At 46.6% G+C, this 144179-nt stretch overlaps 1 protein-coding gene and 2 pseudogenes across 1 annotated transcript; all 3 read right to left on the bottom strand.

Moving 5' to 3' along the window:
• Positions 1–59474: 59474 nt before the first annotated feature.
• Positions 59475–129408, bottom strand: LOC148145924 (uncharacterized). The gene is made up of 8 exons (XM_087999749.1): positions 128778–129408; positions 113134–113683; positions 108446–108538; positions 107160–107309; positions 88055–88258; positions 82698–82929; positions 61517–61639; positions 59475–59490 (listed from the first exon to the last, which is right to left on the bottom strand). The coding sequence occupies exons 2-7, from the start codon at positions 113641–113643 to the stop codon at positions 61629–61631; spliced, it is 1200 nt and encodes a 399-aa protein (XP_087855875.1). The 5' UTR covers positions 113644–113683; positions 128778–129408; the 3' UTR covers positions 59475–59490; positions 61517–61628.
• Positions 129409–140973: 11565 nt separating this feature from the next.
• Positions 140974–141148, bottom strand: LOC148145923 (U2 spliceosomal RNA; annotated as a pseudogene).
• Positions 141149–143022: 1874 nt separating this feature from the next.
• LOC148145922 (U2 spliceosomal RNA) lies at positions 143023–143118 on the bottom strand (annotated as a pseudogene).
• Positions 143119–144179: the final 1061 nt, after the last annotated feature.

Here is a 144179-nt window from a genome sequence, read left to right as displayed (position 1 = left end):
CCATCTCTCTTCCGACCTATGTCGTTGGTGCCAATGTGGACCACGACTTGGGGCTGCTCTCCCTCCCCCCGAAGGGAGAGCAGAGACATCACGGACCCTGGCACCTGGGAGGCAGCACATCAACCGTGAGTCTCTCCCGTCCCCACAGAACCTCCTATCTATCCCCCTAACTATCGAGTCCCCAATGACTATTGCTCTGCTCCTCTTCCTCCTTCCCTTCTGAGCAGCAGGTGCCCCACTGCTTTCCCCTGGTAAGTCATCACCCCCAATAATATCCAAAATAGTATACTTATTGTTGAGAGGAATGGCTACATGGGATCCCTGCACTGCCTGCCGGTTCCCTTTTTGTCCCCTAACTGTCACCCATCTGTCTTTTTCTTTTATCTGGGGAGTGACTACTTCTCTAAGTCCTGTCAATAACCCCCTCTGCCTCCCGAATGATCTGAAATTCATCCAACTCCAGCTCCTTTATTGGTCAGAGTATTGAGTTCAGGAGTTGGGAGGTCATGTTGTGGCTGTACAGGACATTGGTTAGGCCACTGTTGGAATATTGCGTGCAATTCTGGTCTCCTTCCTATCGGAAAGATGTCGTGAAACTTGAAAGGGTTCAGAAAAGATTTACAAGGATGTTGCCAGGGTTGGAGGATCTGAGCTACAGGGAGAGGCTGGGGCTGTTGTCTCTGGAGTGTCGGAAGCTGAGGGGTGACCTTATAGAGGCTTACAAAATTATGAGGGGCATGGATAGGATAAATAGACAAAGTCTTTTCCCTGGGATTGGGGAGTCCAGAACTAGAGGGCCTAGGTTTAGGGTGAGAGGGGAAAGATATAAAAGAGACCTAAGGGGCAACTTTTTCACGCAGAGGGTGGTACGTGTATGGAATGAGCTGCCAGAGGATGTGGTGGAGGCTAGTACAATTGCAACATTTAAGAGGCATTTGGATGGGTATATGAATAGGAAGGGAGCTGGCAGGTGGGACTAGATTGGGTTGGGATATCTAGTCGGCGTGGACAGGTTGGATCGAAGGGTCTGTTTCCATGTGTATATCTCTATGACTCTAAGTCGCCTACACGAGAAGTACGTGGGATGAGGGCACGTAGGGAACTCTGAAGGACTGGCTCCAAAATTCTGATCAGTGTGTTTAATTCATGGGTGTGTTCTTTGGTCGGATCGGCCGGTAGTTGCCTGTAGTGTTCCTGGTTGTTCAGTTGTCGGTACACTTCCTTGCAGTAATCTGTTCTGTTCTGAATGACAATGGCTCTTCCTCTATCTGCTGGTTTGATGACAATGTTGTGATTGGTTTTGAGAGCCTGGAAGGCATTGAGTTGTGAGCCGGTGATATTTTGCTGTACCTTGTGGGTACGGCTGATGAATCTGGCATTTATATATTTCCTGACAGTTTGAGCATACATGTCAAGCCCAGGGCAGCGGCCCTCCAGTGGGGTCCAAGTTGACACCTTTGGTCGCTCCTCTACAGATCCCTGTGATGACTGTACCAGTTCAGTGGGCTCATTGGGATCACTGCTGCACCTTGTAAGAATTCCTGGAGTGTCATTCGTCTGATGAACTCCTCCGTGGCTGCTGCAAGAAACAAAGGGTCCATTTTGGTGGTGGGACAGAAGTTGAGACCCCTGCTCAGGACTTCTATCTCTTCCAATCGAAGGGTGTGTTCCGATAAGTTGATAATAGACTTCCCCACAGTGGTAATGTTACTTACTGTGGTGCCAGGGCGGGCTTTGCTATTACTGGTGAGAATGCCAAGTTTCTCCAGATTTTTGTTCTTGGTGTGCGTGTAAGTTGTGTAGTTTTGTTGCCTTTTCTGTTTGGCAATGTCGGGTAATTGTAATGCTGTATCCTGAGCACAGGATGAGAGCGTGGACTCCATCTTAATTTCAAGGTTGTGGCGCCTCCGGCATCTCCAAATCGTTTCTCTCTTGGGTGTCTGGATGAAATCCTCCCTGTTCTCCTGTTGGTGTGCTGTCAGCCCCCCTATTGGAGAAATGTGGAATTGCCACCTGAGTGTTTGTGTTAGTTGTTTTGTCCTTGGTTCCCATAGTTGTGCTTTGCCATGCCCTCTATTGGATACATCTAGAATTACCATCCGAATAGTCTGGTCAGTCTGTAATTCTCTGTTTCCCTGTTGGGTAACTATCATTCCCCCTATTGGAAGCACCAGGAACTGCTGTCTAGCAATCTGAGGACTGTATATTCAGTCCGTACTAACCTTTTTGCACTGTCTCATGTCCATGGTGCAGGGATGTTGTTAAGGGTCTGAGTTACAGCAAGTCAGGAATGTTCGGTTTGCCTGTCCATCAGGGAATCTGTGAAATATCCATATTGTCACTTAAAATCATCAGAACGTAAAGCATACAACGTAACAGCGCAGTACAGGCCTTTTGCCCCCCCTCGATGTTGCATTGATCTGTGAAATAATCTGCTGCCCATCTAACCTATACTATTCCATCATTATCCATCTGTATGTCCAATGCCCATTTGAACGTCCTTAATGTCGTTGAGTCTACTACTGTTGCAGGCAGGCTGTTCCACACCCCTTCCTACTACTGTTGCAGGCAGGCTGTTCCACACCCCTACTACTCTGAGTAAAGAAACTACCCCTGATCTCTCTCTTAAATCTACCACCCCTCAATTTAAAGCTATGTCCCCTCATGTTAGCCTTCACCATCCAAGGAAAAAGACTCGCATTGCCCACCCTATCTAACCCTCTGATTATCTTATACGTTTCTATTAAGTCACCTCTCAACCTTCTTCTCTCCAACAAAAACAGCCTCAGTTCCCTCAGCCTTTCCTCATAAGACCTTCCTTCCATACCAGTTAACATCCAAGTAAATCTCCTCTGAACCCTTTCCAAAGCTTCCACATCCTTCCTATAATATGGTGACCAGAACTTCACACAATACTCCAGGTGTGGCCTTACCAGTGTCTTGTACAGCTGAAGCATGACCTCATGGCACCGAAACTCAATTCTCTAACAATAAACAATGACCCGGGTTCAATTCCCGCCTCAGGCGACTGACTGTGTGGAGTTTGCACGTTCTCCCCGTGTCTGCGTGGGTTTCCTCCGGGTGCTCCGGTTTCCTCCCACAGTCCAAAGATGTGCAGGTCAGGTGAATTGGCCATGCTAAATTGCCCATAGTGTTAGGTAAGGAGTAAATGTAGGGATATGGGTGGGTTGTGCTTCGGCGGGTCGGTGCGGACTTGCTGGGCCGAAGGGCCTGTTTCCACACTGTAATGTAATCTAATCTAATCTAAACGCTAACACACCATATGCCTTCTTAACAATCTTATCAACCTGGGTGGCAACTTTCAGAGATTTATGCACCTGGACATCAAGATCTCTGTTCATCTACACTGCCAAGTATTTTACCATTAGCCCAGTACTCTGCATTCCTGTTACTCCTTCCAAAGTGAACTACCTCACACTTTTCTACATTAAACTCCATTTGCCACCTCTCAGCCCAGCTCTGCATCTTATCTATGTCCTTCTGTTACCCTCAACATCCTTCGGCACTGTCCACAACTCTGCCTACCTTAGTGTCATCTGCAAATTTACTAAGCCATCCTTCTATGCCCACCTCCAGATAGTTTATAAAAATGACAAACAGCAGTGGCCCCAAAACAGATTCTTTCAGCACTGGTAACTGAGCTCCAGGTTGAACATTTCACATCAACCACCACTCTGTCTTTTTTCAGCTAGCCAATTTCTGATCCAAACCGCTAAATCGCCTTCAATCCCAAAACTCAGTATTTTGTGCAGTAGCCTACCATGTGGAACCTAATCAAACGCCTTACTGAAATCCATATACACCACATCAACTGCTTTACCCTCATCCACCTGATTTGTCACCTTCTCAAAGAACTGAATAAGGTTAGTGAGGCATGACCTACCCTTCACAAAACTGTTGACTATCCCTAATCAAATAATTCTTTCCAAATTATTATAAATCCTTTCTCTTATCTTTTCCAACACATTACGCACAACCAAAGTAAGGCTTACTGGCCTATAATTACCAGGGTTGTCCCGACTCCCCTTCTTAAACAAGGGAACAACATTTGCTATCCTCCAGTCTTCTGGGACTACTGCCGACAATGATGACATAAAGATCAAAGCCAAAGGCTTTGATTTACCATCTCCTCCCTGGCTTCCCAGAGAATCTGATGGTAAATCAAATCCGGCCCAGGGGTCTTCTCTGTTTACAGATTTTCCAAAATTGCTAAAACCTCCTCTTTGTTGACCTCAATCCCAACTAATCGAGTAGCCTGTATCTCCGTACTCTCACTAACATTGCCCTTTTCCATGGTGAATATTGAAAAAAAGTATTCATTAAGCACTTCCCCTATGTCCTCAGATTCCACACACAACTTCCCACTACTATCTTTGGGCCCTAATCTTACTCTAGTCTTTTTTTTTTTATTCCTGATATAGCTATAGAAGGCCTTTGGGCTTTCTTTGATCCGATCCACGAACAACTTTTCATGACCCCTCCTGGTTCCTCTTAGCCCTCTCCTTCGATCTTTTCTGGCTAAATTATAACTCCCAATCCCCCTGAGCCTTCACACCTTATCCTCACATAAGCCGCCGCCTTCCTCTTGACAAGAGCTTCAGCTTCTTTAGTAAACCATGGCCCTCTCTGTCTCGACAACTACCTCCCTGCCTGATAGGTATATACTCATCAAAGACCCGCAGTAGCTATTCCTTGAATAAGCACCACTTTTCAAGTGTCTATCCCCTGCAGTTTCCTTCTCCATCCGATGCATCCTAAATCTTGCCTAATCGCATCATAATTGCCTTTCAGAGGGACATAGCTAAGCTGCAGAGCTGGGCTGAGAATTGGCAAATGGAATTTAATGCAGAAAAATATGAAATAATTCACTTTGGAAAGAGTAACAGGAATGCAGAGTAGTGGGTTAATGGTAAGATTCTTGGCAGTGCAGATGAGTAGAGAGAGTTCTGTGTCCATGTACATAGATCCATGAAAGTTTTCACTCAGGTTGATAAGGTTGTTAAGAAGGCGTGTTAAAAAGTGTGTTAGCTTTTATTAGTAGAGGGATTGTGTGTTGGAACCATGAGGTCATGCTGCAGCTGTACAAAACTCTGGTGTGGCTGCACTTGGAGTATTGCGTACAGTTCTGGTTGCCGCATTATAGGAAGGATGTGGAAGCATCAGAAAAGGTGCAGAGGAGATTTACGAGGATGTTGACTGGTCTGGAGGGAAGGTCTTAAGCGGAAAGGTTGAGGGATTTGAGGCTGTTTTCATTAGAAAGAAGGAGGTTGAGAGGTGACTTAATTGAAACATATGATGATCAAAAGGTTAGATAGAGTAGACAGTGAGAGCCGTTTTCCTTGGATGGCGATGGCTAGCATGAACATTCACCATCCATTCCAGTGAGTTGTCTGTTTCGAGGTTTGTTATCGTCGCTCATCGACGCAGAAGAAAATCCCTATATAGCTTCAACACAGCCAGATGTTAGGGGGATGGTTCCTATCTTTGTTTCGATTACATCAAGTGAGCATTGAGCAAGGGTTGTAAAGCCAACAGATTAGTTGCCTCTTACTCTCATCATTTGTTGTATTTAACGAAAAATTTATTTATCACCCAATTACCCTCCACCTTAATTGTGATATAAAATTCTAAACTTTATTACTAAAATTAAATTTAAAATATTAAAATTATTAAAACAAACATTAAAATATATATAATTAAAATGTATGACTAAAATTAGAGGGCCCAGAGGAAGTCCGTTAAGAGTCCATAAAAATACGAAGGAACTCAGTCAGAGAAATTGTAAGATTAGTTGTTTCTCTGGCAAATACCTTGTAATGTTTAATTCCTAAAGTCTTCATCAATTCATTGTTCTTATCGTACTATTTGCCCTTTGCTCCTATCACAAAACCATAAAAGGATACAATGGTTCCTTAGTTAGGGCCAGTATTTCCTTCTTTAGGTGTTGATACTTCTGTATCTTCTCCCATGCTAGCTCCAAAGAGGTGTTTTCATTCTCAAACTATATGGTGACATCCACTAGTACTGCTTGATCATCTTTGAGTATAAGAGCTGGCAAGTCATTGTTAACATTGTACAAGACGTTGGTTCAGCTGCATTTGGAATACTGTGTTCAGTTCTGGTCGCCACATTACCAAAAGGATGTGGACACTTTGGAGAGGGTGCAGAGAATGTGGGGTGCCTTGTTAGTTTGCCTAAGTTTGGGGATGGAACCCGTCCTCCTTTCTGGTGGTTGCAGGGAGGTTTCCTGTATTTAGGCATTTTTATTACCTTGGTTTTCGATCAGTCATATAGAGCTAACTTTGTGCAGTTGCTAGAAAAGATAAGACAGGACCTTCGGCACTAGGAGGATCTTTTGATATCCTGGTTGGGTAGGATAGCTCTGGTCAAAATCAACGTTCTTCCATGTTTATTATATCCTATGGGAATGCAAGTACTATGGAGGCTTTACAGCTGGCTTGGATCTTTCATCTGGCATCATCGGCAGCCTCTTATTAAACGGGATAATTTGCAGCTTCCGCAGGAGAGGGGAGGACTGGATTTTCCGGACTTTAACAAATACCAATTGAACTCCTTACTATCTTATGTGGCTGACTGACTGCATGTCCTGGCAGGTCCAATCTGGTTGGACATTCAGGCCTCCCAAACAAAATGCCCCCTCATTAGTTTGTTGTTGATAGACAAGATGAGAACTATTATGGATCAATGCAGAAATCCGATTGTTCTAAACACAGTCAAAGCATGGAGAATGATGCAGCAGGGCAAGGGCAATTTGCAACAAAAGCCCCTTTCACTCCCATAGTGGGAATGTTGAATCCCATGGACTTTGGCTTTAATTTATGGGAGTCTAGAGGAATTTCCTGTCTGGGAGATCTATTTGATGGGGAGGTCTTGAAGTCCTTCAAGTGGCTAAGTCAGAAATTTGAACTGCCTAAGAGAGATCTCTTTTGTTACTTCCAGGTTAGAGACTTCATACAAAAAATTGTTGGTTAGTCCCCACAAGTTGGACATGGAGAGGAGTGTGCTCCGGTCTAGAGGTGCCCTCTCGGTTAGCACTCTCAGGAAGTCGAAGTTTCGAAGGACATTGAGTGGCTATGCAGAACCTGGACTCAAGAATTGGGGGTGGAAATCTCGTCAGAAATGTGGGAGGATATCTGGGATGATGTTAGGAAGATCTTAATTTGTAATAGGACTCAGGCTTTCCAACTGAAGTTACTCCACGGGGCTCACTTGGCATCGGAACTGCTTGTGAAATTCAAGACAGGAGTGTCCCCAATGTGCCCCAAGTGTAAAATAGAGGTGGCACTCTTACCCATTGCCTGTGGTCATGCCACAGGCTTTGGAGGTTTTGGAATGCCATAGTGAGTGTTTTGGGAACTGAGGTTGAGCTGGGTCCAGTGTCCCTCCTTTCCAGTCTTCGAAATATCCCTTCTTTGGATGTACATGGAAAAAAATTGTTTCATATTCTTTTGTTCTGTGCAAGAAAGAACATGCTAATCAGCTGGGTGTCTGAGAAAGTCCCCTGGGACTTTCGGGCTGGTGTAAGTTACTTATGGAACACATTCCCCTTGACTTCCTTGCGAGTATGGTGCACCAGAAAACTGAACTGTTTTACAGAATGTGGCGACCCTTTCTGAATTATATTGATGCAGACTTGTCAGCTATACTGATCAGGGCCTTTGTGTAGCCATTAGGGTTGTGCCTGGGAGCCCGAGGGCCCCTTGGTGGGGGGTGGGGGAAGAATCCTGAGCAAACAGAGTTTGCTTGCTATTGCTCCCGGTGATGGGGAGCTTCGCTGGGATTTAATTGAATAGAATTTAAGTTGCTGTGGTATAACTCTGTTGAATTTAATTTTGTTAATTTTATTTTTTTTCATGATTATTTATTGATTTGTAGTTTTTGCTTTCTTCAATTTTATATTGGCATTGTAATCTTGTAAAGAAAAACTTAATATTTTTTCAATAAAAAATATTTGCAAAAAAAGAGTTTGAGTCCATTCAGTTCTCTCCTCTTGCACTCTCCATTGAACCAGGGTTGATCCTCTGGCTTGATGGTAATGGTTGAGTGGGGGATATGCTGGGCCATGAGGTTACAGATTGTCTTCAGCTTCCAACCTAACTCTCTGTAGTCACTTTTCAGATCCTCAGTCCCTTTCCTGGCTATATCATTGGTGCCAATATGTGCCACGATTTCTGGCTGCTCACCCTCCCCCTTCAGAATCGGCGACATCCCGGACCCTGGCACCGGGGAAGCAACATACCTTCCGGGAGTCCCGTTCCTGACCACAAAATCTCCTGTCAATCTGTCTAACTATTGAGTCCCCTACCACTAGCGCTTTTCTATTCTCCCCCTTCCCTTCTGAGAACTGAAATTATGTTGGCCCACAGCACCTCATGGATGCCCAAACCTGAGCTGCTAACTTGGTTCAAAGTCTGTCCCATTTAGCATGGTGATTGTGCCACACAACATAATGGAGATTATTCACAATGTGAAGGTGGGACTTTGTCTCCATGAGGACTGTGCAGCGATACTGATTCATCAGCCATGGGAAAACGGTATGGTTGCCCACGTTTAACCTGAAGCCATGAGACTTCATGGAGTCTGGAGTCGATGTCAAGGATACCCAGGGCAACTCCCTCCTGACTGTATCCCACGGTGCCACCACCTCTGCTGGGTCTGTCATGCCAATGGGACAGGACATTTCCAGGGATGGTAATGGTTGTGTCTGGGGTGTTATGTGTAAGGTAGGATTCCGTAAGAATGAGCATGTCAGGTTGTTGCTTGACTAGTCTGTGAAACAGCTCTCCCAATTTCAGCACTAGCCCCCAGATGTTGGTAAGGAAGACATTGTATGGTCAACAGGGCAGTTTGTATTTTTGGTGTTATCTCTGGTTCCAACATCGATGCCAAGTGGTTTCATTTCTACGTTGTGACTTTCTAGCGATTGATACAACTGAATGGCTTGCAGGGCCATTTCAGAGGGCAGCTGAGAGTCAACCACATCGCTGTGGGTCTGGAGTCACATGTAGGCCAATCCAGGTAAGGATGGCAGATTTCCTTCCCTAAAGGGCATTAGTGAACCAGGTGTATCTTTCTGACAATTGACAATGGTTTCATGGTCATCAGTCGACCCTTAATTCAAGATTTTTAAAACTGAATTCAAATTCCACCATCTGCTGTGGTGGGATTCGAATCCATGTCCCCATAACATAATTCTAAATTTCTGGATTAATAGTCGAGCAATAATACCATTAGGCCATCACCTCCCTCATAATTTCTAAAGTTTTGTAACCTACTTTCTGTTTCTAAGTGACAAACAAATTGAAAACTGGAGGGCGTAAGATCAGTTTGTTTATCTACTTCTGCTAATGTCTCAGGGGCAACACTGATTAAACAAAACTGCTCTGTGTCTCCAAAGACATTGTTTGAAGAAGGAAACAAATGTACAACCTGAGAAATTCATAGGCTTTGGTGCTTTCTCCAAAAAGGAATCTGCCAATTGTGCAGCCTGGGGCATGGGGAGGCCACCAGAGGGGGGCATTGTATCATTTAAAACACAAGAGGGAGTAGGGGACAGAGATTCTGACTCTCATTTTATAATCCATTCATTCAACCTTCCCTCCAGTGAGTCTCATTGCAGCCAGAGATAAACCCACAGACACAAACACATAGGGGACACACAATAGACAATAGGTGCAGGAGTAGGCCATTCGGCCCTTCGAGCCAGCACCACCATTCATTATGATCATGGCTGATCATCCACAATCAGTAGGTGGAAGGAAGTTAAGGTGAGGAAGATAGGCCGGAGTGGGGGTGGGGGTGGGGGCGGAGAGGTCAGGAAGATGATTGCAGGTTAGGAAGGTGGTGCTGAGTTCGAGGGTTGGGACTGAGACAAGGTGGGGGGAGGGGAAATGAGGAAACTGGAGAAATCTGAATTCATCCCTTGTTGTTGGAGGGTTCCTAGGCGGAAGATGAGGCGCTCTTCCTCCAGCTGTCGTGTTGCTGTGGCCTGGCGATGGAGGAGTCCAAGGACCTGCATGTCCTTGGTGGAGTGGGAGGGGGAGTTGAAGTGTTGAGCCACAGGGTGGTTGGGTTGGTTGGTGCTGGTATCCCAGAGGTATTCTCTGAAACGTTCCGCAAGTAGGCGGCCTGTCTCCCCAATATAGAGGAGGCCACATCGGGTGCGGCGGATGCAGTAAATGATGTGTGTGAAGGTGCAGGTGAATTTGTGACGGATATGGAAGGATCCCTTGGGGCCTTGGAGGGAAGTAAGGGGGGTGGTGTGTGCGCAAGTTTTGCATTTCTTGCAGTTGCAGGGGAAGGTGCCGGGAGTGGAGGTTGGGTTAGTGGGTGGTGTAGACCTGACGAGGGAGTCACGGAGGGAGTGGTCTTTTCGGAATGCTGATAGGGGAGGGGAGGGAAATATATCCCTGGTGGTGGGGTCCGTTTGGAGGTGGCGGAAATGCCGACGGATGATACGCTGTATATGGAGGTTGGTGGGTGGTAGGTGAGGACCAGTGGGGTTCTGTCCTGGTGGTGATTGGAGGGGTGGGGTTCAAGGGCGGAGGAGCGGGAAGTGGAGGAGATGCGGTGGAGAGCATCGTCGATCACGCCTGGTGGGAAATTGCGGTCTTTGAAGAAGGAGGCCATCTGGGTTGTACGGTATTGGAACTGGTCCTCCTGGAGCAGATGGGGCGTAGACGAAGGAATTGGGAGTATGGGATTGCGTTTTTACAGGGGGCGGGGTGGGAGGAGATGTAATCTAGGTAGCAGTGGGAGTCGGTCGGTTTATAGTAAATGTCTGTGTTGATTTGGTCGCCTGAGATAGAAATGGAGAGGTCTAGGAAGGGGAGGGACGAGTCTGAGACGGTCCAGGTAAATTTGAGGTTGGGGTGGAAGGTGTTGATAAAGTGGATGAACTGTTCAACCTCCTCGTGGGAGCATGAGGCTGTGCCGATACAGTCATCGATGTAGCGGAGGAAAAGGTGCGGGGTGGTGCCAGTGTAGCTGCGGAAGATGGACTGTTCCACATAGCCTACGAAGAGGCAGGCATAGCTGGGGCCCATGCGGGTGCCCATGGCTACTCCTTTGGTTTGGAGGAAGTGGGAGGATTGGAAGGAGAAGTTGTTAAGAGTGAGGACCAGTTCAGTCAGTCGAAGGAGGGTGTCAGTGGAAGGGTACTGGTTGGTACGGCAGGAAAGGAAGAAGCGGAGGGCTTTTAGTCCTTCATGATGGGGGGATGGAGGTGTACAGGGACTGGATGTGCATGGTGAAGATAAGGCTTTGGGGACCGGGGGAGCGAAAATCATGGAGGAGGTGGAGGGCATGGGTGGTGTCCCAAACATAGGTGGGGAGTTCTTGGACTAAGGGGGACAGGACCGTGTCGAGGTATGCAGAGATGAGTTCAGTGGGGCAGGAGCAGGCTGAGACAATGGGTCGGCCGGGGCAGTCAGGTTTGTGGATTTTGGGCAGGAGGTAGAAATGGGCGGTGCGGGGTTGTGGGACTGAGGTTGGAGGCAGTGGATGGGAGATCCCCTGAGGTGATGAGGTTATGGATGGTCTGGGAGATGATGGTTTGGTGGTGGGAGGTGGGGTCATGGTCAAGGGGGCAGTAGGAGGAGGTGTCCGCGAGTTGGTGTTTAGCCTCAGCGATGTAAAGGTCTGTGCACCAAACTACTACCGCGCCTCCCTTGTCTCCCGGTTTGATAGTGAGGTTGGGGCTGGAACGGAGGGAGTGGAGGGCTATATGTTCCGATGCTGAGAGGTTGGAGTGGGTGAGAGGGGTGGACAGGTTGAGGCGGTTAATGTCGTGGCGGCAGGTGGCTATGAAGAGATCGAGGGTGGGTAAGAGGCCAGCACGGGGTGTCCAGGTGGATGCGGTGTGTTGGAGTCGGGAGAAGGGGTCGTCAGAGGGTGGGCGGGAGTCCTGGTTGGAGAAGTAGGCGCGGAGGCGAAGACGGCGGAAGAATTGTTCGATGTCACGCCGCGTGTTGAACTCGTTAATCCCAGAGCGTAGGGGAATGAAGGTGGGGCCCCTGCTGAGGATTGATCTTTCATCCTCAGCGAGGGGTAGTTCTGGAGGGATGGTGAAAACACGGCAGGGCTGGGAGCTAGGACCTGGTGTGGGGCTGGAGCTGGGAGTGGGGGTGGGGTTAGGCGTGGGAATCGGGGTGGGGACGGAGGTCGGTGTGGGGGCGGGGTTAGGCGTGCGAACGGAGATTGGTGTGGGGGTGGGGTTAGGCGTGGTGACCGCAATTCCCCCCCGGACGTGATCGACGATGCTCTCCACCGCATCTCCTCCACTTCCTGCTCCTCTGCCCTTGAGCCCCGCCCCTCCAACCACCACCAGGACAGAACCCCACTGGTCCTCACCTACCACTCCACCAACCTCCATATACATCGTACAATCCATCATCATTTCCGCCATCTCCAAACAGACCCCACCACCAGGGATATATTTCCCTCCCCTCCCCTATCAGTGTTCCATAAAGACCACTCCCTCCGTGACTCCCTCGTCAGGTCCACACCCCCCACCAACCCAACCTCCACTCCCGGCACCTTCCCCTGCAACTGCAAGAAATGCAAAACTTGCGCCCACATCTCCCCCCTCACTTCCCTCCAAGGCCCCAAGGGATACTTCCATATCTGTCACAAATTCACTTGCACCTCCACACACATCATTTACTGCATCCTCTGCACCCGATGTGGCCTCCTCTACATTGGGGAGACAGACTGCCTACTTGCAGAACTTTTCAGAGAACACCTCTGGGACACCCGGACCAACCAACCCAACCACCCCGTGGCTCAACACTTCAACTCCCCTCCCACTCCACCAAGGACATGCAGTTCCTTGGACTCCTCCATCGCCAGACCATAGCAACATGACGGCTGGAGGAAGAACGCCTCATCTTCCGCCTAGTAACCCTCCAACAACAAGGGATGAACTCAGATTTCTCCAGCTTCCTCATTTCCCCTCCCCCCACCTTGTCTCAGTCCCAACCCTCGAACTCAGCACCGCCTTCCTAACCTGCAATCTTCTTCCTGACCTCTCCGCCCCCATCTCCACTCCGGCCTCTCACTCTCACCTTAACCTCCTTCCACCTATCGCATTTCCAACGCCCCTCCCCCAAGTCCCTCCTCCCTACCTTTTATCTTAGCCTGCTGGGCACACTTTCCTCATTCCTGAAGAAGGGCTCATGCCCGAAACGTTGATTCTCCTGCTCCTTGGATGCTGCCTGACCTGCTGCGCTTTTCCAGCAACACATTTTCAGCTCTGATCGCCAGCATCTGCAGTCCTTTCTCCTCCATCCACAATCAGTATCCTGTTCCTGCCTTATCCCCATAACCCTTGATTCCGCTATACTTAAGAGCTCTACCTATCTCTTTCTTCAAAGAGACTTGGCGTCCACTGCCTTCTGGGGCAGAGCATTCCATACACCCATCACTCTCTGGGTGAAGAAGTTTCTCCTCAACTCTGTTCTAAATGGGCTACCCCTTATTTTTAAACTGTGTCCTGTGGTGCTGGACTCACCCATCAGCAGAAACATGCTTCCTGCCTCTAGAGTGTCCAATCCTTCAATAATCTTATACATCTTAAGCAGATGCCCTCTCATCCTTCTAAACTCAAGTGTATATAAGCCCAGTCGCTCCAATCTTTCAACATATGATAGTCCCGCCATTCCGGGAATTGACCTTGTGAACCGACGCTGCACTCCCTCAATAGCCAGAATGTCCTTCCTCAAATTTGGAGACCAAAACTGCACACAATACTCCAATTGTGGTCTCACCAGGGCCCTGTACAGCTGCAGAAGGACCTCTTTGTTCCTATACTCAATTCCTCTTGTTATGAAGGCCAGCATGCTATTAGCATTCTTCACTGCCTGCTACATCCTCAAAATATTCCAGAAGATTAGTCAAGCATGATTTCCCCTTCACAATTCCATGCTGACTCTGACCTATCCTGTTACTACTATCCAGATGTGTCGTAATTTCATCTTTTATAATTGACTCCAGCATCTTTCCCACCACTGAAGTCAGGCTAACCGGTCTATAATTTCCTATTTTTTCTCTCTTTCTTGAAACGTGGGACAACAGTAGCCACCCTCCAATCCACAGGAACTAATTCTGAATCTATAGAATATTGGAAAATGATTACCAATACGTCCACAATTTCTAGCGTCACCTTAAGTACCCTGGGATGCAGACCATCAGGTCCTGGGGACTTATCAGCCTTCAGATCTAACCGTCTATCCAACACCATTTCCTGCCTAATATAAATTCCCTTCAGTTCATCCATTACCCTTGGTCCTTCAGCCACTATTATATCTGGGAGATTGCTTGTGTCTTCCCCAGTGAAGACAGATCCAAAGTACCTATTCAACTCTTCTGTCATTTCCTTGTTCCCCATAATAAATTCCCCTGTTTCTGTCTTCAAGGGCCCAATTTTAGTCTTAACCATTTTTTTTCTTTTCACATCTAAAAAAAGCTTTTACTATCCTCCTTTATATTTTTGGTCAGTTTGCCTTCGTCCCTCTTTTTTTTCTGTGTATTGCCTTTTTTAGTTATCCTCTGTTGCTCTTTAAAAGTTTCCCAGTCCTCCGATTTCCCACTCATCTTTGCAATGTTATTCTTCTTCTCTTTTATCTTTATACAGTCGTTACCTTCCCTCGTCAGCCACGGCTAACCCTGCTTCCCCTTAGGATCTTTCTTCTTTGGAATGAACTGATCCTGCACCTTCTGCATTATATCCAGAAATACCTGCCATTGTTCCTCCACTGCCATCCCTGCTATGGTATTGCACCATTGAACTTTGGCCAGCTCCTCCCTCATAGCTCCATAGTTCCAGTTGTTCAACTGCAATACTACACTCCCAATTCTCCCTTCTCCCTCTCAAATTACAGATTAAAACTTGTCATATTATGGTCGCTACCTCCTAATGGCTCCTTTACTTCGAGGTCCCTGATCAAATCCAGCTCGTTGCACACACCAGATCCAGGTTTGCCTTCTCACTGGTCGGCTCCAGCACAAGCTGTTCTAAGAATCCATCTTGGAGGCACTCCACAAACTCCCTTTCTTGGGGTCCAGTACCATCCTGATTCTCCCAGTCTACCTGCATGTTGAAATCCCCCATAACAACTGTAGTAATATCTTTGGGACAGACCAATTTCAATTCCTTATTCAACTTACACCCTACATCCAGACTACTGTTTGGGGGCCCTGCAGATAACTTCCATTAGGGTCTTTCTACCCTTAGAATTTCTCAGCTCTATCCATATTGACTCTACATCTCCTGATTCTATGTCCCCCTCCACAAGGGACTGAATATCATTCCTCACCAACAGGGACACCCTACCCCCTCTGCCCGTCAATCTGTCCTTTCGATAGCATGTATAGCCTTGAATATTCATTTCCCAGGCCCACTTGAAGCCACGTCCCAGTTATCCCCACAACATTGTACCTGCCAATTTCCAACTGAGCCTCAAACTCATGCACCATATTTCTTACGCTTCATGCATTTATATATATTTTTAATTTGTAACTCCCCTCACCTTCCTATCAATCCTATTTCACTTGACTATACTGTATGATAAAGTGAGGACTGCAGATGCTGGAGATCAGAGCTGGAAAAGCGCAGCAGGTCAGGCAGCATCCAAGGAACAGGAGAATCGACGTTTCGGGCATAAGCCCTTCTTCAGGATGATATACTGTATGATCCTTTCTTGAGTTTCTGCTCCATTGATTCTGTTGTCTTTCTTAACTTCTCTTATTCTCACTTCCCCTTTAAACTTCCTTCTGAAATTTCCAGACTGTTCCCTCTGCCCCACTTCTTAGTTTAAACACACCTGTGTTGCAGTGGCAAACACACATGAACATGACCATCAGTGTTGTATCACCTTAAACTCAAGAGACAAAAAGGGGAAAGGGGTGAAACCATTTCAATGGATTCACCCCGAAGAGAACAGAGAAACCATTGCACAGAGACACAGGCGTGCGCTTACACACACACATACAAACATATAGACACACACAAATGCTTACACTCATGTATATCAGCACACAGACTCAGCTACAAGCACACAGTTCGACAGATAAAAACACTTACGGAAACAGAAACACCAACACAGACAAATGCAGAAACTAACAGACACAGGCACACACTGAGACACTGACACACACAGATATGTACACACACAGACACATTGAAACATGCACACATACTGACACAAACACACAGACGTACAAGTGTACGGACACACAGGTAGAAAAGCTGTAACATACAGAGAAAGGGAGAGAGAGAAAGTTCTGTATCTCTCACCAGATTGCTCCCTCTGTGTTTAATGTGATACAATGCCACCCTCAGCTGTCCTCCACACACCCCATGGGACAGTGGAGGGTGAAAATCATCTGGGGTTCAGTCTGAAAGAGTAACTCTCAGCAGTGTCAGCAGTAACACACACACATTATGCTGGTGTGGAGAGGATTGCAATTATACTGATGCTCCTCAGAGTGAAACATGCTCAGGTTCACAAATGATTTGGAGATGCTGGTGTTGGACTGGGGTATACAAAGTTAAAAATCACACAACACCAGGTTATAGGTTTAATTGGAAGCACTAGCTTTCAGAGCGCTGCTCCTTCATCAGGTGGTTGTGGAGTACAAGATTGTTAGACACAGAATTTATAACAGAAGTTCATAATGTGATGCAACTGAACTTAGATATTGGAAAATATCTGGACTGTTTAAGTCTCATCTTTTAGAATGAATATGTTGGTTTCGGTTCTTTCATGTGTAAATCGTAGAACATTTAAAAGTTACATTCTCAAGTGAACTTTAACAATTGGTGTCATGTCGGTCCAGATAATGTATTGAAGGTGTGAGCTTCCCTGTGTGAGACTGTGTCTGTCTGTGCCACAATGGTCAGACTGATTCTAATCTAAAAAATGGATTTACAGAATCTTACTTGGATTCATGAAGTTTTTGAGCAAAGTGAAATGTAATTCTGCAAGTTCAAGTTCACCCCACAAACTTGTATGTGTATGTGCGTGCGCATGTGTGTGGTGGAGGGGGAGGACATATGAGTGTGAGTGTGTGAGTGTAAAGGGGTATAAGTCTGTGAAAAGGTGAGTGTGGGAGTGTATGTGTCTGCAGGAGTGTGTATCTGTGTGTGTGTGTGTGTGTGTATAGTGCAATGGGGTCACCTGTAACGTGACATGAACCCAAGGTCGCGGTTGAGGCCCTCCCTATGGGTACCGAACTTGGCTATCAGCCTCTGCTTGGCCACTTTTCGCTGCTGCCTGTCCCGAAGTCTGCCTTGGAGAATGGTCACCCGAAGGTCTGAGGTCGAACTTCCCGGACCGCTGAAGTGTTCCTCAACTGGGAGGGAACCCTCCTGTCTGTTGATTGTTGTGCAGTGTCCATTCATCCATTGCCGTAGCCTCTGCTCAGTCTCACCAATGAACCATGCCTCAGGGCATCCTTGCCTGCAGCATATGATAGAGACAATATTGGCTGCGTTGCATGAGTACCTGCCAAGTACATGGTGGGAGGTGTCCCCGTGTGTAATGGTGGTGTCCAAGTCAACACTCTTGACTCTTGCAGGGTCCACCATGACAGGGTTTTATGGTGTTGTCCAGAAAGCCGGGCAGTTTAATCTGTTTGAGGTCTGGTTGTTTAAAGGCAAGAAGTGGAGGTGTGGGGAAGGTCTGGCGAGGTGCTCATCCTCATTGATAATGTGTTATAGGCTGTGGAGAACATGGTGTAGTTTTTTTTTAGATTAATTACAATGTGGAAACACGCCCTTTGGCCCAACAAGTCCACACCGACCCTCTGAAGAGCAATCCACCCAGACCCCTTCCCCTACGTTTACCCCTTCACCTAACACTGCGGGCAATTTAGCATGGCCAATTCACCTGACCTGCACATTTTTGGACTGTGGGAGGAAACTGGAGCACCCCGGAGGAAACCCACGCAGACATGGGGATAGTGTGCAAACTCCACACAGACAGTTGCCTGAGGTGGGAATTGAATCCGGGTCTCTGGTGCTGTGAGGCAGCAGTGCTAACCATTGTGCCACCATGCCACCCACAGTTTCTTGGCTCCCAGGAAGTACTGGACAATGAAGGGTACCCTGTCGGTTGCAGCTTGTGTTTGTCTCCTCAGGAGTTCCGAGCATTTTCTCGGACACCACCATTGCTCGTGGGGACACCTCCCACCATGTACTTGGCAGGTACTCATGTGACTCAGCCAACATTGTCTATCTCATACGCTGCAGGTAAGGATGCCCTGAGGCATGGTTCATTGGTGAAACTGAGCAAAGGCTACGACAACGGATGAATGGACACCGCGCAATAATCAACTGACAGGAGTGTTCCCTCCCAGTCGGAGAACACATTCAACTTTGGAACTTCAGGTGACCATCCTCCAAGGCAACAATGCAAAAGTGGCCGAGCAGAGGCTGATAGCCAAGTTTGGTACCCAAGGGGATGGCCTCAACCAGGACCTTGGGTTCATGTCACACTACAGGTGACCCCACTGCACTATACACTCACTCCTGCACACACACACACAAACGGGACATACACATGGACATACACAGACACACACACTCACACAGCCCCTCTCTCATATGCTCACACATACTCTCCCACACTCACATATGCACCCTCTCACAGACTTATACCCTTTACACTCACACATACACACATATATACACACTCTCTCTCTCACAGATACTCAAACACACACACATTCTCTCTCACACAGACACTCATAAACCCCGCCCGCGCACACATGTACACATACACGTATAAGTTTGTGAGGTGAATTTGTACTTGCAGAATTACATTTCACTTTGCTCAAAAATTGCATGAATCCATGTAAGATTCTGTAAATCCATTTTTTAGATTAGAATCAGTCTGACCATTGTGGCACAGACAGTCTCACACAGGGCAGTTCACACCTTCAATACATTATCTGGGCCGACATGACACAAATTGGTAAAGTTCGCTTTAAAATTTAACTTTTAAATGTTCTACGATTTACATATGAAAGAACCGAAACCAACGTATTCATTCTGAAAACTGAGATACTTAGCAAACAATCCAGGTCTTTTTCCATAAGACCATAAGACATAGGAGCGGAAGTAAGGCCATTCGGCCCATCGAGTCCACTCCGCCATTCAATCATGGCTGATGGGCATTTCAACTACACTTACCCTCATTCTCCCCATAGCCCTTAATTCGTTGTGACATCAAGAATTTATCAATTTCTGCCTTGAAGACATTTAGCGTCCCAGCCTCCACTGCACTCTGTGGCAATGAATTCCACAGGCCCACCACTCTCTGGCTGAAGAAATGTCTCCGCTTTTCTGTTCTGAATTTACCCCCTCTAATTCTAAGGCTGTGCCCACGGGTCCTAGTCTCCTCGCCTAACGGAAACAATTTCCTAGCGTCCACCCTTTCCAAGCCATGTATTATCTTGTAAGTTTCTATTAGATCTCCCCTTAATCTTCTAAACTCCAATGAGTACAATCCCAGGATCCTCAGCCGTTCCTCATATGTTAGACCTACCATTCCAGGGATCATCCGTGTGAATCTCCGCTGGACACGCTCCAGTGCCAGTATGTCCTTCCTGAGGTCTGGGGACCAAAACTGGACACAGTATTCCAAATGGGGCCTAACCAGAGCTTTATAAAGTCTCAGTAGCACAACGGTGCTTTTATATTCCAACCCTCTTGAGATAATTGACAACATTGCATTCGTTTTCTTAATCACGGACTCAACCTGCATGTTTACCTTTAGAGAATCCTCAACTAGCACTCCCAGATCCCTCTGTACTTTGGCTTTACGAACTTTCTCACCGTTTAGAAAGTAGTCCATGCTTGTATTCTTTTTTCCAAAGTGCAAGACCTCGCATTTGCTCACACTGAATTCCATCAGCCATTTCCTGGACCACTCTCCCAAACTGTCTAGATCCTTCTGCAGCCTCCCCACTTCCTCAGTGCTACCTGCCTGTCCACCTAACTTTGTATCATCGTCAAACTTCGCTAGAATGCCCCCAGTCCCTTCATCCAGATCATTAATATATAATGTGAACAGCTGCGGCCCCAACACTGAACCCTGCAGGATACCGCTTGTCACCGGCTGCCATTCCGAAAAAGAACCTTTTATCCCAACTCTCTGCCTTCTGTCAGACAGCCAATCCTCAATCCATACCAGTAGCTCACCTCGAACACCATGGGCCCTCACCTTGCTCAGCAGCCTCCCGTGTGGCACCTTATCAAAGGCCTTTTGAAAGTCTAGGTAGACCACATCCACTGGGTTTCCCCAGTCTAACCTACTTGTCACTTCTTCAAAGAACTCCAACAGGTTTGTCAGGCACGACCTCCCCTTACTAAATCCATGTTGACTTGTTCTAATCCGACCCTGCTCTTCCAAGAATTTAGAAACCTCGTCCTTAATGATGGATTCTAGAATTTTACCGACAATCGAGGTTAGGCTAATTGGCCTATAATTTTCCATCTTTTGCCTTGATCCTTTCTTGAACAAGGGGGTTACAACAGCGATCTTCCAATCATCCGGGACTTTCCCCGACTCCAGTGACTTTTGAAAGATCTCAACCAACGCCTCCGCTATTTCCTCAGCCACCTCCCTCAGAACTCTAGGATGTAGCCCATCAGGGCCAGTAGATTTATCAATTTTAAGACCTTTTAGGTTTTCTAGCACTTTCTCTTTTGTAATGGCAACCATACTCAACTCAGCCCCCTGACTCCCTTTAATTATTGGGATATTACTCATGTCTTCCACTGTGAAGACTGATGCAAAGTACTTATTAAGTTCTCCTGCTATTTCCTTATCTCCCATCACTAGGCTTCCAGCATCAGTTTGAAGTGGCCCAATGTCTACTCTTGCCTGTCGTTTGTTTCTTATGTATTGAAAGAAACTTTTACTATCATTTCTAATATTACTGGCTAGTCTACCTTCATATTTGATCCTCTCCTTCCTTATTTCTCTCTTTGTTATCCTCTGTTTGTTTTTGTAGCCTTCCCAATCTTCTGATTTCCCAGTGCTCTTGGCCACTTTATAGGATCTCTCTTTTTCTTTGATAGATTTCCTGACTTCCTTTGTCAGCCACAATATTCAGCATTAGGTCCTTTGCTCTTTCTAGTATAAATAACAATTTGGACTTAAATGCAAGAGCTATGATCAAGAAGTTTGATGTGTGACAGTGAAGAGGGGAGTGGATATGGCAGGAAGATTTCAATGAACTGGTCAGTGGCTGGGGCAGTGGCAAACAGAATTTAATCTGGAGAAGAGTGAAATGAGACATTTGGGAAATTAATTGTTGGGGATTTCTTTGCCTTAGTTAATGAGAGAGTACTGAGAGGTGTATAGGAAGTAAGGGTGAATGTCCACAGATCCCTGAAGGTAGCATGACAGGTTGGTAGGGTGATTAAAAATCCTTTACGGTACAAGACGGGGGATCCAAGATGGCGGCGACCCAGTAAGACTGAGTCTATAGTGCTCCTCCCAAGACTTGGGCACAGTGGGTCACCTACCCCCTACCAAGCTCACCAAATCATTTATAAATCATTTTTAACAGTTTAGTAACTCAATTAGTTGTGCAATATTATATTTAAGCAACTTTATCCTAAGTTAAAATGACTAAAGGGAAGGGAGCCCGCAGCTCTCAGCAAGCAGGAACCCCTCCCCCACACTCTCCAGCTGCAGCAGAGGCGTCCACAGCCGCCCCGGGGGACTTACCTACAGTAACAAGTCTTGCAGAAATGCTTTCCAAGCTTGACTCGAAGATCGATGCCTTTATCGTCGAATCCAGGAACCGTTGGGAGTCGCTCTCGGCCGCGCTGAAGAAGCACGACTGAGAAATTGAAGAAATTCAACGCCGAGTCGGAGGGGCGGAGCTAAAGGCCGTGACCTCGGAGACAACCGCTCAATCGGCCGTGGATCAGGTCCGGACTCTCGAGCAGCGAGTCCGGACCTTGGAAAATCATATTGACGACCTCGATAATCGAGGTCGTCGAAAAAATATTCGTTTGCTGGGCCTTCCCGAGCAGGAAGAGGAAGGCCAGCTTACAGCATTCCTGGAGCAGTGGCTGCCACAACTTTTAAATCTGCAAGCTGGATCAGGCCAGGTAAGAGTGGAATGGGCCTACCGGGTAGCAATACGCGGGCCCGGCTCGAACCAGCGCCCACGCCCGGTCCTGTTCCGGCTGCAGAGCTACAGGGAGAGGCAGATAATCCTAGAAGCCTCTAGAAATCTCGGAAAAGACCCCCAAGCTATGATCTACAAAGGATCCAAGATCATGCTATTTCAGGACTTTTCCCCGGCTCTGGTTCGAAAGAGGAAGGCATTCGACGAGGCGAAGAAGCGTTTAAGGGACTTAAATGTTCAGTACTCCTTACGCTACCCAGCGATGTTACGCTTTAACCATGAAGGATCTGTATATAACTTTGGATCACCAGAAAAGGCTAAGGAATTCTTGGACTCTCTTAGATAAACTGTAGGACATAATGGATGTTGGTCTGCCTTCCCCCCCCCCCCCGTTTTGGTTTATATCCCCTCCCTTTTTTTTTCTTACCTTATTGCTTAATATTATTATGGGGGGTGGGGAGAGGGATTTGATTTTCTCCCCCCCCCCCCGCCTTGGAGTTGTTTTCTGTTATTATTTTATGTATATATGAGAGGTGTATGTATATGTGTGTGTGTGTGTATATATATGTATATATAAGCTGGGGGATTTGGTTAATGTTGGTGGGGGGAGGTGGTTACCTTATTCGATTTTACCTCTGTCTTTAGGAGCGGGATTGTTTTTCCCTTCGTTATTTTGTATTATCATATTTAATTATTATTTGTTGAACTGGTAATTTTATAGTTATATGTTTATATATGGTATTAACATTACCAAATATACCCAGGTGTTGGTAGGGGTGGGGGTGGGGTGCTCACTGTTAACTCTAGCTTTGTATTATATTTGAATTTTCCTCATTTGATTGAGGAGTGCCTGGGTCAAGGGTGGGGCATCGGTTGGGAGAGGATATGAGGGATTTTTGGAGAGGAAGTGATGCCCCCTGGGAACAAGGGGGAAAGTCTCCACTTAGATACGTTTTATATTTTTTTTATTTAGAAATAGTTTTTTACTGTATTGTTGTGGGTGTATTAAAGAGGGTTTATTTTTGTAAATTTTACATGTTCCATGCTCGGGATGTTCTGGATAGGGTTCCCCCTCCCGAGGGGTCTCGGATTGGCCCAGAGGATTATGGTTGATCAATCGGTTAAGTGGTGCACCTGGAATGTCAAGGGGAGTAATTCGCCACTTAAAAGGAAGAAAATATTATCAAATCTTAAGAAGGAAAGAGTTGATATAGCTCTCCTACAGGAGACACACCTGTCAGATAAAGAACACTTGAAATTACGACAGGGCGGATTTGATCAGGCCTTTTTTTCTTCTTTTAGCTCAAAAAGCAGGGGAGTTGTTATTCTTGTTCGGAAGAATTTCCCTTTCAAAATCCTAAAGCAGATAAAAGACGAATCTGGACGATATATCTTGATTAAAGCTCTCATAAATGGAGAGGAATATGGGATTTTAAATTTGTGCTGCCCCCCGGCACACCCCTTTAAATTTATAACGGAAGCCTTTTCAAAATTGATGGCTTTTGATGCCCGTCATATAATTATAGGGGGAGACTTTAACTGTATTATGGATCCGGAAATAGACAGGATTCCCAAGAGTACTGCAGGAGTATCTCCCAGATCTAGACAATTGATGGATCTGAACAAAGAATTAGGATTAGTAGATGTATGGAGATGTCTTCATCCACAGGGTAGAGATTTTTCTTTCTACTCTAATCCACATAAATGTCACACCAGAATTGATATGTTTTTTGCCCCCTCAATTTTTTTAAATTCCACATCATCCTGTAAAATAGGTAATATAGCAATTTCTGACCACGCTGCTGTATATATGGAAACTAAGGCGAGGAACAGTGGGACATCCCCTCGGCATTGGCGTATGGACCCCTTCTTAATGAAAGATAGTAAATTTGTAAAGTACTTCTCGCAAGAATTTAAAACTTTTTTAGAAATTAATTCAGGTACAGCTAGCAACCCGTCAATGATGTGGGAGACCATCAAAGCTTACACGCGAGGTTTGATCATCTCCTACTCTGCGACCCAGAAGAAATTAAAGGGAGAACAACAGCGTCTGCTTGAAGCCCGCTTAAAAGCGGCTGAAATAGCATACACTGATAGACCCTCTATTATTAAATTGCAAAGGATTACAGCTCTTAGGACAGCTCTAAATACTACACTTACTCAAACGGCTAAGAGGGAAATATTATTTGCAAAGCAAAGGTTATATGAATATGGCGACAAACCGGGTAGATACTTAGCATTTCTTGCAAAGAAAAAAAAGGCCCCTCAGACTATTATGTCTATCAAGGAAAGTACGGGTATTTTGACTCATGATCATAAAAAGATTAATGCGACCTTTAGAAAATTCTATTCTGAGTTATATAAATCACAGGATTGTGAAGATAGGACGAAGAGGATGCAGTCATTTTTTAAAAATTTGACTTTTCCAGACCTAACTCCGGAACAAGTATCGGTCCTAAATGCTCCTCTTACACCCCAAGAAATAGTTGATGCAATTAGGCACCTTCAAAATGGTAAGACGCCGGGCCCAGATGGCTTTCAAGCTGAATTCTATAAAGAATTTACAGAAATACTGGTTGGTCCACTTATGGATATGTATAACTATGCATATAGTCAGGGCTGTCTCCCGCCTTCGTTGAAAGAGGCAAATATCTCTCTTATCCTTAAAAAAGGAAAAAACCCAGAAGATTGTACATCATACAGACCAATATCCTTGCTAAATGTAGATTTTAAAATCCTCTCTAAAACGTTAGCACTGAGATTAGAAAGGATACTGCCACATATTATAAAGGAGGATCAGACGGGGTTTATTAAGGGCCGTAGATCATCCAATAATGTTAGAAGGGCTCTGAATATGATTCAAGCTTGTCATCAGGGAAAGATACCAGGAGTAGTGGTTTCATTAGACGCGGAAAAGGCATTTGATAGGGTCGAATGGCCATATTTGTTTTACACATTGGAGAGGTTTGGTGTTGGACAGGTGTTTACCAAATGGATCTCAACATTGTATAGTGATCCCAAAGCAGTTGTGGTTACCAATGGATTAGGCTCGGATAGCTTCAGTGTGGGTAGGGGCTGCCGTCAGGGATGTCCCCTCTCGCCATTGTTATTCACGCTAATAATTGAACCACTAGCAGAAGCTATACAAGCTGATCCTAATATAGTGGCCCCAAGGATTGGTACAGGTAAACATAAAATTACCCTTTATGCAGATGATGTTCTTCTATTCCTCAGTAACCCTTTGATGTCCATACCTCGCTTAATCCAAGTTATTAATACATTTAGTGCATTCTCAGGTTATAAAATTAACTTTTCAAAATCGGAGGCTATGCCAATGGGTGGCCTTGCTGTGATACCCCGCTTAGCGGACGGTTCCCTTTTTCCCTTTCGCTGGTCCCTGGAGGGTTTCTTATATTTAGGCATTTTTATTACCCCAGTATTTGGTCAGTTGTATAAGGCTAATTTTGTGTATTTATTGGAAAGGATAAGGCAGGACCTCCAGCGATGGGGAGACCTGCCAATTTCCTGGTTGGGTAGAATAGCATTAATCAAAATGAATATCCTGCCCCGTCTCCTATATCCTATGAGAATGCTTCCGGTGATGCTGCCGAGGACAGCTTTATGTAAATTATACGGCTGGCTGAGTTCCTTTATCTGGAACCATAGGCGGCCCCTTATTAAGCTGAAGAAGCTACAGCTTCCACAGGCAAGGGGTGGATTGGACTTCCCAGATTTTAGGAAATATCAGTTAAGTTCCCTATTAAGTTATATAGCTGATTGGGTCTTGTCTGATCCACAATCAATCTGGTTGGACATCGAGGCTTCTCAAGTAAAATACCCACTTATTAACCTTTTATTCTCAGACAAGAGGAAAATCATTACAGATCACTGTAAAAACCCTATAATACTGAATACAATCAAGGCTTGGAATATAATGCGGCAAAATGAGGGTAATTCACATAAAACATCCCCCTATGCACCGATAGTGGGAGCATGGGGATTCCAACCGGGGTTAACAGATGCCACTTTTAAACTCTGGAGATCCAGGGGTATCTCATGTCTCGGGGATTTATTTAAGGATGGGGTCCTGATGTCTTTCGGACAGCTGCGTCAGAAATTCAGATTACCCAATGGAGACCTCTTTCGATACTTCCAAATTCGAGATTTTATACAGAAGAAGACTACGTTATTAGATAGTCTTTATAAATCCGATAGAGAATGTAGTGTCCTACGACCAGTGGGGGTATCTTCCGTCAGTAATATTTATCATTTGCTACATGATGAAGTATCGGGAGATATGGATAATCTGCTTAAAACATGGGATCAGGATCTGGGACTAGAAATCTCCACAGAAACGTGGAATGATATCTGGGAAAATGCTAGAAGAATTACTATTTGCAACAGAACCCAGGCTATCCAGCTGAAGATACTTCATAGGGCCCATATAGCACCGGTTCGATTGGCAAAATTTAAGGCAGGAGCATCCCCAATGTGTCCTAAATGCAAAATAGAGGTGGGCACTCTTGTACATTGCTTATGGACCTGTCATAAGATCCGTAGATATTGGACTAAAGTAGCAAGCACCCTGACAGAAATTTTAGGAACGGAAATAAAAGTGGACCCCGTATCTCTCCTCTTGGGCTTTTCGAACTTTCCCTCCCTGGACACGTACGGGAAGAGACTATTTTCTATTCTTTCTTTCTGTGCAAGGAAAAATATTTTGATGAACTGGGTGGCGGAGGGCCCCCCTGGACTTTCAAATTGGCACAGACTAATTATGGAATGTATTCCCCTTGACTTCCTTACAAATATGGTACACCGAAAGACCGAATTATTTTATAAAATATGGCAGCCCTTTTTGAATTACATAAATACAGATATTTCGGCTATCCTAACAAGGGCTTTTATTTAATTGAGACTACAGACCTGGCTGGTCCGCGGCCCCTCGGGGGAGGAATCCCGCACGAATACGGGTTTTATCATATCTGATGTTAACACATCCCGAGCATGTAAGAGACTTAAATATACACCCTGGTTAGTTGTAGGTTAGATTAGTAGATAGTTGAGTTTTGTTTGTTTGTGTTTTTTTTTCTTTTCGTTTTTTTTTTGTTTTGTTTTTTTTTTTTCTTTTTTTGTCAAATTATGGTTATTGTATATTTGAGCTAATTGTATATCAATGTTTATATCTGAGAGTTTTGTTTATTTTTGTAAACTTGTAAAAATGTTAAATTTCTAATAAAAATATCTATAAAAAAAAAAATCCTTTACAAAAACTGAAAGAACTGTGGATGCTAGAAATCAGAAACAAAAACAGAAAAGGCTGGAAAAGCTCAGCAGGTCGGCAGCATCTGTGAAGAGAAATCAGAGTCAATGTTTAGGGTCCAGTGACCCTTCCTCAGAATAAAATCCCTTTGCATTGTCTTTGGGCAATTGTGCTGACTTGATATACTTAAATAGAGTATTCTCTTGCAGCTATGTTCAGGCACCTCGGACTGAACCATTCTGAAAGGAGACATGGTGAATTTTATTGCACTTACATCAGTATCCCCCTGAACCTTTCACAGAATCATAGAATCCCTGTAGTGTGAAAACAGGCCACACCAACCTTCCAAAGATTATTCAAACCAGACCCACCAGCTCTGTCCGAACCCGATGTGAAAGTACGAAAGACTTGGCATACTGCTGCATGATGGGATACTTGATCAAGGTCAAAGGTACCTTGGCTCTCAGCCTCTTGCTTTACTGGGAAAATGCTGCTGGCGATAAAGATTGAGGTTGTGTAATTATAATTTGATGAAATATAGGGAGTATATCAGAGGCTTAATGGGGGTGCTTCCTGAGCTCGTTAACTTCTCTGTCCTTGAACAACTTGAAAGGGTTCAGAAAAGATTTATAAGGATATTGCCAGAGTTGGAGGATTTCAGTTATAGGGAGAGGCTGAATAGGCTGGGGCTGTTTTCTCTGGAGTGTCAGAGGCTGAGGGGTGACCTTATAGAGGTTCATAAAATTATAAGGGGCATGAATAAAGTAAACAGACATGGTCTTTTCCCTGGGGTGGGGGAGTACAAACTAGAGGGTATAGGTTTAGGGTGAGGGGGGAAAGATATAAAAGAGACCTGGTCGGCATGGACAAGTTGGACTGAAGGGTCTGTTTCCGTACTGTTCATCTCTATGACTCTACGTCTCAGACTAAGTAATTTCCTCAACAGAATCTGGCGTCATTTGTAGGATCCCAATTAATTGAAAAAACAAAAGTAAAGGAGGAAATGGTGCGTGGGTGAGTCTTGGCTGAAAGGGGGACTGGGCCTTGTGCTCCCCCTCGGGGTGGGGGGAGTGTAGAGACTGACTGACTGGGGACTCCAGCTGAGCCAAGACTATTGAAAGGTTGTGGCAGCATCGTGGAGAAGGCTGAATGTGCCTGAGCAGTGACAGAGACTAATAAGAGACAGCTACCCAGTCGGAATAAGCTCGAGACTTTAAGACTTTGTGGAGAGAAGAGAAATAAGGCTGAGTGCTGAGAGTAGATTCGTGCATACGGGTGCAAGTATTCTCTGTCCTTTTCCTTCCTTGGTGGGAGATGTCTCAGTCTAGATTACGGAAATGTGAAATCAAGCCAGCAGTCAGTGTCTGTCCGCAATCATGGATGTGAAGCACCCAGAATATGGCACAAAGGTGGAAAAATGAACAAAACAAAGACATTGTGAGGCAATAAGATCACGGCAACAGGTAGGAGATCCCATTGTTCCATTGGGATCACTGACTGATACGGTGCTCCATGGAACATGAGATTCCAGGAACGTCATTCCTCTTTATAACCATCTTTATGTTGTGGTTCTGTTCGCCGAGCTGGAAGTTTTTGTTGCAAACGTTTCGTCCCCTGGCTAGGCGACATCATCAGTGCTTGGGAGCCTCCTGCGAAGCGCTTCTTTGATGTTTCCTCCGGTGTTTATAGTGGTCTGTCCCTGCCGCTTCCGGTTGTCAGTTTCAGCTGTCCGCTGTAGTGGTTGGTATATTGGGTCCAGGTCGATGTGTTTGTTGATGGAGTTTGTGGATGAATGCCATGCCTCTAGGAATTCCCTGGCTGTTCTCTGTCTGGCTTGCCCTATGCATGGTATTTTGTACACTACATTCGTCTTGCTCATGTTGGGTATCGGGTCCTTCGTTCTGGTGAGTTGTTGTCTGAGCGTGGCTGTTGGTTTGTGTGCCATTATGAGTCCTAGGGGTCGCAGTAGTCTGGCAGTCAGTTCCGAGATGCTCCTGATGTATGGTAGTGTGGCTAGCCACGCTCAGACAACAACTCACCAGAACGAAGGACCCGATACCCAACATGAGCAAGACGAATGTAGTGTACAAAATACCATGCAAGGACTGCACAAAACACTATATAGGACAAACAGGAAGACAGCTAACAATCCGCATACATGAACATCAACTAGCCACGAAACGACACGACCAGCTATCCTTAGTAGCCACACACGCAGACAACAAGCAACATGAATTCGACTGGGACAACACTACTATCATAGGGCAAGCCAGACAGAGAACAGCCAGGGAATTCCTAGAGGCATGGCATTCATCCACAAACTCCATCAACAAACACATCGACCTGGACCCAATATACCAACCACTACAGCGGACAGCTGAAACTGACAACCGGAAGCGGCAGGGACAGACCACTATAAACACCGGAGGAAACATCAAAGAAGCGCTTCGCAGGAGGCTCCCAAGCACTAATGATGTCGCCTAGCCAGGGGACGAAACGTTTGCAACAAAAACTTCCAGCTCGGCGAACAGAACCACAACGAGCACCCGAGCTACAAATCTTCGCACAAACTTTGAACCATCTTTATGGCTGGTCTCAGGGCCATTGGCTTTTGACTTCAGTAAAATTAAGGAATGGCAAGAAATTACTCAGGAAGGAGTTGGAGATCCCAATTGGGACAAATGCTATATGATGCATTGTTTTGTTAAATGGTTAGAGGTTGCTAGGCATCAAAACGTATGTTGCTAGAAAAGGACAGCAGGTCAGGCAGCATCCGAGGAGCAGAAAAGTCAATGTTTCGGGCACTAGCCCTTCTTCAGGAATGTCCTCCTGCTCCTTGGATGCTGCCTGACCTGCTGTCGTTTTCAGGCACCACACCTTTTTGACTCTGATCTCCAGCATTTGCAGTCCTCACTTTCTCCCAGTTGCTAAGCATCATCAACCTCCCAAAGTGAAACCTAAGAAAGATGCTGCTGCACAGAAGGAGGCACCTTCCAGTGCTGCGATGGGGCTAAAGCCCTGGCTTGAAACTCAGGAGGATACAGTTACAGAGAACATTCTCCTGGCAGCGACTGTGCGAGAACAGCAGCCCCGGCCTCGTCAACCTCCACACGACCAGGATGTAGTCCATATTACTGGCCTGCCTATAGCCCCACCTGATTCTACCCAACCCACTCTGATGTGGACTCTCAGTCAGACTGAAATGTGTCATCTGGATATGGCATCTGAGACACCCTCCGCCCTCTGATGCAAATAAATCTTCTAGTTCCAGCCCACCCATCACCGAACCTCCCCGACTGATGGTCAGCGATATAGCAGTCCTGAAGCCTTGATCTCCCTCTGAGGTTAGAAGCATGATCAATGAGGCCCCTAACCCAATTAAAGAAGCCAATCCCCTTCCATAACTGGCTGGTCCAAACCTGCCAAACCTATAACCCCTTGCCCAGGGATGTTCTTCTCCAACTTAAAGCTGCAGATGGCACCTTCTGGGGGATTCCTTTTCAGTCCTGGCCAGGGAAAATGGGGATTGGATCAAGGAACCCACAGAGGAGCAGCAGGGTCAGGGAAATATTCCCCGGGATGAGTGGCTCCAGAACCAAGCTCTGCAGGTTATTTCACATGGGGACAGGCAGCACAGTGACTCTGGGGAGGTCACTCCATGCCTTCAGAAGAAAGGGGAACCCACTGTTGATTTCTTAGCCCGTTTTAAGGACACATGGTAATCATCTGTGGGTGTGCCTCTAGAAGGAATGATCCTCTGGGGGTACAGACTCTGTTAACTTGTGTTGAGTCCCAGATAGCTCAGACTTTCAAGTTTACCAACCTCACCTGGCAACAGCAGAATTGGGGGGGGGGGGGTGTGGGGGTGTTGTAATTACCTCCCTCACTGATATGGATCAACAAGGTCTATTCAATGTGAAGTCTGACAGTTCCCAAGGATCAGTTTGTCCAATATCACCAATCTTATAACAAAAAGACCCAGAGAAATTGCCCACCTCAGTTAGATGGGGAGCACGGGCTGGTTTGGTCCAAGGATAGTGGCATTTGACATTGGCATGTTTGGAAGGTCACTGGGTTAGAGATTGTCGGGTGCAGTTGGCTGTTCCCCCTGTAACTGCAGGAATTCAGCTCTCTGTGCCTGTTCCAACATTTACACTCACTGACTCCTTCCAGGTGACACAATCAGGGTGTCCCGAGGGGTTATTGGTACAGGCTGCCTTGATCCAGCTACCTTCTTCACCTCTCAAAGACCCAATGATGGACGTTAATGTTCAGGAAAAGTGTACTAAAGTTTTAGTTGACTCCAGCATGACTATTTTGTCTGTACCCTCTTCCGTGGAACTTCTGATAGGTACCGAAATTGTCTTCAACGCTGGTATAGCTGGAATTCCCGTGGTGGAATCACTCTCCAAACCTGTTCCCATTCTGATAGGTCAGCTCCAGGTACAATATTGGCAGATACGATATTGTGGGGATAACTGAGACGTGGCTTCAAGTGGACAGGGCCCGGGAAATGATTATTCAAGGCTACACATGCTATCGTAAGGACAGACTGACGGGCAGAGGGGGTGGGGTGGCCTTGTTGGTAAGGGATGATATTCAGTCCCTTGCGCAGGGGGACCTAGAATCAGGGGAAGTAGAGTCAGTGTGGATAGAGCTGAGAAATACTAAGGGTACAAAGACCCTCTTGGAAGTCATCTACAGGCCTCCAAACAGTAGTGTGGATGTCGGATGTAAGTTGAATCAGGAGCTGAAATTGGCCTGTCGCAAAGATGTTACTACAGTTGTTATGGGGGATTTCAACATGCAGGTAGACTGGGAGAATCAGGATGGTATTGGACCTCAAGAAAGAGACTTTGTGGAGTGCCTCAGAGATGGATTCTTAGAACAGCTGGTGCTGGAGCCGACCAGGGAGAAGGAAATTCTGGATCTGATATTGTGTAACGAACCAGAATTGGTCAGGGACCTCGAAGTGAAGGAGCCATTGGGAAGTAGTGACCATAATACAATAAGCTTCAATCTGCAATTTGAGAGGGAGAGGGTACAGTCGGAAGTGATAATATTTCTGTTGAATAAAGGGAACTATGGAGCTATGAGGGAGGAGCTGGCTAAAGTTCAATGGTGCAATACCTTAGCAGGGATGATAGTGGAGGAACAATGGCAGATATTTCTGTGTATAATGCAGAAATTGCAGGATCAGTTCATTCCAAAAAGGAAGAAAGATCCTAGGAGGTGGCATGGGTGGCTGTGGCTGACGAGGGAAGTTAAGAAACATATAAAGTTAGAAGAGAAAAAGTATAACATAGCAAAGATAAGTGGGAAAACAGAGGACTGGGAAGCTTTTAAAGAACAACAGAGGATTACTAAGAAGGAAATACGCAGAGGAAAAATGAGGTACGAAGGTAAACTAGCCAATAATACAAAGGAGGATAGTAAAAGCTTTTTTAGGTATGTGCAAGGCAAAAAAATGGTTAAGACTAAAACTGGGCCCTTGAAGACAGAAACAGGGGGAATATATTACGGGGAACAAAGAAATGGCAGAAGAATTGAATTGGTACTTCAGATCTGTGTTCACTGGGGAAGACACAATCAATCTCCCTGAGGCAACAGTGGCTGAAGAACCTGAACTTAAGGGAATTTATATTTGCCAGGAATTGGTGTTGGAGAGACTGTTAGGTCTGAAGGTTGATAAGTCCCCAGGGCCTGATGGTCTACATCCCAGGGTACTGAAGGAGGTGGCTCGAGAAATCATGGATGCGTTGGTGATTATTTTCCAGAGTTCGATAGATTCAGGATCAGTTCCTGCGGATTGGAGGGTGGCTAATGTTGTACCACTTTTTAAGAAAGGTGGGAGAGAGAAAGCAGGAAATTATAGACCAGTTAGTCTGACCTCAGTGATGGGAAAGATGCTGAAGTCTATTATAAAGGATGAAATTACGACACATCTGGATAGGAGTAACAGGATAGGTCAGAGTCAGCATGGATTTATGAAGGGGAAATCATGCTTGACTAATCTTCTGGAATTTTTTGAGGATGTAACTCTGAAGATGGACGAGGGAGATCCAGTAGATGTAGCGTACCTGGACTTTCAGAAAGCTTTTGATAAAGTCCCATATAGGAGGTTAGTGAGCAAAATTAGGGAGCATGGTATTGGGGGCAAAGTATTGCCTGCCAACTTGGATTGAAAGTTGGTTAGCTGATAGGAAATAAAGAGTAGTGATAAATGGCTCAATTTCAGAATGGTAGGCAGTGACCAGTGGGGTACCGCAGGGATCAGTACTGGGACTGCAGCTTTTTACAATGTATATTAATGATATAGAAGAAGGTATTAGCAATAACATTAGCAAATTTGCTGATGATACTAAGCTGGGTGGCAGGGTGAATTGTGATGAGGATGTTAGGAGATTACAAGGTGACCTGGACAAGTTAGGTGAGTGGGCAGATGCATGGCAGATGCAGTTTAATGTGGATAAATGTATGGTTATCCACTTTGGTGGCAAGAACAGGAAGGCAGATTACTACCTAAATGGAGTCAAGTTAGGTCAAGGGGCAGTACAGAGAGATCTGGGTGTTCTTGTACACCAGTCAATGAAGGTAAGGCATGCAAGTACAGCAGGTAGTGAAGAAGGCTAATAGCATGCTGGCCTTCATAACAAGAGGGATTGAGTATAGAAGCAAAGAGGTTCTTCTGCAGCTGTACAGGGCCCTGGTGAGACCACACCTGGAATATTGTGTGCAGTTCTGGTCTCCAAATTTGAGGAAAGACATTCTGGCTATTGACGGAGTGCAGCGTAGGTTCACGAGGTCAATTCCTGGAATGGCGGGATTACCTTACACTGAAAGACTGGAGCGACTGGGCTTGTATACCCTTGAGTTTAGAAGGCTGAGAGGGGATCTGATTGAGATGTATAAGATTATTAAAGGATCGGACACTCTGGCGGCAGGAAACATGTTTCCGCTGATGGGTGAGTGTCGAACCAGAGGACACAGCTTAAAAATAAGGGGTAGACCATTTAGGACAGAGATGAGGAGAAACTTCTTCACCCAGAGAGTGGTGGCTGTGTGGAATGCTCTGCCCCAGAGGGCAGTGGAGGCCCAGTCTCTGGATTCATTTAAGAAACAGTTGGACAGAGCTCTCAAGGATAGTGGAATCAAGGGTTATGGAGATAAGGCAGGAACAGGATACTGATTAAGGATGATCAGCCATGATCATATTGAATGGTGGTGCAGGCTCAAAGGGCAGAATGGCCTACTCCTGCACCTATTGTCTATTGTAGAGGAGTTATTTGTCATTAACAAGAATTCACCTGTTTGCCTGTTGGGTGGCCAAGCCCTGGTGAACACCCGGTGCTTTGATCCACTGTTCTTGGATCTCTCTGTGGTGCAGGCCCTGAGTTTGCTGATGCAGTGCTCTGACCCTGTGACACAGTCTGTATTGTACTCCTGGCAACAACAAAACAATCCTGTTGAATCTCTCGTGGCCCCTGATAGCAGATCTAGAAGGAAGCACTGATCCCTGCTCAAGCTTTTCCCATCACCTCCTCCTTACATCCTGCTCTCCTGAAACAACCCACAGCACAGCCCTTTTTACCCACTGTCCAGTCCCTGATTGATGTGCAAGCCTCACAGCTCCTTGTTTAGGTCAGTCAGCATCTCTGCAATTCAATCGGCGAGTTTCTTTCAGTCCCTTGGGCCTAAGTGCTTCCATCCAGCTTGGTTCTGTACTATAGGATTGAAAAAGAAAATTTTAAAGATTTTTTTTTACAAAATTACAAAAGTAATACAAACAAGTATAAACATCAATATAAAATTAAATAAATAATAACCAAAAAAAAGAGAAAGAAAAACCCAACTAACCACTAATCTATCCTACAAACAACCAAAATATAAAATAGAATAGAATATCATACATTACTAGCAATAAACAACGAAATAATTAAATAACTAGATACATGCTCAAAATAGATTTACATCAAGTCATAATAGAACCCGTATTTATACGGGATTCCTCCTCCCGGGGGTCACCGAACCAGCCAGAACCATTACCACAGCCAGACAAAAGCCCTGGACAGTTTGGCCGAAGTATCTGTGTTGATGTAGTTCAAAAAGGGCTGCCATGTTTTATAGAATAATTCCATTTTTTGGTGCACCATATTTGTGAGGAAGTCAAGAGGGGTATATTCCATGACTAACCTGTGCCAGTTCAAAAGTCCTGGAGGGCCTTCAGCTACCCAATTCACTAAAATATGTTTCCTTGTACAGAAAGAAAGAATGGTAAATAATGTCCTCTCGTGCATGTCCAGGTAGGGGAGGTCTGAAGAGCCCAAAAGCAGGGACACTGGATCCCATCCAATCTCCATACCCAAGATCTCTATCAAGGCATTCGCTATTCTATCCCAATACCTGTGGATCTTATGGCATGTCCATAGACAATGCGTGAGAGTGCCAACTTCTATTTTACATTTAGGACACATTGGGGATGCTCCTGCCTTGAATTTTCTGAGTCATTCAGGTGCCAAATGAGCCCTATGGAGTATCTTTAATTGAATAGCCTGAGTTCTATTACAAATAGAGATCTTTCTGGCATTTCCCAGATGTCCGCCCACATTTCTAATGAGACTTCCAATCCTAATTCTTGATTCCAGGTTTTAAATAATCGTTCCATGTCCTTGGATACTTTATTATATAAGAATGATAAAGTGTACTAACTGAGGGCGGCCTTATTGGCCATAGCACTCTCCTTTCCCTATCTGATTTGTAGGGATTGACTATCAGTGTGGTCTTCTTTTGTATATAATCTCTTATTTGGAAACACCGAAAAAGGTCCCTGTTAGGCAGTCCAAACTTCTGGTGCAACTGCTCAAAGGACATCATAACCTCCCCGTTGAACAGATCCCCAAGCAAGAGATACTTCTGGACTCCCAAGTTTTAAATGTAGCATCTGTCATCCTTGGCTGAAATTCCAGTGCTCTCATGATAGGAGTATAAGGGGAGGTTTATTGCAGGTTACCCTCATGTTGTCCCATTATCCTCTACACTTTAATTGCATTTAATACAACAGGGTTTTTACAATAGTCCATAACAGCTCTCATCTTGTCCATAAACAAAAGATTGATGAGGGGACACTTAGCTTGGGAGGTCTCAATATCCAACCAGATTGATTGGGTCTTTTGTGACCCACAATCAGCTACATAAGATAATAAAGGGCTCAACTGATACCTCCTAAAATCTGGCAAGTCCAATCCCCCCCTTGCTTGTGGGAGCTGCAGCTTTTCTAATTTGATAAGGGGCCGTCTATCATTCCAAATAAATGAACCAAGCCAGCCGTAGAGCTTGCGTAACGCCTGTCTCGGCAACATCAGAGGAAGCAGTCTCATAGGATATAGAAGACGAGGTAGAATATTCATCTTCGCTAGGGCTACTCTGCCTAACCAGGATATTGGGAGATCGCCCCAGTGTTGAAGGTCCTGCCTTATTTTCTCTAATAGGTGCACAAAATTAGCTTTATTCAGCTCACCAAATACTGGGGTGATAAAAATACCTAAGTACAGAAACCTTTTAGTGACCACTGAAAGGGAAAGCAAGATCCGTCCAGTAAATTGGATACACTGGCAAGACCTCCCAACGGCATGGCCTCAGGTTTCACAAAATTGATTTTATAGCCTGAGAACATCCCAAATAAATTGATCACTTGGATTAGACGGGGCACGGATATCAAAGGATCACTTAAGAAGAGGAGGACATCATCCATATAGAGAGTGATTTAATGTTTGCCCGATCCAACCCTCGGAGCCATTATGTTAGGGTCAGCTCGTACAGCTTCCGCCAGTGGTTCAATCACTAGCGTGAATAGTAACGGTGAAGGAGGACATCCCTGACAACAGCCCCTGCCAACACTAAAGCTATCCGAACTTAAACCATTGGTGCTCACCGCTGCTTTGGGATCATTAGATAATACTGAAACCCATTTAGTAAATACCTCCCCCATACCTTTCCAGTGCATAAAAAACATATGGCCATTCTACCCAATCAAATGCCTTCTCTGCGTCCAAGGAGACAGCTAGACCCTGTTGACAGGCTTGTATCATATTTAAGATCTTTCTAATATTATTAGTTGATCTGCAGCCCTTTATAAACACCATCTGGTCCTCTTTTATGATGCATTGTAAGACCCTCTCCAATCGTAATGCTAACATTTTAGAAAGAAGTTTGATATCCACATTTAGTAAAGATATGGGTCTATATGATGAGCAATCTTCTGGGTCCTTTCCCTTTTTAAGAATGAGAGAAATATTTGCTTCTCTCAGAAAAGGCAGGAAGCAACCCTGAATGTGTGAGTAATTATACATATTTATGAGTGGCCCGGCCAGTTCCCCTATAAATTCTTTATAGAACTCAACCTGGACTCCGTCTGGTCCAGGCGCTTTGCCACTCTGAAGCTGCCTAACCTCGTCGAGTATCTCCTGGGTTATCAGGGGGCATTCAAGCCCGGAAGGGCCAAATTTTTAAAGAAGGATTCCATCTTCTCAGTTCTATCCTCACAGTCCTGCGATTTATACAGTTCAAAATAGAACTTTCTAAAGGCTGCACTGATCTTTTTACGATCACAAGTCAGAGTAGCAGCACTTTCTCTAATGGACGTAATGGCTTGAGGAGCCTTTTTCTTTCTAGTAAGGTATCCGCCATATTCAAATAACTTCTGCTTTGCGAATAGTATTTCCCTCTTTGCTGTTTGGGTAACTGCAGTTTTCAAGGCTGCCCTAGGGCTGTGATCCTCTGTAGCTTAGTAATGGGAGGCCTGTTAAGATACGCCGTCTCAGCTGCCTTCAAGCGAGCCTCAAGCAGGTGCTGTTGCTCTCCCTTTTGTCTTTTCCAAGATGCAGAATATGAGATGATCAAGCCTCGCGCATATGCCTTAGTGGTCTCCCACATCATCGCCGGGTTACTGGCCTGAATTAATTTCACAGAAGATTTTGAATTCCTGCAAAAAATACTTTATAAATTTGCTACCCTTCAATAAGAAGGGATCCATACACCAATGTCGAGGGCCTATCCCATCATCCCTAGTCTTGACTTCCATATATACTGCGGCATGATCAGAAATAGCTATATTACCTATTTTACAAGACAGTATGGAATTCAAAAGGGTTGAGGGAAGCAAAGAACGTATTAATTCTGGTATGGCACTTGTGTGGGTTAGAATAGAAAGTCTCTACCCTCCATATATCTACTAGCCCGAGCTCCTTATTCAGATCCGCCAGTTGTCTAGATCTCAGAGATACACCTGCAGTGCTCTTAGGTATCCTATCTGTCTCTGGGTCCATAATACAGTTAAAATCTCCCCTATAATTGCATGGCAGACCCCAAAAGCCATTAACCTGGAGAACGCTTCCATTACGAATTTAAAGGGATGCGCCGGGGGGGGGGGGTGCGATAAAGATTCAAAATCCCATATTCCTCTCCATGTATTAGGTTTTTGATCAATATATACCATCCAGACTCATTTTTTTATCTGGTTTAACATCTTGAAAGGAAGATTCTTCTGAATAAGAATGGCTACTCCCCTACTTTTTGAACTGAAAGATGAGAAAAAACCCTGATCAAATCCAACCTGTTGTAGCTTTAAATGTTCTTTGTCAAGTAGATGTGTCTCCTGTAAGAGAGCTACATCAACCCTTTTCTTTTTGATACTTGATAATATCTTTTTCCTTTTGATTGGTGAATTACTCCTCTTTCTGGATTAGTGGTGCTGGAAGAGCACAGCAGTTCAGGCAGCATCCAAGGAGCTTCGAAATTGACGTTTCGGGCAAAAGCCCTTCATCAGGAATAAATCAGATGAAGGGCTTATGCCCGAAACGTTGATTTCGAAGCTCCTTGGATGCTGCCTGAATTGCTGTGCTCTTCCAGCACCACTGATCCAGAATCTGGTTTCCAGCATCTGCAGTCATTGTTTTTACCTCTCTGAATTACTCCCCTTGACATTCCAGGTGCACCACCTTAAGCAAATGGCCAGCCATGATCATCCAGGCAAGCCCGAGACCCCCCAGGAAGAAGAACCCCACTCAGAAAACCTTGAATAAAAACATAGGAAATTCACAAATACAAAAATTCTTTAAAACGTTTAAACCAACACCATGAAAAACTATTCCTAATTTAAAAAAATGCAAAACATATTTGAAAGGAGACTTTGCCCTTTGCTCCCAGGGGACATAACTACCTATTGACAACCCCACCGTAACCTCTCCTCGCTCGGGCCCTGCCCTCGACCCAGGCATTGTTTCTCTGCAGCATGACTGAGATTGACTCCCACCTGGACCTGGACTCCTCAATAAGAATGTTGATCTTCTCCTGCAGCTTGTTGATCCCAGAGATCAGGCTCGCCGCTGCAGGTAAGTCCCCCGAAGTGGCTGCGGACGTCTCTGCTGCTGTGGGAGGAGGTGGGGGAGGGGTCTCTGCCTGTTGCAAGCTGTGGGAATTTTGGCCCTTAGTCATTTTAGAAACAACACCAAACTATCCAAGTTTGATGTAAAATGACTAACTATGCTGGGCAAAAGTTATCTTAAATGATTTAAAGGGTGAGGTGAAGGCAGATGCCCCACTTTGCCCAAGTCTTAGGCAGAGCACTACAGACTCAGACTTGCTGGGTCACCGCCATCTTGAATCTCCCGCAGGCAGTGTATTAACCTGCACGTGTCATGGTTGTCAAATGTGAAGCTCATACTAGCTCTAAGGATGAGGTGTTGCATTGCAATGCTGCTACAGATACTGCCTCCGCCGAGGCAGCTTGGACGTTTGTGGTCATGGTCCCCTCCACCGTCCACATTACAATAACTCTCCAGGTGCAGGACGGAGCGTGGGTTCTGGGCTTGTACTGTATGATCCCCGATGTCTCTGGTCTTTGGAGGCATCCTGATAGTAGGGTGGTCTGTCTGTGTACTCTCTTCCATGCCCTTGTCTGGCTGGCGCATGGGTGGGGGCATGTAGGAAAAGGAGGGCTGCTAAGAGCAACGTTTTCACGCAGAGGGTGGTACGTGTATGGAATGAGCTGCTAGAGGACGTGGTGGAGGCTGGTACAATTGCAACATTTAAGAGGCATTTGGATGAGTATATGAATAGGAGGGGTTTGGAGGGATATGGGCCGGGTGCTGGCAGGTGGGACGAGATTGGGTTGGGATATCTGGTCGGCATGGACAGGTTGGACCGAAGGGTCTGTTTCCACATTGTACATCTCTATGACTCTACATCAAATTGCCCAACAATGGTTTGCTCTCAGCATATCTACTATTTTAAAATAGTTGAAACTTGCGTTATTTGTCAACATTTCAACAGAGGAAGAACACCTGCCTGTTTTGATCACCTACCAATCATTCAAGGGCCATTTGGGAACCTGCAGATTGATTTTGTCCATATGTCTCCCTCAGGAGGGTTTAAATACATGCTGGCCATAGTTGATATGTTCTCTAATGAATAGAGGCATTTCCCAGCAGAAGGGATGATGCCCGAACAGTAGTGAAATGTCTTATGAAAGATATAATCTTCCGATTTGGAATATCAAGACAAATGAATAGTGACAGGGATATCTACCTTTGTGGGAAAATAGTAACAGCACTGTGTGGAATATTGGGATTTGTACAGAAGGTTCATCTTCCCGATCAACCCCAGTCCTCGGGAATAGTAGAATGAACAATGGGATGCTAAAAAATACCCTCACAAAGACTTGCCAGGAAACTGGACTAAAGTGGCCTAAAGGCTTGCCTATTACCCTGCACACTCTCTGAAACCAGGTTAATAGAAACTCTAATGGGAAGACTGGTACCTGACCCCCTCTGTCTACATCGGATATAACCCTGATGGGGGGTAGATGAGAAAACCCAACAATACACCCAAACTCTGAGCGAAGCAGCCTAGACAAACCATTCAAAGGTAATAGAGACCATGCCAAACCCCATGGGTCAAACATACACCCTTTTTGACCTGGCCATTTAGTGTACATTGTCTTTTAACAAAGGCTCTCTCTCTCTCATAGATGGAAGGGACGGAAGAAGCGTTACTGACCACCTGAAGGAGGTAAAGGAGTGGGCGCATGTAAATAACTGTAAAATACATAACGCCACCAACTCAGCAACTACTACAGTGAATGATGAAAACCCTGTGGGTGCAATTCCTGGGCCGCCTCAGCCTGCCAATGACAGCAACTAGAGATGTATGGCCTTATGATGGGCATACCAAATATACCTGTCAATTCTATCATGATGACATAATACAATTTGTGTCACGTTCAAACGCTGTTTTTAGTTGGAATATGCAAGGTATTGGTCCGGGTTTGAGGAGGATAAACCATCTTGCCTCCACTGCAGTGAAAGGACAAAAAGGGTACCAGATACTCTGCAATGCTGGTTCTTGTGAGTTAAGCCTCCGCTGTCTGTCAGCTTTTCCAGGGTTGCCCTGTAGTGCTTTTCAGGGAGATCATGACCCGCAAGGAATCCGTTGCACTGGAAGATATGGAAACTAAAAGGGTTTTCTAGCAAGTGGGTGAAAGGAGGGGGCAGCTTGCAGGCATGTGTCAGACAGAGAGGCGATTTGAATTGCTCCCGATCCCATCCCGAAATCACTGGTAATTCTTGTGTGACACACCGGGTTTGTCAATACAGGGGTTGGGGAGGCAGAGTGCATTTTTCTGTGTGGTATCCTCTGTCAGAATCCCTTGCACTGGTGCCTGGAGTCTCGGGTTCGGCTTTTAGAGAAACCTCTGGTGCCAGAGAGTGTGGCTTAGAAAAACAGTTTAGAACATAGAACAATCTAGCGCAGAACAGGCCCTTCGGCCCTCTGTTGCGCTGACCTGTGAGCTCATCTCAGCCCATCACTACACTATCCCCTACACTATCCCATCATCATCCATGTGCTTATTCAAGAATTGTTTAACTCTCCCTAATGTCGCTAAGTTAACCACACTGGCCATAAAAAGCCTTCCTGACACATTGTATCGAGGTAGGTAGAGATGAGTTCAATGGAGCAGGAGCAGGCTGAGACAATGGGTTGGCCGGGGTGGTCAGACTTGTGGATGTTGGGAAGGAGGTAGAATCAGGTGGTTCCTGAACTATGAGATTGGAAGTTGTGGGTGGGAGGTCTCCTGAGGTGCTGAGGTTATGTATGGTCTGAGAGATGATAGTTTGGTGATGTGGGGTGGGGTCATGGTCGAGGGGGAGGTAGGAGGAGGTGTCTTCAAGTTGGCGTCTGGGTTCAGCGGTGTAGTGGTCAGTGCGCCACACTCCCAGTGCACCCCCTTTATCTGCTGGCTCGATGGGGAGGTTGGGCCTGGAGCAGAGGGAGTGGAGGGCTGCGTGTTGAGGGTGAGAGGTTGGAGTGGGAGGCGGGTAGACAGGTTGAGGCGGTTAATATCTCAGCGGCAGTTGGAAATGAAGAGATTGAGGGCAGGTAATAGGCCAGCGCGGGGTGTCCAGGTGGATGGAATGTGTTGGAGGCGAGTGAAGAGGCCCTCAGAAGGTGGGAGGGAGTCCTGATCGAAAAAGTAAGCTCAGAAGCGGAGGCGGTGGAAGAAGTGTTCAACATCACAGCGTGTATTAAATTAATTGATGCGTGGACGGAGGGGGATAAAGGTGAGGCCTTTGCTGAGAACTGATTGTTTGTCCTCGGTGAGGGAATGGTGAAAACTTGGCAGGGTGGGGAGCTGGGAATGGGGGGTGGGGGGTGGAGCCTGTAACTGGAGTGGGCATGGTGGTAGGGGGGTTGGGAGTGGAGTCATGAGCAGAGGTGATGTTCCCCTCAGGGTTCTGGAGGGCGGGGATGGTGACAGTGGGATCCATGAGGGGCGTGTCGGCAGTATGCAGGTGAGTGGCATTAGTGGGGGTGGAAGTGGTGGTGAACACAGGAGTGGGGGGGTGGAAGTCGCTGAGCGTGTGACATCAGCAATGTATCACTACCAGATAGTGATAATCCAGATAGAACGCTCTCGATGGCACACCGAGACAAGTTGGTAAGGGTATTCACCGTCATGCCCCAAATTTCCTCAGCTGCCTGAGGAAGAAGAGATGTTGTTGGGCCTTTGTAACCAGTGCGTCCACATGAAGAGTCCAAGAAAGCTTGTTGTGGATGACCACTCCCAGGAGCTTGACACTCTCCACTCCTTCCACCTCTGTGCTGTTAATGTGTAGGGGGGGCATGAGTAACATCCCGCCGAACGTCAATAATGAGTTCCTTGGTTTTGCCGGCATTGAGAGCTAGGTTGTTCTCAGTGCACCATTTTTCCAGGTCTTCCACCTCCCATCTATAGTCTGTTTTGTCGCCATCTGAGATTCGACTGACTATGGTGGTGTCATCAGCGAAGATGTAAATGGCATTAGTTTGGTATTTGGCGATGCAGTCATGGGTATACAGTGAGTACAGTAGGGGGCTGAGTATGCACATCTGGGGGGGGGGCTCCTGTGTTGAGTGTTAGTGAGGATGAAATATTGTCCCCAATCTTCACTGATTGTGGTCAGTGGGTCAGGAAAATGAGGATCCATTTGCAGAGAGTGGGGCTTAGCCCTTGATCACTAAGTTTAGTAATCAGTCTCGAGGGGATAATAGTGTTGAAGGCTGAACTGTAGTCAGTGAGAAGGATTCTTAGGTAGATGTTCTTAGTGTCAAGATGTTCTCGAGAGGAGGGAAGGGCAAGTGATACAGCATTTGACGTGGATCTGTTAGTCTGATAGGCAAATTGGAGTGGGTCAAGAGTAGTGGGGGAGGCTGGAGTTGCTTAATGCCATGACCAACCTTTCAAAGCACTTCATGACCACCGCAGTTAGGGCCACTGGGCGGTAGTCATTGAGACATGCTGCATGAGCCACCTTAGGCACAGGGATGATGTTGGCCCTCTTGAAAACAGGCAGGGAGAGTGGCCTGCTGCAGGGAGAGGTTGAAGATGTCCCAGAAGACGGTTAATCTGCGCATGCTCTGACTGCATGGACTGGGACTCCATCTGGTCCCATCGCTTTCCTTGACTGTTGGGATAGGTTCGTCAGGACTTGTCAGAATAGGTGTTACTTCTCCGCCGAAATTCTGCTCAAAACGAGCATAGAAGGCATTGAGACGATCTGGGAGGGATATGTCATCGTCTGCTATCTTGCACTGTCTCTTTTTAGAACCTGTGAAGTCATTCCGTCCTTGCCATAGTCTCCGGATGTCTGTCTGGGTCTCGTGTTTGGATCGGTATTGGTCCTTGGCTGTCTTAATGGCTCTGCGAAGATCATACTGGGATTCCTTGTATTTGAGTGGCTCTCCTGATCTGAAGGCCTCGTGCCTGTTTTTTTTAGCAGGTTCTATATGTCCTGGTTCATCCAGGGTTTCCTGTTGGGGAACACCGAGGATTGACTTCCTCGGTACGCAGTGCTCCAAACACTTGCTGATAAAGGCTGTGAAGGTGGTGGCGTATTCGTCCAAGGTACTTGCAGCCTGTTTGAACACTGCCCAATCAGCCGATTCCAGACAGCACCGGAATTGATCCCCTGCCTCCTCCGACCAGCACTAGACCTGTATCCTTGAGGGGGTCTCCTGCTTGAGCTTTTGCCTGTAAGCCGGGAGAGAAACACGACATTGTGGTCAGAGTTCCCGAAATGAGGACCAGGGATGGAGCAGTAGGCATCTTTCACAGTGGTATAGCAGTGGTCTAAAATGTTCGGGCCCCTTGTGGGTCAGGTAATGTTCTGGTGGTACTTGGGCAACACCTTCCTTAGATTGGCTTGATTGAAGTCGCCAGTTACAATAAACAGGGCCTTGGGGTGTTCCATCTCCAGGGTGTTAGTGGTGGAGTATAGCACCTCCAGAGCTTCCTCAACCTTTGCTTGTGGCGGTATATACACAGCAGTTAGTATAGCAGCGGGAAATTCCTGTGGTAGATAGAAGGGGCGGCATTTGATGGTGAGGAGTTCAAGGTTTGGGGAGCAATGGCTGCCCAGGGTTGCAATGTCCATGCACCACAAGTTGTTGATTAAAAAGCAACTCCATCCTTTGTCTTACCCGAGGATGCTGTATGGTTCGTACGATGGATAGAAAGACCATCAGCTTGAAGTGCGCAGTGGGTAATGGATGGGTTTAGCCAGGTTTCTGTGAAGCAGAGTGCACAGCAGTCCCACAGTTCACGCTGGAAGCTGAGCTGTGATCTGAGTTCATCCACCTTGTTCTCCAGAGATTGTACATTTGCTCGGAGTAAGCTAGGAAGGGGGAGGGTCTTGAAATCGTGTAGTCTCAGTCTTACTGAGGTTCATACATAAGGTCCAGGCAGCTAAGAACAGAACGGGTCTTGGAGGAATATTGGGAGAGTAGAATCAATCTTAAACAAGGAATTAAGTGGACTAACAGGGGTCATGACAACTTTAGTGAGTAAAATTAAGGAGATTCCCAAGGTCTTTTATTCATACATAAGAAGCAAGAGGGTAACTAGAGAAAGGGTTGGTCCACTAAAGGATAAGGAAGGAAGGTTGAGTGCCGAACCTGAGAGAATGGTGAGATTCTGAATGATTACTTTGCATCAGTGTTCACTGAAGAGAGGAACATGATGAATGTTGAGATTAGAGGTAGAAGTTTGATTAGTCTGGATCACATTGACGCAAGTAGAGAAGATGTGTTGGATAGGCTAAAGGATATTAAGGTGGACAAGTCCCCAGGACCAGATGGGATCTATCCCAGGATGCTGAGGCAGGCGAGAGAGGAAATAGCTGGGGCCCTGACAGATATCTTTGTAGCATCCTTAAACACAGGTGAGGTGCCGGAGGACTGGAGGGTTGCTCATGTTGTCCCCCTGTACAAGAAGGGTGGTAGGGATATTCCAGGTAACTACAGACCAGTGAGCCTGGAGAAGGTACTGAGGGATACAATCTATTTATATTTGGAAAATAATGGGCTCATCAGTGATAGGCAACATGGTTTTATGTGGGGGAGATCGTGCCTTACCAACTTATTAGAGTTCTTTGAGGAAGTGGCCATGTTGATAGATGAAAGAAGGGCTGTTGACGTTATATACATGGACTCCGTAAGGTGTTTGATAAGGTTCCCCATTGTAAACCAATAGAGAAAGTGAAGTCACATGGTGTGCAGGGTATTCTAGCTAGGTGGATAAAGATCTGGATGAGCAACAGGAGACAGAGAGTAGTAGTTGAAGGGAGTTTCTTGAAATGGAGAAAGGTGACCAGTGGTGTTCCACAGAGATCAGTGCTGGGGCCACTGTTGTTTGTAATATACATAAATGATCTGGAAGAGGGCACTGTTGGTATGATCAGTAAGTTTGCAGATGACATGAAGAGTGGTGGAGTAGCAGAAAGCGTAGGGGACTGTCAAAGAATATAGGAAGATATAGATAGACTGGAGAGTTGGGCGGATAAGTGGCAGACGGAGTTCAATCCAGGCAAATGTGAGGTGATGCACTTTGTGAAGTCTAATTCTAGAGCGAATTATACAGTAAACTGAAGAGCCTCGGGAAAAATTGATAAACAGCGAGATGTAGGAGTTCAAGTTCATTGTGTCCTGAATGTGGCTGCACAGGTGGATAGAGCGGTCAAGAAGGCATATGGTGTGCTTGCCTTCATCGGATAGGGTATTGAGTGTAAGAGCTGGCATGTCATGTTAAAATTGTACAAGACATTGGTTCGGCCACATTTAGAATACTGTGTATAGTTCTGGTCGCCACATTATCAAAAGGATGTGGACGCTTTGGAGAGGGTACAGAGAAGGTTTACGAGGATGTTGCCTGGTATGGAAGGTGCTAGCTATGAAGAGAGGTTGAGTAGGTTAGGTTTGTTTTCATTAGATGAAAGGAGATTGAGAGGGGAACCTGATTGAGGTTTACAAAATCATGAAGGGTATAGACAGGGTGGATAGAGACAAGCTTTTTCCCAGGAAGAAGGATTCAATAACGATAGGTCACGCATTCAAGGTGAGAGATGAAATGTTTAAGGGGGATACACGCAGAAAGTACACAGAGGGTGGGGGGGTGTCTGGAATGTGTTGGCAGCAGAGGTAGTAGAGGCAGGCATGGTAGACTCATTTAAGGTGGGTCTGGACAGATGCATGAGTAGGTGGGGAGCAGAGGGATGCAGATCCTTAGGAATTAACCGACAGGCTTAGACAGTACATTTAGATCGGCACAGACTTCGAGGGCCGAAGGGCCTGTTCTTGGGCTGTAAATTTTTTGTTCTTTGTCCTATCCTACACTGTTCCATTATTATCCAATGACCATTTAAATGCCCTAAATGTTGGTGAGTCTACTACTGTTGCAGGCAGGACGTCCCAGGACACAGAGTAAAGAAACTGTCCATATCTATCACGCTCAATTTAAAGCTATGTTCCCTTGTGCTAGCCATCACCACTGAGGAAAAAGGATCTCACTCACCACCTTATCTCGTCCTCTGATTATCTGATATGTCTTAATTAAGTTACCTCTTAACCTTCTTCTCTGTAATGAAACAGCCTCAAGTCCCTCAGCCTTTCCTCATAAGACCTTCCCTCCATATCAGGCAACATCCTAGTAAATATCATCTGCACTCTTTCCAGCGCTTTCACATCTTTCCTGCAATGCGGTTACCAGAACTGTATGCAATACTCCACATGTGGCCACACCAGAGTTTTGTACAGCTGCAGCATGATCTCATGGCTCCGAAACTCAATCCCTCTACCAATAAAAGCTAACACACTGTATACGTTCCTAACAACCCTATCAACCTGGGTGGCAACTTTCAAAGGTCTATGTACCTGGAAACCGAGATCCCTCTGCTCATCAACACTACCAAGAATCTCACCATTAGCCCAGTACTCTCCATTCCTGTTACTCCTTCCAAAGTGAATCATCTCACACTTTTCCACATTAAACTCCATTTGCCACCTCTCAGCCCAGCTCTGCAGCTTATCTATGTCCCTCTGTAACCCACAACATACTTCATCACTATCCACAACTCTACCGACCTTAGTGTCATCTGCAAATTTACTAACCCATCCCTCTATGCCTTCACCCACATTATTTATATAAATGACAAACAACAGTGGACCCAAAACAGATCCTTGTGGTGACCCACTAATAACTGAACTCCAGGATGAATATTTCCCCTCAACCACCACCCTCTGTCTTCTTTCAGCTAACATATTTCTGATCCAAACTGATAAATCACTCTCAATCCCATGCCTCCATATTTTGTGCAATAGCCTACTGTGGTGAACCTTTCAAACGCCTTACTGAAATCCATATAAACCACATCAACCGCTTTACCCTCATCCATCTGTTTGGTCACCATCTCAAAGAACTCAATAAGGTTTGTGAGGCATGACCTACCCTTCACAAAACCATGTTGACTATCCTTAATCAACTTATTAGAACATAGAACAATACAGCGCAGAACAGGCCCTTCGGCCCTCAATGTTGTGCCAACCTGTGAACTATTCTCAGCTAGTCCCTCTACACTATCCCATCATCATCCATGTGCTTACCTAAGGATTGTTTAAATCTCCCTAATGTGGCTGAGTTGACTACATTAGCAGGTAGGGCATTCCACGCCCTTACCTCTCTCTCCATAAAGAACCTGCCTCTGACATTTTTCTTAAATCTATCACCTCTCAATTTGTGGTTATGTCCCTTTGTACAAGCTGACATCATCCCTACCCTTATCTACGTGCTTGGTCACCTTCTCAAAAAACTCAGTGAGGTTTGTGAGACATGACCTGCCCTTGGCAAAACCATGTTTCTAAATGATTATACATCTTATTCCTTATAATCTTTTCCAACACTTTACCCACAACCGAAGTAAGGCTCACAGGTCTATAATTTTCAGGGTTGTCTCTTGAACAGGGAAGCAACATTTGCTATCCTCCAATCTTCTGGCACTATTCCTGTAGACAATGACAACATAAAGATCAAAGCCAAAGGCTTGGCAATCTCCTCCCTGGCTTCCCAGATATTCTAGGATAAATGCAATCCAGCCCAGGGGACTTATCTATTTTTACACTTTCCAGAATTGCTAACACCTCCTCCTTGTGAACCTCAATCCCATCTAGTCTAGTAGCCTGTTTCTCAGTATTCTCCTCGACCAAATTGTTTTTTTCTTGTGTGAATACTGACGAAAAGTATTCATTTAGTGCTTCCCCTATCTACCCTAACTCCACACACAACTTCCCATTGCAGGAGCTGGTCCTGAATAAGCTCTACATTTCAATTGTGCCCATCCCCTGCAGTTTCCTTCCCCATCCTATGCATGCTAAATCTTGCCTAATCGCATGATGATTGCCTTTTCCCCAGCTAGAACACTTGCCCTGCTGTATCTTCCTATCCCTTTCCATCACTAATGTAAACATAACTGAATTGTGGTTACTATCACCAAAGTGTTCACCTACCTACAAATCTATCACCTGGCTGGGTTCATTACCCACTAACAAATCCAATGTGGCCTTGCCCCTTGTTGGCCTGTTTACATACTGTGTCAGGAAATCCTCTTGCACACACTGGACAAAAACTGACCCATCTAAAGTACTTGAACTATAGTCTTCCCAGTCAATATTTGGAAAGTTAAAGTCCCCCATAACAACTACCCTGTTACTCTCGCTTCTATCGAGGGTCACCTTTGCTATCTTTTCCTTTACATCCTGGGAATGATTCAGAGGCCGATAGAAAACTCCCAACAGGATGACCTTGCCTTTCCTGTTTCTAATCTCAGCCCATACTTCCTTAGTAGATGAGTCCTCAAACGTCCTTTCTGTCACTGTAATGCTGTCCTTGACTAACACCTCCTTCTCTTTTACCATCTTCTACCATTTTAAACATCTACATCCCAGAACCTGCAACAACCATTCCTGTCCCTGCTGTATCCATGTCTTCGAAATGGCCACAACATCGAAATCCCAGGTACAAACCCATGCTGCAAGTTCACCCACCTTATTCTGGATGATCCTGGTGTTGAAGTAGACACACTTAAAACCACCTTCCTGCTTGCTAGTGCCTTCTTCTGCTCTTGAAATCTTAATTCTGACTTCACTACTCGCATCCCCCTGTCTACTTGAACTATAATTTTGGTTCCCATCCCCCTGCTGCATTAGTTTAAACCCACCTGAAGAGCATTAGCAAATGTCCCCCCCAAAGGATATTGGTCCCCTGGTTCAGGGGTTGCCAGGATTGGACTGTATTGACTATAAGGACAGATTAGACAAACTTGGATTGTTTCTGCTACAGTATCAGAGACTGAGGGGTGACCTGAAAGAAATATATAAAATGATGGTAGAGTGAGAGGGGAAAGTTTAAAAGAGATGTGCAAGGCAAATATTTTATGCAAAGGATGGTAGGTGCCTAGAACCTGCTGCCAGGGGTGGAGGTAGAAGCAGATAGGACAGCAACATTTAAGAGGCATTTGGGCAGACATGTGAATAGGCAAAGAATAGTGGGATATGAACTGTGTGCAGACAGATGGAATTGATATGAAATGGCAACATGGCTGATATGGACATGGTGGGCCGAAGGGCCTGTTCCTGTGCTGTACTGTTTAGATTAGATTACTTAGTGTGGAAACAGGCCCTTCGGCCCAACAAGTCCACACCGACCCTCTGAAGAGCAACCCACCCATACTCCCACATTTACCCCTACTCCCACATTTACCCCTTCACCTAACACTATGGGCAATTTAGCATGGCCAATTCACCTGACCTGCACATCTTTGGACTGTGGGAGGAAACCGGAGCACCCAGAAGAAACCCATGCAGACACGGGGAGAACGTGCAAACTCCACATAGACAGTTGCCCGAGGCGGGAATTGAACCTGGGTCTCTGGCGCTGTGAGGCAGGAGTGCTAACCACTGTGCCGCCCAAAAAAGTCCACACCAACCCTCCAAAGAGGAACCTACCCAGACCCATTCCCCGATATTCACCCCTGACTAATGCACCTAACACTACGGGCAATTTAGCATGGCCATTACTGTTCTAATAGGAAGGAAATGATTGTACAAGAGAGGATGCAGGAGAGATTTACTAGGATGCTGTCAGGGCTGGAGGGTCTAAGCAGTGAGGAAAGTTTGCATAGGCTCGAGTAGTTTTCCTTTGAACAGCAAAGGTTGAGAAAGAAACTGATAGAAGTGTTTAAGATTAGTAAGGGAATAGACAGAGTGGACAGGAAGGCACATTTTTTTATTTGTAGAGAGATCTCTAACCAGGAGCAATAGATTGAAGGCAGGAGGGTAGAGGCTAACAGGAGAGTTGAGGAGAAGTTTTAAACTGACTGTGATGAGAGTTGAAACTCAGTGCTTAAAAGAAAGGGTAGTTGAGTTAGAGTTCTTATCATATTGAACCAGTAATTAGATATTCACTTGCACTGTTATAGCCTTCAGGGCTGTGTACCATGAGCTGGAAAACACATCAGATTTTTGTGGAATGATTGGAGACGCAACAGGCTGAATGCCCTTTCTCTGCACTGAAAATGGGTAAAAATAATTTGATCTTTGAATATTGGCTCTTTGCCATGCTCCGAAAGTGGCATTTTTCACTCAATCAAGGCATATATCATCCTCAAGGCCAGGACAAGTTGTAATTGAACCACTCACACAGAATCGAGTGTGTGATGCTGGAAAAGTACAGCTGGTCAGGCAGCATCCGAGGAGCAGGAGAATCAACATTTCGGGCATAAGCCCTTCATCAGGAATGAGAACCACAAAAAGAACAGTATTTAGTTTAAGCTCAGAGGCTGGATCTTTCAGCATCAGATTTTATTAACATAAAATAAGAACATCAGAAAATATTAATCTTTAACAACAGGACACGTGACACAGTTGCAAAGAGAAAAGGACAGTATATTAATCTCCTCTGTTCCCCTCACCTATTGATCCTGCCCATGTCAACTCATTCATCTAACCCTCTAAAACCCACTCCTTCACCAGATATAATCCATACACCTCAGTATCCTGTACTCACTCATTCATTATCCATCTCCCTCAACTGATGACCCCAACAATCCCTGTGCTCTGCCAACCATAGAAAGAAGTAACAGAGATGTGAAACTAGCCAAGCTGCTGCCAATCTCATTGGTCCATACTGTGCTCACAGTTTGCGTTTCTTCCACTCAGGCTCATCATCCTCCAACTCTTCCTCGGTCTCTGGGGCTGCAAACACAGCATGTGGCTGGGTCCTGAAATCCAAAATGAGAAAATGAGGGTGAGGACAACACAGAGGCCAGAGGATGAGTGAAGGTGCAGACGGAGAGGTTAACAAGAGTGAAGGGAGCACAAGGCACATGTGAAATCTGGAACACCATCTGAAAACGTGCTCTAAGTGGAATGCAGGACCATGAGGAGCCATCGAGCCTGTTTTGCTCTCCAATATAATCAAGGCTGTTTTTTTTTTAAACATGAACTCCACATTCCTATAACTCTCTATTCCCTAACTGACCATTTAAAGTCCTCAATGGAGAATCCAAAGCCTACTAGGGCAGAGAATTCCAAATGCCCCAAACATCGCTCATCATCCAGTGGTAGATGATATTCCAAAAATCCTTGGATTCTAAAGCAGTACCGGAGGACTGGAAAACTAAATATGTTAATACCCTTATCCAAAAAGGGAAAGAGGCAAAAAGGAGGGAACTACAGGTCGATTGTTCAATGGGGAGGAAACAGCGAATGGGGATGAGGAGCTCTTTTGCAGGTCGATAATCAGTGACAGTGGGGTTCTAAACCTTTGGAATTCTCTACCACAGAAAGCAGTCAGAGCCAGTTCATTACATATGTTCAGGAGGGAGCAAGATGTGGCCCTTGTAGCTAAAGAGATCTAGGGGAGAAACTAGGAATGTGATACTTTTTTTCTCCATTTGTGGGACTTGGGTGTTACTGGCTGGCCAGCTGTCTTCTTGAATCGCTGCAGTCTGAGGTTGCATGATCAGACATGATCTTATTGAATGGTGGGGCAGGCTCAAAGGGCTGAATGGCCTAATCCTGTGGCAGAAGAGGGTACTGCAGATGCTGGAAATCAGAGTCGAGATGAGTGTGGTGCGGGAAAAGCACAGCAGGTCAGGTAGCATCCGAGAAGCAGGAAAATCGACGTTTTGGGCAAAAGCCCTTCATCATTCCTAAGTATGGTAGTCTTCACTGTGCACAGTGATACTGAGATCACATCTGGAGTACCTGAGCAGTTTGGGTTCCCTTATTTAAGGAAAGATATAATTTCATTGGGGACAATTCAGAGAAGGTTCACTAGGATGATTCTCAGCATGGAGGGACTTTCTTATGAGCAAAGATTATACAGGTTGGGACGTCACTCATTGAAATTTAGAAGAATGAGGGGTGACATACTGAAACATGCAGGATGCTTAAGGGACCTGACAGGGCAAACACTGAAAGGATGTTCCCTGCATGGGCAAGGGTTGGACCAGAGGGGGCCTAGTCTCAGAATTAAGGGGCACCAATCTAAGACTGAGCATGATGAGGAATTTCTTCTCTCAGAATCTTGAGCGTCACTGGAATTCCCTGCCACAGAGAGCTGTGGGGCAGAGTCCTTGTGTATATTTAAGGCTAAGATAGATAGATTCCTCATCAATAGGGGAATCAAGAGTTACAGTTGAAGGGTAGCACATGAGAACAGCTGGATCAGCAATGATCAAACTGAATAGCACAGCAGGCTCCAGGGGCCAAATGGCTTACTCCTGTTCCCATTTCCCTACTCCTGTCCCTACTTCTTATGGTCAAGGGTAGAGGAAAATATGCCAAAGAATGTGGGCAGCAAGGTGCAGTCCAGCTTTCCCCAACTTCTCATCTGGGCAGTGACTGATGCTGCTCAATTATAACTGAGGAAACTATGCAGGTTCTCATGCAAAGACGAAACAAAGTCCAGGTAGACTGCTGATTTTATGCAGTAGTTTCAGAGTCACTTTCTGCTGACAAGATCAAAAGCCTTCATGAGAACTAAGGTACCAAGAAAGGATGATGTGTGCAGTTTACTGCTCATTTTGTAACTGGAAGGCTAGTTCCAGTGGAGTTAGACCATGAGACCAAACACATAGGAGCGGAAGTAAGGCCATTCGGCCCATCGAGTCCACTCCGCCATTCAATCATGGCTGATGGGCATTTCAACTCCACTTACCCGCATTCTCCCCATAGCCCTTAATTCCTTGTGACATCAAGAATTTATCAATTTATCATCAGCCATTTCCTGGACCACTCTTCCAAACTGTCTAGATCCTTCTACAGCCTCCCCATTTCCTCAGTACTACCTGCCTGTCCACCTAACTTTGCATCATTGGCAAACTTCGCTAGAATGCCCCCAGTCCCTTCATCCAGATCATTAATATATAATGTGAACAGCTGCGGCCCCAACACTGAACCCTGCAGGATACCGCTTGTCACCGGCTGCCATTCCGAAAAAGAACCTTTTATCCCAACTCTCTGCCTTCTGTCAGACAGCCAATCCTCAATCCATACCAGTAGCTCACCTCGAACACCATGGGCCCTCACCTTGCTCAGCAGCCTCCCGTGTGGCACCTTATCAAAGGCCTTTTGAAAGTCTAGGTAGACCACATCCACTGGGTTTCCCCAGTCTAACCTACTTGTCACCTCTTCAAAGAACTCCAACAGGTTTGTCAGGCACGACCTCCCCTTACTAAATCCATGTTGACTTGTTCTAATCCGACCCTGATCTTCCAAGAATTTAGAAACCTCGTTCTTAATGATGGATTCTAGAATTTTACCGACAATCGAGGTTAGGGTAATTGGCCTATAATTTTCCATCTTTTGCCTTGATCCTTTCTTGAACAAGGGGGTTACAACAGCGATCTTCCAATCATCCGGGACTTTCCCCGACTCCAGTGACTTTTGAAAGATCTCAACCAACGCCTCCGCTATTTCCTCAGCTACCTCCTCGGAACTCTAGGATGTAGCCCATCAGGGCTAGGAGATTTATCAATTTTAAGACCTTTTAGGTTTTCTAGCACTTTCTCTTTTGTAATGGCAACCATACTCAACTCAGCCCCCTGACTCCCTTTAATTGTTGGGATATTACTCATGTCTTCCACTGTGAAGACTGACACAAAGTACTTATTAAGTTCTCCAGCTATTTCCTTATCTCCCATCACTAGGCTTCCAGCATCAGTTTGAAGTGGCCCAATGCCTACTCTTGCCTGTCATTTGTTTCTTATGTATTGAAAGAAACTTTTACTATCATTTCTAATATTACTGGCTAGTCTACCTTCATATTTGATCCTCTCCTTCCTTATTTCTCTCTTTGTTATCCTCTGTTTGTTTTTGTAGCCTTCCCAATCTTCTGATTTCCCAGTGCTCTTGGCCACTTTATAGGATCTCTCTTTTTCTTTGATAGATTTCCTGACTTCCTTTGTCAGCCACAATATTCAGCATTAGGTCCTTTGCTCTTTCTAGTATAAATAACAATTTGGACTTAAATGCAAGAGCTATGATCAAGAAGTTTGATGTGTGACAGTGAAGAGGGGAGTGGATATGGCAGGAAGATTTCAATGAACTGGTCAGTGGCTGGGGCAGTGGCAAACAGAATTTAATCTGGAGAAGAGTGAAATGAGACATTTGGGAGATTAATTGTTGGGGATTTCTTTGCCTTAGTTAATGAGAGAGTACTGAGAGGTGTATAGGAAGTAAGGGTGAATGTCCACAGATCCCTGAAGGTAGCCTGACAGGTTGGTAGGGTGATTAAAAATCCTTTACAAAAACTGAAAGAACTGTGGATGCTAGAAATCAGAAACAAAAACAGAAAAGGCTGGAAAAGCTCAGCAGGTCTGGCAGCATCTGTGAAGAGAAATCAGAGTCAATGTTTAGGGTCCAGTGACCCTTCCTCAGAGTAAAATCCTTTATTAGCTAAGGTGTAGAATGTAAGAGCTGAGAAATTATGTTGGAACATTTTCCCCTCATCGGAGAGTCCAGGGCAAGACTGCTTAGTCTCAGCAGAAAAGGACAGTAATTTAAGGCTGAGAAGTCTTGACCAGGTGGATGAGGATGGGATGCTTCCTCCTGTGGGAGAATCTAAAAGTAAGCGTCACTGTTTAAATCTCAGGGTTCACCTGGTTAAAACAGATGAGGTAAAAACATTTTTTTCAGAAGGTCATGAGTCTTTGGAACTCTGCAAAAAAAGTTGTGGAAGCAGAGTCCTTGAATATTTCGAAGGCCGAGGTGGAGAGATTCTTGTTAAACAAGGGGGTGAAAGATTATCAGGAGTAGGCGGCAATGTGGATTTGAGTAACCAATCAGAGAAGCCTTGATTTTATTGAAAGATGGAGTAGACATGAGAGAAAGGATAGCAAAGATGATTCTCGATAGGAGTGAGAGAGACAGAGTAGTTGTCATGGGGGCTTCAACTTTCCAAATATTGACTGGGATCACTACAGTACGAGTACTATAGATGGGCCAGTTTTTGTCCAGTGTGTGCAGGAGGGATTCCTGACACAGTATGTAGACAGGGCTGAAAATGTGTTGCTGGAAAAGCGCAGCAGGTCAGGCAGCATCCAAGGAACAGGAGAATCGACGTTTCGGGCATAAGCCCTTCTTCAGGAATGTATGTAGACAGGCCAACAAGGGGCAAAGCCACTTTAAATTTGGTACTGGGTAATGAGCCCGGCCAGGTGTTAGACTTGGAAGTAGGTGAGCACTTTGGTGATAGCGATCACAATTCTGTTATGTTTACTTTAGTGATGGAAAGGGATAGGTGTATACCACTGGGCAAGAGTTACAGCTGGGGGAAAGGCAATTACGATGAGGCAAGATTTAGGAAGCATAGGATGGGGAAGGAAACTACACGGGATGGGCACATTAGAAATGTGGAGCTTATTCAAGGAAAAGCTACTGTGTATCCTAGATAAGTATGTACCTGTCAGGCAGGGAGGAAGCTGTAGAGCGCGGGAGCCATGGTTTACGAAGGAAGTGGAATTTCTGGTCAAGAAGAGGAAGAAGAAGGCTTATGTTAGGATGTGATGTGAAGGCTCAGTTAGGGTGCTTGACAGTTACAAGGTAGCCAGGAAAGACCTAAAGAGAGAGCTCAGAAGAGCCTGGAGGAGACATGAGAAGTTGTTGGCGGATAGGATCAGGGTAAACCCTAAGGCTTTCCATAGGGATTTAAGGAATAAAAGAATGATGAGAGTAAGATTAGGGCCAATCAAGGAAAGTAGTGGGAAGTTGTGTGTGGAGTCACTGGAGATAGGGGAAGCACTAAATGAATATTTTTCGACTCTAGAAAATGACAATGTTGTCGAGGAGAATACGGAGGTACAGGCTACTAGACTAGGGGTGGGATTGAGGTTCACAAGGAAGAGGTATTAGAAATTTGCAGAGTGTGAAAATAGATAAGTCCCCTGGGCCGGTTGGGGTTTATCCTAGGATCCTCTGGGAAGCCAGGGAGGAGATTGCCAAGCCTTTGGCATTGATCTTTAAATCGTCATTGTCTACAGGAATACTGCCAGAAGACTGGAGGATAGCAAATGTGGTTCCCCTGTTCAAGAAGGGGAGTAAGACAACCTTGGTAATTATAGATCAGTGAGCCTTACTTCAGCTGTTGGTAAAGTGTTGGAAAAGGTTATAAGAGATCGGACTTATAATCATCTAGAAAAGAATAATTTGATTCGGGATCATCAGCACGGTTTTATGAAGGGTAGGTCGTGCCTCACAAACCTTATTGAGTTCTTTGAGAAGGTGACCAAACAGGTAGAGAGTAAACCGGTTGATGTGGTGTAAATGGATTTCAGCAAGGCGTTCGATAAGGTTCCCCACAGTAGGCTATTGTACAAAATGCGGAGGAATGGGATTGTGGGAGATAGAGCAGTTTGGATCAGTAATTGGCTTGCTGAAAGAAGGCAGAGGGTGGTGGTTGATGGGAAATGTTCATCCTAGAGTCCATTACAAGTGGTGTACCGCAAGGGTCGGTGTTGGGTCCACTGCTGTTCGTCATTTTTATAAACGACTTGGATGAGGGCGTAGAAGGTTGGGTTAATAAATTTGCAGACGACACTAAAGTTGATGGAGTTATGGATAGTGATGAAGGATGTAGTAGGTTGCAGAGAGACATAGATAAGCTGCAGAGCTGGGCTGAGAGGTGGCAAATGGAGTTTAATGTGGACAAGTGTGAGGTGATTCACTTTGGTCGGAGTAACTGAAATGCAAAGTACTGGGCGAATGGTAAGGTGAACAGAGAGATTTCGGTGTCCAATACACAGATCCTTGAAAGTTGCCACCCAGGTTGATAGGTTTGTTAAGAAGGCATACAGTGTTTTAGCTTTTATTAATAGAGGGATCAAGTTCCGGAACCATGAGGTTATGCTGCAGCTGTACAAAACTCTGGTGCGGCCGCACTTGGAGTATTGTGTACAGTTCTGGTCACCGCATTATAAGAAGGATGTGGAAGCTTTGGAAAGGGTGCAGAGGAGATTGACTAGGCTGTTGCCTGGTATGGAAGGAATGTCTTACGAGGAAAGGCTGAGGGACTTGAGGCTGTTTGCATTAGAGAGAAGATAATCAGAGGGTTAGATAGGGTGGACAGGGAGAGCCTTTTTCCAAGTATGGTGACGGCGAGCACGAGGGGGCATAGCTTTAAATTGAGGGGTGATAGATATAGGACGGATGTCAGAGGTAGTTTCTTTACTCAGAGAGTAGTAAGGGTATGGAATGCTTTGCCTGCAACGGTAGTAGATTCGCCAACTTTAAGTACATTTAAGTCGTCATTGGACAAGCATACGGACGTATATGGAATAGTGTAGGTTAGATGGGCTTCAGATTGGTATGGCAGGTCGGCGCAGCATCGAGAGCCGAAGGGCCTGTATTGCTCTGTAATGTTCTATGTTAATACATGTGTATCACATTGTACCCAGCATTACTGAGTACCTTACAATCTGACAACTATTACTGTGTACTCAGCATTCCAACGTGGTCAGTATGGTACTGTTCCCAACTCCTGTAAAGACAGTAACCCACTGCTTTCCTACCTTCATGGCCTCCTCCTGCTGCAATGCCTCACGCAGAGTCTCGTTGACCTGATCATGGGATTCTCTCCAGATCTTTTTTACGTTCCTGTACAGGGTGTCTAACTGAGGAGAGACAGAGAGAGAGGAAATGTAGGCATTAGTAAAGAGCTCAGTGGTCTCACACACACACACACAGAGACAGACACACAGACAGACAGAGACAGGCAGACGCACGCACACACACACAGAGACAGACACACACACACACAGAGACAGACACACAGAGACACACACACACACACACACAGACTGAGTGGTTGAGACTCCTCTCAGAATCTAGAGGATCTCCAGTGATCAAAGAAACCAGCGCAGCAGTTCGAATGCCATTTCCACTTTCCCTTTTTGACAAGGATTTGACTGAACAAGCAAGGATGCCTGCCTTGAAGAAGTTCTCCTCCTCTCTCTACAAGAATCTCAGGGAGTCCCTCTCCCACTGCAACTCCCAGCTCATTTCCTCTGCCCTGAAGCTCTTACTCTATGCTACTTTCTCCCCACCCCCACCTTCCTCTAGCTTATCTCTCCACGCTCCAGGCTCACTGCCTTTATTCCTGATTAAGGGCTTTTGCCCGAAACGTCGATTTCGAAGCTCCTTGGATGCTGCCTGAACTGCTGTGCTCTTCCAGCACCACTAATCCAGAATCTGGTTTCCAGCATCTGCAGTCATTGTTTTTATCACACAGCAACAGATAAACCGTGACCCACTGAACCACTGCAGCCCAGGCAGCAGCCCTTGTGACACATCCACTACTGAATAATCAAATAAAGATCAAAAACACTGCAGATGCTGGAAATCAGAAACAAAACTGAAGCTGCTGGAAAAGCTCAGCAGATCTGGCAGCATCCGTGAAGGGAAGTCAGAGCCAGGGTTTTGGGTCCGGTGACCCTTCCTCAGAGCTGTTAACTCTGATTTCTCTTCAACCCCATATCATTTCCCAGAGCAATCTGCTCGGTCTTGAGTTCTGCAGTCAATATGAAGATGGTTGTCAATGTGCCCCAGTAATGTTGTATTGAGTATTGTCACGTTGAAATGGTGGGATGTCCTTGAGGTACAGGTCACTGCATCAAGGTGTTCTACAAATTTCAAATCACGAGACTGCTACAGAGGACCAATTCCACAGGGAAGTCTCAGAAAGCCACAAGGGGCTCAGACAGGGACAAGGGAAGTCTCAGAAAGCCACAAGGGGCTCAGACAGGGACAAGGGAAGTCTCAGACAGACACAAGGGGCTCAGAGGGTTGAGAGTCTTTAAAACTCCTTGCCACAAAGAACATTGGGGGCAAAGATCCTGTGTATATTTAAGGCTGAGTCGGACAGATCATTCAGACAATCAAGGGTTACAGGGAAAAGGGGTGGAAGGAATGTCCGATCAGCCATGATTCCATTAAATGGCAGAGCAGGCTCGAGGGGCTGAATGACCTACTCCTGTTCCTAGTTCTTGTGATCTTGAATATCAATTGGGATAGCATTAGATAAAAAGGGGCAGTAATTTCTGATGGTAATTTCAGGAGAACATCCTTGATCAGTCCAACTGGAATGGAGGCTTTGCTGGAGCTGGTGTTGGGGAATGAGGTGGGTCAAGGAGACACGGGTTTGAGGGGGAGAAATGGGGTAAGACTGATCACTGTACAAAGTTGTGATTAGTAACAGAGATTAACAGGAAACAAACTGAGCTATTAAATTAGAAGAGGGTTAAGTGGAATGTGAAAGGGGGGCATCTTGCCAGAATAAAATGGAACCAGAGATGGCAAGTCGAATTTTAATGAACAATGGGTGATCTTTGAGGAAGAGATGATTCAGATACTGTTTTAAACGGGTGAACCCTGAGATTTAAACAATGACCCTTAGTTTTAGATTCTCCCACAGGAGGAAGCATCCCCTCCTCATCTACTCGAGTAAGACCCCCCCCCCCCCCCCCCCCCCCAGGGTTGTCTAATTAAGTTGCCTCTTAATCTTCTAACCTTCAGCAGATACAAGCCCAGTCTGTTCAAACTTTCCTCATAAGATAACCGCTCATTCCAGGGATTAGTCTGATAAACCTCCCCTGAACTGCTTCCAATGTTTCCTCCTCATTAGTCAATTCACTTGCTCACCTCATCTTGATGCTTCACTACCTCACACGTGTCTTCACTTCTGATGGAGTCTATCAGTCCCTCTCCAAGGCTCCTCAATGACTTCACATCATTCTGCAGAGTTTCAATCTCCTCACAGACCTCCTGGAATACAGAAACCAAAACCATAGAAACCCAACAACAACAGCAGCTAAGGGCACAGAGCTACAATTGATTAAAGGCAGTAATTCAATGAAGTGAGACAATGTGCTTAAGGTTTCTAATTGGTCAGAGCTAAGAAACAAGGTACCAAGGCTGGACCAGCTGTATTCAATAGGCCATGATCCGGTGGAAAATGTATAGAAGGACAGATTTGCTTGGAATTGGTCGGGATTTATGAGATTTATGACAGTAGAAGATTGGAATGACCCAAGTCATGAATGGCCTATAATTATGTTAAGGTCAGAAAAGGGAGGAACTTCTGAAGCAGGCCATTGAGGAAAGAAGCATTTTCACCCAGTGGGGAAGGTGACATTATTGAAGCTAGTCATGAGGATCGAAATTGGTTAAGTGCAGAATGCCAACTGGGATGGAGTATTGGGAACAGTGATCATAGTATCATCAGGTCCGTATTATATTTGGAGAACGAAAAGGAGCAATGTAGGATAAAAATGTTAACTGGAGATGAGTTAATTCCTGCAAATTGTGGAGGGATCTATCCAGGATAAAAAAAAAAGAAAGAACTTTTGGATACTGGAAATCAGAAACACAAACAGAAATAGCTGGAAAAACTCAGCAGGTCTGACAGCATCTGTGGAGTGAAAGCAGAGTTTAAGGGTTACTGCAGATTATATCTGTCATAAATACTGTTGGATGCGAATCCTATCAGATTGAATGGATTGGTTGGAGAGACAGTTGGTGGCAATAAGAAATTTGCAACAGCAACAGTATGTGATGGATGGCAGTTATAGGAAGGGGGAAAAGTCTCCGATACAGTCACATAGATGGGTTAACTCCAGGAAGGGTAAGAGAGGTAGGCAGCTAGTGCAGGAGTCTTCTGTGGCTATCCCCATTTCAAACAGGTATGCTGTTTTGGAAAATGTAGGGGGTGATGGATTCTCAGGGGAACGTAGCACGAACAGCCAAGTTTCTGGTATTGAGACTGACTCTAATGCAACGAGGGGTACGTCGGCTTCCAAGAGATCAATTGTGTTAGCGGACTCTCTGGTCAGAGGTACAGACAGACGTTTCTGTGGCCAGCAGAGAAAAAGCAGAATGGTGTGTTGTTTCCCTGGTGCCAGGATCAAGGATGTCTCAGAGAAGGGGGGGGGGGGCACCCAGGGAGATAGTGAGGAAAGAGATCGATCTGAGACGGGTACAGCTGAGAACAGGAATGAGTAAAATAGTCAGGGCAGGCAGGGACAAGGTAGGACTAATAAATTAAACTGCATTTATTTCAATGCAAGGGGCCAACAGGGAAGGCAGATGAACTCAGGACATGGTTAGGAACATGGGACTGGGATATCATAGCAATTACAGAAACATGGCTCAGGGATGGGCAGGACTGGCAGCTTAATGCTCCAGGATACAAATGCTACAGGAAGGATAGAAAGGGAGGCAAGAGAGGAGGGGGAGTGGCATTTCTGATAAGGGATAGCATTACAGCTGTGCTGAGGGAGGATATTCCCGGAAATACATCCAGGGAAGTTATTTGGGTGGAACTGAGAAATAAGAAAGGGATGATCACCTTATTGGGATTGTATTATAGACCCCCAAGAGTCAGAGGGAAATTGAGAAACAAAACCAACGTGTCCCTCGTTGCATTAGAGCCAGTCTCAATACCAGAGACTTGGCTGTTCGAGATACGTTCTCCTGAGAATCCATCACCCCCTACATTTTCCAAAACAGCATACCTGTTTGAAATGGGGATATCCACAACAGACTCCTGCACTAGCTGCCCTTCCGAAAACTGCCATCCATCACATACTGTTGCTGCTGCAAACGTCTGAGCAGCTCTAGCAAATCTCCCTGCAGTATATTAGTCCCCTTCCAGTTTAGCTAGAATAAACAGAGTTGTTATCTCTGGATTGTTACCTGTGCCACGTGATAGCGAGGCAAGGAATAGGGAGAGATATCAGCTACAGGGATGGTGCAGGAGGGAGGGTTTTAGTTTCTTGGATAATTGGGGCTCATTCTGGGGAAGGTGGGACTTGTACAAACAGGACGGTCTTCACTTGAACCAGAGGGGTACTAATATCCTGGGTGGGAAATTTGCTGGTGCTATTCGGGTGGGTTTAAACTAGCTCAGCAGGGGAGTGGGAACCGGAGGTGTAACTACAGTGCACAGGAGGATGAGAGTAGGGAAGACTGGGACAGGATTTTAGGGTCACAGGAATGTGCTGGCAGGCAACAAGCTGGTTTGACGTGCATCTACTTCAACGCCAGAAGTCTCCGAAATAAGGTAGGTGAGCTTGCAGCATGGATAGGTACCTGGGACTTCAATATTGTGGCCATTTCGGAGACATGGATAGAGCAGGGTGAGCAATAGATGTTTCATTAAAAACAGGCAAGGCGGGAAAAGAGGGGAAGGCGTGGCCTTGTTAGTCAAAGATAGTATAATGGTGGCTGAGAGAACTTTTGATGAGGACTCATCTACTGAGGTAGTGTGGGCTGAGGTTAGAAACAGGAGCGGAGAGGTCAGACTGCTTGGAGTTTTTTATAGGCCTCCACGGAGTTCCAGGATGTGGAAGAGAGGATTAGCAACATTATCCTAGGTAGGAGTGAAAGGAACAGGGTGGTCATTATGGGGGACTTTATCTTCCCCAACATTGATTGGAAATGTTATAGCTCTAGTGTGTCGGATGGATCAGTTTCTGTCCAATGTCTACGGGGGGGTTTCCTGACACAGTATGTCGAAGGGCCGACAAGAGGGGAGGCCACACTGGATCTCGTGCTTGGTAATGAACCAGGCCAGGTGTTTGATTTAGTTGTAGGTGAGCACTTTGGAGAGAGTGACCATAATTCAGTTACGTTCAGTTTAGTGATGGAAAGGGATATTGGAAATCTGTCTTTGGAGAGGAGATGGTTAGGGGCAGAGTCGAAGTGCATCTCTCTGACAATCAAAGGGAGGGGTAACAAAGAACAAACTCCCTGGAAGATGAAAGAAATGGATGGTCAGATAAATCAGAAGAAAGATCATAAAACAGATGCCAGTTTCATAATAGAATCAGGTTGAATATAAACACTATAGAGAACTGAGGAACAGAAATGAGAGGTAGACAGACAACTGGAGAATAGATTGGTACTAAACACGAAAGCAACTCCAGAGACGTTCTCCAGGCAGATTACCCTGCCAGTGTCATCATCGTCCAGAACATTCTCAGGAAATCAATGGGGAAGGTCGTTGGTTACGGTAAAAATATTGCTAAAACCCCATCAAGGGTTTTCAGAGTTCCTTGATGAGTTGTTTAAGGACATCGACTGGGCAAAGACCAGGTGGAAAGTCCAGAGTGACAGGTGGGAAAGGAGCTGTCCCTCTAGAAGGACTATTTCAGGTGGAACTTGACTTAGCTCCTGCTTAGGTCACCCAGTAACAGTAGCCACCTTTGCTTTCCAGCCAAGACTGATTCTGAAGGCAAGCAGCTCAGACAAAGGGAGACCTTGGAGCATCTACAGGAAACTGTTCCAGGCCGACAGTGGAAGCACATCAGTGATATCTCACTGGCCTGTTGTTAGGTAACTGGGAGGCTGGAAGGGCCATAAATACAGAAGCAGAATGCAGTAATAATCTTCGCTGTCACTCACTGAGCTGGAAAATCAGCAAGAAAACTATCCAACTACCAAATCCATCGCAGCTAATGGATCTGGATTCAAATGCTAACTTCTTCACTTCTGCAAAAAACTAATTGAAACACAGGCCCCTGGTTTAGCTCAGAAACATCTTGGGACTTTCTTATGGCTAATCCTGGATTAGTGGTGCTGGAAGAGCACAGCAGTTCAGGCAGCATCCAAGGAGCTTCGAAATCGACGTTTCGGGCAAAAGCCCTGTTATAACCTTCGTGTCTGTAGTTTCTTGTGAACAATGTTATCTCTTTATTCCCAATGAAAATCCAGAAAGGACTTTGAATCAATTATCCTTTTAACTGTGAAGCTTGATGCTGGTCTGTGTTAACTTGAAACAGATCTGATACCAATTCCATTCATAAACCATGTCAGAACATGGAACAGACCAGCACAGTCCAGCACAGTCCAGCACAGTACAGACCCCTCAACCCTCAATGTTGTGCCGACCTTTTGTCCTACTCTAAAATCAGACGAACCTACATCCCCTTATCATCCATGTGCCTATCCAAATGTCCCTAATGTCTCCGACTCTACTCCCACTGCTGGCAGTGCATTCCACACACCCACCACTCTCTGTGTAAAGAACCGACCTCTGACATTGCCCCTAAATCTCCCTCCAATCACCTTAGAATTATCCCTCCCCGTGATAGCCATTTCTGCCCTGGGAAGAAGTCTCTGGCTATCCACTCTATCTACTCCTCTCATCATCCTATACACCTCTATCAAGTCATCTCTCATTCCTTCTTTGCTCCAATGAGAAAAGCCCTACCTCGCTCAACCTTTCTCCATAAGACACATCCTCCAGTCCAGGCAGCTTCCTGGGAAATCTCCTCTGCACACTCTCTAAAGCTTCCACATCCTTCCAATAATGAGGCGACCTGAACTGAACACAATATTCCAAGTGTGGGCTAACCTCGCAGAGCTGCAGCATAACCTCGCAGAGCTGCAGCATAACCTCGCAGAGCTGCGGCATAACCTCGCAGAGCTGCGGCATAACCTCGCAGAGCTGCGGCATAACCTCGCAGAGCTGCAGCATAACCTCGCAGAGCTGCAGCATAACCTCGCAGAGCTGCAGCATAACCTCGCAGCTCTTAAACCCAATCCCTCTGTTAATGAAAGCCAACACAACCCTATCAACCTGGATGGCAACTTTGAGGGATCTATGGACATGGACCCCAAGATCCCTCTGTTCCTCCACACTGCCAAGAATCCTGCCTCTAACCCTGTATTCTGCATTCAAATTTCACCTTCCAAAGTGAATCACTTCATACTTTTCCAGGTTGAACTCCATCTGTCACTTCTTAGTCCAAGTCTGCATCCTGTCAATGTCCTGTTGCAACCTACAACATCCCTCCACACTATCCATCACTCCACTAAACTCCGTGTCATCGGCAAACTTACTAACCCACCCTTCCACTTCCTCATCCAAGTCATTTATAAACATCACAAAGAGCAGAGGTCCCAGAAGAGATCCCTGCAGAACACCACTGGTCACCGAGCTCCAGGCTGAATACTTTCCATCTACTACCACCCTCTGTCTTCTATAGGCCAGCCAATTCTGTATCCAGACAGGCAAATTTCCCTGTATCCCATGCATCCTCCCTTTCTAAATGAGCCTACCATAGACAACCTTATCAAACACCTTTCTAAAATCCATGTACACCACATCCATTGCTCTACCTTCATCATTGTGTTTTGTCACATCCTCAAAGAATTCAATAAGGTTTGTGAGGCATGACCTGCCCCTCACTAAGCCATGCTGACTCTCTAATCAAAGCTGAAAAATGTGTTGCTGGAATGCTTGGATGCTGCCTGACCTGCTGCGCTTTTCCAGCAACACATTTTTCAGCTCTGATCTCCAGCATCTGCAGTCCTCACTTTCTCCTATCTCTAATAAAACTATGGTTTTCCAAATAATCATAAATCTTGTCTCTCAGAATCCTCTCCAATACTTTGCCCACCACAGATGTAAGACTGGTCTGTAATTCCCAGGATTATCCCTATTCCTTTTCTTGAACAAGGGAATAACATTTGCCACCCTCCAATTATCTGGCACTACTCCAGTGGACAGTGAGGACACAAAGATCATTGCCAAAGGCGCAGCAATCTCTTCCCTTGCTTCCTGTAGTAACCTTGGGTATATCCTGTATGACTTATCTATCCTTATGTCTTTCAAAATTTTCATCACATCCTCCTCCTTAACATCAAGCTGTTTGTGGATGTCAGTCTGTTTCGCACTGTCTTCAGAAACAACAAGGTCCCTCTCAGTAGTGAATACTGAAGCAAAGTATTTATTAAGGACCTCCCCTACCTCCTCCGACTCCAGGCACAAGTTCCCTCCACTATCCCTGATCGGCCCAACCCTCACTCTGGCCATCCTCTTGTTCCTCACATAAGTGTAGAATGCCTTGGGGTTTTCCTTAATCCTATCCACTAAAAAGTTTTTTCATGCCCTCTTCTAGCTCTCCTAAGTCCATTCTTCAGTTCCTCCCTGCCTAGCTTGTAACCCTCTAGATCCCTGCCTGATCCTTGCTTCCTCCACCTTATGTACGCTTCCTTCTTCCTCTTGACTAGATGTTCCACATCCCTCGTCACCCAAGGTTCCTTCAACTTACCATCCCTTCCTTGCCTCAGTGAGACAAATCTATCCAGCACTATCAGCAAGTGCTCCCTAAACAACCTCCACATTTCGGATCAGTGGTGCTGGAAGAGCACAGCAATTCAGGCAGCATCCGAGGACAGGCAAAATCGAACCTCCACATTTCTGTCATGTACTTCCCTGAGAATATCTGTTCCCAATTTAGGCACACCAGTTCCTGCCTAATAGCATTGTAATTGCCTCTACCCCAATTAAATATTTTCACATACAGTCTGCTCCTATCCCTCTCCATGACTATAATAAAGGTCAGAATGTTGGGATCACTATCACAGAAATGTTCTCCCACTGGGAGATCTGACACTTGGCATGGTTCGTTGCTGAGCACCAAATCCAATATGGCCTCCCCTCTAGTCGGCATATCTACATATTGAGTCAGGAATCCTTTCTGGACACATCTAACAAAAACTGCTCCATCCAAATTATTTGAACAAAGGAGATTCCAATCAATATTAGGGAAGTTAAAGTCACCCATAACAACAACCGTTATTTTTGCACCATTCCAAAATCTGCCTCCTAATCTGCTCCTCCATGTCTCTGTTAATATTGAGGGGACTGTAGAAAACTCCCAATAAAGTGACTAATGTTACCACCTGGTAGCAGCTGAGAATTGCTAGATTGTCTAAAAGCTGACATTAGACAACTACATAGCAAGGATAGAGCAGTATTAATGGGGGGATTCTAATCTGAACCCAGAGTGGGAGAGGAAGACAAGCAAATACCAGGGAAGTTGTGAATTTCTAGGATGGATTCCTCCAACAATATGTCTAGATGCAATAAGGAGACAAGCAATATTGGATCTAGTCATGAGCAATAAGTCTAGTTTAACTAATGACCTAGTTTGTGAGTATTTGCAAATTTTGATCACAATATAATCGAGTTTCATGTAGCGTTTGTGAGAGATCGGCAAAAATTGGATAATAGAATTTAGGGTTTAGGTAAGGCAGACTTTAAAGGGATGAGGCAGAGAGTGTCCACAGTAAACTGGGAATATTTGCTAAAGGGTAAAGTTACTGAGGAACAGAGGAGAGTGTTTGGAGAAACATTTAATGCTGTTCAGGGGCAGGTTGTCCCCAGGAGATGGAGAATCTCCACCTCACTCTCACAAAAATACAGCCACGGACATCGGAGCAGGGAAGGTACGGCATACAATTAAAAGGAAGAGCTTATAAAAACATAAAGAACAGTGTGGATCCCACAGGACGGGTCAAATACAAAGACCAACAAAGATCCACCAAGCATCTTTTTAAAAGCGGCTACAAAGGATTATGAACTGAAACTTGCAAAAGCCATAATAGACAATAAGAGGAGATGTTACAGTTCTATAAAGGGAAAGCCGCTGGTCCCAGTGAAGGCTAACAGTAGGGATATTGTCAGTGACTACGGGGAAGCAGGAAAGGCGGAGAGCTTGCGGGAAATCCCAAAGAAATTATCAGAGGATCAGGGACTGAGTCAAAATAAAATTAAACTAAATCATCAAAAGAAGGGAAATTAATGGAACTGAGAAATGACAAATCCCCAGGACCTGATGGCTTCCATCCCTGGGTGTTAAAGGAAGTTGGTGGAGTGAATAAACGAGGTTCAGTGCAGCGAAGTGTGAGGTGATGCACTTTGGTTGGAAGAACATTGAAAGGCAACATAAAATAACGGGGATAATTGTAAAGGGGGAGTAGGAGCACAGGGGGCTGGGTGGTATACGTCACAGATCATTGAAGGTGGCAGCACCGGGGGAGAGAGCAGTTAATAAAGCAGACAGTACCTTCGCCTTTATTACCGGGCAGAGAGTACAATAGCAGGGGGGGTGATGTTGAACTTGTCCAGGACCCTTGTGGGTCCTCAGCTGGAATATTGTGTACAGGGTGTGGGCCCCACATTATAGGAAAGATGGGAATGCATTGGAGAGAGTGCAGGAAGTGATTTACAGGAATGGTTTCCGGAATGAGAAACTTCAGGGATGGGGGGGGAGGTTGAAGACGTTGGGACAGTTCTCCCCAGAGAGAGGGCAGCTGAGAGGGAGATGTGATAGAGGTTTTCAAAACCAGAGCTGGACAGAGCAGACAGGGAGAAACAGTCCCTGCTTGTACCAGGATTGTAAACACAATGGACATAGATTTAAAGTGATATGCAAATGAAGCAAGAGTGATGTCAGTGTTGTAGAGATAGAACATAGAACATAGAACATAGAAGAATACAGCGCAGTACAGGCCCTTTGGCCCTCGATGTTGCGCCGATCCAAGCCCACCTAACCTACACTAACCCACTATCCTCCATATACCTATCCAATGCCCGCTTAAATGCCCATAAAGAGGGAGAGTCCACCACTGCTGCTGGCAGGGCATTCCATGAACTTACGACTCGCTGAGTGAAGAACCTACCCCTAACTTCAGTCCTATATCTACCCCCCCTTAATTTAAAGCTATGCCCCCTTGTAATACCCGACTCCATACGCGGGAAAAGGTTCACACTGTCAACCCTATCTAACCCCCTAATCATCTTGTACACCTCAATCAAGTCACCCCTAAACCTTCTTTTCTCTAATGAAAACAGCCCCAAGTGTCTCAGTCTATCCTCATACGATCTTCCTTCCATACCAGGCAACATCCTGGTAAACCTCCTCTGCACCCGTTCCAGTGCCTCCACATCCTTCCTATAGTATGGCGACCAAAACTGCACACAATATTCCAGATGCGGCCGCACCAGAGTTTTATACAACTGCATCATGACCTCAGGACTCCGGAACTCAATTCCTCTACCAATAAAAGCCAGTACGCCATATGCCTTCCTCACCGCACTATTTACCTGGGTGGCAACTTTCAGAGATCTGTGTACATGGACACCAAGATCCCTCTGCTCATCCACACTACCAAGTATCCGACCATTAGCCCAGTACCCCATCTTTTTGTTATTCTTCCCAAAGTGAATCACCTCACATTTAGCTACATTGAATTCCATTACAGATGTACAGCACAGAGAAAGGCCCTTCAGCTCGGTCTGACTACACCAATCATAAACAACCACCTAATGATTCTAGCCCCATTTCTCAGCACTTGGCCCATCACCTTATTACATCTCAATCCCTCTTCAATGTGATGAGGGTTCCTGTCCCTCCCACCCTCTCAGGCTGTGAGGTCCAGGTTCCCCACCTCCCTCTGGGTGAAATGATTTATCCTCACATCCCCCTCTAAACTTCCTGCCCCTTACCTTAAACCCCAGCTCCCTGGTCATTGATCCCTGCGTTAAGGGGAAAAGTTCCTTCCTGTCTGTCCTGTCCAATTTTCTGCATCTCAAACATGTCCCCTCTCAGTCTCCTTTGCTCCCATTGAACATTGAAAAGTACAGCACGGTATTGTGCCAAGGATTAATCCTAATGTAAAGTAAAATAACTTCACCTATGCACCCCTCAACTCACTGCTTTCCATCTGCACGTCCAGCAGTCGCTTAACTGTCCCCATTGACTCTACTTCCACCACCACCGCTAACAATGTATTCCATGCATTCACAACTCTCTGCGTAATGAACCTTCCTCTGACGTCTCCTCTGTACCATTCTCCTAATATCTTAAAACTATGGCCCCTTGTGCCAGTCAATCCTGCCCTGGGGAAAAACATTCCCAGTCTGTCCAATCTCTCTTCCTAACTGAAACTCTCCAGCCCAGGCAACATCCTGATAAATCTCCTCTGCACACTCTCCACTGGATGTGATCACCTCCATCCTAGAATGTGGATTCAGAACTGCACACATTGGCTGTTGCCTAACCAATGTTTTATTCAGTTCCTCCCTGCTCTGAAACTCCATCCTTCAGTTAATAAAGACAAGTGTCCCATATACCTCCTTCACCACTCTAACCTGCTGTGCTCGAGTTCAAAAGAAATAAACAAACATACGGCATTTGTGGAAATTCTCTGGATAAAGCATTCATACAAGAGAAAGAGGCAATTGTTTCTTACAGGAGATTAAAAATTCTTTCTCATTCAATATAAAGATGCAGTTTGAGGTAAAGTTGAGGTTTAGAAATGAAAGTTGGTCATATGAATCTGCAACAGAGAGATCATCTGGAGCTGTCTGGAAAGGGGCTAGGGTATCTGCTTTAGATTAGATTAGATTACTTGCAGTGTGGAAACAGGCCCTTCAGCCCAATAAGCCCAACCCACCCAGACCCATTCCCCTACATTTACCCTATTCACCTAACACTATGGGCAATTTAGCATGGCCAATTCACCTGACCTGCACATTTTTGGACTGTGGGAGGAAACCGGAGCACCCGGAGGAAACCCACGCAGACACGGGGAGAACGTGCAAACTCCACACAGTCAGTCACCTGAGGCGGGAATTGAACCTGGGTCTCTAGCGCTGTGAGGCAAATCCCTAGAGTGAAATGATCAGCTCCACATCTGCTGAGTGGAAGGTGATTAACCTGTCACTCTATCCAGTGCACGTCCTCAGGAATATTAAGTATTGTAGGGGTCTATCCACCACTCCATAATGGTCTGGTATGGAGCGGTACCATCCCAAACCTCTTTTCCAAGGACCACACTGGCTGAGGTGCTTCAAGTCCTGCCATTCAACCATAAAATGTAGGACAGAAGTAGGCCATTCAGCCCATCAAGTCTGCTTTAAGATTCAATGAGACCATGGCTGTTCTCATCTCTACTTTCCTACCTTTTCCCCGTAACCCCCAATTACTTTCCTGAGTAACACTCTCTCTGTCTCAGCCTTGAATATAACTAATTAGATTAGATTAGATGCCCTACAGTGTGGAAACAGGCCCTTTGGCCCAACAACTCCACACCAACCCTCCGAAGAGTAACCCACCCAGACCCATTTCCCTCTGACTAATGCACCTAACACAACGGGCAACTTAACATGGCCGATCCACCCTAACCTGCACATCTTTGTGACTGTGGGAGGAAACTGGATGACCCGGAGGAAACCCACGCAGACACGGAGAGAATGTGCAAACTCCACACAGACAGTTGCCTGAGGCTGGAATCGAATCTGGGACCCTGGTGCTGTGAGGCAGTAGTGCTAACCACTGAGCCACCATGCTGCCCTGCCTCAACAGCCCTCTGTGATAAAAATCTTCAGATTCATTCCATTTTGAGAGAAAAAATTCCTCCCCATCTCTGCCTTAAATGGGTGACTTCTTATTCTGAGATGATACTCCCGGTCCTACACTCTCCCACACAAAGAAAAACAACCTCTCCATATCAACTCTGTCAAATCACTTAAGAATCTTGGATGTTCCAATAAGGTTGGAACATTCTTCTAGAGTCCAGTGAGTACAGTTCCAGCCTATCCAACCTCTCCTCATAAGACAGTTCCTCCATTCCTGTGAACCTTCTCTGGACTGCCTCCAATGTCGGAATATCTTCCCTTAGACAAGGGCCTAACCCTGTTCAGAGTATCCCAGCTGTGGTCTGACTACTGCCTGTATAGTTTTAGCAAAACTTCCTCACTTTTATACTCCATTTCCTTTGAAATTAAAATCAATAATTGTGATTCACACACGAGACTCCCAAATCCCTCTGTGCTGCAGCTTTCTGCAGTCTTTCTCCATTTAAATAAGATTCAGCTCCTCTGTTCTTCCCACCAAAGTCCATAACCTTACCTTTTCCTACACTATATTCCATTTGTCAAATTTGTGCCCATTCGCCTAAGCTTTCTAAATCCCTCGGATAACTCCTTATGTCACCTTCACCCATTGCCTCCCCACCCATTTCTATCTCATCTGTAAACCTGGTGATTACTTTCCTCACACATTGTTAATATACCCAAAAGGTCCCCGATCTATGAACATCTACCTTACAAATGCTCGTAATAGAACATAGAACATTACAGTGCAGTACAGACCCTTCAGGGCTCGATGTTGCGTTGACCTGTGGAACCAACCTGAAACCCATCTCCATTATTCTATTCTTGTCCATATACCTGTGAAAGCAATCCCATACAAGGATGCAATTTAATGATCCAACATTTCCTGTCTTCCATTATCCTGCAAACAGGATGGACTGCCTTGTACAGGATATAACTGTGGGCTGAGCACTGACCCCTGGGGCACTCCACTAGTTACAGGTTGCCATTTTGAAAATGCTCCCCTTATCCCAATTCTCTGACTTCTATTAGTGTGATGTTTCCATGTATCTGCTGCCCTTTTCCTTCGAGATGGACATGGTCATGGTTTGAGAAGAAGCCTTGAAGATCTACAGTACAGCCCACTCCCCAGCTATGTAACTGCCCCTTTTCTTGTTCCTCAGCTCATTGTCTGCACGGCCTCATTTGATAGGAGAAAGTGAGGTCTGCAGATGCTGGAGATCAGAGGCTAGATTAGAGTGGTGCTGGAAAAGCACGGCAGATCAGGCAGCATCCGAGGAGCAGGACAGTTGACATTTCGAGCATAAGCCCTTCATCAGGAATGTGGGGCCACGGGGGGGGAGGGGGGGGGGCGGAGGGAGCTGAGCAATAAATGGGAGGGGTTGGGGCTGGGGAAGGTAGCTAGGCATATGAAAGGTAGATGAAGGTTGGGGTGATGGTGATAGGTCAAGAGGAGGGTGGAGCAGATAGGTAGGAAGGAAGATGGATAGATGGGACAGTTCAAGAGGGTGGTGCCAAGTTGGAGGGTTGGGAATAGGACAAGGTGGGAGGAGAGGAGATGTGGAAACTGGCAAAATCCACATTGATCCTATGTGGTTGGAGGGTCCCAAGGCAGAAGGTAATGTGTTCTTTCTCCAGGCTAGGATTTGGCAACAGAGGAGGCCCAGGACCTGCATGTCCTTGGCGGAGTGGGAGGGGGAGCTGAAGTGTTCGGCCATGGGGCGGTGGGGTTGGTTGGTGTGGGTGTCTCAGAGATGCTCTCTGAAACTTTCCGCAAGTTGGCGTCCTGTCTCCCCAATGTAGAGGAGATCACATTGAGAATAACGGATATAGTAAATGACATTTGTAGAAGTACAGGTAAATTTCTGATGGATTTGGAAGGGTCCTTTGGGGCCTTGGATGGAAGTAAGGGGGAAGTATGGGCACAGGTTTTGCAATTCCTGCGGTGGCAGGGGAGGGGGTGTGAGGGCTGGTGGGTGACACGGGCCTAACAAGGGAGTCGCAGTGGGAATGGTCTCTGCGGAACACAGATAAGGGTGGGGAGTGAAATATATCTCTGGTGGTGGGGTCCGTTTGTAGGTGGCTGAAATGGCAGAGGATGATGCGATGTATGTGGAGGTTGGTAGAGTGGAAGGTGAGGACTGGGGGAGTTCTGTCCTTGTTGTGGGGTTCAAGGGCAGAGGTGCAGGAAGTGGAGGAGATGTGCTGGAGGGGACATCAACCACGTGGGAGGGGAAATTATGGCCCTTGGAATAGGAGGCCATCTGGGATGGTCTGGAGTGGAATTGGTCCTCCTGAGAGCAGATGTGGCAGAGGCAGAGGAATTGGGAGTAAGGGATAATGATTTGACAGGAGGCAGGGTGGGAGGAGGTGTAGTCCAGGTACCTCGAAACGTCAACTCTCCTGCTCCTCGGATGCTGCCTGACCGGATATGCTTTTCCAGCACCACACCTTTTGACTGTGGCCTCATTTGTTGACCATTTCAGCACATCATCCCTCCTCACAGCTGCCTTAGTCTCCTCCAAACTCCCTCCTCTGTTATTCCACCCCACCCATTCCATCTGAAAACCCTGAAAGCAAGAACACTGAGCTCCCTCTCTCAGCCACATTCCTAGCATCAGGGCAATATTGATGAGAAGTGCCCTCAGTTTGGTTGCTTTATTTGATGAACTCTGGACTGTGAAGTCAGAAACCCATGCCCCAGCAAACACGTAGTCTGTTGCCTAATTTATTTCCTCTCCTTTTCCAGACTCATTCACTAACTTGCTGCCTTCATTTCTGTTTCAGATTTCACCTGAACTGAACTGAACCCTGGGTTGCCAAACCCCTGCCTCTCACTATCTGTGAACTGCCTCCAGAGCCAGTCCAGTTAAACCCCGACAGCAGGTCAGGAGCAGGAAGGTAATAAAGGTCACCCTCAGTGATATCCTCACTCACCTGGAGGCAGCCAAGACGATGTTGGAGAGTCACTGGATTGGATGATGGTGTACTCAGATCTTGCAGCCTCTGCTCAGTGGTCTTCAAGACAACAGTGAGATCAGTCAGAGCTATCTCAAACTGCTGGGCCTGGCAAAGTTTGGCCTGAAGCCTGGACTCCTGCTCCTGAGAGTGAAACTGTAACTCAGTCCAGAGCCGCACCAAATGGTCAAGCTTCTCCTGAATGTCTGCTCAAGAAAAGAATTTTACACAACAGTCAGCATTTGAAAAATTTTCAATCACAAATCGCCAAATAGTTTCCAGGCATGGATTGGCCACTTATGGGGTAGAGTGAGACAGTTGGGAATTACAGAATCGATAAGACCATAAGAAACAGGAGTAGGCCATTCGGCCCCTCGAGGCTGGTCTGACATTCCTCGTGTCCACTTTCCTGTCCTTTGTGGCTGAATTGGCCTCCAGAAGTAATGAACTTATGATGGACAATAATACACTTATCGTGGAATAACAAAAGATGGACAATGATTAAAGCATGCTGGGAAATAAACCCCAGCCTTGACTAAAGTGTCAATCCACCTGCCGCAGTATGCAGACAGGCTGCAGCTGCTCACAGACAGTTTGCAAATAAATCCAAAAGCTGCAGACCCTGCAACACCCATCTGGAGTTGGACTTGAACAGGACAATGGAATATCACCCTCAGGACAATCAGGAGCAGCAAGTCATTTGCTAGACACAGAGCGGCCTGGCACCCTTATTTGGAGGTGGCTACATGCACCCAGCACCTACCATAATGGACACCCAAAGGCCACCCTGCTATCAATGTACCAACACCTGGTTGGGTCTGATTGATCAGGGTAATCGAACCTGATCAATCCAATGGCAGATCCTCAAGACCCTCTCAAAATCACACGAAGACTCAGAAGGATAAGATTCACCACAAAACCCCACTCAGGGCAGTGACTCGAGAAGAGAAGACACCCCATGACACATCCTCACAGTGACCCCACTGATGGAAATGATACACTTCTGTCAGTGTCACCAACCGCAGCTTCCACATCCAAGGGAATCCGGACTACTTTAAGTGGCCCATGAGGAGACTTGTCTGACAGATTGTAAATCACTCGCTACTCAGTGACAACATGAACATTTCATAGATTCCCAAGAACTCCCTGACAGACAGGCAAACTGAACATTCCCGACTCGCTATAACGCAGACCCCTAATGACATCCCCACACCATGGATATGAGACAATGCAAAAAGATTAGTATTGACTGAGCATACTCACTCAGACTGCCAGACAGCAGTTCCTGATATACCCAATAGAGGGGGCAAAATTAAACAGGTTATAGTCCAACAGGTTTATTTGGAAGCACTGAATTAGTGGTGCTGGAAGAGCACAGCAGTTCAGGCAGTATCCGAGGAGCAGATGCTGCCTGAATTGCTGTGCTCTTCCAGCACCACTAATCCAGAATCTAGTTTCCAGCATCTGCAGTCATTGTTTTTACCTTATTTGGAAGCACTAGCTTTCAAAGCACCGTGTCTTTATCAGGTAGCTGTGGAGTAGGATCAAAGGACACAGAATAGTAACCCAACAGGGAAACTGAGAGAATTATGATGACAGTGTAGCTCAGACTCCCAGATGGTAATTCCCAATATCTCCAACAGGGGGCATGGCACAGCACAAACATGGGAACCGAGAGAATGATGGACGAAACAACTAACTCAAACACCGAGGCGGCAATTCCACATTTCTCCAATAGGGGGGACTGACAACACACCAACAGGAGTACAGGGAGGATTTAATACAGACACCCCAGAGAGAAAGGATTCAGACCCTCTGTTTGGTGCCTGTTTGACAAATTAGATTAGATTACATTACAGTGTGGAAACAGGCCTTTCGGCCCAACAAATCCACACCGACCCGCCGAAGCGCAACCCACCCATATCCCTAACCTAACACTACGGGCAATTTAGCATGGCCAATTCACCTGACCTGCACATCTTTGGACTGTGGGAGGAAACCGGAGCACCCGGAGGAAACCCACGCAGACACGGGGAGAATGTGCAAACTCCACACAGTCAGTCGCCTGAGGCGCTGATTCAGTGATCCAAGTGATGAAACAGCTCCTGACAGCCAGACAAGACAAGGTGTAACTGTTTCTGATATATCAAAACTCACATGCATCTTACACCTCTTCCAAATCTATTTCTGGATAGGATTTAACCAAGCTATTTTCTCCACAATGGATATAGTCTCCAAATCAGATTCCTACCTCCCCTTTGCTTTCACCCTCATTTCTATTACCTACGTTTAAAGTGGTCTCTGTCTGACAGGTCAGCTCCATTTTCACTTTTATTTAAAATGATTGATCTCTTGCAGTCCTCTGCATAATCACTCGTCTCTGAAACACTGGTCTTCATGACCACTGTATCTCAGGTTCTTCTTCCTAACCACATCATGGTCAGGGCGTTTAAACACTCCTAACCCCTACCATGAGAAACAGAGGTTGGAGCATAACAGGCCTCTGAACCCAACCTCACTTGCCACTTGGGATTCATATAATCATGTTTCATTATTGTTTAAAAAAAGTGGGGGAGGGTTCAGGGTATATACATCTCATTGTGTCAAAACTGTCCAGTTATCAAACAAAGATAACAACAGAAACAACCTCAATCTCTCTCCAGGATAACCATGTCACTGCAGGTCTGCAGGAAAGAGATATTTCATCAGGATCACCATCATTGGGAACAACATCCACAAAACATCAAGCAAATCAGGATGCAAAGAACCAAGATCAAAGAAAATTACAGGAACAGGCCCTTCGGCCCTCCAAGCCTGTGCCGATCCAGATCCTCTATCTAAACCTGTCACCTATTTTCTAAGGATCTGTATCCTTCTGCTCCCTGCCCATTTATGTATCTGTCTAGATACATCTTAAATGACACTATTATTCCCACCCCTACCACCTCCACTGACAATGCATTCCAGGCCCCCACCATCCTCTGCATAAAGAACTTTCCACATATATCTCCCCTAAACTTTTCTCCTCTCACCTTGGACTCATGACACGTAGTAATTATATCCCCTATTCTGGGAAAAAGCTTCTTACTATCCACCCTGTCTGTACCTCTCATGATTTTGTAGGCCTCAATCAGGTCCCCCCTCAACCTCCGTCTTTCTAATGAAAATAATCCTAATCTACTCAACCTCTCCTCATAGCTGGTGCCCTCCATACCAGGCAACATCCTGGTGAACCTCCTCTGCACCCTCTCCAAAGCACCGACATCCTTTTATTAATGGGACTACCAGAACTGTACGCAGTATTCCAAATGTGGCCAAACCAAAGTCTTATGCAATTGTAACATGACCTGCCAGCTCTTGTTCTCAATACCCCGTCTGATGAAGGAAAGCATGCCGTATGCCTTCTTGATCACTCTACTGACCTGCATTGCCACCTTCAGGGAACAATGGACCCGAACACCCAGATCTCTCTGTACATCAATTTTCCTCAGGACATTTCCATTTACTGTATAGTTTGCTCTTGAATTGGATCTTCCAAAACACATCACCTCGCATTTGGCCAGATTGAACCCCAGCTGCTGTTTCTCTGTCCAGCTCTGCAATCTATCTGTATTCTGCTGTAGTCTCTGACAGTCCCCTTCCCAATCTGCTACTCCACCAACCTTAGTGTCATTTGCAAACTTGCTAATCAGACCACTTATCGCCTCATCCAAATCATTTATGTCTATCACAAACAATAGGGGTCCCAGCACGGATCCCTGTGGGACATCGCTGGTCACAGGTCCCCATTTGGAGAAGGTCCCTTCCACTCCTACTCTCTGTCTCCTGCTGTCCAGCCAGTTCTCTATCCATCTCGCTAGAATACCCTGGACCCCACATGACTTCACCTTCTACATCAACCTACCATGGGGAACCTTATTAAACACCTTACTGAAGTCCATGTATATGACATCTATAGCCCCTCCCTCATCAATCAACTCTGTCACTTCCTTGAAGAATTCTATTAAGTTGGTAAGACATCACCTTCCCTGCACATAACCATGTTGTCTATCACTGAGAAGCCCATTTTCTCCCAAATGGGAATAGATTCTATCCCTCAGTATTTTCTCCAGCAGCTTCCCTACCACTGATGTCAGGCTCACTGGTCTGTAATTACCTGGATTATCCCTGCTACCCTGCTTAAACAAGGGACAACATTAGCAATTCTCCAGTCCCCTGGGACCTCCCCCATGTTCAAGGATGCTGCAAAGATTTCTGTAAAGGCCCCATGTATTTCCTGTCTCGCTTCCCTCAGTAACCTGGGATAGATCCCATCCGGAGCTGGGGACTTGTCCACCTTAATGCCTTTTAGAATACCCAACACTTCCTCCTCCCTTATGCCGATTTGCCCTAGAGTAATCAAACATCTATCTCTGACCTCAGCATCAGTCATGTCCCTCTCCTCAGTGAATACCGATATAAAGGACTCATTAAGAATCTCACCCATTTTCTCTGATTCCACATATAACTTTCTTCCTTTGTCCTTGAGTGGGCCAATCCTTTCCCTAGTTACTCTCTTGCTCCTTATATACAAACAAAAGGCTTTGGGATTCTCCTTAACCCTGCCAGACAATGACCATCGCCAATCAGAGACATTCTAAACACCGCCCTTGACATTCAACGGTATTACCATCACTGTCAACATCCTGGGGGTTACCAGTGACCAGACACTCAGTTGGACTCACCACATAAACACAATTGCTACAAGAGCAGGTCAGAGGCTGGGAATACTGCAGTGAGTAACTCACCTCCTGACTCCCCAAAGCCTGTCCACCATCTACAAGGGACAAGTCAGGAGTGTGATGGAATACTCCCCACTTGCCTGGATGGGTGCAGCCCCAACAACACAAGAAGCTTGACACCATCCAGGACAAAGCAACCCACTTGACTGGCATCATATCGACAAACACCCACTCCCCCCACCACTGATGCTCAGTAGCAGCAGTGTGTACCATCTACAAGATGCACTGCAGAAAATCACTAAAGATCCTTAGACAACACCTTCCAAACCCACGACCAAATTTGGCTACAGTACATTCACTTCCTCCTCCAAGTCTTTAACATATACTGTAAACAGTTGCAGTCCCAACACTGATCCCATGGAACCGCACTGGTCACAGCTCACCAACCTGAAAAGGAACCCGACATCCCACTTGCTGTTTCCTGGCAATTTGCCAATTCCTTATCCATGCCACTATACTGCCTCCACACCATGGGCTCTTATCATATGACTTATCCATGGTAACACATCTACTGGTTCACTCTATCCACTCTGGTTGAAACTTCCTCAAATATTCTAATAAATTAGTCAGATACAATTTCCCTTTCATGAAGTCCTGCTGACTCTGCATGATTAGATTATGATTTTCCGAATGTCCTGCTATTACTTATGTCATAATTGATTCCAATTCTTTTCCAACAATAGATATTTGGCCAGTTGGCCAATAGTTACCCGTCTTAAATTACCCCATAGTGTTAGGGATGTGCAGGTTAGGGTGAGTTGGCCGTGTTAAATTATCCCATAGTGTTCAGGGATGGGCAGGTTAGGTTGGTTCACCATGGGTATGCAGGGGTAGAGCTGGTGGGTCTGGATGGGATACTCTTTGGAGGGTCAGTGTGGACATGATGGGCTGAAAGGCCTGTTTCCAAACTGTAGGGATTCTATCTGTCCAGGTGCATCGTGAATGCTGCTATTGTGTGTCTGCTTCCACCACCTCCTCAGGCAGTAGGTTCCAGGCACTCACTGCCCTCTGTGTGTGAAAAACCTGCCTCACACATCTCTTTGAAACAGCATCCTCCCCCCCGCCCCACCCCACACACACACCTTGAACCTGTGTCCCCTAGTAATTGAACCCTCCACCCTGGGGAAAACGCCTCATACTTTCCACTCTATCCATGCCTTTCACAATCTTATAAACTTCTGTCAGGTCGCCCCACAACCTCCTGCGTTCCAGTGAAAACAAACTCAGTGTATCCAACCTTTCTCCTGAGCTAAAATCCCCCAGACCAGGCAACATCCTGGTAAACCTTTTCTGTACCCTCACCAAAGTATCCACATCCTTCTGGTAGTGTGGTGACCAGAACTGTACACCGTATTCCAAGTGCGGCCTAACTGAAGCTGTGTAAAGCAACAGTGTAGCTTGTCTATCCTTTTACTCAGTGCCCCTTCCAATGAAGGCAAGCGTGCCATAGGCCTTTCTTACTCCCTTATCTACCTGTGCTACCACCTTCAGTGATCTGTGGGCCTGCACACCATGATCCCTCTGCATGTCGATACTCCTAAGAGTTCTGCCATTCACTGTATAATTTCTTCCAGTACTTGACTTACCAAAATATACCACCTAATCCTGCACCTATTTTCTATGTTTCTGTGTGTCTGTCCATTCGGCCTCTCTCTCTCTTTCGGTCTCCCACCTCTCTCTGTCCTGATGATGCTCTCCTGCAAATTGCTGAACTCAGACCCTTTTGCTCCTCTGGACTTTAGGTCCTATTGTGTTCTCTGTCCTTACCCTCTGTCATGTTTTCAGCCACTTCCCCTATGTTGTCCTCCTCAGACCCTCCTTCAGCACCCTATCCCCTTCCATCCTCGTCCTCCCTTTGCTCCTCAGTGACAGAGTGTTTGTGTTGTTAACTTGCCTCTGTTCCTGGCATCAGTTGATGGGCACTGGTTGTTTGCCAGCAGCTCCTTCCTCTGGGCAGTGACATTATCCAGAGCTCTCCGCAAACTGCCCAGCTTCTCAAAGATCAGTCGGTTTTCCTCGATCTGTTCTTGGATTCTCTCAGAGACACTGGGTATTCCTGGTGGATTCCACATTCGGTCCTGGACCTTCTGCAGCGAATCAGAAAGTACAGCCACCTGCTCCAAGAACTGGAAAAACAATCAATCAATCAGGGTTACTGTAGGCAACAGAGAAATGTCAGGAACAGAGAGTTCACAACTGATCCCTCCCAAGGTAAGATTCCTCAAGGAGGTCCATCCCTTATGAGGATTGATTCCTCAAAGAGGTTGATCCCTTGAGATTTTATTCTATCAAGGAAGTGGATCCCTCAGGAGGATTATCCTGAGGGAGGTGGATCCTTCCAGGAGGTAGATCCATTGAGGAGGTAGATTTCTCAGGAGGTGGATCCCTCAGGAGGATGCTCCCTCACTCTCCTCCCAGCCCCAGAACCAGCTCATCCCAGGCCCTGAGGATGGACCGAGGAGTCACTCTTCTTTTTGGGAGATGGTTTGATATAGGATTCTGGGTAATCCAAGATGGAGGACAGGAAAAATCTCTGGCTGTAAGAGCTGCTCCTTTTTTTGAGGTATTTTAGGTGATTTCCTTGAATCCCAGGAGCAGCAATTCCTATTTTATTTGCTGTTGCATTGTTTTGGAACTTTGGGAAAAAAAGTCAAAACAACAGCAGTTTAAAAGGGAGAAGAGCAGACAAAGGAAGCACATGGTGAGGACAGTGCAGGGGGGAGAGAGAGAGAGAACCTGCACAGTTACTGCCTTTGCTGTTTGAATTCGTGTATCGCTGGACATCGGAGTGCATCTGGGAAAATTAACAACCAGTGAATATCACAACTAATCTTGGAGGAACTGTTGGGCGAAGTTCACAGCACAGAATCAGATAAGTTAATTGTTGTTTTAAGTCTGTCCAAGAGAAAGGCTGCAGTAGTGAGTATAGTGGATTCTTTCTTGATTATATGTTTTTGGAGATAAGTCTCTTGATTAAACTTAAAATATAAGCCATAGCTATTAATTTAACCTGGGGCTGTGTTTGTAGAGGAATAAGATGGTGTTATTTTCTGGGTCTGTAGATTGTGAAGGAGCAAAAATGGCCTTTGCAGTGATATGCACTTCTTGCCAGATGTGGGAGTTTAAAGAGAGTTTAAGGGTTACTGCGGATTATATCTGTCATAAATGCTGTTGGTTGCGAATCTTATCAGATCGAGTGGATCGGTTGGAGAGACAGATAGAAGCGATGAGGAATTTGCAACAGCAACAGTATGTGATGGATGGCAGTTATAGGAAGGGGAGAAAGTCTCAGGTACAGTCACATAGATGGGTTAACTCCAGGAAGGGTAAGAGGGGTAGGCGATGGAAATGTGTTGCTGGAAAAGCGCAGCAGGTCAGGCAGCATCTAGGGAACAGGAGAATCGAGGTTTCGGGCATTAGCCCTTCTTTTACGTCGATTCTCCTGTTCCCTAGATGCTGCCTGACCTGCTGCGCTTTTCCAGCAACACATTTCCATCTCTGATCTCCAGCATCTGCAGACCTCACTTTCTCCTAAGAGGGGTAGGCAGCTAGTGCAGGAGTCTTTTGTGGATATACCCATTTCAAACAGGTATGCTGTTTTGGAAAATGTAGGGGGTGATGGATTCTCAGGGGAACGTAGCACGAACAGCCAAGTTTCTGGTATTGAGACTGGCTCTAATGCAATGAGGGGTACGTCGGCTTCCAAGAGACCAATTGTGTTAGGGGATTCTGTAGTCAGAGGTACAGACAGACGTTTCTGTGGCCAGCAGAGAAAAAGCAGAATGGTGTGTTGTTTCCCTGGTGCCAGGATCAAGGATGTCTCAGAAAGGGTGCAGAATGTTCTCACGGGGGAGAGGGGCCAGCAGGAGGTCATTGTCCACATTGGAACCAACGATATTGGAAGGGAAAAGGTTGAGACTTTGAAGGGAGATTACAGAGAGTTAGGCAGGAATTTAAAAAGGAGGTCCTCAAGGGTAGTAATATCTGGATTACTCCCAGTGCTATGAGCTAGTGAGGGCAGGAATAGGAGGATAGAGCAGATGAATGCATGGCTCAGGAGCTGGTGTATGGGAGAAGGATTCTCATTTTTGGATCATTGGAATCTCTTTTGGGGGAGAAGTGACCTGTACAAGAAGGACAGATTGCACCTAAATTGAAAGGGGACTAATATCCTGGCAGGGAGATTTGCTAGAACTGCTTGGGAGGATTTAAACTAGTAAGGTGGGGGGGGGGGGGGGGGGGGTGGTGGGACCCAGGGAGATAGTGAGGAAGTAGATCAATCTGAGACTGGTACAGTTGAGAACAGAAGTGAGTCAAACAGTCAGGGCAGGCAGGGACAAGGTAGGACTAATAAATTGAACTGCATTTATTTCAATGCAAGGGGCCCAACAGGGAAGGCAGATGAACTCAGGACATGGTTAGGAACATGGGACTGGGATATCATAGCAATTATAGAAACATGGCTGAGGGATGGGCAGGACTGGCAGCTTAATGTTCCAGGATACAAATGCTACAGGAAGGATAGAAAGGGAGGCAAGAGAGGAGGGGGAGTGGCATTTTTGATAAGGGATAGCATTACAGCTGTGCTGAGGGAGGATATTCCCAGAAATACATCCAGGGAAGTTACTTGGGTGGAGCTAAGAAATAAGAAAGGGATGATCACCTTATTGGGATTGTGTTATAGACCCCCCCCCCAATAGTTAGAGGGAAATTGAGAAATAAGCTTGTAAGGAGATCTCAGCTATCTGTAAGAATAATAGGGTAGTTATGGTTGGGGATTTTAACTTTCCAAACATCGACTGGGACTGCCATAGTGTTAAAGATTTAGATGGAGAGGAATTTCTTAAGTGCATACAAGACAATTTTCTGATTCAGTATGTGGATGTACCTACTAGAGAAGGTGCAAAACTTGACCTACGTTTGGGAAATAAGGCAGGGCAGGTGACTGAGGTGTCAGTGGGGGAGCACTTTGGGGCCAGCGACCATAATTCTATTCGTTTTAAATTAGTGATGGAAAAGGATAGACCAGATCTAAAAGTTGAAGTTCTAAATTGGAGAAAGGCCAATTTCGATGGTATTAGGCAAGAACTTTCGAAAGCTGATTGGGGGGCAGATGTTCGCAGGTAAACGGACGGCTGGAAAATGGGAAGACTTCAGAAAAGAGATAACAAGAATCCAGAGAAAGTATATTCCTGTCAGGGTGAAAGGGAAAGCTGGTAGGTACAGGGAATGCTGGATGACTAAAGAAATTGAGGGTTTGGTTAAGAAAAAGAAGGAAGCATATGTCAGGATAGGTCGAGTGAATCCTTAAAAGAGTATAAAGGAAGTAGGAGTATACTTAAGAGGGAAATCAGGAGGGCAAAAAGGGGACATGAGATAGCTTTGGCAAATACAGTTAAGGAGAATCCAAAGAATTTTTTACAAATATATTAAGGAGAAAAGCGTAACGAGGGAGAGAATAGGGCCCCTCAAAGATCAGCAAGGCAGCCTTTGTGTGGAGCCACAGAAAATGGGGGAGGTACTAAATGAATATTTTGCATCAGTATTTACTGTGGAAAAGGATATGGAAGATATACATTGTAGGGAAATAGATGGTGACAGCTTGCAAAATGTCCAGATTACAGAGGAGGAAGTGCTGGATGTCTTGAAATGCATAAAAGTGGATAAATCCCCAGGACCTGATCAGGTGTACCCGAGAACTCTGTGGGAAGCTAGGGAAGTGATTGCTGGGCATCTTGCTGAGATATTTGTATCATCGATAGTCACAGGTGAGGTGCCGGAAGACTGGAGGTTGGCAAACGTGGTGCCACTGTTTAAGAAGGGTAAGGACAAGCCAGGGAACTATAGACCGGTGAGTCTGACCTCGGTGGTGGGCAGGTTGTTGGAAGTAATCCTGAGGGACAGGATGTACATGTATTTGGAAAGGCAAGGACTGATTCGGGATAGTCAACATGGCTTTGTGCGTGGAAAGTCATGTCTCACAAACTTGATTGAGTTTTTTTGAAGAAGTAACAAAGAGGATTGATGAGGGCAGAGCAGTAGATGTGATCTATATGGGCTTCAGTAAGGCGTTCGACCAGGTTCCCCATGGGAGACTGATTAGCAAGGTTAGATCTCATGGAATACAGGGAGAACTAGCCATTTGGATACAGAACTGGCTCAAAGATAGAAGACAGAGGGTGGTGGTGGAGGGTTGTTTTTCAGACTGGAGGCCTGTGACCAGTGGATTGCCAAAAGGATCGGTGCTGGGCCCTCTACTTTTTGTCATTTACATAAATGATTTGGATGCGAGCATAAGAGGTACAGTTATTAAGTTTGCAGATGAGACCAAAATTGGAGGTGTAGTGGACAGTGAAGAAGGTTACCTCAGATTACAACAGGATCTGGACCAGATGGGCCAATGGGCTGAGAAGTGGCAGATGGAGTTTAATTCAGATAAATGCGAGGTGCTGCATTTTGGGAAAGCAAATCTTAGCAGGACTTATACACTTAATGGTAAGATCCTAGGGAGTGTTGCTGAACAACGAGACCTTGGAGTGCAGGTTCATAGCTCCTTGAAAGTGGAGTCGCAGGTAGATAAGATAGTGAAGAAGGCGTTTGGTATGCTTTCCTTTATTGGTCAGAGTATTGAGTACAGGAGTTGGGAGGTCATGTTGCGGCTGTACAGGACATTGGTTAGGCCACTGTTGGAATATTGCGTACAATTCTGGTTTCCTTCCTATCGGAAAGATGTTGTGAAACTTGAAAGGGTTCAGAAAAGATTTACAAGGATGTTGCCAGGGTTGGAGGATCTGAGCTACAGGGAGAGGCTGAACAGGATGGGGCTGTTTTCCCTGGAGCATCAGAGGCTGAGAGGTGACCTTATAGAGGTTTACAAAATTATGAGGGGCACGGATAGGATAAATAGACAAAGTCTTTTCCCAGGGGTCAGGGAGTCCAGACCTAGAGGGCATAGGTTTAGGGTGAGAGAGAAAGATATAAAAGAGACCTAAGGGGCAACTTTTTCACATAGAGGATGGTACGTGTATGGAATGAGCTGCCAGAGGAAGTGGTGGAGGCTGGTACAATTGCAACATTTAAGAGGCATTTGGATGGGTATATGAATAGGAAGGGTTTGGAGGGATATGGGCCGTGTGCTGGCAGGTGGGACTAGATTGGGTTGGGATATCTGGTCAGCATGGACAAGTTGGACCGAAGGATCTGTTTGCATGCTGTACATCTCTATGACTCTACGACTCTATACGGAGATACCTGCAGATACTGGCGGAAGGTCTTCTCCAGTGAGATCACTGCCTCTTGCAGTTGGTGCTGTAGAAGGTGATAATCCTCCTGGAGCCTGATTGCTGTCTTACTGAAATACAGGCCATCAGCAGCATTGAGTAGGACCAACTGGGAACTGACAGAGATCAGCTCAGCGCACACGGGCTCCAGTTCCTCCAGAGACCCTTGGAGTTGCTGCATAAAGGGGCAGAACCATCAGAGACTGTGATGTGGAGGAGCTAGTGTTGGACTGGGGTGGACAAAGTTACAAATCACACAACGTCAGGTTAGAGTTCAACAGGTTTATTTGGAAGCACTAGCTTTCAGAGCGCTGCTCCTTCATCAGATAACGAGTGGGGCAGGGTCATAAGACACAGAATTTATAGCAAAAGATCACAGTGTCACGCCATTAAAATGATATATTGAACAAACCTAGCTTGCTATTAAGTCTTTCATCTTTTAAAATGTGTTGCAGGTTTCAGTTCATTACTATGTAGATTAGATTACCTATAGTGTAGAAACAGGCCCTTCAGCCCAACCAGTCCACACCGATCCTCCGAAGAGTAATCCACCCAGACCCATTGCCCTCTGACTAATGTACCTAACACTATGGGCAATTTAGCATGGCCAATTCACCTGACCTGCACATCTTTGGACTGTGGGAGGAAACTGGAGCATCCAGAGGAAACCCACGCAGAAACAGGGAGAATGTGCAAACTCCACACAGTTGCCCGAAGCTGGAATTGAACCTGGGACCCTGGTGCTGTGACACAGCAGTGCTAACCACTGAGGCACCGTGCCACCACTTTTAAGTCTTATTCCCGAGATAACAAAGTTTCATTTAAAAAAGTGACATCTTAGCTCAGAAAATGTATTAAAGGTGTGAGGTTAGAGTCTGTCTGTATCCCAATCTTGAGTCAGACTGGTTCCATTTCCAAAGTAGGAATTTATAAAATGTTATATAGATTGACTGCCTGCAGACTGTGTGCTTTTTGAGCAAAAATACAATGTGTCTGCAAATGCAAATTCATCCCACACTCACTGCTGTACACACCCACTGCTGTACACACTCACTGCTGTACACACCCACTGCTGTACACACTCTCACTCACTCATTGCTGTACACACCCACTGCTATACACACTCTCACTCACTCATTGCTGTACACACCCACTGCTATACACACTCGCACTCACTCATTGCCATACACACCCACTGCTATACACACTCACTCACTGCTGTACACACTCACTGTTGTACACACCCACTGCTATACACACTCTCACTCACTCATTGCTATACACACCCACTGCAATAAACACTCTCACTCACTCATTGCTGTACACACTCACTGCTATACATAGAACATAGAACAATACAGCACAGAACAGGCCCTTCGTCCCACGATGTTGTGCCGAACATTTGTCCTAGCTTAAGCACCCATCCATGTACCTATCCAATTGCCGCTTAAAGGTCACCAATGATTCTGACTCTGCCACTCCCACAGGCAGTGCATTCCATGCCCCCACCACTCTCTGGGTAAAGAACCCACCCCTGACATCTCCCCTATACCTTCCACCCTTCACCTTAAATGTATGTCCCCTTGTAACACTCTGTTGTACCCGAGAAAAAGTTTCTGACTGTCTACTCTATCTATTCCTCTGATCATCTTATAAACCTCTATCAAGTCACCCCTCATCCTTCGCCGCTCCAACGAGAAAAGGCCTAGCACTCTCAACCTATCCTCGTACGACCTATTCTCCATTCCAGGCAACATCCTGGTAAATCTTCTCTGCACCCTCTCCAAAGCTTCCACATCTTTCCTAAAGTGAGGCGACCAGAACTGCACACAGTACTCCAAATGTGGCCTAACCAAGGTCCTGTACAGTTGCAACATCACTTCACGACTCTTGAATTCAATCCCTCTGCTAATGAACGCTAATACACCATAGGCCTTCTTACAAGCTTTATCCACCTGCGTGGCAACTTTCAAAGATCTATGAACATAGACCCCAAGATCCCTCTGTTCCTCCACCTGACTAAGAACCCTACCGTTAACCCTGTATTCCGCATTCTTATTTGTCCTTCCAAAATGGACAACCTCACACTTGACAGGGTTGAACTCCATCTGCCACTCCTCAGCCCAGCTCTGCATCATATCCAAGTCTCTTTGCAGCCGACAACAGCCCTCCTCACTATCCACAACTCCACCAATCTTCGTATCATCTGCAAATTTACTGACCCACCCTTCGACTCCCTCATCCAAGTCATTAATAAAAATTACGAACAGCAGAGGACCCAGAACTGATCCCTGCGGAACTCCACTTGTAACTGGGCTCCAGGCTGAATATTTACCATCTACCACCACTCTCTGACTTCGACCGGTTAGCCAGTTTTCTATCCAATTGGCCAAATTTCCCTCTATCCCATGCCTCCTGACTTTCCGCATAAGTCTACCATGGGGAACCTTATCAAATGCCTTACTAAAATCCATGTATACTACATCCACTGCTCTACCCTCATCCACATGCTTGGTCACCTCCTCAAAGAATTCAATCAGACTTGTAAGGCAAGACCTACCCTTCACAAATCCGTGCTGGCTGTCCCTAATCAAGCAGTGTCTTTCCAGATACTCATAAATCCTATCCCTCAGTACCTTTTCCATTACTTTACCTACCACCGAAGTAAGACTAACTGGCCTGTAATTCCCGGGGTTATCCCTAGTCCCTTTTTTGAACAGGGGCACAACATTCGCCACTCTCCAGTCCCCTGGTACCACCCCCGTTGACAGTGAAGACAAAAAGATCATTGCCAACGGTACTGCAATTTCCTCTCTTGCTTCCCACATAATCCTAGGATATATCCCGTCAGGCCCAGGGGACTTGTCTATCCTCAAGTTGTTCAAAATATCCAACACATCTTCCTTCCTAACAAGTATCTCCTCTAGCTTACCAGTCCGTTTCACACTCTCCTCTTCAACAATACGGTCCCTCTCGTTCGTAAATACTGAAGAAAAGTACTCATTCAAGACCTCTCCTATCTCTTCCGACTCAATACACAGTCTCCCACTACTGTCCTTGATCGGACCTACCCTCGTTCTCGTCATTCTCATGTTTCTCACATACGCATAAAATGCCTTTGGGTTATCCTTGATCCTATCCGCCAACGATTTTTCATGCCCTCTCTTAGCTCTCCTAATCCCTTTCTTCAGGTCCCTTCTGGCTATCCTGTATCCCTCCACTGCTCTGTCTGAACCTGTTTCCTCAACCTTATGTAAGCCTCCTTCTTCCTCTTTATAAGACATTCAACCTCCCTTGTCAACCAAGGTTCCCTCACACGACCATTTCTTTCCTGCCTGACAGGTACATACATATCAAGGACACGTCGTATCTGTTCCTTGAAAAAGTTCCACATTTCCACGACATCCTTCCCTGACAGCCTATGCTCACAACTTTTGCTCCTCAGATCCTGTCTTACAGCATCGTAATTACCCTTCCCCCAATTGTAAAACCTACCCTGTTGCACGCACCTATCTCTCCATAACCAAGGTGAAAGTCACAGAATTGTGGTCACCATCACCAAAATGTTCACCCACTAACAAGCCCACCACTTGTCCCGGTTCATTACCGAGTACCAAATCCAATATGGCCTCCCCTCTGGTTGGACAATCTACATGCTGCATTAGAAAAGCTTCCTGGACACACTGCACAAACACCACCCCATCCAATCTACTTGATCTAAAGAGCTTCCAATCAATATTTGGGAAGTTGAAATCGCCCATGACTACTACCCTGTGGCTTCTGCACCTTTCCAAAATCTGTTTCCCAATCTGTTTCTCCACAACTCTGCTGCTATTGGGGGGCCTATAGTAAACACCCAACAAGGTGACTGCACCTTTCCTATTTCTGACTTCAGCCCATACTACCTCCAGAGGCAGATCCCCCTCAAACTTCCTTTCTGCAGCCGTTATACCATTTCTAATTAGCAACGCCAGCCCCCCTCCTTTTTTACCACCCTCCCTAATCTTACTGAAACATCTGTAACCAGGAACCTCCAACAACCATTCCTGTCCCTCTTCTATCCACGTTTCCGTGATGGCCACAACATCGTAGTCCCAGGTACCGATCCACGCCTTAAGTTCACCCACCTTATTTCTGATACTCCTTGCGTTGAAGTATACGCACTTGAACCCATCTCTATGTCCGCAAGTATTCCCTGTCTGTGCTACCTTCGTCACAGCCTCCCTACATTCTTGGACATCCTGACAAACAGCTAGCCTACTTGCTGGACTACAAGTCCGGATCCAATCCCCCTGCCATATACACACCCACTACTATTGACACTGTCACCCACTCATTGCTGCACACACTCACTGCTGTACATACTCACTGATGTACACACTCACTGCTATACACACTCTCACTCACTCATTCCTGTACATACTCACTGCTGTACACACATACTGCTATACACACTCACACTCACTCATTCCTGTATAAACTCGCTGCTGTACACACGCACTGCTATACACACGCACTCACTGTTATACTCACTCACTGCTATACACACGCACTCATTGCAATACACACTCACTGCTAGACACACTCACTGCTATATACACCCAGACTCACTCATTGCTGTACACACTTACTGAGATACACACTCACTGTGATACAAACTCACACATTGCTGTACACACTCATTCATTGCTGTACACACCCACTGCTATACACACTTACACTCACTCATTGCTGTACACACCCACTGCTATACACACTCACTGCTGTACACACCCACTGCTATACACACTTATAGTCACTCATTGCTGTACACACTCACTGCTGTACAGACCCACACTCACTCATTGCTGTACAAACTCACTGCTGTACACACCCACTACTATACACACTTACACTGACTCATTGCTGTACACACTCACTGCTGTACACACTCACACACACTCATTGCTGTACAAATTCACTGCTATACACACTCACACTCATTCATTGCTGTACACACCCACTGCTATACACACTCACTGCTATACACACACTTACTCATTGATGCACACACTCACTGCTGTACATACACTCACTCATTGCCGTACACACTCACTGCTATACACACTCACACTCACTCATTGCTGTACAAACTGTGTACACACAGTCACTACTATACATACACTCACTCATTGCCGTACACACTCACTGCTATACACACTCATACTCACTCATTGCTGTACACACCCACTGCTATACACACTCACTGCAATACACACCCACACTCACTCATTGCTGCACACACCCACTGCTATACAGAGTCACTGCTATACACACTCACTGTCATACACACTCATACTCACTCATTGCTGAACGTGCCTACAGCTATACACACCGACACTCACACATAACTACACACACCCATTGCTATACACACTTACACTCACTCATTGTTGTACACACTCACTGCTATACACACGCTCACTCACTCATTCCTGTACATACTCACTGCTATACACACGCACTCACTGCTATATACACACTGCTATACACACACACTCATTGCTGTACAAACTCACTGCTGTACACACTCACTCACTGCTGTACACATCCACTCCTGTACATACTCACTCATTACTGTACACACCCACTGATGAACACGCTCACTGCTATACACAATCACACTCACTCATTGCTGTACACACCCACTGCTATTCACACTGTGACTCACTCATGCCTGTACCCACCCAATGCTGTACACACTCACTGCTATACACACCCACAGTCAGTGCTGTACACACTCACTGCTATACACACTCATTGCTATACACATTCACACTCACCCATAGCTGTACACACCCAGTGCTATACACGCCCACTGCTATACACATCCACACTCACTCATTGCTGTACACACACACTGCTATACACACCCACACTCACTCATTGCTGTACACAATCACTGCTATACACCCTCACTCATAGCCATATACACTCACTGCTATACACACCCACTGTTATACACACACACATTGCTATACACACTCACACTCACTGCAATTCACACTGTCACTCACTCTTGGCTGTACCCACCCACTGCTTTACACACTCACTGCTGTACACACTCACTCATTGCTGTTCACACACCAACTGCTGTACACATTCTCACTCACTCATTGCTTTAGACACCCACTGCTATACACACTGCTATACACACTCACAGCTCTACACACCCACTGCTATACACACCCACACTCACTCATTGCTACACATACTCACTCATGGCCGTACACACCCACTGCTATACACACCCACTGCTGTACACACACATTGCTGTACACACTACCTGCTGCACACACTCACACTCACTCACTGCTTTACACACTCACTGCTATACACACTCACACTCCCTCATTGCTGTACACACACTACTGTACACACACACTGCTGTATACACTCTCACTCACTCATTGCTATACACACCCACTGCCATACAAAACCACACTCACTCATTGCTGTACACACCCACTGCTATACACACCCACACTCACTCACTGCTTTACAAATTCACTGCTATACACACACTCACTCATTAGTGTACACACACCCCCACTGCTATACACACTCACACTCACTCATTGCTGTACATACTCACTGCTGTACACACTCACTGCTATACACACCCATATTCACTCACGGTTATACACACCCACTGCTATACACACCCACTGCTTTACACAACCCACATTCACTGCTATACACACCACACTCACTCAGTGCGAAACACACCCACTGCTATACACACTCTCACTCACTCACTGCTGTACACACCCACTGTTATACACACCCACTGCTGTACACACTCACACTCATTCATTGCTATACACACCCACTGCTGTACACACTCTCACTCATTGCTGTACATACTCACTGCTGTACACACCCACTGCTGTACACACTCACTCATTGCTGTACACACCCACACTCACTCATTGCGGTACACACCCACTGCTGTACACACTCACTGCTATACACACTCACTGCTATACACACTCACTGCTGTACACACTCACACTCACTCATTGCTGTACACACCCACTGCTGTGCACACGCACTGCTATACACACCCACACTCACTCATTGCTATACACACTCACTGCTATACACACTCAAACTCACTCATTGCTGTACACACCCACTGCTGTGCACACCCACTGCTATACACACTCACACTCACTCATTGCTGTACACACCCACTGCTGTGCACACCCACTGCTATACACAACCACACTCACTCATTGCTATACACACTCATTGCTGTACACATTCACACTCACTCATTGCTGTACACACCCACACTCACTCATTGCGGTACACACCCACTGCTGTACACACTCACTGCTATACACACTCACTGCTGTACACACTCACTGCTATACACACTCACACTCACTCATTGCTGTACACACCCACTGCTGTGCACACCCACTGCTATACACACTCACACTCACTCATTGGTGTACACACCCACTGCTGTGCACACCCACTGCTATACACACCCACACTCACTCATTGCTATACACACTCATTGCTGTACACATTCACACTCACTCATTGCTGTACACACCCACTGCTATACACACCCACACTCACTCACTGCTTTACACACTCACTGCTACACACACTCACACTCCTTCATTGCTGTACACACACTGCTGTACACACACACTGCCATACACACTCTCACTCATTGCTATACATGCCCACAGCTGTACACACCCACACTCACTCACTGATTTACACACTCACTGCTATACACACTCTCACTCCCTCATTGCTGTACATACTCACTGCTGTACACACTCATTGCTATACACACCCAGATTCACTCGCGGTTATACACATCCACTGCTATACACACCCACTGCTTTACACACCCACATCCACTGCTATACACACCACACTCACTCACTCCGAAACACACCCACTGCTATACACACTCTCACTCACTCACTGCTATACACACCCACTGCTATACACATCCACTGGATACACACCACACTCATTCATTGCTATACACACCCACTGCTGTACACACTCTTTCTCACACATTGCTGTACAAACCCACTGCTGTACACACTGACTCACTGCTGTACACACCCACTGTAGTACACACTCACTCATTGCTGTACACACCCACACTCACTCATTGCTGTACACACCCACTGCTATTCACACTGTGACTCACTCATGCCTGTACCCACCCAATGCTGTACACACCTACTGCTATACACACCCACACTCACTCAGTGCTGTACACACTCACTGCTATACACACTCACACTCACTCATTACTGTTCACACCCACTGCTGCACACACCGACACTCATTCACTATTGTACACACCCACTGCTGCACACACTCACTCATTGCTGTACATGCCCACACTCACTCAGTGCTGTACACACTCACTGCTATACACACTCATTGCTATACACATTCACACTCACTCATTGCTGTACACACCCAGTGCTATATACGCTCACTGCTATACACACCCACACTCACTCATTGCTGTACACACGCACTGCTATACACACCCACTGCTATACACACCCACACTCACACATTGCTATACACACCCACACTCACTCATTGCAGTATACATCCACTGCTATACACACTCACTGGATACACACCACACTCATTCATTGCTATACACGCCCACTGCTGTACACACTCTCACTCACTCATTGCTGCACGTACACACTGCTGTATACACTCACTGCTATACACACTCACTGCTATACACACTCTGACGCACTCATTGCTGTACACGCTCACTCACTGCTGTACAAACCCACTGCTGTACACACCCACACTCACTCATTGCTATACACACCCACTGCTATTCACACTGTGACTCACTCATGCATGTACCCAACAACTGCTGTACCCACCCACTGCTATACACACTCACACTCTCTCATTGCTGTACACACCCACAGCCACTCATTGCTGTACCCACCCACTGCTATACACACACTGCTATACACACTCACACTTTCTCATTGCTGTACACACCCACAGCCACTCATTGCTGTACACACCCACTGCTGTACACATTCACTTCTATACACACTCTCACTCACTTATTGCTGTACACACCCACTGCTGTATACACCCACTGCTATACACACTCACACTCACTCATTACTGTTCACACCCACTGCTGCACACACCCACACTCACTCATTACTGTACACACCCACTGCTGTACACAGTCACTCACTGCTGTACACGCCCACACTCACTCACTGCTGTACATACTCACTGCTGTACACACCCACTGCTATACACACTCACACTCCCTCATTGCTGTACACACTCACTGCTGTACACACCCACTGCAAAACACAGTCACACTCACTCATTGCTGTACACACCCACTGCTATACACACTCACTGCTAACACACACTCATTTCTGTTCACACACACTGCTGGACACACTCACTGCTGTACACACTCTCACTCACTCATTGCTATACACACCCACTGTTGTACACACTCACTCATTTCTGTACACACCCACACTCACTCATTGCTATACACACCCACTGCTATTCACACTGTGACTCACTCATGCATGTACCCAACCACTGCTGTACCCACCCACTGCTATACACACACTGCTATACACACTCACACTCTCTCATTGCTGTACCCACCCACTGCTATACACACACTGCTATACACACTCACACTCTCTCATTGCTGTACACACCCACAGCCACTCATTGCTGTACACACCCACTGCTGTACACATTCACTTCTATACACACTCACACTCACTTATTGCTGTACACACCCACTGCTGTATACACCCACTGCTATACACACTCACACTCACTCATTACTGTTCACACCCACTGCTGCACACACCCACACTCACTCATTACTGTACACACCCACTGCTGTACACAGTCACTCATTGCTGTACACGCCCACACTCACTCATTGCTGTACACACCCACTCTGTACACACTCACTGCTATACACATTAACACTCACTCAGTACTATTCACACCCACTGCTGCACACACCCACACTCACTCATTATTGTACACACCCAATGCCGTACACACTCACTCATTGCTGTACATGCCCACACTCACTCATTGCTGTACACACCCATTGCTGTACACACTCACTGCTATACACACTCAGACCTACTCATTGCTGTACACACCCACTGCTATATACACTCACTCATTGCTGTACACACCCACTACTATACACACTCACATTCACTCATTGCTGTACATAATTCACCGCTGTACACACTCACTGCTATACACACCACACTCATTCATTGCTAAACACACCCACTGCTGTACACACTCTCACTCACTCACTGCTGTACATGCTCACTCATTGCTGTACACACCCACTGCTATATACACTCACACTCACACATTGCAGTACACACCTACTGCTATACATACCCACTAGATACACACCACACTCATTCATTGCTAAACACACCCACTGCTGTACACCCTCTCACTTCACTCACTGCTGTACACACTCACTGCTATACACACTCACACTCCATCATTGCTGTACACACTCACTACTATACACACCCACTGCTATACACTGTCACACTCACTCATTGCTGTGCACATTCACTACTACACACACTCACTGCTAACAAACTCACTAATTTCTGTTCACACACACTGCTGTACACCCACATTGCCATACACACTCTCACTCACTCATTGCTATACACACCCACTGCCATACGCACCCACACTCACTCACTGCTTTACACACTCACAGCTATACACACTCACACTCACTCATTGCTGTACATACTCACTGCTGTACACACTCACTGCTATACACACCCACACTCACTCATTATTGTACACACCCACTGCTGTACACACTCACTCATTGCTGTACATGCCCACACTCACTCATTGCTGTACACACCCACTGCTGTACACACTCACTGCTATACACGCTAAGACTCACTCATTGCTGTACACACCCACTGCTGTACACACTCACTGCTATACACACTCAGACTCACTCATTGCTGTACACACCCACTGCTATACATACTCACACTCTCACATTGCAGTACACACTCACTGCTATACACACCCACTGAATACACACTACACTCACTCATTGCTATACACGCATACTGCTGTACACACTCCCTGCTATATACACTCACTCATTGCTGTACACACCCACTGCTATACACACTCACATTCACTCATTGCTGTACACACTCACCGCTGTACACACTCACTGCTATACACACCACACTCATTCATTGCTAAACACACCCACTGCTGTACACACTCTCACTCACTCACTGCTGTACACGCCCACTCATTGCTGTACACACTCTCACTCACTCACTGCTGTACACGCCCACTCATTGCTGTACACACCCACACTCACTCATTGCTCTACACACCCACTGCTATACACACTCACACTCACTCATTGGAGTACACACCTACTGTTATACATACCCACTGGATACACACTACACTCATTCATTGCTAAACACACCCACTGCTGTACACACACTCACTCACTCACTGCTGTACACACTCACTGCTATACACACTACATTCACTCATTGCTGTACACACTCATTGCTGTACACACCCACTGCTATACACACTCACACTCCCTCATTGCTGTACATACTCACTGCTGTACACACCCACTGCTATACACTGTCACACTCACTCATTGCTGTACACATTCACTACTACACACACTCACTGCTAACACACTCACTCATTTCTGTTCACACACTGTTGGACACACTCACTACTGTACACACACTCACTCATGGCTATACACACCCACTGCTGAACACACTCACTGCTATACACAATCACACTCACTCATTGCTATACACACCCACTGCTATTCACACTGTGACTCACTCATGCATATACCCAACCACTGCTGTACCCACCCACTGCTATACAAACACTGCTATACACACTCACACTCTCTCATTGCTGTACACACCCACAGCCACTCATTGCTATACACACCCACTGCTGTACTCATTCACTTCTATACACACTCACACTCACTTATTGCTGTACACACCCACTGCTGTATACACCCACAGCTATACACACTCACACTCACTCTTTACTGTTCACACCCACTGCTGCACACACCCACACTCACTCATTACTGTACACACCCACTGCTGTACACAGTCACTCATTGCTGTACATGCCCACACTCACTCATTGCAGTACACACCCACTCTGTACACACTCACTGCTATACACACTCACACTCACTCATTACTGTTCACACCCACTGCTGCACACACCCACACTCACTCATTATCGTACACACCCACTGCTATACACACTCACATTCACTCATTGTTGTACACATTCACCGCTGTACACACCCACTGAGGTACACGCTCACTCATTGCTGTACACACCCACACTCACTCATTGCTGTACACACCCACTGCTATACACACTCACTGCTATACACACACACTCATTCATTGCTATACACACCCACTGCTGTATACACTCTCACTCACTCACTGCTGTACACACTCATTGCTGTACACACTCACATTCACTCATTGCTGTACACACCCACTGCTATACACACTCACTCATTGCTATACACACCTACTGCTATTCACACTGTCACTCACTGATGCCTGTACCCACCAACTGCTATACACACTCACTGCTATATACACTCAATCATTGCTGTACACACCCACTGCTATACACACTCACATTCACTAATTGCTGTACACACTCACTGCTGTACACACCCACTGCGATACACACTCACTCATTGCTGTACACACCCACACTCACTCATTGCTATACACACCCACTGCTATACACACACTCACTGCTGTACACACTCACACTTACCCATTGCAGTACACACCTACTGCTATACACATCCACTGGATAAACACCACACTCATTCATTGCTATACACACCCACTGCTGTACACACCCACTGCTATACACACTCACATTCACTCATTGCTGAACACACTCACTGCTGTACACACTCACCTCTGTACACACCTCTTGCTGTACACACTCACTCATTGCTGTACACACCCACTGCTATACACACTCATTGCTATATACACTCACACTCACTCATTGCTATACACACCCACTCTACACAAACTCACATTCACTCATTGCTGTACACACCCACTGCTGTACACACCCACTGCTATACACACTCACACTCACTCATTGCTGTACACACCTACTGCTATTCCCACTGTCACTCACTCATTGCTGTACACATTCACTACTACACACTCTGTCATTGCTGTTCACTCAGACTGCTGAACACACGCGCACTGCTGGACACACACTCACTCATTGCTGTACACACTCACTGCTATACACACTCATTGCTATACACACTCACACTCACTCATTGCTGTACACACCCACTGCTGTACACACCCACTGCTATACACACCCACACTCACTCATTGCTGTACACACTCACTGCTATACACACCACACTCACTCATTGCTGTACATACCCACTGCTGCACACACCCACACCCACTCATTGCTGTACACACCCACTGCTATAGACATCACACTCACTCATTGCTGTACACACCCACACACACCCATTGCTTTACACACCCACTGCTGTACACACTCACACTCACTCATTGCTGTTCACACACACTGCTGGACACACGCGCACTGCTGTACACACTTACACTCACTCACAGCTTACACATTCACTGCTATACACACTCCTCATTCCTGTAAACACCCACACTCACCCACTGTTATACACACCCACTGTTATACACACCCACTGCTATACACACACACTGCTATACACACTCACTCATTACTGTACACACCCACTGCTGTACACATCCACTGCTATACACACTCACACTCAATCATTGCTGTACACATTCACTACAACACACACTCACTGCTAACACACTCACTCATTACTGTTCACACTCACTGCTGTACACACTCTCACTCACTCATTGCTGTACACACCCACTGCTATACTCACTCACACTCACTGCTTTACACACTCACTGCTATACACACTCACACTCCCTCATTGCTGTATATACTCACTGCTGTACACACCCACTGCTGTACACACTCACACTCCCTCATTGCTGTACATACTCACTGCTATACACACTCACTGCTATACACACGCAGATTCACTCACGGTTATACACACCCACTGCTATACACACCCACTGCTTTACACACCCACATTCACTGCTATACACACCACACTCACTCAGTGCGAAACACACCCACTGCTATACACACTCTCACTCACTCACTGCTGTACACACCCACTGTTATACACACCCAGTGCTATACACACCCACACTCACTCATTGCAGTACACACCCACTGCTATACACATCCACTGGATACACACCACACTCATTCATTGCTATACACACCCACTGCTGTACACACTCTCACTCACTCATTGCTGCACATACTCACTGCTGTACACACTCACTCACTGCTGTACACACCCACTGCTGTACACACTCACTCATTGCTGTACACACCCACACACTCATTGCGGTACACACTCACTGCTGAACACGCTCACTGCTATACACAATCACACTCACTCATTGCTGTACACACCCACTGCTATTCACACTGTGACTCACTCATGCCTGTACCCACCCAATGCTGTACATACCTACTGCTATACACACCCACACTCACTCATTGCTGTACACACCCAGTGCTATTCACACCCACTGCTATACACACCCACACTCACTCAGTGCTGTACACACGCACTGCTATACACACTCACATTCACTCATTGCTATACACACACACACTGCTGTACACACACACTGCTATACACACTCACATTCACTCATTGTTGTACACACACACACTGCTGTACACACACACTGCTATACACACTCACACTCACTCATTGCTATACACACCTACTGTTAATCACACTGTCACTCACTCATGCCTGTACCCACCAACTGCTATACACACTCACTGCTGTACACACTCACCGCTGTACACACCCACTACTGTACACACTCACTCATTGCTGTACACACCCACTGCAATACACACTCACTGCTATACACACTCACAATCATTCATTGCTGTACACATTCACTACAACACACACTCACTGCTAACACACTCACTCATTACTGTTCACACACACTGCTGGACACACTCTCACTCACTCATTGCTATACACACCCACTGCTATACTCACTCACACTCACTGCTTTACACACTCACCACTGTACACACCCACTACTGTACACACTCAATCATTGCTTTACACACCCACACTCACTCATTGCTGTACACCCACTGCTATACACACTCACTGCTATACACACTCACAATCACTCATTGCAGTACACGCCCACTGTTATACACACCCACTGCAATACACACTCACATTCACTCATTGCTGTACACATTCACGACTACACACACTCACTGCTAACACACTCACTCATTGCTGTTCACACACACTGCTGGACATACTCACTGCTGTACACACTTACACTCACTCATTGCTGTACACAGCTGAAAATGTGTTGCTGGAAAAGCGCAGCAGGTCAGGCAGCATCCAAGGAGCAGGAGAATCGATGTTTCGGCCATAAGCCCTTCTTCAGGAATCACTGCTATACACAGCCACACTCACTCAGTGCTGTACACACGCACTGCTATACACACCCACTGCTATACACACCCACACTCACTCAGTGCTGTACACACCCACTGCTATACACACTCATTGCTATACACATTCACACCCACACTCACTTGCTGTACACACCCAGTGCTATACACACTCACACTCACTCATTGCAGTACACACTCACTGCTATACACACCCACTGGATACACACCACACTCACTCATTGCTATACACACCCACTGCTATACACACTCACACACTCACATTCACTCATTGCTGTACACATACACTGCTGTACACACCCACTGCTATGCACACTCACACTCACTCATTGCTGTACACACCTACTGCTATTCACACTGTCACTCACTCATGCCTGTACCCACCAACTGCTATACACACTCACTGCTATATACACTCATTCATTGCTGTACACACCCACTACTGTACACACTCACACTCACTCATTGCTGTACACACCCAGTGCTATACACACTCACATTCACTCATTGCTGTACACACCCACTGCTGTACACACCCACTGCTATACACATCCACACTCACTCAGTGCTGTACACATTCACTGCTATACACACTCACACACAATCATTGCTTTACACACCCACAGCTGTACACACCCACTGCTATACACACACACACTCACTCATTGATGCACACACCCACTGCTATACACATCACACTCACTCATTGCTGTACACACCACTGCTGCACACACCCACACCCACTCTTTGCGTACACACCCATTGTTGTACACAATCACTCATTGCCGTACACACTCACTGCTAACACACTCACTCATTGCTGTTCACACACACTGCTGGACACACGCGCACTGCTGTACACACTTACACTCACTCACTGCTGTACACACACACTGCTATACACACTCCTCATTGCTGTAAACACCCACACTCACTCATTGCTGTACACACCCACTGTTATACACACCCACTGCTATACACACACACTGCTATACACACTCACTAATTGCTGTACACACTCACTGCTGTACACACCCATGGCTGTACTCCCGCACTCATTGCTGTACACACCCACTGCTGTACACACCCACTGCTGTACACACTCACACTCACTCATTGCTGAACACACCCACTGCTATACACACCCACCGCTATACACAGCCACACTCACTCATTGCTGTACACACTCACTCATTGCTGTACACACCCACTGCTATACACACTCACACTCACTCAATGATGCACACACCCACTGCTATACACATCACACTCACTCATTGCTGTACACACCACTGCTGCACACACCCACACCCACTCTTTGCTGTACACACCCATTGTTGTACACAATCACTCATTGCCGTACACACTCACTGCTAACACACTCACTCATTGCTGTTCACACACACTGCTGGACACACGCGCACTGCTGTACACACTTACACTCACTCATTGCTGAACACACCCACTGCTATACACACCCACTGCTATACACACCCACACTCACTCATTGCTGTACACACTCACTCATTGCTGTACACACTCACACATTGCTGTACACACCCACTGCTGTACACACTCACTGCTATACACAATCACACTCACTCATTGCTGTACACATTCACTACTACACACACTCACTGCTAACACACTCACCCATTACTGTTCATACACACTGCTGGACACACTCACTGCTGTATACACTCTCACTCACTCATTCCTATACACACTCACTGCTATACACACTCACACTCACTCATTGCTGTACATACTCACTGCTATACACACTCACTGCTATACACACCCAGATTCACTCACGGTTATACACACCCACTGCTATACACAGCCACTGCTTTACACACCCATATTCACTGCTATACACACCACACTCACTCAGTGTGGAACACACCCACTGCTATACACACTCTCACTCACTCACTGCTGTACACACCAACTGTTATACACACCCACTGCTATACACACCCACACTCACACATTGCAGTACACACCCACTGCTATACACACCCACTGCTGTACACACTCTCACTCACTCATTACTGTACAAACTCGCTGCTGTACACACTCACTCACTGCTGTACACACCCACTGCTGTACACACTCACTCATTGCTGTACACACCCACAGTCACTCATTGTTGTACACACCCACTGCTGTACACACTCACTCACTGCTGTACACACCCACTGCTGTACACACTCACTCATTGCTGTACACACCCACAGTCACTCATTGTTGTACACACCCACTGGGTCAACATCGGCCAGAAGGAGGCGATTTATCCTGCAGTGTCTGTACTGGCTCACTGAAGGAGTACTTCAGTCAGTGGCTGTCTCTTGACTTCACACTGCAACCATCCATAGTTTCCCCTTTTAGCCACTTTGTCCAGTTCCCCACACTCTCAGGCAGTACATTCCAGACTCTACTCACTAAGTGAGAAAGGTTTTTTTTTCCTTATGTCAATGCCCCTCATGTTCTTCTTCCTGGTACAAGCAGGGACTGTTTCTCCCTGTCTGCTCTGTCCAGCTCTGCTCTTGGTTTTGTAAACCTCTACCAGATCTCCCTCCCAGTCGCCCCTCTCTCTGGGGAGAACCGTCCCAACGTCTTCAATCTCCCCCCCATCCCTGAAGTTTCTCATTCCGGAAACCATTCCTGTAAATCACTTCCTGCACTCTCTCCAATGCATTCCCATCTTTCCTATAATGTGCGGCCCACACCCTGTACACAATACTCCAGCTGAGGACCCACAAGGGTCCTGGACAAGTTCAACATCACCCCCCCTGCTATTGTACTCTCTGCCCCGGTAATAAAGGCGAAGGTACTGTCTGCTTTATTAACTGCTCTCTCCCCCGGTCCTGCCACCTTCAATGATACATTACATATACCCCCAGGACCCTCTGCACCCCCTTTAGAATTTTACACTCTATTTTATATTGTCCTTCAGTGTTGTTTTGACCAAGATCCTCAGACAACACCTTCCAAACCCATGGCCACTTCCATCTTGAAGGACAAGGGCAGCTGATACATGGGAATACCACCCCCTGCATGTTCCCCTCCAAGTCACTCCCCATCCTGGCTGGGAAATGTATCGCCGTTCCTTCAATGCTGAAACTGCTCCCTGCAGTCAGTCCCTTCACTCTCTGTCCAGAATCAGTAATGACCAGCTCAGTCTAAAGACTGAGTAACTGCCTCAGATTGTGGCCATTAGTCTTAGACGGTGCGAGTACTCTACATTGTCCATGGAAGGTCTCTCGCACAGAATATCTCCGAGATGTCTGCCTGAACAAGACCCTTACCTTCTGTCCCTGTAATTGTGCTTTCACTACCTCCAGCTTGGAGGAGGGAGGCCTCTGATTGGCTGTCACGTCTTCAATGTCACTGATCCAGCTTTCCAGACCATCATCAAGAGATCCTGATGCCAGTGGAGGGCCAGTCTGACCAGGACCCTGGTAAAGAGAAGAACATTTTTCAAGGCATTCAGAGGCAGCACTGGAGAATGAGAGGGAGTGAGAAAGTGAATCATAGAATTCCCTAAAGTGTGGAATCAGGTATTCAGCCCATCAAGAGTATCCCACACACACCCACTCTCTACCCTATCCCTATAATCCTGTATTTTCCATCTAACCTAAACATCCCTGAACACTATGAGGCAATTTCCCATGGCCAATCCACCCTAACCTGCACATCCCTGGACACTATCCCATGGCCAATCCACCCTAACCTGCACATCCCTGGACACTACCCCATGGCCAATCCATCTTAACCTGCACATCTTTGTGACTGTGGGAGGAAACCGGAGCACCCGGAGGAAACCCACGCAGACACGGGGAAAGTGTGCAAACTCCACACAGTCAGTCGCCTGAGGCGGGAATTGAACCCGGGTCTCTGGCGCTGTGAGGCAGCAGTGCTAACCACTGTGCCACCATGAGGGACAGAGAGAGCCGGGAGTTCCATCCGGTGTGTTTAATGACAACGGTTTTAAGTGGAAGTAGCTACTTGAGAAGATATGTGACTCTGGCCAGTCAGATTGTATAAGGTATAAAAACATTTCTCTAAACAAGGTGGTCAGAGTGAGGGAGAAAGAAAGAGATGGTATAAAAAGGAAAAGAAGTGAAAGGTACTGAGCAATGGGTGTAAGGCCAACAATGAAAAGGCTGATAGATAGATAGAAAAAATAGGACAGAGAAAAAGAGCAAGGGCAAAACAGAGAGAAGGGTTGGAGAAGCAGTAACCTGGGAGACAGGAAGAATGCAGGAGTGTGGGGGAGGGGAATGGGAGAAAGGGGCAGATCAGTGAGTCATAAAAATAGTGAAAGTGCAGGACAGAAAGGGAAACAATGACAGACGGAGAGAGAGAATGTGAAGGAATTTATTGTGAATTCCTTGTCAGTGACACTTTCTCTAATGATTAACAAATGCAGCCTAACCTCACTGTCTGACAGATTTTGGTCGTAATTTCACAGCTCATCCAATTCATTCAAGACTGACCCATTTACACAGACTCCGTAGGGAGTGACATTGGAGCCCTCTGGTCGATCTTCCCAGAGAGAATGCAAGGTCCTGATGGTGACAGCTCTCCTTACCTCTTCTGTCTGTTGGAGCTTGTGGTTCTCGAGCTGTAAGTTTCCCAGCTCCATCGTCTCTCGTCTACATTCTCCAGGCGATTCCAAACCCTCCTGATGTACAATGGAAAATGATTAACATCCACGTAGGATCCCTACATTGCTGTAACAGGCTATTTGGCCCATTGAGTCCACGCTGGCCCTCCCAAGAGCATCCCACCCAGATGTACCCCATCCCTGTAACCCCACATTTCCCTTGGCCAATCCCCCTCATATGCACAGCTTCGGACTGTGGGAGGAAACCCACGCAGATATGGAGAGAATGAACAAAAGTTCCACCAAAGTTTGGAATTGCACTTGGGCCCCTGGCACTGTGAAGCTAACCACTGAGTCACCGTGCCACCCACTGAGATATCGTGCCACCCACTGAGATATCGTGCCACCCACTGAGATACTGTGCTGACCACAGGCTATGACAAGCCCAAGTAACACACACACACCAGATACCCATTTCCCTCCCCATGCAACAGCCAACAAGTTAAATGATTGGTAAGCAATGAGTGAGGCTTGTTCATGTGCTGGATGCACTCCGTTCAAGGAGTCAAGTCCCGAGGTATTAAATACAGACGCAGGATTTGCCTTCATTGGGGGAAGGGAAAACTGCAGCTGTGACTGAAAGGAGGAGGAGACTATGTTGAATTGGATTGAAACAAGAAATGAGATTTAATCAGAAATATCTTGTTCTCTAGTTGGCTGTAAATTTAGAAAATTGTCTCAAATACATCCATTGCCCACTCTGTTAGAATTAGAATCAGAATCCCTTCAGTGTGGAAACAGGCCCTTCAGCCCAACAAGTCCACACCAAACCTCCAAAGAGTAACCCACCCAGACCCATTGCCCTATATTTTCCCCTGACTACCCCAAACATCCCTGAACACTATGGACAATTTAGAATGGCCAATGCACCTGACCTGTACATCTTTGGATTAAGAAAATTAATGAAGAATTGCATTGAGCAATATAAATGGAGATTACAATTGCCCACAGCTGCTGCAATTATTGGGTTACAAGACACTCTATTCTTTTTAATTTGTTCATGAGATGTTCAAGAATCAACTGCATTGGATGTGGGTCTGGAGTCACGTGTAGGCCAGACCAGGTGAGGATGGGAGATGTCCACCAGTGAGTGACATGAGTGAACCAAGTGGATTTTTACAAAAGGAGATACATTGTCACCATTAAACAAGCTCTGTAATTTCTGATTTTTAAAACATGAATTCAAAATCTACCACTGCCATGTTGAGATTCAAACCCATGTCCCAGAACATTAACCTGGGAGTTCTGGATTGTCAGCCCATTGACAGTACCAGTCTGCCACTGCATCTCCTGATAGTGAGACTGTGCTATTAGAGTCATAGAATCAAGGGCATGTACAACATGGTAACAGACCCTTTCATCCATCTCATCCATGCTGATATCCCAACCCAATCTAGTCCCACCTGCCAGCACCCGGCCCATATCCCTCCAAACCCTTCCTATTCATATACCCATCCAAATGCCTCTTAAATGTTGCAATTGTATCAGCCTCCACCACATCCTCTGGCAGCTCAGTCCACACACATACCACCCTCTGCGTGAAAAAGTTGCCCCTTTGGTCTCTTTTATATTTTTCCCCTCTCACCTAAACCTACGCCGTCTAGTTTTGGATGCCCCTGCCCCGGGGAAAGACTTTGCCTATTTATCCTATCCATGCCCCTTGTGATTTCATAACCCTCTATAAGGTCACCCCTCAGCCTCCGACGCTCCAGGGAAAACAGCCCCAGCCTGTTCAGCCTCTCCCTGTAGCTCAAATCCTCCAACCCTGGCAATATCCTTGTGAATCTTTTCTAAACTCTCTCAAGTGTTGAATACAGGGTTAGAGACAGAATTCTTGGCAGTGTGGAGGAACAGTGGGATCTTGGGATACACATACATAAATCCCTCAAAGTTGCCACCCAAGTGGATAGGGTTGTTAAAGAAGGTGTATGGTGTGTTGGCTTTCATTAGCAGGAGGATTGAGTTTAAGAGCCACGAGGTTATGCTGCAGCTCTATAAAACCCTGGCAAAAATGAGGACTGTAGATGCCAGAAATCAGAGTCTAGATCTGAGTGGTGCTGGAAGAGCACAGCAGGTCAGACAGCATCTGAGGAGCAGGAAAATCGATGTTTCGGGCAAAAGCCCTTCATCAGGAATAGAGGCAGGGAGCCTCCAGGGTGGAGAGATAAATGGGGGGGGGAGGGGAGGAGGTAGCAAAGAGTACAATAGGTGAATGGGGGTGGGGATGGGGGTGATAGGTTGGAAATGAGGGTGGAGCATATAGGTGGGAAGGGAGATAGGCAGGTAGGACAGGTCATGAGGATGGTGCTGAGCTGGAAGATTGGAACTGGGGTAAGGTGGGGGGAGGGGAAATGAGGAAACTGGTGAAGTCCGCATTGATGCCCTGGGGTTGAAGTGTTCTGAGGCAGAAGATGAGGCGTTCTTCCTCCAGGCATCGGGTGTAGGCGCAAGTAGTCACAGACTTGGTCAGGTCCACGTCCCCCAACAACCCACCCTGCCTTCCTGGCACCCTCCCCTGCCACTGCAGGAATTGCAAAACCTGTGCCCACACCTCCTCCCTCACCTCCATCCAAGGCCCGAAAGGAGCCTTCCACATCCATCAAAGTTTTACCTGCACATCCACTAATATCATTTATTGTATCCGTTGCTCCCGATGCGGTCTCCTCTACATTGGGGAGACTGGACGCCTCCTAGCAGAGCACTTTAGGGAACATCTCCGGGACTCCCGCACCAATCAACCAAACCGCCCTGTGGCCCAACATTTCAACTCCCCCTCCCACTCTGCCGAGGACATGGAGGTCCTGGGCCTCCTTCACCGCCGCTCCCTCACCCGACGCCTGGAGGAAGAACGCCTCATCTTCCGCCTCGGAACACTTCAACCCCAGGGCATCAATGTGGACTTCAACAGTTTCCTCATTTCCCCTTCCCCCACCTCATCCTAGTTTCAAACTTCCAGCTCAGCACTGTCCCCATGACCTGTCCTACCTGCCTATCCTCCTTTCCACCTATCCACTCCACCCTCCTCTCTGACCTATCACCTTCATCCCCTCCCCCATTCATCCATTGTACTCTTCGCTACCTTCCCCGACCCTCCTCCCTGATCTATCACCTTCATCCCGACTCCCATCCACCTAGTGTACTCTTGGCTACCTTCTACCCAGCTTCACCATCCCCCCATTTGTCTCTCCACCCTGGAGGCTCCCTGCCTCTATTCGTGATGAAGGGCTTTTGCCCGAAACATCGATTCTCCTGTTCCCCAGATGCTGACTGACCTGCTGTGCTTTTCCAGCACCATTCTATAAAACCCTGGTGAGTCCACACTGGGAATATTGTGTTCACTTCTAGTCGCTACATTATAGGAAGGACACAGATGCTTTAGGGAGGGTGCAGAGGGATTTACCAGGTGCTACCTGGGTTGGAGGGCTTGATTTATGAAGAGAGGTTGAGTGAGCTAGGGCTGTTCGCACAGAAGAGGAAGAGAGGTGACTTGATAAAGGTGTGCAAGGTAATGAGATGATTCAGAGATGCTGGTGTTGGACTGGGGTGTACCTGGTGAAGGAGCGTCGCTCCGAAAGCTAGTGTGCTTCCAATTAAACCTGTTGGGCTATAACCTGGTGTTGTGTGATTTTTAACAAGGTAATGAGAGGCATGGACAGAGTAGATAGCCAGAGACTTTTCCCCAGGGCAGAAATGACTGACACGAGGGTCATAATTTTAAGGTGATTGGAGGAATGTATAGGGGAGATGTCATAAGACGGTTCTTTACACAGAGAGTGGTGGGTGTGTGGAATGCACTGCCAGCGGTGGTAGTCGAGTCAGAGACATTAGGGACATTTAAGCGACTGCAGGACAAGCACATGGATAGCAGTAAATTGAAGGGTGTGTAGATTAAGGTTGATCTTAGATTAAGGTAAATGCATGGCACAACATTGTGGGCTGAAGGGCCTGTACTGTGCTGTACTGTCTATGATCTGTGTTCCAAGTTTCACACCATTCTTCCGATTCTATAAGAATTCTGTACATTTTTTCATGAGATCACCCCTCACTTTTCAAAACTCTAGCAAATACAGACCCAGGTATGGTAGATATGGAAATCTGAAACAAACACAGAGATTGCTGGAGAAACTCAGCAGGTCTGGCAGCATCTGTGGAGAGAGAAACAGAGTTAATGTTTCCAGTCTGTTCTTTCACAGCAAACCCAAAAATTCAAATTCCTGAAGAGGAGTCATACTGGGCATGAAATATTAATTCTGCTTTCTCTCCACAGATGTTGCCAGACCTGTCGAGTTTCTCCAGTTATTTCTGTTTTGTATCACAAAGTAACAGTTTAAATTTTCCAGCCTCTTCCTGAAGTCCACAGCGGGAAGATCAATGAAGGAATGGTTCTGGTCTGTCGATTGTCAAGGAAGAGAAGACTCAAAGAGAGGAGATTGGCCAGAATTAGAGAGGGTCAGACAGGACAAGGAAGGTAAACTCAGAGAACCCCATGTAGTGACTGATTGTGAGGGAGAAGGTCAGAGAGAGATGGGCTGGACCAATGGGAGAGAACACTCGAGATGGAGCAACAAATGGTGGAATGGACAATGCTAAGTAATAACTCAAAGCTCAGAAACCTGCACAGGCTCCTTATGACACAGCAAGATCCCAGCCATAGTGGTTTTCTTTGACTCGCTCCTCCTCTGAATGACCGGGAACTCAGTGACTTCAATGACCTCAGTGATGACCGTCTCAGTCACCTCCCTGATTTCAGTCACTTCTTGCCCAGTGACTGTTTTCCAAGACCATCCAGTTCCACATTCACACCTCCAATCCCTTCCCACTGACAGCCAGAACTGATGGAGAGAATCAGGTTTAATGTTGGAGATATCCTCTGTCACTAGCTCCACTTTGCTGATGTCCTTGGATTCTCCATCACTCTGTTTGGTCAATGATCCGGTGTCTCTACATGTCCAAGCTTTGGTGAGCTGCTCCAGATCATCACTGCTCAGTTTCAGGCCATTGTGGTCATTCCCAGACACTGTTTGGCATCCCGTTTTGTGAATTCCGGAAGGTTCTGGCAGCCTAGCCTGGCAGTGTTTCCTGTCATGTCCAAGACAGAGTGAGTGACTGGAACAGCTGCCCATTGTTAATCCTTCAGCAGTTCAGTGCTCCTGAACCTTCTCTCTGCAATTAAACAAAGGAACATTCCAGATAGAATTATACAGCACTGACGAGAACATTCAGCCCACTTTGGCTCAGTGCTGGCCCTCTGAAAGAGCCACTCAATCAGTTCCACTCCCCTGCCTCTTCCCTATTGCCCTACAATGTATTTCTCATCAGATGATTACTCTGATGCTGTCCTCTGATTGGCTGTAACCGACCACACTCTGTGACAAGTACAGGCCATTCAGCCCCTTCAACCTGCTCCAATTTTCAATAAAATCATGCCTGAGCTGACTGGTTCCTCAAACCCACATTGCCACTGATAACCTTTCACCCCCTTGTTTAACAAGTATCTCTCCATCTCGGCCTTCAAAATATTCAAGGACTCTGCTTTTCAGGAACAGCGTTTCAAAGACTCGTGACTCAGATAATTATTTTGCCTCATCTCTGTTTTAAATGGATGACCCTTTTGTTTAAACCAGTGGCTCCTAGTTCTAAATTCTCCCACAAGAAACATCTTGCCAACCCAAAAAATGACCCAATTATTCCTCTTTTCTGTTTTTTGCCAACCAGCCAATCTTCTTGGTGGAGTAGCAGAAAGCATAAGGGACTGTCAGAGAATACGGGAGGATATAGATAGACTGGAGAGTTGGGCGGAGAAGTGGCAGATGGCGTTCAATCCAGACAAATGTGAGGTGATGTATTTAGGAAAGTCTAATTCTCGAGCGAATTATACAATGAATGGAAGAGCCTTGGGAAAAGTTGATGAGCAGAGAGATCTGGGAGTGCAGGTCCATTGTACCCTGAAGGTTGCTGCACAGGTGGATAGTGTGGTCAAGAAGGCATATGGTATACTTGCCTTCATTGAACGGGGTATTGAGTATAAGAGCTGGCAGGTCATGTTAACATTGTACAAGACATTGGTTCGGCCGCATTTTGAATACTGTGTACAGTTCTGGTCGTCACATTACCAATAGGATGTGGACGCTTTGGAGAGGGTGCAGAGAAGGTTTACGAGGATGTTGCCTGGTATGGAAGGTGTGAGCCATGAAGAGAGGTTGAGTAGGTTAGGATTGTTTTCATTAGAAAAAAGGAGATTGAGGGGGGACCTGATTGAGGTTTACAAAATCCTGAAGGGTATAGACAGGGTGGATAGAGACAAGCTTTTTCCCAGGGTGAAGGATTCAATAATGAGAGGTCACGCTTTCAAGGTGAGAGGTGGAAAGTTTAAGGGGGATACACGCGGTAAGTACCTCACACAGAGGGTGGTGGGTGTCTGGAACATGTTGCCAGCAGTGGTGGTAGAGGTAGGCACGGTAGATTCATTTAAGATGTGTCTGGACATATGCATGAGTAGGTGGGGAGCAGAGGGATACAGATGCTTAGGAACTGGGTGACAGGTTTAGACAGTACATTTGGATCGGCTCAGGCTTGGAGGGCCGAAGGGCCTGTTCCTGGGCTGTAAATTTTCTTTGTTTAGGGTATAGGTTTGCTCGCTGAGCTGTAGGTTTGATATCCAGACGTTTCATTACCTGGCTAGGTAACATCATCAGTGGCGACCTCCAAGTGAAGCGAAGCTGTTGTCTCCTGCTTTCTATTTATATCTTTCTCCTGGATGGGGTTCCTGGGGTTTGTGGTGATGTCATTTCCTGTTCGTTTTCTGAGGGGTTGATAGATGGCATCTAGATCTATGTGTTTGTTTATGGCGTTGTGGTTGGAGTACCAGGCCTCTAGGGATTCTCTGGCATGTCTTTGCTTAGCCTATCCCTCTCCCTCGTAGCCCTACACACGGATGAAAAAAAACACCATTTCGACTGGGACAACACATCTATCCTGGGACAGGCTAAGCAAAGACATGCCAGAGAATTCTTAGAGGCCTGGCACTCCACCACAATGCCATAAACAAACACATAGATCTAGATACCATCTATCAACCCCTCAGAAAATGAACAGGAAGTGACATCACCACAAACCCCAGGAACCCCATCCAGGAGAAAGATATAAATAGAAAGCAGGAGACAACAGCTTCGCTTCACTTGGAGGTCGCCACTGATTATGTTACCTTGCCAGGTACTGAAATGTCTGGATATCAAACCTACAGCTCAGCGAGCAAACCTACACCCTAAACCTCAACCTGAGCTACAAACCTTCACAAAACTTGAAAAAAAAATTTTTTTTGTTCTTTGTTCTCTCTAATGTGTTACCACCAAATAGCATGAGATTTTATTTTCCCCAATAACCTTTGATGTAGCATCTTATCAAATGCCTTCTGGAAATCTAAATACAGAACATGTCCTGGGTCTCCTTTATCTTCAGCACAAAGTACAAAAGCCAATAAGCTGGTCAAATATGATTTTCCTTTCACTAAACTGTGTTGACTCTACCTGCTTGAACTGATCTTAGTGACTGTTATTAGGTCTTTCATAATAGCTTCCCTCATTTTCCTGATGAATATGTTGAGCTAATGGACCTATAGCTTCCTACTTTCTGTCTCCTTTTTGAATAAAGATGTTAATATTCATTATCTTCCAATTTAATCGAACTTTCTTCAAGTCCAGAGAATTTTGGAAAATTAAAAACAATGCAGCGACCATCTCACTTGGGCACTTCTTTTGAGACCCTGGGGTGGAATCCATTAAGCCCTGGGCACTTGTCAACTCAGTCTTTTAGTACTCACTGGAGTCCACCTATTCACTGTATTTCCCAATATCTCCTTAAATGTTTGCTACTGCATTTCCATTGATCTGTCCTTGAAGATAGTTTGCCAATGCACTTTAGTCAGCTCTATTTTCATACCTCAGAACTCCCCTAATTTACATCTTCAAAATCGTCTTGCCATTCATGATGTTTCAAAGCTTTGTGTCAAAGTGTAAACTTTGAAATTGCCTCCTGTGTACCAAGATCCAGATCATTAATAAATATCAGGAAAGAGGGCCAAGAAAAACCAGGAGGGGTCATGAGAAGTTGTTTGAGGATTGGATCAAGGAAAATCCTATGGCTTTCCATAGGTATATCAGGAAGAAACGAGTGACTAGACTAAGATTAGGGCCCATCAGAAATAGTAGTGGGAAGTTGTTTGTGGAATCTGAGGACATAGGGAAAGCGCTTTTTTTCAGTATTTACAATGGAAAAATGTAATGTTAGTGAGAATACGGAGATACAGGCTACTCGATTAGATAGGATTGAGGTCAACAAAGAGGAGGTTTTAACAATTTTGGAAAATCTGTAAACAGATAAGACCCCCCCTGGCCTGGATGGGATTTATCCTCAGATTCTCTGGGAAGCCAGTGAGGAGATGCAGAACCTTTTGCTTCGATCTTTATTGTCATCATTGTTGACTGGAGTAGTGCCAGAAGACTGGAGGATAGCCAATGTTGTTCCCTTCTTCAAGAAGGGGAGCCTGGACAACCCTGGTATTTATAGGCCAGTGAGCCTGACTTCAGTTGTGGATAAGATGTTGGAAAAGGTTGTAAATGATAGGATTTATAATCATCTGGAAAGGAATAATTTGATTAGAGATAGTCAACATGGTTTTGTGAAGGGCAGGTCGTGCCTCACTAACCTTATTGAGTTCTTTCAGAAGGTGACAAAACAGGTGGATGGAGGTAAAGCCGTTGATGTGGTGTATTTGGACTTCAGTAAGGCATTTGATAAGGTTCCACATGGTAGGCTATTGCACAACATAAGGAGTTTCGGGATTGAAGCGGCTTTAACAGTTTGGATCAGAAATTGGCGAGCTGAAAGAAGTCAGAGGGTGGTAGCTGATAGGAAATGTTCGTCCTGGAGCTCAATTACCAGTGGTGTACCACAAGGATCTGCTTTGGGGCCACTGCTGTTAGCCATTTTTATAAATGATCCGGATGTGGGTGAAGAAGGATGGGTTAGTAAATTTGTGGATGACACAAAGGTAGGCAGAATTGTGGATAGTGCCGAAGGATGTTGTGGGTTACAGAGGGACATAAATAAGCTGCAGAGCTGGGCTGAGAGGTGGCAAATGGAGTTTAATGTGGAAGGTTCACTTCGGAAGAAGCAACAGGAATGCAGAGTACTGGGCTAATGGTAAAAATGTTGAAAGTGTCGATGAACAGAGAGAACTCAGTGTCCAGGTGTGTAAATCCCTTAAAGTTGTGACCCAGTTTGATAGGGTTGTTAAGAAGGCATATGGTGTGTTGGCGTTTATTGGTAGGGGGATTGCGTTTTGGAGCCACGAGGTCATGTTTCAGCTGTACAAGACTCTGATAAGGCTGCACCTGGAGTATTGTGTACAGTTCTGGTCACCGCATTATAGGGAGGATGTGGAAGCTTTGGAAAGGGTGCAGAGGAGATTTACTCGGATGTTGCCTGTATGGAGGGAAGGTCTTACGAGGAAAGGCTGAGGGAATTGAGACTGTTTTCATTAGAGAGAAGAAGGTTGAGAGGTGACTTAATCGAGACGTATAAGATACTCAGAGGGTTAGATAGGGTGAACAGTGAGAGCGTTTTTCCTCAGATGGTGAAGGCTAACACGAGGGGACATAGCTTTAAATTGAGGGGTGATAGATTTAGGACAGATATCAGCAGTAGTTTCTTTACTCAGAGAGTAGTAGGAATGTGGAACAGCCTACCTGCAACAGTAGTAGACTCACCGAGGTTAAGGGCATTTAAACGGGCATTGGACATACATATGGATAATAATGGATCAGTGTAGGTTAGATGAGCTTCAAATTGGTTTCACAGGTTGGCGCAACATCGAGGGCCGAAGGGCCTGTACTGCTCTGTAATGTTCTATGTTCTCTGTTCCATTCCCCTGCCCCCACTGCCCCATCCTCACCTGGGGAAAGGGTGGCACGGTGCCACAGTGGTGAGCACTGCTGCCTCACAGTGCCAGGGACCCAGGTTCAATTCCCACCTCAGGCAACTGCCTGTGTGGAGTTTGCACATTCTCCCCGTGTCTGTGTGGGTTTTCTCTGGGTGCTCTGATTTCCTCCCGCAGTCCAAAAATGTGCAGGTTAGGTGAATTGGCCATGCTAAATTGCCCGTAGTGTTAGGTGAAGGGGCAAATGTAGGGGAATGGGTCTGGGTGGGTTGCCCTTCAGAGGGTCGGTGTGGACTTGTTGGGCTGAAGGGCCTGTTTTCACACTGTACGGAATCTAATCTAATCTAATCAAACCCTCCAACAAATCTTCCTCCAGCCTAACAAATACCCAATACCCATTACTCTCTGCATCCTGTCACTCTGCCAATTTTGATCACGTCCCTTATATTCTGACAGCTATATATTTTTCATCGGTCTGTTTTGTGCAGCTCTGTATTGAATGTCTTTCGAAAGTTCATGTACACTCCATTAACAGTGTTCCACTTGGTAATTCACAGGCTCATACAGCACAGTTGGTGAACATCCAACCCATCAGGTCCATGCAGGACAACAAGGATCTGATTATATTCATCTCATTTTCCAGCTCTTGGCCCATCATCCCAGATCCTATGGAAATGCAAGTGAATGTTTACATACTGCCTCAGGTTTATGGGAGTTTGGACTCAACCATCATTTCAGGCAGTGAGTTGCAGACTATCACTGTCCTCTGTGTATAAAATATTTCTACTCAACTTCCCTCTTGTCTTTTGCCGTCTTGTCTTAAATCCAAGCCCCTGGTTAATGTCCCCTCTAAGGATGGAAAGAGTGCTTTCCTATCCACCCTATCCAAGCCACCATAGTGTTATCCACCTGCACCAAGACTTCAAGACTGGTCAGCTCCCAGCCCCATCACCACTTCACTAAGTGTCTCCTTCCCTCCCCCCTCTCGATTTATAATCATTTCTGGGGTGTTGTTCATGTCCTCTACACTCAAAACAGCAACATCAAATTTGCTCATTTCTTCATTATGTCCTCCTCCCCATTCTCAGTCTGGAATTGGATCAATACTCACTTCCCTAACCCTTTTTAAGTCCATCCATTTACCTTCCATGCTGGCTTCCTCTAATAATTCAGTATCTTCCTCCTGGTCAGGGACAGCTACACTGTCAGAGTGAGGGAGACCTCATTGGATTGAGGCTGAAAGAGTGAGGAACTGGGAATTTGGGTCAAATCGGGAATTTAACAGGTAAATTAATTATAGAGTAAAAGGCAGAATCAGGCCCAGAGCCAATAGGCTTTAAGGAAATTAAACAGCCAAATCGATCAAACACCTGAAATTTCTTTTCTAACTGTGCACAGCATCTGAAACAAAGTCAATGAGATCTAAAGGTACAAACAGTAAATACTGGATCGGACACAGGAACATGTTTATCAGGAAGCAGCAGAGACCAGACTGAGAGAGAGAACATAGTGTTGATCCAGTGACATAGTTCCTGAGGTCAGGATTGACAAGGCGATGCAGAGCAATCAGACACAGCTGACTGGGTGACCCAGTTCTAATTTGGTGAGTATTATTACTATTTTTATTGATTATAGTTTATAGGGTCTTTATTTGGCATTTATAGATCATACGGACAATAATGCAGAGGTGCAAAGATAAAGGACTCTAGCGTAATTAATATTATTTGACTTTCAGGGCAATCTGAGTATTTTATCCAAAGAGTAAGCCACAGTCGCAGAGCTTGAAACTGTTCTTCTCTGGATCTAACATTTCCCAGGGCCTGGGACTAGTGTGTGTGTGCAGCTGTAGTTCCTGCTGAGAGAGTCCTGGATAGCACAGACAGAGGTGGACACACAACAAGATAAGAAAGGGAATGGGGTAACCACCAGGCAGAGATGTTGGTCAAGGCAGGAAGTGCAGGCCTCTCCTGTTGCCATTGACCACTTTGGATACTGTTGGGGGAATGGTCTATCAGAAGAAAGTGACAGCAGCTGAATTTGCAGCACTATAGTTAGCTCACTGCACATGGCCAGAGGAGAAAGTGTGGAATGCAATAATTATCGGGAATTCAATTGTAAAGGGAGTAGACAGGATGGTATGGTGTTTCCCCAGTGCTCGGGTCAAGGGTGACAGAACATTCCAGAGGTGTGCAGTGGTGGTGAACAGCCAGTGGTTGTGGTGCACATCAGTATCAATGACATAGATAAAACAGGGATGTGACCCTAATGACAGAACATACAGAAGTAGGAAGTATTTAGAAACTTCAGAGATAGTGATTCCATTCCATTCCCTCCCCTACCCTACCGCATGGAAACAGGCCCTTTGGCCCAACCAGTCCACGCAGACCCTTCAAAGGGTAACCCACCTAGTCCCATTTCCCTCTGAGTAATGCACCTAACACTGTGGGCAATTCAGCATGGCCAATTCACCGGACCTACACATCTTTGGACTGTGGGAGGAAACCCGCACAGACACAGGGAGAACGTGCACACTCTACACAGACAGTCACCCGAGGCTGGGATTGAACCTGGGACCCTAGCGCTGATGAGGTAATAGTGCTAACCACTGAGCCACTGTGATGTCAGGATTACTACCAGTGCCACATGCTGGTCAGAGTGGAAACAGCAAGATATATCAGAGAAACACATGCCTGAAGAGATGGGATTAGGGGCTAGTTTTCAGATTCCTGGGGCATGGGAATGGTTCTGGGGGATGTGTGACACAGGAACAGAAGTAGGCCATTCAGCCACTCGAGCCTGTTCCACCATCCAATGAGATCATGGCTCTTCTGTGGCCGAACTCCTCATACCTGCCTTTGAACATTATCTCTTGTCAAAGATAGTATTACAGCGGTGGAAAGGACGATGGATGAAGACTCGCCATTTGAGGTAGTTTGGGCTGAGGTTAGGAATAGGAAAGGTGAGCTCACCCTGTTAGTAATTTTTTACAGGCCTCCTAATAGTCCTAGAAACGTAGAAGAAAGGATTGCGAGGATGATTCAAGAGAAGAGTGAAAGTAATAGGGTGGTTGTTATGGGGGACTTTAACTTTCCTGATATTGACTGGGAAAGCTATAGCTCGAGTTCGTTAGATGGGTCAGTGTTTGTCCAATGTGTGCAGGAGGGTTTCCTGACACAATATGTAGATAGGCCAACAAGAGGTGAGGCCATACTGGATTTGGTTCTGGGTAACGAACCAGGCCAGGTATTAGAATTGGAGGTAGGGGAGCACTTTGGGGACAGTGACCACAATTCGGTGACTTTTACTCTAGTGATGGAGAGGGATAAGTGTGCACTACAGGGCAAGAGTTATAGCTGGGGGCAGGGAAATTATGATGCGGTGAGGCATGACTTAGGATGTGTGGCTTGGAAAAGTAAGCTTCAAGACAAGGGCGTAACTGATATGTGGAGCTTGTTCAAGGAGCAACTATTGCGTGTCCTTGATAAGTATGTACCTGTCAGGCAGGGAGGAAAGGTGTGAGGGAGCCGTGCTTTAATAAGGAATTGGAATCCCTTGTTAAATGGAAGAGGGCGGCCTATGTAAAGATGAGGAGTGAAGGTTCAATTGGGGCGATTGAGAGTTATAAGGTAGCCAGGAAGGATCTGAAGAGAGAGCTAAGAGCAGCAAGGAGGGGACATGAAAAGTCCTTAGTTGGTAGGATTAGGGAAAACCCAAAGGCTTTCTATAGGTATGTCAGGAATAAAAGAATGACTAGGGTAGGAATAGGTCCAGTCAAGGATAGTAGTGGGAAGTTGCGTGTGGAGGCCGAAGAGATTGGGGAGACACTGAATGAATACTTTTCGTCAGTATTCACTCAGGAACAGGACATTGTTGTCGATGTGAGTACCGAGTCACAATTAAGTAGAATGGATGGCTTTGAGGTATGTAGAGAAGAGGTGTTGGAAATTCTGGAAAGGGTGAAAATAGATAAGTCCCCTGGGCCTGATGGCATTTATCCTAGGATTCTCCGGGAAGCAAGGGAGGAGATTGCAGAGCCATTGGCCTTGATTTTTATGTCCTCGTTGTCTACAGGAGTAGTGCCAGAAGATTGGAGGCTAGCAAATGTGGTTCCCTTGTTCAAGAAGGGGAGTAGGGATAACCCTAGTAACTATAGGCCCCTGAGTATCACTTCTGTTGTGGGCAAAATCTTAGAGAGAATTCTAAGGGATAGGATTTATGAACATCTGGACAGGAATAATGTGATCAAGGATAGTCAGCATGGTTTTGTGAAGGGCAGGTCGTGCCTCACAAACCTTATTGAATTCTTTGAGAAGGTGACTAAGGAGGTGGACGAGGGGAAAGCGGTAGATGTGGTGTATATGGATTTTAGTAAGGCGTTTGATAAGGTTCCCCATGGTAGGCTACTGCAAAAAATACGGAGGTATGGCATTGAGGGTGAGTTGGAGGTTTGGATTAGGAGTTGGCTGGCTGGAAGAAGACAGAGGGTAGTAGTTGATGGCAAAGGTTCATCTTGGAGTGCAGTTACTAGCGGTGTTCCGCAAGGATCTGTTTTGGGACCATTGCTGTTTGTCATTTTTATAAATGACCTGGAGGAGGGGCTAGAAGGTTGGGTGAGCAAGTTTGCGGATGATAAGAAAGTCAGTGGAGTTGTAGACAGTGAGGAAGGATGTGTCAGGTTACAGTAGGATATAGATAAGCTGCAGAACTGGGCAGAAAGGTGGCAAATGGCATTCAATGTAGCTAAATGTGAGGTGATTCACTTTGGTAAGAGTAATAAAAAGATGGGGTACTGGGCTAATGGTCGGATACTTGGTAGTGTGGATGAGCAGAGGGATATTGGTGTCCATGTACACAGATCTCTGAAAGTTGCCACCCAGGTAAATAGTGCGGTGAAGAAGGCATATGGCGTACTGGCTTTTATTGGTAGAGGAATTGAGTTCCGGAGCCCTGAGATCATGTTGCAGTTGTATAAGACTCTGGTGTCGCCGCATCTGGAGTATTGTGTGCAGTTTTGGTCGCCATACTATAGGAAGGATGTGGAGGCACTGGAACGGGTGCAGAGGAGGTTTACCAGGATGTTGCCTGGTATGGTAGAAAGATCGTATGAGGAAAGGCTGAGGCACTTGGGTTTGTTTTCATTGGAGAAAAGAAGGTTTAAGGGTGACTTGATAGAGGTGTACAAGATGATTAGGGGTTTAGATAGGGTTGACCGTGTGAACCTTTTTCCATGTATGGAGTCAGCTATTACAAGGGGGCATAGCTTTAAATTAAGGGGGGGTAGGTATAGGACAGATGTTAGGGGTAGGTTCTTTACTCAGCGAGTCGTGATTTCATGGAATGCCCAGCCAGTAGCAGTGGTGGACTCTCCCTCATTATGGGCATTTAAGCGGGCATTGGATAGGCATATGGAGGATAGTGGGCTAGTGTAGGTTAGGTGGGCTTGGATCGGCACAACATCGAGGGCCGAAGAGCCTGTACTGCGCTGTATTTTTCTATGTTCTATGTTCTAAAACCTTTGCTTAACACAAATTTATCTATTTCTGATTTTAAATTAACAACTGATCCAGCATCAACTGTCATTTGTGGAAGAGAGTTCCAAACCTCTCCCATCCTTTATGAGGAGAATTGCTTCCTAACATCATTCCTGAATAATCTGGTACTAACTTTCAGACTACGCCATCAAGTTCTAGAATCCTCAACCCATGGAAATAGTTTATCTACTCTGTCTTTTCCTGTCAATATCTCTCGGATTTCGATCAGACCACCCATTAGCCTTCTACATTGCAGAGGAAACAGGCCTCATTTGTATCACCTTGATGCATAACCTAACCTCTAAAATCCAATCATCATTCTTGTGAACCTTCATTGTACTCCCTCCCTCTGAGGCCAATTCAACCTTCCTAAGGTGTGATGCCCTGACATGCTTTCAGTACTCCACGTGGAGCCTCGTCAGGGTTTTATATAACTGCAGCATAACTGCGTCCTTGCCCTCTGTTTAGCTTGTGCTGTGATTATTGTGCTGTCCCACTCGAATTTGTGGTCCCTGTCATCTGTGTGTATGACAATAGGAGCATCTGATCATGGCATTTAGTGGCTAGTTGGTGTTCATGGAAGTGGACTGTTAGTTGTCTGCCTGTTTGCCCTATATTGTGTTTTGTGCAGTCTTTGCATGGAATCCTGTAAATTACGTAAATTACAGGGACCACAAATTCGAGTGGGACAGCACAACAATCACAGCACAAGCCAGAAAGAGAATAGCCAGAGAATTCCTAGAAGCATAGCACTCAACCACGGACTCAATCAACAAGCACATTGACCTAGACTCAGTATACCAGCCACTACTACAAACAACCGAAAGCAGCAGGAACAGACCCAAATAAATTCCAGAGGACACAGTACAACATTGCTTCAAAAGAGGCTCCAAAGCACAGAAGATGTCACCTAGACAGGGGTTAAAAATGTCTGCAAATTAAAATCAGTGAACATACCCAAAACCACGACAATGAGAAAAGTGATTAGCAGCGAATTGAAGCCAAAGTTCAAAATAACGTGAACAAGACTAAAAATATTAAGAAGACAATACTCAAGGCTTTGTGTCCGAATATATGGGGCACTCACAATAAAGTGGGCAGATAAACGCAGCAGTCAATAACAACAGGTTGGAAGTATGGAGCCATGGCTGTTCAGAGACTAGGAAGGGGTGCTGAATATCAGGAGTATTCAGTAATTAGGAAGACCAGGCAAAAAGGCAAGTTGGTGGAATTGCCTTTACTGGTTAAAGAGGAAATTAATATAATAGAGAGGAAGGATATTAACTCTGACAATGTGGACTCTGGATGAGTAGAGTAAAGACACACCAGGGGGCAAAATTCATGAATGGGAATTGTAGAGACCCCCAAGCTGCAGGGGTGACCTTGGGAATGGCATTAAACAGGAAATCAGAGACATGTGCAATAAACAAACTCATCTCCCTTACACTCACTCTCCATACAATCATCAAATAAAGGAGCAGAGTTAGACCATTCGGCCCATCGAGTCTCCTCTGCTATTCGATTATGGCTGATAGGTTTCTCATTTCCATTCTCCTGCCTTCTCCCTGTAACCCTTTATCCCCTTACTCATCAACAACCGCTCTATATACTTCATCGAAACCCTACAGTGTAGAAACAGGCCCTTCGGCCCAACAGGTCCACACTAACACTCTGAAGAGTAAGCCACCCACACCCATTCCAATTACTGTACATTTACCCTTGACTAATGCACCTAACCTACATATCCCTCAGCACTACGGATGGAACAGTGGCTCAGTGGTTAGCACTGCTGCCTCACTGCACCAGGGTCCCAGGTTTGATTCCAGCCTCGGGCAGACTGTCTGTGTGGAGTAATCCATCCAGACCCATTTCCTTCTGACCAGCATACCTAACACTGTGGGCAATTTAGAATGGTCAATTCACCTATCCTGCACATTCTCCCCGTGTCTGCGTGGGTTTCCTCCGGTTTCCTCCCACAGTCCAAAAATGTGCAGGATAGGTGAATTGACCATTCTAAATTGCCCACAGTGTTAGGTATGCTGGTCAGAAGGAAATGGGTCTGGATGGATTACTCTGCGGAGTGTCAGTGTGGACTTGTTGGGCTGAAGGGCCTGTTTCCACACTGTAGGGGACCTAATCTAATCTAATCTAGTCACTATAGATAATTTCCCATGGCCTGCACATCTTTGGATCATGGGAGAAACCCACGCAGACACAGGGACAATGTGCAAACCCAAGTCCCTGACGCTGTGAGGCAGCAGTGCTAACCACTGAGCTGCCACCTGTCTTAAATACACACAGTGACTTAGCCTCTGCAGCAAGGAGTTTCAGAGTCACCACCCTCTGGCTGAAGAAATTCCTCATCATCTCAGTTCCTTCACACTGAGGCTGTGCCTGCGGATCCCAGTCTTTCCGACTGGTGGAAACATCTTCTCCATGTCCACTCTATCCAGGCCTGTCAGTATTCTGTAATTTTCAATCAGCTTTTCCCCCTCCACCCCTCCATCCTTCTAAACTCAGAGTCATAGAGTTGTACAGCACGGAAACAGACCCTTCGATCCATGCCGACCAGATATCCCAACCCAATCTAGTCCCACCTGCCAGCACCCAGCCCATGTCCCTCCAAACCCTTCCTATTCATATACCCAACCAAATGCCTCTTAAATGTTGCAATTGTACCAGCCTCCACCACTTCCTCTGGCAGCTCATTCCATACACGTACCATCCTCTTTGTGAAAAAGTTGCCCCTTAGGTCTCTTTTATATCTTTTCCTCTCACCCTAAACCTATGCCCTCTAGGTCTGGACTCCCTGACCCCAGGGAAAAGACTTTGTCTATTTATCCTATCCGTGCCCCTCATAATTTTGTAAACCTCTATAAGGTCACCTCTCAGCCTCTGATGGTCCAGGGAAAACAGCCCCATCCTGTTCAACCTCTCCCTGTAGCTCAGATCCTACAACCCTGGCAACATCCTTGTAAATCTTTTCTGAACCCTTTCAAGTTTCACAACATCTTTCTGATAGGAAGGAGACCAGAATTGCACAAAATATTCCAACAGTGGCCTAACCAATGTCCTGTATAGCCGCAACATGACCTCCCAACTCCTGTACTCAATACTCTGACCAATAAACGAAAGCATTCCAAACGCCTTCTTCACTATCCTATCTACCTGCGACTCCACTTTCAAGGAGCTATGAACCTGCACTCCAACGTCTCTTTGTTCAGCAACACTCCCTAGGACCTTACCATTAAGTGTATACGTCCTGCTAGGATTTGCTTTCCCAAAATGCAGCACCTCCCATTTAAATTAAACTCCATCTCTCACTCCTCAGCCCACTGGCTTATCTGATCAAGATCCTGTTGTAATCCAACGTAACCTTCTTCTACACCTCCAATTTTGGTGTCATCTGCAAACTTACTAACTGTACCTCTTATGCTCGCATCCAAATCATTTATGTAAATGACAAAAAGTAGAGGGCCCAGCACTGATCCTTGTGGCACTCCACTGGTCACAGACCTCCAGTCTGAAAAACAACCCTCCACCACCACCCTCTGTCCCCCATCAAACACTCACAGGACAGGGCCAGCATGAGGTTAGATACTCCCTCACTCTTTCTCTCCCCAACTGGGATTTTCCCTCACACACTCCCTCACTCCCCCACTCCCCGTCCCTCCCTCACACTCCCCCTCCCTCTCCCTCCCTCTCTCACACTCACACCCTCCCTCACTCCCCCTCCCTCACACTCATCCTCCCTCACTCCTCCCTCCCTCCCTCCCTCACTCCCCCTACCTCACAATCCCCCTCCCACACTCCCCCTCCCTCCCTCACTACCCCTCCCTTACTCTCCCTCACTCCCCCTCCCTCCCTCATTCCCCCTCCCTTACACTCACCCTCCCTCACTCTCCCTCCCTCCCTCATTCCCCTTCCCTCACACTCACCCTCCCTCACTCCCCCTCCTCCCTCATTCCCGTTCCCTCACACTCACCCTCCCTCACTCCTCCTCCCTCCCTCATTCCCCCTCCCTCATTCCCCCCACACTCACCCTCCCTCACTCCCCCTCCTCCCTCATTCCCCTTCCCTCACACTCACCCTCCTTCACTCCCCCTCCCTCCTTCATTCCCCTTCCCTTACACTCACCCTCCCTCATTCTCCCCACACTCACCCTCCCTCACTCCCCCACACTCACCCTCCCTCACTCCCTCTCCTCCCTCATTCCCCTTCCCTCACACTCACCCTCCCTCACTCCCCCTCCCTCCCTCATTCCCCCTCACACTCACTCTCCCTCACTCCTCCTCCCTCTCTCATTCCCCCTCCCTCGCAATCACCCTCCCTAATTCCCCCCCACACTCCCCCTCCCTCCCTCATTCCCCCTCCCTCACTCTCGCCCTCCCTCACTCTCCCTCCCTCATTTCCCCCTCACACTCACCCTTCCTCACTCCTCCTCCCTTCCTCATTCCCCCTCCGTCACACTCACCCTCCCTCACTCCCCCACCCTCCCTCATTCCCCCTCCCTCACACTCACCCTCCCTCACTCCCCCTCCCTCCCTCATTCCCCCTCCCTCACACTCACCCTCCCTCACTCTCCCTCCCTCCCTCATTTCCCCCTCACACTCACCCTCCCTCACTCCTCCTCCCTCCCTCATTCCCCCTCCCTCACACACCCTCCCTCACTCTCCCTCCCTCCCTCATTTCCCCCTCACACTCACCCTCCCTCACTCCTCCTCCCTCATTCCCCCTCCCTCACACTCACCCTCCCTCCCTCCCTCATTCCCCCTCCTTTATTACTCACCCTGTTATCTGTGCCAGCCACTTTATTTCAGTCCTGCCTCAGCACCTCTTCTCTCTCTCAGTCTCTTTTCTCTCTCTTTTTGTCTCTTTTCTCTGCCTTTCTCTCTGTCCGTTTTCTCCCGCCTCTATTTTTATTCTCCCTTGCTCTCTCTTTCTGACCTTTTCTCTATGTCTCTCTCTCCCTCTTTCTATCTCCCTCTCTCTATTTCTCTCCGACTATTTCTGTCTCTCCCTATTTTTCTTTCTCACTCTTTCTCTGTCGCCCTGTCTGTCTGTCTCTCTCTGTCTCACTCTCTCTCTTTCACCCTGTGTCTCATTATCTCTCTGTCTAACTCTCTGTCTCCCTCTCTCTGTCACCCCCGTCTCTATCTCACTGTCTCCCTCTGTTTCACTCTCTCTGTATCTCACTCTGTCTGTCTCTCTCTCTGTCTCACTCCCTCTCTCTGTCTCTCTCTCTGTCTGTCTCTCACTCTCTGTCCCTGTCTCTCTCTCTGTCTCCCCCTCTCTGTCTCACTCCCTCTCTCTGTCTCTCTCTCTGTCTGTCTCTCACTCTCTGTCCCTGTCTCTCTCTCTGTCTCTCTCTCTCTGTCTCTCTCTCTCTTTCTTTGTCTCTCTTTCTCTGTCCCTCTCTCTGTGTCTGAGCTAAACTCTGTTGCTGCTTCCCTCTCACACCAGGCACTGAACTGGGGGTCATTCACTTGTTTCTGATCATTTATCACAATCAGCTCAGCCTGAGAATCTGTTCCTGTTCTCTCTGTCTGACACCAGCTCTTCAATGCCCCTCACCCAAAATCTGTCTTCAGCCAATCACTGGCTTCTCCCTACCCAGGGCATGGGCTACAGCCCCTGGGAAAGTAACAAGGGCCAGAAACCTGCCCCCAACTGCCACCCAAATCCCCATCCCCCGAAACCACCATTAGCCTCTGACTGTCTCTCTCTCTCCCTCTCTTTCTGTCTCTCCCTCTCTCTGTTTCTCAGTCTTCCCCTCACTCTCTCCATCTCTCTTTCTCAGTCTCTGTCTCTCTGATTTTCAGACTTTCTCCCTCACTCTTTCTTCCTCTCCATTTCTCAGTCTCCCTCCTCCCTCCCTCTCCGTTTCTCAGTCTCCCTCCTCCCTCCCTCTCCGTTTCTCAGTCTCCCTCCCCCCTCCCTCTCCGTTTCTCAGTCTCCCTCCTCCCTCCCTCTCCGTTTCTCAGTCTCCCTCCCCCCTCCCTCTCCGTTTCTCAGTCTCCCTCCCCCCTCCCTCTCCATTTCTCAGTCTCCTTCCTCCCTCCCTCTCCGTTTCTCAGTCTCCCTCCTCCCTTCCTCTCCATTTCTCAGTCTCCCTCCCCCTCCCTCTCCGTTTCTCAGTCTCCCTCCTCCCTCCCTCTCCGTTTCTCAGTCTCCCTCCTCCCTCCCTCTCCGTTTCTCAGTCTCCCTCCTCCCTCCCTCTCCGTTTCTCAGTCTCCCTCCTCCCTTCCTCTCCATTTCTCAGTCTCCCTCCCCCTCCCTCTCCGTTTCTCAGTCTCCCTCCCCCTCCCTCTCCGTTTCTCAGTCTCCCTCCCCCCTCCCTCTCCGTTTCTCAGTCTCCCTCCCCCCTCCCTCTCCGTTTCTCAGTCTCCCTCCTCCCTCCCTCTCCGTTTCTCAGTCTCCCTCCTCCCTCCCTCTCCGTTTCTCAGTCTCCCTCCCCCCTCCCTCTCCGTTTCTCAGTCTCCCTCCTCCCTCCCTCTCTGTTTCTCAGTCTCTCTCACCCTTTTAGCTTCAATTTCTCTTTCCTCAGTCCCCCCCTCTCTTAAAAACATTGAATATAGGTGAGGAGTAGGGCATATGGCTCTCTGAGCCCACTCTCATCATCCAACTCTATTCCTCTTACACTTCACTTTCAGAATTTCCAGTTTTCAGGATCCAGCCCCCTCTTTATCAAGGAATGGAATCCCGTGACACACCCAAACTCCATCAGGATAGTCTCAGGGTTGTCTGCTTCACCCTGGAACAAAGGCCCCATCCCTCCCACCCTCCTCCACTTGGCCGCGCTCATCCTCACCCTCAACAAATTCTCTTTTCCATTTTCCCTCCTCTCAAAGGCGTGGCCATGGGTACCAGCATGGGTCCTGGTTATACCTGTCTCTTTGTGGGGTCCATGGAACATTCCTTGTTCCAGTCCTCTTCCAGCCCCCTCCCACAACTCTTTCTTTGGTATATCGATGATATTATTGGCACTGCTTCCTACCCATGTCCAGAATTGGAAATGTTTATCAATTTAACTTCTAATTTCCACCCGTTCTCACCTTCACCTGGTCCACCTCTGACTCCTCCCTTCTCCTCCTTGACATCTCCGTTTCCATTAGGGCTGGCCATTGACTTATTTATTCATTTATGGGATAAGGATGATAGGTCAGCATTTATTGGCCACTGAAGATCACCCACATTGCTGTGGGTCTGGAGTCAATGTGGGCCAGACCAGGTAAGGATGGCAGATCTCTTATCTAAATGACACTAGTGAACCGGATGGGTTTAAGCTGACAATCTACAATGGTATCTGCACTTAGACCCTTAATTCTAGAGTTTTTTAAAAATTCCACTATCTGCCGTGGCAGGACTAGACCGCATGTCCCCAGAACATTAGCTGACTTTCTGGATTAATAGTCTAGTGAAGGCACCACCGGGCCACTACATCCGGTAATAAGGTGATCCACAACAAACCCACTGACTCCCAAAGGAACCTGGACCATCCTCCAGTGGGATGCCACTCCCAGACACACATTCCCTCCCCTCCCCTGTCAGCCTTCCTCAGGAACCATTCCTTCCATCACATCCAGGTCCACTCCCCCTTCACTCTCAACGCCATCCCCCAGCCCCAGCCTCATGGGACCTTCCCCTGCAACCGCCGAAGATATAACACCTGCCTGTTCATTTCCTCCCCCATCAGTAACCAAGGCCCCAAACACACCTTCCAGGTGAAGCGGCACTTCACCTGCACTTCCCACAATCTAGTCTACTGCATCTGCTGCTCACAATGTGGTCGTCTCTACATTGGGGAAACAGAGCGTACACTGGGTGACCACTTCACAGAGCACCGACATTCTGTCTGCAAAATAGTCCCTGAGCTTCCAGTTACCTGCCACGTTATCACCCCACCCTGATCCCTGGCCAGCTTCTCTGTCTCGGGTTTGCTGCAATGCTCTAACGAGACTCAGCAGAAGCAGGAAGAACAGCACCTCATTATCTACCTGTTAACTCTACAGCCTTCTGGACTCAATATTGAGGTTCAACAACTTTGGATCCTGAGGCACCTTTTCCCATGTCCTTAGCCCATGCCCCATACACTCCCTAGAGAAAGGGGAGTCAAGACTGGAAAAGGATTACAAAAGAAGTGTGAAAAACTTTAGAAGCAAAAACACTGTTAGACTGAGAGCTAATGTAGGTCAGAGACACAGGGGCCTGGCACTCAGTGTGAGTCTGACATGGCCGGTGGAGTTATAATGAGGTGGAGGTTGTAGACAGTAGAGCTGATGCAAAGTGCTGTCTCCCAGGGAGATGCTCACTGTCTGACTGGGAAAGAGCCAGCATGATGGAATTCACTCTGTGAGACATTAGACAATCAGTGACACAGATTACTCCGGCAGCGTTGCAACCACTGATTCCAAATCTGTCTCCAAGTTGAGCTGTGAGTCTCAGGGAGACTGATGTCCACACCCCATTGGCTGCTACCTCTCCCACTTCCTTTAGTCTCAGTCCAGGAGGAGAACAGTCCTGAATCGGGAAGAACACCCTGGACACTCTCTCTCTCTGGTTTCCTTTCCCTCCCATACCTCCATCCCCTTCTCCATTTCCCTTCCCCCCCATCCCTGCTCCAGCTCATCCCTCACTCACAGAAAATCATAGCACAGGTTAACGGAGACGCCATTGGACCCAAAAAATCTATCCTAGCTCTTCTTTAGGCCCCACAACCCAATCTTCCCCCCTTGTTATTTTTCTCTTTGTATATTGATCTAATCCACACACCAACGTAGCCTGAGGAGTATCTTCATTCATCCTGCCTTCACCTGTCCTGGGGAAAGATGGAGTGCTCGGGGGAACAGCTTCCCTTGTCCTGTCAGTGTCAGACTACACTGGGAAATCACTTTTACAATCAAAGCTTCCACTTTATCCTCACAACGACCTACCTGCTGTTATCTTTCAGCTTTTCCAGAATCTTATGTCAAATACTGGAGACCTCGGAGTCTAATGACTGATTCCAAACAGGCAATCCAACTTGTTCAACACATTGTCACATCTCATACTCACACCCAAAACATCGACCTCCCTCTCTCCATTGTCCACTGACTTTTTAACTTCCCTCTCACGGTATAGCCATCCCCACCCAGACAATGCAGTCAAACTGGTAAATGGTACCCTGGTCTGACCCACCTCATAGACCTCAAACCAAAGCCTCAGTATGAGGAGCTGGTGGTAATGTTACTGGAGTCCAGAACTAGAGGGCATAGGTTTAAGGTGAGAGGGGAAAGCTATAAAAGAGACCTGAGGGGCAACTTTTTCACACAGAGGGTGGTACGTGTATGGAATGAGCTGCCAGAGGAAGTGGTGGAGGCTGGTACAATTGCAACATTTAAGAGGCACTTGGATGGGTATATGAATAGGAAGGGTTTGGAGGGACATGGGCTGGGTGCTGGCAGGTGGGACTAACCCTAACCCTAACCCTAACCCTAACCCTAACCCTAACCCTAACTACTTGCTCATCCAAGTAGTTTTTCAAGGTTTTGAGGTTCCCCGCCTCGCTACCCTCCCAAGCAGTGCATTCCAGACCGCCGCCACCCTCTGGGAAACAACTGCTTTCTGTCATGACCGCAAGACCACGGAAGGTCTGACGGCCCATAAGACGTAGGAGCAGAATCGGGCCATTCGGCCCACGCTCCGCCATTCGGTCGTGGCTCACAGGTTTCTCAACCCCGATTCTCCTGCCCTCTCCCCACAACCCTTGATCCCCTTATAATCAAGAACCTCTCTATCTCTGTCTTAAATGCAACCTCATCTCAGCCTGAAGGGACGACCCTTCACCCTGAGGCTGTACTTCCAGGTCCTCGTCTCGCCTACTAGTGGGATCATCGGGTTCAATTCCCGCCTCAGGCGACTGACTGTGTGGAGTTTGCACGTTCTCCCCGTGCCTGCGTGGGTTTCCTCCGGGTGCTCCGGTTTCCTCCCACAGTCCAAAGATGTGCAGGTCAGGTGAATTGGCCATGCTAAATTGCCCGTAGTGTTAGGTAAGGGGCAAATGTAGGGGTATGGGTGGGTTGCGCTTCGGCGGGTCGGTGTGGACTTGTTGGGTCGAAGGGCCTGTTTCCACACTGTAATGTAATGTAATCTAATCTAATCTTCTTCACATCCACTCTGACCAGGCCTCCCAGTAGCCTGTAAGGTTCAGTCAGATCCCGCCTTACCTTTCGAAACACCATCGGGTATAGACCCAGAGACCTCGTGTGACAAACCCTTCAGCCCCAGGGGGAACACGCTTGTAAACCTTCTCTAGACTCCCTCCAACACCAGCGCATCCCTTCCTTTGGTACAGGGCACAAAACTGCTCCCGATATTCCACCTGTGGTCAGACCAGAGTCTGATGCAGCCTCAGCAGCACGTCTCTGCTCCTTTTTTCTCGCCCGCTTGAAATGAATGCCGACACTGCATTTGCCTTCCGAACCATCGGATGAACCTGCATGTTAATCATGAAACAACCTGGAACTAAGACTCCCAAGACCCTCAGCGCTTCAGATTTGCAAAGCCTTTCCCTCGTTCAGAAAATCGTCTACCCGATTGTTCTTGCTACCAAAGTGCAAAACCGCACACTTGGTCACTTCTTTCCCCACTCGCCCTTCATCTCCACGCCCTTCTGCAGCCTGCCCGTTTCCTCAAAACTACCTGTCCCTCTCGCTATCTTTGTGCCATCTGCAAACTCAGCAAAAATGCCCGCCGTGGCCCTCATTATCGTCGACACCCCAATAAGGTCCCTGTCACAGCCCCGTCTACAAGGTATTTGCAGAAATTCACCAAAGTTATACACGTGGCCGGAGACTTTGGCACGTCGGGTCGATAACACAGGGCCCAGCGAGCCTGTGCCGATTCCTACTCCTTGTTTGGACGTGCTACTTGTTGCCCAGACGTGGTTTCAGTCCCGCCGTTCCGCCTCCCGTTCACGTGTCTAACAAGGTGAGCCTTAAACATAGAACATAGAAGAATACAGCGCAGTACAGGCCCTTCGGCCCTCGATGTTGCGCCGATCCAAGCCCACCTAACCTACACTAGCCCACTATCCTCCATATGCCTATCCAATGCCTGCTTAAATGCCCATAATGAGGGAGAGTCCACCACTGCTACTGGCAGGGCATTCCATGAACTCACGACTCGCTGAGTAAAGAACCTACCCCTAACATCTGTCCTATACCTACCCCCCCTTAATTTAAAGCTATGCCCCCTTGGAAAAAGATTCTCACTGTCGACCCTATCTAAACCCCTAATCATCTTGTACACCTCTATCAAGTCACCCCTAAACCTTCTTTTCTCCAATGAAAACAACCCCAAGTGCCTCAGCCTTTCCTCATATGATCTTTCTACCATACCAGGCAACATCCTGGTAAACCTCCTCTGCACCCGTTCCAGTGCCTCCACATCCTTCCTATAGTATGGCGACCAAAACTGCACACAATACTCCAGATGCGGACGCACCAGAGTCTTATACAACTGCAACATGACCTCAGTACTCCGGAACTCAATTCCTCTACCAATAAAAGCCAGTACGCCATATGCCTTCTTCACCGCACTATTTACCTGGGTGGCAACTTTCAAAGATCTGTGTACATGGACACCAAGATCCCTCTGCTCATCCACACTACCAAGTATCCGTCCATTAGCCCAGTACCCCATCTTTTTATTACTCTTACCAAAGTGAATCACCTCACACTTAGCTACATTGAACGCCATTTGCCACCTTTCTGCCCAGTTCTGCAGCTTATCTATATCCCGCTGTAACCTGCCACATCCTTCCTCACTGTCTACAACTCCTCCGACTTTCGTATCATCCGCAAACTTGCTCACCCAACCTTCTAACCCCTCCTCCAGGTCATTTATAAAAATGACAAACAGCAATGGTCCCAAAACAGATCCTTGCGGAACACCGCTAGTGACGGCACTCCAAGATGAACCTTTGCCATCAACTACTACCCTCTGTCTTCTTCCAGCCAGCCAACTCCTAATCCAAACCTGCAACTCACCCTCAATGCCATACCTCCGTGTTTTTTGCAGTAGTCCACCATGAGGAACCTTATCAAACGCCTTACTAAAATCCATATACACCACATCTACCGCTTTCCCCTCGTTCACCTCCTTAGTCACCTTCTCAAAGAATTCAATAAGGTTTGTGAGGCACGACCTGCCCTTCACAAAACCATGCTGACTATCCTTGATCACATTATTCCTATCCAGATGTTCATAAATCCTATCCCTTAGAATTCTCTCTAAGATTTTGCCCACAACAGAAGTGAGACTCACCAGCCAATAGTTACTAGGGTTATCCCTACTCCCCTTCTTGAACAAGGGAACCACATTTGCTAGCCTCCAATCTTCTGGCACTACTCCTGTAGACAACGAGGACATAAAAATCAAGGCCAATGGTTCTGCAATCTCCTCCCTTGCTTCCCGGAGAATCCTAGGATAAATGCCATCAGGCCCAGGAGACTTATCTATTTTCACCCTTTCCAGAATTTCCAACACCTCTTCTCTACATACCTCAAAGCCATCCATTCTACTTAATTGTGACTCAGTACTCACATTGACAACAATGTCCTGTTCCTGATTGAATACTGACGAAAAGTATTCATTCAATGTCTCCCCAATCTCTTCAGCCTCCACACGCAACTTCCCACTACTATCCTTGACTGGACCTATTCCTACCCTAGTCATTCTTTTATTCCTGACATACCTATAGAAAGCCTTAGGGTTTTCCCTAATCCTACCAACTAAGGCCCTTTCATGTCCCCTCCTTGCTGCTCTTAGCTCTCTCTTCAGGTCCTTCCTGGCTACCGTATAACTCTCAATCGCCCCAATTGAACCTTCACGCCTCATCTTTACATAGGCCGCCCTCTTCCATTTAACAAGGGATTCCAATTCCTTATTAAACCACGGCTCCCTCACACGACCCTTTCCTCCCTGCCTGACGGGTACATACTTATCAAGGACACTCAATAGTTGCTCCTTGAACAAGCTCCACATATCAGTTACGCCCTTGTCTTGAAGCTTACTTTTCCAAGCCACACATCCTAAGTCATGCCTCACCGCATCATAATTTCCCTGACCCCAGCTATAACTCTTGCCCTGTAGTGCACACTTATCCCTCTCCATCGCGAGAGTAAAAGTCACCGAATTGTGGTCACTGTCCCCAAAGTGCTCACCTACCTCTAATTCTAACACCTGGCCTGGTTCGTTACCCAGAACCAAATCCAGTATGGCCTCACCTCTTGTTGGCCTATCTACATATTGTGTCAGGAAACCCTCCTGCACACATTGGACAAACACTGACCCATCTAACGAACTTGAGCTATAGCTTTCCCAATCAATATCAGGAAAGTTAAAGTCCCCCATAACAACCACCCTATTACTTTCACTCTTCTCTTGAATCATCCTCGCAATCCTTTCTTCTACGTTTCTAGGACTATTAGGAGGCCTGTAAAAAATTACTAACAGGGTGAGCTCACCTTTCCTATTCCTAACCTCAGCCCAAACTACCTCAGACGGCGAGTCTTCATCCATCGTCCTTTCCACAGCTGTAATACTATCTTTGACAAGCAATGCCACACCTCCCCCTCTTTTACCCCCACCTCTGACCCTACTAAAACATTTAAACCCTGGAACCTGCAACAGCCAATCCTGTCCCTGTTCTACCCATGTCTCCGTAATAGCCACAACATCGAAGTCCCAGGTACCAACCCACGCTGCAAGTTCCTAATGTACCAACCCACGTTCCTAATGTGCCTGCTTCCAGCGCTTCGACTGGCAACGCGTTCCAGGCACCCACCATCCTCTGTGTGAAAACCTTTCCCCGCACTTTTCCCTTCTCACTTTCCCCCTCTCACCGTGAACCTGTACCCACTGACTCGCCACCCCACCCTTTCGATGCCTCTCAGTATGCTGTCGACCACTATCAGGTCGCCCCTCAGCTTCCGTCTTTGCAGTGACGACAATCCAAGTTTATTCAATCTCTCCTCACAGCAGAAGCGCTCCAGGGCAGGCAACGTGCTGGTAAACCTTCTCTGCACCCTCTCCAAAGCATCCACGTCCTTCTGGTAGTGTGCCGAACAGCATTGCGCGCGATATCCCAATTGTAGCCTAACTGGAGTTTTGTACAGCTCTTTGTACAGATCATTTATTTACACGTCACAAACAACAAAGGTCCTAGCACTGAGCCCTGCGGGACGCCACTAGTTACTGATCTCCTTTCCGAAAAATGCGCCCCGAGTCGGTTTTGTATCCAGCTAGCCGACTCACCTCAGATCCCACGAGACTCTACCTTTTGTAGCAGCCTGCCGTAGGATGTGAAGCGATCCAGAAGAGATTACTGACGCAAAGGTGACTACACTTAAATGAAAGTGCTGGGAATGGCAACCGTGATGGAACTCGCAGCCAAGGAAGGTCAACACCTCACAAAATGGTGGCTGAGAGTTCACAAAATGGTGGCCCAGGGACAAGCACCAACGCAGACACAAAACTGCCACTGCTGTGGAAACACATGTCAGGCAGCAGCAAATTGCTGCTGGAAAGAAGCTGTGTGCAGAAACTGCAGCATTAAAAAAGAATATATTAAGTGGGTGCGCTCGGGGGAGAAAGTACCAATAACCTGCAGCGAAAGTACAGGAAGAAATCCTAAATGGTACAAAAAGGGCAAGAAGACAAAAGCCCAGGCGCACAAACCAATGAGGTGTTGTTGTTACAGATACTGGCGATAGCTGCCGACGCCCCGGTCGCTCCCTTACTGAACGGCAAACCGGTAAGAATGGAGGTGGACACCGGTTTCATTGATACGGCTGAGTCACGTTGCGCTGCAACCTTCAGAAACTGAGCGAGGAACACACACAGGTGCTTTCACGGTGGGAACGTTCAGTTATACGGTCAGTCTGAAGACACAGCCTGCGCGTCAACAAAGGAAATCTTAGAGCTTTATGGGCAAGAATGTGGTTGGACAGAATCAAACTCAACTGGGCCGAAGGCAATCACTTGTCAAGATTCTGAGAGTGACTGATCAAGAATTCTAAAGAAGCACGCTATTGTTTTCAATGGGATAGAGAAGCAGGACGCCGGGAGCCTTTGATAAGGTTCCACGTGGTAGGCTGTTGGAGAAAATGCAGAGGCATGGAACTGAGGGTGATTTAGCAGCTTGGCTTAGAAACTGGCTTTCTGAAAGAAGGCAGCGGGTGGTGGTTGATGGAAAATATTCAGCCTGGAGTCCGGTTACTAGTGGTGTGCCACAAGGGTCTGTTTTGGGACCACTGCTGTTTGTCATTTTTATAAATGACTTAGATGCAGGCATAACATAGGTGGATGGATTAGTAAATTTGCAGACGACGCTAAAGTCGGTGGAGTGGTGGTCAGTGTGGAAGAATGTTACAGGTTGCAGGGGGACTTGGATAAACTGCAGAATTGGGCTGAGAGGTGGCAAATGGAGTTCAATGCAGCTAAATGTGAGGTGATGCACTTTGGGAAGAATAACAGGAAGGCAGAGTACTGGGTCGATGGAAAGATTCTTGGTAGTGTGGATGTGCAGAGGGATCTTGGAGTCCCATGTACATAGATCCCTGAAAGTTGCCACCCAAGTGGATAGTGCTGTTAAGAAGGCTGTTAGGTTTCATTCGTAGAGGGATTGAGTGCCGGAGCCGCAATATCATGCTGCAACAGTTCACCTGCTGGTGTGTGCTAGGTGGTTTCCTTTCCCTTTGCTCAACGACCTATTTGCTGAACTAGCCGGAGGTCAGCTTTTCAGTAAAACTGAGCCCGGTAAACCCTACCTCCAGATGAGTGTAGATCCTGAGTTTAAATGAATGAGACACAATCTTATTGAAACATATTGGATTCTTACGTGGCTCGACAGGGTAAATGCTGAGAGGACATTTTCCCTCATGGGAGTGTCTAGAACTGAACAGAATAAAGAGGCACCAATTTAAGAGTGAGATCAGGAGAAACGTCTTCTCTCAGAGGGTTGTGAGTCTTTGGAATTTGTTGTCACAGACAGCTGGCACACGCTGCTTGTGTGAGACTGACTTTGCTGCCTCAGCCAGAACTGGCAGCATTCTAAGTGCAAAAGAAGGCAAGGGAGTGTTGTGCCAGTCCCTGCGTACACAGCCCAGGTGCCGGATAATCTGCAGTGCTCCTACCTGCCTTATTATCTTTCCAGGCCAGTTCCGGTCAGCAAACATTGGTTTGTTTGTTCTACGTTTTCTCACGTGCTGTTGTCGAGTTAGTGCTGTCTCTTTGCTTTTCCCAGTGAGAATTGACTCTCTGAGTAACCTGCCTCTGACTCAGTCATTCGTGATAGCACACACGATTCTGTCGCGGCTCCGTGAATCGGAAAATGGCTGAAACTCACAGTCCTTTGCCTCGTTTTTCCGGTCAGTCACATACGTACCTATCGATTCCGCCTGCCCTTGCAGTCTGATGAAAAGCATGTGCCTTAAATACGTCCCGATGATTTTTGTCCTAGCTCACAGTGTTCTCGAAATCTCTCTTTCAAGTCATCAAAATCAAAACGACTGAACCCCGAGATAGCTTCATCCCCAGCAGCATGCAGCAACGTAGCACAGTTGACCTTCTCTTGTTTTTCTGAAATGTCGCTCGCGAGTATGAAAAGCTGGTGGGCAGCTACGGTTGCTGCGACTCCCAAATTCTGACACCATGTGGTGTGATCGGGGCCCGGCGTTGGCGGGAAGGTGCAGCACGCAGCAGGGGTCCGAGGGGATGACATTGAGAGCAAGTGTCAAGGTGCGCAAGAGACAGAGATGGCGAGAGAAGGATAGGGAGCGGGAGCTGAGCAGCCACCTTAGAACAGACGAGTTTGAATCGACTCACGCCCGGTTGGATGTGAGGTGTGAGAAATGAAGCACTTGGTACTCAAACCCATCCAGCAGACACAAAGCACCGAAAGCCTGAGTTATAAACATGAAGCTGTTTTTAGATTTATAGATGAGGGGTGCACCGTTCCCGGAGGTACTGCAATACCAGGTCGATGCGTGGAGTGGACGGAGCAAGCCCCTATTCCATCTCCCTGCTCCAAAAATCAATTTAATATATGGTCCCCAGATAAGGGACGTATCAGATATTAAACTGATAAGAACAGATTTTTTTTTTATTTCAAAATATACTTTATTCATATAAATAAATCTTTGGTACTTGTACAATTTGTCATATCGTTCATAAATATATACATTCCATGTCGTAAAGAACAGATTGAATTACTCAAATTTACAGTTATCCTATTTACAGTTCCCTTCATTAACCATCCAGTCTCTTATTATTTAGCTGTGGCTTCAGCGGAACCCACCTACTGAGTGGGTGCCCTGTTATATGAGAGCAAAGGAAAAACTTCTTTAACCCCCAGTTTATGGGGTTACCATTGTCCATTTGACTGTCCTGTCTCTGGGGTAGCTGTCTGCATCCCCATGGTGTGCACGAACTGCTGGACCTTCGCTGGGCTGAGGTAGCTATCCAGGCCCTCACTGGGGTCATTTACCTGCTCTGGTGTCATTGAGCCAAGGCAAGGGTCCGCACCGTCCAGTTCTGTGTCTGACAATGGGACTGTCAGAGGATCGCAGCTCTCAGTTACCTGTAGTTGTGGGACAGTGGGTACCCCCTGGTTCTCACTGGGTGGAGGGTGGACTTCAGGGGGTCCGTTGTTTCCTGGTTGGGAGGAAATGCCCTCCTCTTTATCTACGGCGCTCTGTCTCTTCTTCTGGTGGTGATGATGTTCTTTGTGCCCGTCTTCCCCATCCGAAGAGCTGGCCGTCCCTCCCTCGTGCAGCTGTCTTTTCCCCCTTTGCTCGGAGGCTTTGTGGGCGTGGCCGGATTTTCTCTTCCTGTTTATAACCGGTATCCACTCCTCTGCCTGCTCGATTAGCTCCTCCTCCATTGCTTCCATCTGCCCAGCGAGAGCTAGGATCAGCTGCTGTGTCTCTCCGCTGGCTGCCACCTCCTCTACTCCAGCCTGTTCTTCTTTCTGGGTGCCACCAGACTCTGTTTCCCTGCTGTCTAGGTGGACGTTACTGGTCTTTGGGGGTCCACGGCTCGCCTTGCCACCTCCAGCCATCTGTGCGTAAGTGGGGCCCCCCCGTCTTGGGCAGGTCTTGTACACGTGGCCCACCTCTCCGCACAGGTTGCAGCTCTTTTCTTCCTGACAGTCCTTAGTCAGGTGACCCTCCTGTTTGCAGTTCCTGCAGATGGTCACTTTGCAATCCGCCAGCACATGTCCCGACTTCCCGCAGGCTCGGCACACTTTTGGCTGCCCTGCATATGTCAGGTAGCCTCTGTTCCCTCCAATTGCGAAGCTCGAGGGTGGGTGAAGAATGTTCCCATTGCCATCGACCCTCAGAGTCACTCTGACCTGTCGCTTACTGGTCCAGATCCCAAAGGGGTCGATCACGTCGGTGGCTTCTCCCTCAACTTGGACGTACCTTCCCAGGAAAGTCAGGACATCAGCCGCTGGAACATAGGGGTTGTACATATGGATTGTAACAACCCGACTCCTCTGTGCAGGAAGCACACACAATGGGGTTGCCGACAAGATGGAGAACAGCGGCTCCCCTTCCTTCTCCTTGAAGACCTTCAGGAGCTGTTCGCACTGCTTCACACTCCTGAAGGTCACATCAAAGTAGCCTGCACCAGGGAAATCCTGCAGGCAGTACACGTCTGCTGCAGCAAACCCACAGCATCCTAGCAATACCTTCTTAATAAACAGGATGCGATCCACCGGTGTACGGCCCTCCACCTGCTTGACAGACACCCGGACGGTGTTTCGAACCCCCTGCCCAGGGCTGCGCGCAGCTGTTGAGGCCATAGCTCGGAGGTTGGCTGGTCCCTGAATTGGCGTTAGGCCGAAGCCAGCATGAAGATCCACCTGGCTAAGATCAAGTGTCTGTTCTTATCAGGACGGGGGTCGAGTTGCGAGTCATCAGAGCTAGTGGAGATCATCGCTGGATCGTGATTGGACGTTGGAGGATCGTTTGGTTGTGCTGACCTGCTATTGGTGGATCTTCATGCTGGCTTCGGCCTAACGCCAATTAAACTGATAAGAACAGATACTACACTTGATCTTAGCCAAAAGGCCGAGAAGCGATAACTACAATACTGCGGACTGCCTCAAGTCCCATTTGTCCTCCATGTTTTCAATCAGCTTGATTCTGTTCAAAGACTTGTAGATCACTGCTGACAGTTTCCCTGTCGCCGTAGTCCTCCCAGGATTTCTAACGAGAGCAGCAGGTCCGTTTACAGCAGTTGCTTTTTTTCCCCTGTCAGTGAACCACTGTCTCATGGTCATGTAGAGATCGTCAGTATCTCACCAATCAAGTGGGTCAGGGCTAAGCTTACGTGACTTCTCACGTGACCAGCACAGCGTTTTTGAGGAGGCGGTAACCAACTGCAGAACTGCACGCATTGAATGATACATTCAGCCTGTCATGTCTGCATCAGCTCTCTGCACGAGCAACTTCCCCAGTCCCACTCGCCCTGCAGCAAATATTCTCTCTTCAGATAAGTATCCGACCCTCCGACCAAAGTCACCATTGAATCTGCCTCCAGCACCCTCTCTCTCAGGCAGTGCACTGCATATTCTCACCACTCGCTGAAGATGCTTGGGCCTTGGACGCTACCTCGATGAAACGTGACACGTAGAGAAGAAAGCAATAGATTCAGCCGAGCCCTCCATGTCTTTGATGTGTGTGGATGTGCCTGCAGTTAGAACATTGCACAGTACAGGCCCTTCGGCCCACGATGTCGTGCCGAGCAGTTTTCTTAATCTAAGATCAACCTAACCTACACACCCCTCAATTTACTGCCGTCCAGCGTGTGCTCGCCGAGCAGTAGCTTAAATGTCCCTGACAGTTTGTGGGAGATTAGAAATGCAGTTAGAGATGTTGTTTTTGCAGATGGGTGACGGGGTGTTGTGGGGGGAGGGGAAGGGGAACATTACACAAACGGTCGCGGGATTCTTGCAGCATACCTAAGGCTAAGATTTTAACGAATATAGAGGTTTTTGTTTAAGAAATAGTTGTAAACTAAGAAATAACTTTAAAGTGTTGTAGCTGACCACAAAAGTAGCAGTAGGGGCATTTCACAATAAGCTTATAGTATGATAAGGGGAACTGGATAAAATAGCAGACAGGCTGTAACAGACAAGGAC

This window comes from Chiloscyllium plagiosum, unplaced genomic scaffold (genome assembly GCF_037043375.1).
Source record: "Chiloscyllium plagiosum isolate Xiang-an unplaced genomic scaffold, Cpla_swu_hap1 HiC_scaffold_23, whole genome shotgun sequence".
Classification (NCBI taxonomy): domain Eukaryota; kingdom Metazoa; phylum Chordata; class Chondrichthyes; order Orectolobiformes; family Hemiscylliidae; genus Chiloscyllium; species Chiloscyllium plagiosum.
This window is presented reverse-complemented; position numbering and strand designations above follow the sequence as displayed.

Excerpts from the sequence above, each read along its gene's own strand:
- LOC148145924 (XM_087999749.1), bottom strand. The coding sequence starts at position 113,643 with ATGGGCAGCTGTTCCAGTCACTCACTCTGTCTTGGACATGACAGGAAA. Across the intron at positions 108,539-113,133 it reads GTCATAAGGAGCCTGTGCAG|GAGGGTTTGGAATCGCCTGG; the intron begins GTTTCTGAGCTT and ends ATTGTACATCAG. Across the intron at positions 82,930-88,054 it reads CCTTCCGCCAGTATCTGCAG|TTCTTGGAGCAGGTGGCTGT; the intron begins GTATCTCCGTAT and ends TTGTTTTTCCAG.